This window comes from Emydura macquarii, unplaced genomic scaffold (assembly GCF_026122565.2).
Source record: "Emydura macquarii macquarii isolate MOO-44397 ecotype Brisbane River unplaced genomic scaffold, CSIRO-AGI_Emac_v2 contig_1039, whole genome shotgun sequence".
NCBI classification, from domain to species: Eukaryota; Metazoa; Chordata; order Testudines; family Chelidae; genus Emydura; species Emydura macquarii.
Window position 1 is genome coordinate 184,981 of NW_027131176.1, and position 124,726 is coordinate 309,706.

Sequence of the window (124,726 nt, forward strand, 5' to 3'; positions counted from 1 at the left end):
TTATACTGGTAAAATCTGGGGCTGTCATAGTTGTCAATTTCACTGTTCAACTAGAGCAGTGAAATTGACAAGTAAACCTGCCCATAGAGCCTGGCTCCAGGACTGGGCAAGCTGCTGGGCTCTTCGCCAGGCTTTCTGGGCACCCGTCTTTGAGCCCAGGAGGGAGCTGCCCCCTGGGCAAGTTGCAGTCAGCTGCCATCTGGCTGCCAGCCCGGGAGGTGGGTGACTGCCACCTGCTCCAAGCTGGGGCAGAGGAGGCTTCCGCACAGGCTGGGACCCAGAGATGTGGGCAGGTGGCAGGCAGCTGCTGTCCATCTTCAAACTGGGGCACAGGAGGCTGTGTCTCGGCTCAGAGCCGGGGTGCGAGTGGCAGCCAGCCAGCTGCGAGCCCAGCTCGCAAGGCGCAGGATGCTGCCGCTGGGTTCCCACCTGGGAGCTGGGACCTGGCAGGACTGGGCGGCTGCTGCCTGGTTTTCCAAAAAGCCGGCAGCTGCCGCTCAGCTTCCCAGGGCTGTGGCAGCTGCCATCTACCCCCAGGGGTACGCATACCACAGGTTGAGAAACTATGGTCTAGCGGCATGGCTTGCTCATCCTCTACCCAGTCTACCCAGGTCTAGTGACAAGATATCATGCTGACTCCCCAAAGTAAGAATAATAATAATAGATACCTTGCTCTGACCTATTGCTTCACAGCAGCAGACCTCAAAGTGCTTTACAAAGGAGGTCAGTATCATTATCCCCATTTTACAGATGGGGACACTGCAGCACAGAGCAGTGAAGTGACTTCCCATGGTCTGCCAGGTAACCTGAAGCATTTAATCCAGTGCAGCAGCCATGGTATTAGAAATCCACACCGACATGTTTTCAGGAAATGGCCGTTACTTCCTTCTTGGCTTTCTGCCAGTAAAAACATCTCTGTTGATTGTGGGTCTGTGATCTAATATGGTGCAGTTGAGCATCTTAATCCTTTGGCAGTAATCTCCCGGCATTTCCTGCATGGCTGTGGCAGAGCAAGATGTTTGCTGTCACTTGGCAGAGGATCAGCATTCAGACAGGGACCAGTTCAGCCACCCTTGCTCACGCTGAGTATCACATTAATCCTCACTCGGTTAGTCCCGTTGGGGCTGATGGGCCCCTAACTCCCGATGACTAGTGCCGTATCGTGCATGTAGGTGCACTGATGTCAGTGGAGTTACTCGAGGAGTAAGCCCCACACGACAACATCTGGCCCACAGTCAATAGGAACAGCTCTGTTCATTGCCAAAGAGTCTCAAATTTGCAAGTGTGTGATCATCACAGACCTAGTTCCACAGAGATCAGTTCTCCCATTATCCAAAAGTCTCTTAAGAGACACACATCCAAGGTGCAAGAGCTCAGCATGGCACCTCTGTGGCCTGACCCTAGGGGTGAAATCCTGGCCCTACAGAAATCAATAGCAAAACTCCCATAGGCATGACTGAGGCCAGGATTTCACCCTGTACAATTTCATCTCCATATGGAGAATGATCAAATCCACATATAGGTTGGCTTTCAGGTGCATTGGTTGGCTGTATAGTCACATCCTCTCAGCAAGTCTGAAGGACAATAAGGAAGCCCCTACGTAATGGGTTCTGGGGGGAAAGGCTGGAGAATGCAGGCAGGTAGGGGGCAGGCTGAAAACAAGGGAAAGGCAGTTGCTGTTTCTCTGCTTTGAATTCCATTTGCTGTGCAGATCTGCCTCGTACATAAGATCACAAATGAGGGCAGAATTACTGCCCCTGTATATTTCTTATGGTGTATGTTTACAAACACTGTGAAACCTCCAGGATTTAGAGACATGATCTGATCATCTGAGCGCACAATAAGGAGCCAGAAAGCCCTAATTTCTGAGTCTGGCTTTCACACTGATATCCTCTGTAACAATGGGCAAGTCACTTAACCTTCCTTCCTCAGTTCCCCCATCTATAAAATGGGAATAAAATAATAATCTACCTCACAGCAGGGTTGGAAGGACTGTTTAGTTCATGACTGATTCTCCTCTCACCAATGTGACACCAGTGGCTGTCAAGGGACCTTCTCCTGGGTTAACTGAGAAGTGAGTCAAGCCCATTGTCTGTATAGCACTGTGAAAATGAACAGTTCTAGCTATCTGTATGTATGGTCATCACAGCAGAACCCATTTGTTATTCATGGTCCTGTCTAGCATTAGCACAATTTGCTGAGTGCGAGGATATTGTATTTCCCCTCTGTTTAGGTATTACTTGCTGAATGACAAATCCAATTGTTGTGGACTATTGTTTAGCAAACTCAACAGTCAATATAGATGGACAGATATTATTTGCGAATAGTTTTATTCACTGCATTTCCCCCCCCCCCCAGCTGTTGATTAATGCCTCCACCAATAGAATTTCTGCCATTCCCCCAGTTCTTGGTGCCATGTATTTATGGTGATATGCTTAGGCATAAAGTTATTTACACAAAGGAAAAAGAAAGAGGGAAAGGAATGGAGACAGCAGAAAGAAACCAATGGGTGATAGAAAGCAAAGAAAGCAGGAAATGTATGGAAGAGATCTATCAAATAAAAGAATGATAAGCTTTCTATAGACGTATTAACTGCCCAATAGCATTTAATAGAGGATTTTATCCCTGATATATGACAATCTAAAAATGGAGAAAGGATCTAATTCTCTATTAACTTGTGCTGGCGTTTAATGCAAATTCTAGGTGTGCCTATCCAATTCCTATAGAAACCCTCTTGGTTTCATCTCTGTTCAGTTTGGGGCTATCAAAGGGGCCAAAGAGAATTAAGTACCTAATTCTACATTATTTTCATTGAGATTTAGGCATCTCCCTCCATTAGAACCCTCTGAAAAGCCCAGCCTAAATTCTGTAGGACTCATCCATGAGGGCAGAGAAAGAGGAACAGTGATCAGACCAAAAGTGGTATCTCCGTGATTCCTGCAATGAAGATTCTAAACCCACCAAAGTTAGAGATGGAGCTACTAGCATGTGATTAATGGAAACCATGGATTACCAGGGTGGAGACCAATTTGCTCCCCTCTGCCTAATATTTTAGGCCAGGTAGAGAAAGAGCTCCTTGGTGTTTGACTTTCCATGGGTTATGTCAGTCAATCCACAGTGTTAGAGACCAAATGGCATCAAAATCCGCAACCATTTAGGGAACAAATCCAGGTGACTAAGATCATCCATCTCTTAATCAGTTAGGGAAAGGACCATCACTCTACACCACAGGGTGGGCAAACGTTTTGGCCTGAGGGCCACATCTGCATATAGCAGTTGTGTAATGGGCCATATATAGAGGGTTGGGGGAAAAAGGGGCAGGGCTGTGCAGGAGAGCAGCCACCACTGTGCTGCAACCACCGGTTGAACTTGAGGGCCTGATTAAAAGCTCGGACGGGCCATATGCAGCCCACGGGACATAGTTTGCCCACCCCTGCTATAGCACCTGCTCCCTGATCTTTAGCCCTAGGGGAGAGAGAAATGCCAGCTGCATAAGATAATGCTCCAACTTGAAAAATATTAATGCTAGGAATAGGTACATACCACCACAAGGGGGCAGACTCTCATCAAACTGGTAACCAGCCGGGGAAAAAGCTTTAAAAACCCTAGGGTTAGAAATGATCATTTATTCCACTACGGAAACAGGAAAATATTTGTTGTTTTCCTGCTAGCAGCTGGAAAGATAATGGGGGGGAGGGGGATTGCTGTGGAGTTTTTCCTACTTTCTTGATGGCTTTGCAGGAGGTGATAATAGTGGCCTATCAGAGAGACGGTGAGTGACAGTCATTTGCAGTGGAGGCTTTCACCCCTTTTTAACTTTTTATACATAACAATAATAATAATAAATAATTGGGCAGAAGGCAACCAGTGTAGAACAATTGTGACAGGGAGGCTGCAGACTCTGGAGCTATTAGTCTGTAAAGGAGGGTTGAATTGTGACTGATACAGTGAAAACTGAGCCGTGTTTCCTTCCATCCGGACCCATTCTGTAAGACAAAGGAATCACGTAGTGAAAATGATGGTCAGTAAATTTAGAACAAGGAAAGGAAATATTTCCTCGGGCAGCATATGAATCAGGCTGTGGAATCCACTGCTGCTGGATTTGTTTAACGAGCCATATGGTAATGTGGTTTAGTCATTTTGTCATGAACGTTGTTGTTATTTATCGTATGCAGCCAGTACAGATGGCGACATGCTCCAGTTAAATAAAGCACAGGACTGGGAATCAGAACCCCTGAGCTGTAGTTGCTGGGTAAAGGACTTATAACCAGGTTTTCTGATCTCAGCTGGCATTGTGCGTCCTCAAGAGTACGTCGGAAAGTTGGGCCACCAATTTCCTCCACTGGGGAAACAGACAGGGGTGCAGCCTTTGAGTTCTGTGCAAGTGCCAGCAACCCCAGATTATTTCATCTCACAAGCATAGAGGAAGAGATGGTTCCTGCTTGCAGTCTAAAGGCCTGATCCAAAGCTCATTGAAGTCAATGGGAGGCTTTCCACTGACTTCAATGGCCTTTGGCTCAGACACTCAATAAGACACAAGTAACATAGTCCAAACTAGCACAAAACATAGGTTGGACGTTATATCTCCAAGTGGTGCAGGACCTTTTTATAAAGGTGAATCCAGGCTGGAAAAGTCTGATCTGGATCCAGTTCTGAACACCCCAAAGTCTGGGATGTGTGTATCCCATATTCAGTTTATTCCCATCTCTGCTCTCTAGTCACTTTTTTTACGTCAGTTTGGATACACCCCATCACCAATGAATCCACAAACTTTTGTTGCTTTGTAGAATAAACTCAAAACAAACCGGGTTAGGTCTGTGAAGATTTGCAGGCTACAGTTGGCTCACACAGTTTCATATTGTTCAGGTAAATGTCGGAAACCTTAGGTGTTTATCCAAACTGAATGTAGGTTCCCAGCCTCTTGAGAGTCACCCATCACTGGGTTCTTTTTTTCTTCTAAATTGGTTTCCTCCTTTTTCTTGTTTATGTGACCCACTGGTGAGTGTCTGTTAAAAGTCCTCTTCTGTGCCTGATCCACAGAGGATATGAACTGGATATAGCACCAGTGGTGGTGGTTGGGTTCTTTAGCTCAAGCCACAGTAGCTCTGCCTTTTAGCTGTTGATATCCCTGTTCGATCCATGGGCCACAATGGTGGTCGTCCCATTAACAAATTCAAAGTTGTTAGTTTTTTGTTCAATACCATCTGTATCTAGAAGAAAAGAAGTGGGGAGTGTGACAAAAGCCAATGTACAGGCAAATAAGGGTGGATGACCAAAGCTATTGGCATTGGCACCCGAAACCTTTCACCATTAGGGTCCAAACCCAGCCTTGGCATAAGCAGGCATAATATGCAAGGAGCCAATGAATTTGGCCCTAAGTTGCTGCTATCAGTCTAGCTCAGGACACGGGGGGTGTCTGGGAGGCATCACCAGCTGATGGTTGCACTATGCTTTGTGTGAGCTGAGTTGATGGTTTTCATCTATTTTCCAGTACTCCGGTGCCCACATCACAAAATCATTGTCCCAACTGATAGTGACTTGTTCTCGGGGCAGCCTGAGCTCCGCCAGCCCGAGTCAGCTGACCTGGGCTTTGAGACTCAGTGCTTGCAGGTTTTTTATTGCAGTGTAGACGTATCGTTATAGGCCACCTCAGCAGAGTGACCAAGGCCTGAATGGGTCAGAGAGAATGAATTATATAGACCCTCTAAACCTAGGTGCTGTCTTCAGGTCAGCAGTGAAGGACAGCGGAGGGGAAGCTTATACTGCTGTTGACTGTGCTGACCCTATTCTGTGGCTAATCAGAGATCAGTGCTGGTCTGAGTCTGGCACGTTTCGCAGATCACTTTGAGATACAATAACCATGCGCACAGGGTGGACAGGAAAGCGCCTCTGCTGAGGAATGGTTCTCATTCCCCCTCTGGCAGGGGAATGGCAGAGCTTTGATATAGTTACCAGAATTACACAACTGTGACAAATGAGGGTGCAACTGAACAAGAGAAACAACAAGGAGTATGTTGGAATTAAAAGCAGCTTTGCTTATTCATTGCCTTTCAGTAATTGGAGACTTCCGGGAGAAGGTGTCTTCTTAGGTGTATGCAGAGCCCTTAGCACAATGGAGTCTGTTTTTGGCTAGGAGCTCTCGGTGCTAATGCAGTAGAAATAAGAGCTGTATATAGATGATAGGTAGCTAATATTGTACCGTAAAGAGAAATTGATTAAAACTCTGAGCTAGGCAGGGCAGTCAGTAGAGATGGGCTAATGCAGTCATCCTCAGTTTTTTTGCAGTATTTAATTAGCGTGTGATTACCTTGTTACATTTCCTACTGGAAACGTAGCCTGAATACACTGCTGACTCGGTATTAATTATTCAGTGTTCTGTGCTATGGCTAGCCTGTTGGGAGTCTCTGAAGCTCGTTAAGCTGATTTGCATATATATGAACATGTTAATGGCACATCAGAGGAAAGAGCCAAATTGGAATGAAGGCTTCACGGGTGGGGATTATCAAAGGAAATCCCTGTGATGTGGCTGCAGTTCCTCTTGGCAGAGGGAGTTTCAAGGAAGGGCTGTTCTGGTTTGCATAGGTCGGAGGAAGGCCAATGTGCTGGATATTGGACATTTTTTGGCTCGGAATCAAAAATAAATGCCAGGTTTTTCTCCAACAGACTGAAACAAACATACAGGGCCAGAGTCACCCTGTACTGTCCAGGCTGAAAGGAGGTGGAATCCCTTCCCCCCAGGTTACTGAATGGCTGGGGAGCAGCTTCACAGACCTAGTGGTGGCTGATGCCTCTGCACACACCTACGTAGAAGACGAACCTGAAGATTTCTAGATTTGTGGCCCTGCCATTGCCCCTCCCACAGCTCACCCATTCCCATTGCCCTGTGCTGCTACGCAGTGAGCTCTCAAAGAACTAGATTACCAGGGGGGTGCACCCGCACCCCTGGGCGGGCCTGCTAAAATCCCCCTCCTTCCACAGTTGAGTCTGCTGCCAGAGGGAATCTAGCTTTGCTCCTCATTCACACCTTGTATAACCCCTGTAACGCCATCAACTTCAGTGGCATTACCCTGGGTTTACACCGCTGTAACGGAGAGTAGCATTTGGCCTCGCTTTCCAACGCCTGGGCCTAGCGGAGCACGGCTCCACAATGCTGGCAAAGGTGGCTTGGGACTGAGCTTCACTTAATAGTTAGATCGATCGACAAAGCGACAGCGCTCGGGGGTATGGAAAATTCACAGCCCGGAGTGCTGTAGCTATACCGACCTAACCCCTGGTTTCGATAAAGCGAGGTCAATGGAAGGATGCGTCTGTTGACCTAGCCACTGCAGCTTGGGGAGGTGGATTACCTAGGGACAGAAAAATCCCTTCCATCTCCATAGGAAACATTTACATTACAGTGCTACAGCGATATGGTAGACATGTGGTGTAGACGTGGCCTAATAGCATCTTTGGTTTATTTAAGAGCTACCTCCACTTTGGAGCCTACCCCCATCTCAGCCCTATCACTTTTACTGCAAGATTTACCCGTGAGGCCCCCATGCACAGTGGTAGTGTTGTATAAATAAGACGGACATGATTGTGCAGCTTCTGCCAGCGAACCCTTGCACATAGTTCCTTGGAATTTGCTTGTCTGAATAAGAGCTTGCACCTAGAACTGAGTGAATGATTGATATTTTTCAGCGTGGTGGCCACCCAAAAAATCCAAAAATATTTGTTTCCGGTCAACCCAAAATGACAATGTTTCATTTTTCCTTGCCGAAATGAACCCACCCCTTCCCCCCGAAAAATGTGTTCTGGTTTGAACAAAATGTTTCATTCAAAACAACACAATTCATTTTGTTTTCAGCTTTGAGATGTGTTTTTTTGGCATAGCTATGTCAATAGGAGGGTGTTTTTCTCACACTGCTATCTGATATATCTATGCTACCACAAATTTGTGGTGTAGGCCTGGCCTTAAAATGACACCAGATATGCCAATGGAATAGAGTAGCACCCGGCAACATAGGAATGAACTTTTTTCTACAGAACAGAGCAAATCAGATGCTCATTAAAATACAAATCCTATATTTTAATAACAAAAGAAGTCTTCACTGGAGTTTTCACACTGAGTGCTACGATCTCCTCAACTGACCTTTTAGCTCATTCCAGCCATGTATCTATCTACAATGAAGATTTGTTTCCAAAACAAGGAAATCAGTTTGTCTGCATAACAAACATGACAGCAATTCCTAAACACAGGGAGAAGACAAAAGCGAAAGAAATACACAGCAATGAAAGCAACCAAGCAGAGGGTTTAATAGATTACTTGCCCATTAGCTAGCAAGTCACCAGCTGTCTACAAAACTGAATTAAAAGTGACTGCATGAGCTTCCTGTTTGCCAAAATGGTGTTTGTAATCTTCATGGCATTTCCAGTACAATAGTGCCTGACGTCTGCTTAAAAATGTGGGGCACTTGCAAACCAGAGCAAATTTCCTCCTTAGCAAATCATTAAATAAGGCCAGTTAAAAAAAAGTTTGTTAAAAAATTATTTTTAAGGGAAAATTGGATTTTTGACCAAACGACCATAGCAAATATCTCCAACGGCCAATGCTGGGACACTAGATGGGGAGGGCTCTGAGTTACTACAGAGAATTCTTTCCCAGGTGTCTGGCTGCTGCATCTTGTCCACATGCTCGGGGTCTAACCGATCGCCATATTTGAGGTCAGGAAGGTCACTTGCCGCTTTAATCTAGTGTCAATGGTGGCTTCTCTGTAACTTGAAGTCTTTAAATCATGATTTGAGGACTTCAGTAACTCAGCCCGAGGTTAGGGGTCTGTCACAGGAGTGGGTGGGCGAGGTTCTGTGGCCTGCAGTGTGCAGGAGGTCAGACTAGATGATCATCATGGTCCCTTCAGGCTTTAAAGTCTGAGTCTGCTTTCCTCAAAATGTTTTGTTTTTTGTGTTGGAAAATGGGACATTTTTCCACCAACATTTTTCGATGTTGGGCCAAAAATGTTCAGGTTTTGAGCTTTTGGGTTTTTGACAAATGGCTGAAATTTTCTGCTGAAAATGTGTTTGCTTTCATTGAAATGTTCCTCAATCAGAACCCCGTTTTCTGAGCAGCTCTTTGAGTCCTGACAAGAACTGCTGTCCATTGGAATTAGTTTCCTGTTCCGTTCAACGAGGTTCGCAGTGGAAGAACATTCAGCATTCCTCTCACTTCAAAATGATTGGCACTGTATTTAATGACGACTGGGATGTATATAGTGGTTTGCGTGGCTCTCAACCTGTCACCCTTCCCCAGCACTGACTCACTGCTCCTACTAGCAGAATAAGTGAGTACTCAGGCCCTTAAGCAGCAGGAGAGGACATATGGTTAAACTGCAGGACTGGCATTCAGGAGAGCTCAAAACTGTTCCTTTGCCAATGACCTTCAGGGGTGACCTTAGAGAAGCAGCTTGATGTCTTTGTGCCTCAGTTTCCCCATTTATAAAGTGGAGGCCATGACACCTGGGTGGAAGCCACTGGATAAGTTATCAGTTGAAAATCATCATCTTTTGATTTTAATTATAGAAATCGGTGATCTGATTATCTCTCTCCAGCTATCGTTGCAGCCTTACATGTATTTTGAAACCTGGCAAGACACTGTAAGTAAACTCTTCATTAAAATCATCTAATTTAAAATCATTTTCTTAGAAATGTATCCCTTTAAATGTACAGGCTGGATGAGATGTCTTTGCTAGATCCCCTAGCTCCAGGTTGGGTTTTTTTCCAAGAAGTCTTTGCTTCTCTCTCTGGTCTTGCCTGTTTATCAGAGGCCATCAGCCTGTTCGGCCACCTGTAGGAATGCAGGGCTTGTTTCCTGCGATGACTTTTAGGGGAGCACCAACGCTCTTTGTAGTTCGAGCCATGCAACCTGAAAACAGCTGTACTGTCACTGAACTGAAAGGAGCCAGATTCATGCAGAGATTCGTCAGTTTCACAAACATTTTGGCTCTGGTCCATCTATGGTTTCACATGGAAACCAGGCAAAACTGGAACTTTCCAGCTGAGTTTGGCTTGGAGCTTCAAGCATCTCAGCTCCCAAATGTAAGGCTTTAAACCATGTGAAGAAATACAATAGCAACATTTCATGGAGGGCAGGGGAGACTTTGCCTGGCTTGCTTGGATTCCAGCACAGCCTGATCTCACAAAAAGACTGCACCCATCCTATAGTTGGCAGCCTCCATGGTCCACCTGGATAAACACCTGTAAAGCGAGCCTGCAGCGCTTTTCGCAGTTCTCTTTGTAAGACAGGGTCAAAAGAGCACTCATTTCCAGGTGCTCTCCTTCCCAGAGTTCCTCTTGTTGGTTGCCTTGTATTTCTAGTTTAATCAGTTATGCTGAATCCCAACCAGTTCCCTTTTTCATTCCCAACAATCATTTCTCTGCATGTTCTGCTAACACCCTCTTGTTCCCCTAGAAAAATATAAATGCTTTAGGAAACTAAATGCAGATGCTGAGTGCCCAGACATACATGGACAGAACTGAGAAGTGTGCCCACAGTCACTCCCAGGAACGTCAGCTCAGCTACACCTGAGGTCAAATGCTAGCCCACCGAAGTGGGCGTTTTGCCATTTACTTCAGTGAAGGGAGTTTTGCCATTTACTTCAGTGGGCTCGGATTTCACTCCATTGCTGTGCCTGGTAGAAAATTTTTCACACAAGAAATTTTCTAGTTGGAAAAAGTGGTTTTGTCAAAATCAATTTGTCAAAATCAATTTGTCATGGTGTCTGGCGTGGTCATGACCATGAGTGCTAACCTCAGGGGAGATGGTCAAAAAACTGGTCATAAACTCCAAACAAGTTGTACGTTCTGTATTTAGATTTCATCCACCCAGTAACAAGTGTGAACTCCTGAAGCACTATAAAAATCTTACTATGGAGTCACATGGGCATTCCGGTATCCCTTGCCACTCAGGCAACTGGACTTAGTTATAATTGGTTGCTACATACCAAAGATCACAAAAGATTCAGGTTGTTTCCAGTTCCTAGAGACAGACACTTGCCTCAGATCAACTTTCACCTCAGCTCTCACATCAAAGCCAATGCGTGCAGACATAATCCTTTAGTAAATTAATTCAATTAACCAGGAAGAAGAAATGAGAAAGTTATTTACAGGTTAAACCAGGCAAATATATACACAAATGAGTTACAATCTATGGTTCCAAAAGATGACAGAGTCGTAGTAATCGGTCAGCACTGAATATCTTTTAGGGCTAACCCAGGTTGACTCTGGGGATCTCTGCTTCTGCTCCAGCCTTGTGACAGTCCAAACAGTAAAGAGAAGAAAAAATGTTCATGTTAGCTAGCTTTATTTCCTTCTTCCAGAATTCAAGCTGGCACAAGCTTTCTTGCACATAGCACCTTCGTGGATGTGAGAGGGTCATTAACCAAGTCTTTGTATGGTGATGTACCACATTGGTCCATTTGGTTTTGGTAGTCCTTCTTGATGGGTGGTGGCCCATTCCTCATGACTTGGTTGACAGGTTCGGAGAAAGCCTTTTTACAGTTATAAAGCAAAACCATATCACATTACAGCGTGGGATACAGGCATTACAAGTGAAATTAACGCAGGCAGCAACTTACGAGCATTCCACAGAGTCTAAACACTAAATAAATTCATATAAATCTAATACCTATCTTGAACAATACTAACATACAGGTGAGCTGGCGTGGTTTCCAGCTATAAATTTGTCAATGCTCCGCTGATGCCTACAGCCTTGGCAAGAACTGGCATTTGGTCTGCCAGCGTCACAGTTTTCTGCAGAAAAATGTGGATTTCAAATGGAAAATTAAAAGTGAATTTTTTTCGTTTTGAATCAACATTTTGAAACAGAACACATTTACTTGTTTCAATGCAACTTAAACCAGAGTTTTGATTCAGCTTTTGGAAACCAAAAAAATGCCTCTTTTCCTTTTCCAGCTTTTGGATTTGGTTGGAGTTCCTCCTCCCCTTTTTGCGTCTTTTTTTTTTTCTTTTTTCTTTTTTTTTTTTTTTTTTAACTCTTGTCACACTTTTTACACTGGAGAAATTGGGGGAAAGGCAAAAAAAAAAAAAAAAAAAAAAGTGAAAGTAGGAAAAGCCCTACTTACACACACGTTCTTATTGTTTTCCAACTTCCTTCAGTTGGGAAACATTTTTAAAAGTATGCAAAGTGGGGTTTTCACACACTTTTAAAAAAATCTTTCTCCTCTGTTCTCCAGTACAAAAAACCCAGCACATGTACTGGATCAGGCCCTGCAGGCAAGCTGGGCAGAGGAACACCTATCTTCCCCCAGTTTGTTCATTACTCTGGGGCCTCAGCATCCAGACGCCTGGCATGGTTCTGCAGTGTCCATGCTCAGAGGCGGGAATATAGGCACCTAGAGAACTTTTACTGCAAAAATCAAGGGGCCAAGCAAGTTTAGGCACTTGCAGGGTTCAGGGCCAGCTAAATAGGGCTCATGAATCCCAGAGGAGCTTGATTCTGGGATTTAGGCCTCCGAAGTGGCACTTAGGTGCCTACGTCCTTTTGTGAATGTAGCCCTTGGGGTTGGTCATAATGCAAGGGACCCAATCCTGCCAGATGCTGAGCTCTGTAAATGCCCAGCAAAGTCAGCGGGAACTGGTGAAGCTGAGAATCCCAGTGGCAGAGTCCCAGGCGCAGTTTAAGCAAACTGCAGAGTACCAAGTGCCATTTGCAGAGAGTATGCAGTGTTGTTGTAGCCATGTCGGACCCAGGATATTAGAGAGACAAGTATTGGACCAATTTCTGGTAGGGCTAGTCTACCCTTAAAACTTGCAGTGGCACAGCTGTATCGGTACAGCTGTGCTGCTGTAAGAGCGTTTGTGCAGCTGCATTACATTGACAGAAGAGAGCTCTCCTGCTGACTTAATGAAACGACATAAACGAGAGACGGTAGCTATGTTGGTGGGAAAGTGTCTCCCACCGACATAGCGCTGTCCACACAAGGACTTTTGCCGGCAAAACTTATGTAACTCAGGGGTGTGTTTTTTTCACACCCCTGAGCAACAAAAGTTTTGCTGGCATAAGTGCTAGTGAAGACAAGGTCTCTGTGTGAGAGACAAGCTTTTGAGCTTAAACAGAGCTCTACTTCAGGTCAGGGAAACATACACAGTCCAGGTCTACACTATAAACTTACATTGGTTTAGCTACGTTGCTCAGAGGTGTGAAAAATCCACATCCTTGAGCAATGCAGGTACACTGACCTAGCTCCCAATGTAGACAGCGCTATGTTGATGGGAGAGCTATGTTGACGGGCAAAGTCGCTGCCAGCAGATCGACCTTTCTGGATCGATTGAGTGGTCAGTGAAGACCCGCTCAGTCGATCCAGACGTTGACGCTGTAAAACCACCTCCTCAAGTGGTGTAGCGCTGCGTCGACGGGAACGTGGTTTCCGTTGGTTGCAATGCAGTGAAGTCGCCACGCAGAAGGGAAGCACAGCAGTTGACGGGAGTTACTCAAGCTGCTCTGCGTAGTTTGCGTAACTCCCGTCGACTGCCGCTGAATTGCCAGGTCAGTGTAGATCAGGCCTAAGTGTCTACACTATAATGTTGCACCTGCTGATGTAAGTCACCCACTACACCAGCTTAGGAACCCCACCTCCGCGAGAGGTGTAGGTCAATGTAGTTAGGTGACGCAGCATCCACGTAGACACTGCATTACTTACATTGCCTGTTACTGCCTTTGACAGGGGCTGGCAGCTCAGGCTGTCAAAGACAACTACAGGTGATGAAAGCACAGGGCTGACCACTTGAGCCCCGCCTGCCGGGGCTGACACCCCAGAGCCCTTGCGGTGGGGATCCAGGATCCAGGCTGTCATTGGCCCACAATGCCCCACATTGTCCTGGTGAGGACACATGCCACTGACAGAAGGGGGCATAGTGTAGACATGAAAAACCGCAGTAATTACAGCGGTAGCTGTACATCGACCTAACTGAGGTCGACTTAATTTTGTAGCATAGACTTGCCCTCAGATGAGTATTTACTACGCTGACGGGAGAAGCTCCCCATTGGCATAGTAGCGTCTTCACTGAAGGACTACAGAGGCACAGTTGCACTGCTGTAGGTGTGTAGACCTGCCCTCGAAGTGTCAGGGCTATATACAAGGTGGGGCAGATTGTTTAGCATAAGTAGTTAACACATATTTCAAGGGACTCTTCAAGGTGAAGTTGCCTGTTAACACCCATCCAGTCATGTGGGGAAGTGGAGGGAGGAGGCAGCTGGTTTTAGTGGTTTTTTTAGTGGTTGTAGATCGTTTTTATAGCAGGGAGTGTCTGGAATCTCAAGTGCTGGGGAACAAATTCTTTTAATGATGAAAATATCAAGGTGATACATTCCTTCTAGTAAGTGCCTCAGGTGATGTTGCTGGCTTGTAAACAGTCTGTGCAAGGCTATTTCCTTCACCCCTACGGGAAATGAAAGAGGCTCTGCCAAGTTGGCTAGGATTTTTGCAAAACAAACACCTCCGTGCTGCATTCCTGACCTCTCTTCTCCATCTCATTCTGCAGCTCTGACCCAGCACATTTATCCAGCACAAGAGCAACCCTACAATAATAAAGCATGCATTCATCATGCTGGAGAAGTGGGAAGGGAGGGAAAATTCTGTGAAGAGCCTGTTTCAGACCACCGTGAGTTATTACAATAATTGTTTCAACTAAAGAAATATATCTCAGCAGTTTCCCTAGCAGGAAGGGTAGTTGGTCAATAACAGGTACAGGAAATAGACATATTTCAGGGGCAGTGGGGAAAGGAGGAAACATCATTTGTTCTGAGCTGGATCTCAATTGACCGTGTGTGTATGAAGGGCGCAAGGAATCTCATCCTCTTACACCTCCCTCCTTCCAGTTTGTCCACTAAGCACTCCACAGGTCTGTCTACACTGCAGTCTGACACCCCTGGCTAGCCCGTGCCAGCTGAGCTGGGCTAAGGGGCGCAGGCTAAGGGGCTGTTTAATTGCAGTGGAGACGTTCTGACTTGGGCTACAGCCTGAGCTATGGAAACCTCCAACCTCGCAGGGTCCTTAGCCTGAGTGTGTTGGCATGGGCCAGTCACAGGGGTATCTGCATTGCAGTGTAGACATACCCCTAATAAGCACAGTCAGGCCCCCTAGAAGGAGGCGATTTGAGTGAAGTTAAATCTAGATCAGTTCCATCTGAAGGTGACTCATGGCCCTTCTGGGCAGTGCCATGCCTCTAAAGGAAAGCTAGATCCGTGCAGCTCCTGTCCTAGCGCACACCTCCTCTCTGCCAGGGGGATGCAGGATCTGATGGATATTAATACTAATGCAGGTACCCAGGCAGAGATCCCTAGGCTCAGAGAGGAGAAGCCCAAGGAGCACGGTTATTCCCTTAACTCCACCCACTCCTATCCTGAGCGTTAGTGAAGGAGGTGACCATCTGGTTCTGCACTAGTAAAGTCAATGGACCTGATTCTGCTCTCACTTGCACTAGTGTGTAAACTAGGAGTGATTCCATTGGCTCCCATGGAATTACACTGGTGTGAAGTTGGTGTAAATGAGAGAAGAATCAAACCTAATGTTTGGAGAATCCAGAAACCTCTTTTCAACTAGATTCAGTAATGTTGTTAGCACCCATTCCCAATGTCAGCTGATTGTGTTCAGCGCATCCCTCTGATCTGATAGCAGAGATTTTTATTGCAATGACATTGAACATTCTTGCAAATTTTGTCTTTAATTTTTGTGCTAATTATGAAGCAAGAAAACCTGGTTTTGCATTAGTAAAATTGCCAGGTGTTCTGGTTAAACAATAACTGACCTAATCATGTCACAGCCTATAAACTGTATTTGCAGGAGACACTAATGTGATATGATATCAGGACTGTCAAGTCGTACATTCCCTTTTCTCCTGGAGGGTTTTGTGTATGCGTAGCAGGAACTTTCCATCTCTATCTGTTCTATGAGTGGATTTCCTATAATCCTACCAGATTGCCAATCATCTGTAGAGGCTTCCAGAGTAGGCAAGATCAGAATTTCTATTGTAACAGACAAGCGAAAAACCAATCACCTTAGAGAGCACACGAACTGTAATCCTGCAAGGTGTAGCATGCATGAAAAGTGCTGCACTTGCACAGCATCCAGTTGGAGCAGATGCTCAGCTGGTGCAAGCTGTCGTAGCTCAAGTGGAATCCATGGAGCTATGATAATTTACATCAGCTGAGGCTCTGCCCCACTGATTTCGATGCCGGTAGCCCTGATCCTGCACACCTTTATGCGTGCGCTTAACTAGCCTCCCGTGAGCAGTCCCACCGAGTTTAGTAGAATTACTCCCGTGCATGAAGTCAAGCACATGTATGTATGTTTGTAGGAGTAGGTCTAGTACTCCCCATTTCCAGCCTTTTGCATGCAGCACAATAAAGAAGAAAAGGATACCAGCCTGAGATGTTTTTTCCTCTGTAGGTCACCTCTAACCTTACACTCTAGTCCAATCCAGTCTTGCCAAGTAAGCTGCCAGTTTGAACTATTGAACTGATGTTGTAGTTTCATTTTTGCTTCTCTTTGTCCTTCCTGCTGGTGTTTGGGGCCAAAAATGTCAGAACATCTGAGAGGCTGTTCTTGTGCTATTTCCTGCCCAGCCTGAGCTGCCCAATCCCCGTTCTCACAAAGGAGCCTGTGCCTGAGTGCCCTTCCCGTTACCAGCTGCCAAAACTCCTCCCTACCTTGTGTCCAATCTCGCCTCAAACTCCAGGAGATGGGGTGGTTAAGTGCACGGGGTATTGACCTGTCCTCTACAGGCAAAGGTTCTACTCCTGGTTCTCACAGGGCCCACTGTGTGACCTTGAGGATGTCCCTTCACCTCTCTGTGCCTCAGTTTCCCCAGCTGTAAAATAAGGCTCCTGGTACTTAATTGGCTTTCCAAGGCACAGAGGTTCTCGGATAAAAGGGATTATTGTTACTGCTGTCTAAAGCACCCACCAGATTTTATAAATAATAATGATACAGCCAATTTGGCATGCTCAAGAGGTTTGAATAATTCCCTCTGAGATGCTTATTTTAAAGGAACTGTTTGTGATTCAGCTGATTCCTGCTCAGCTACCCACAAGTAATGGAGCGGAACCTGATGGGACTTGCCTCAGTGACAAAGCTGCTGTTTCCGTGAAGGGATTAAAGCCAGTATAGTTGCATACCAATGAGTTGGTTTGGGGTCCTGGTAGATGGTAGTGCTGACAGGCCTGCCGAAGAGAGATGGTATTTTTACTGAACTCCTTGAGGTCTCCAAGCTAGCCATTGAGCTGACCCTTATCTGACCCTTTGCAAAGCTGCCTGGGGAAGCCATTCAATGCCCACCCTGTGTTCAAGGAAGTAAATGACTCCAGCAGGTGCAGGACTCTGCCCCTTCAGCAGGTCTGCTCTCTGGAATGTAAATGAATACGCAGACATGTAGCTAAGGGCCTGTCTACATGGTTACTTAGTGCACGGCAAGCCACAGCGTGACTCGACAGTGTGCTAGCTTGCCATGCACTCACCCTTTAAAACAGCAGACCATCCAAGCACCCAGTGGAACCTTTAATGCACAGTCGCGAGTGCCACACGGCAGGTTAGTGAGCGGCACGCTAGTGCGCTGCAGATTCCCATCCCCAGTGCAGTTCACTAAGTCTCCATATAGACAAGCCCTTCTCTCTTCTATAGTGTTTGCACGTGGTGTATGTAGTTAACACTGCACAATGCTCTGATCCGGAGAGAACCTGAGCTACCACCGCGCCCATTGACTTCAATGGAAATCACAAGTCCCTGGCTCCAATCAGGAGCAAACCAAAACTGTAGCGAGGGACATACTGATTGGGTCAGGAATGCCTTCACTTACATCACTCCAACCCGCTGTCTCCAGTACAGCTGCATCAGTGTAACAGCAGGCAGAAGCTGGCCCAAAGTCTATTTACCACAAAAATGGCAAACAGCTTTAGACAAACTCAAAAAATGCTGCCTCACTTGTCACCTTTCAAGTGGAGTCTTATTCAAAACTGTTCCAAAGCTACAGAGGCAGGTTATACTCACAGCTGCAGGGGTGTAAATCTAGAGTAACTCCATTGAAGGGCTATAGAGCGCTAAGAGAGAAGAGCATTTGTTTTCAATACATTCTCTAAGCATATACTCAAATCCCATGGAAGGCATTACATTACTCAAGGCAGAGTTTTCAAAAGCGCCTACAGGCCACATTTTTAAAGCTATTTAGTTGGCTAAAGATGCAGCGAGGGGGCTAGTTGCCTTTTCAAAAGCACCCAAGTGCCTAACTCCCTAGAGATTTTTGAAAATCCCACTAGGTGCCTAGCTGCATCTCTAGGCATCTAAATACCTTTAAAAAGTCTGGCCCTAAGTGATTTAGGAGCCTAAGGTCCATTTTCAAAAGTACCTAAGCCGGTTAGGTGCCTAATTCTCATTGATTTCAGTGGGAGTTGCCTATCTTGTGTGGCCATTTTGAAACTCTTGCTAAACACCTATCTGCATCTTAGGTGCCTAAATGCCTTTGAACAATCTGGCCCTTAGGTCTTGAGTGCCATTGACTTTAAATAAAACTTAGGCTCTGAAGGTCCAGATCCTTAAAAATATGTAGGTGCCTAACTCCCATTGGAATCAATGGCCTCAATACCTTTGAGGATCTGGGTCTCAGTGCCGAAAGTGAAGCATGTGCACATGTGCTTTGTGGAATTAGAACCATAGGGTTAGCAGGGACTGCGAGGGTTATCTAGTCTAATCCACAGCCAAGATGCAGGATTTGTTGTGTCTAAACCACCCAAGACAGATGACTATATAGCCTCCTTTTGAAAACCTCCAGCTTCCATGACCTCCCACGGCTGTCTGTCTCATTGTCCTACTGTTCTTACAGTCAGGAAGCTTTTCCTGAGATTTAATATAAATCTGCTATGCTGGCGTTTGAACCCATTGCCTCTTGTCCTGCCCTTTGTGGCAAGAGAGAACAACTTTTCTTCATCTTTTTTGTGGCGGCCTCTCAAGTATTTGAAGACTACTGTCATATCCCCACTTAATCTCCTCTTTTCCAAACTAAACATACCCAGTTCCTTCAGCCTCTGCTTGTAGGTAAGGATAAGATTTTTGGTCATGGAGGTCATAGAGATCACAGATTCCATGACTTTCAGAGACCTCCGGGACTTCTGGAGCATGGCTGGTGCATCTTTCAACTCCTGGCCTGTTGCTGAACAGCTGATCAGCTGGCCAGCTCCAAAACTGCAGAGCAGCTGATTGGCTGGGCAGCCCGCTGGAGCAGCTGCAAGACCTGCAGCTCTGTTTTCACCTCTCTCCCAAGGCTTTCTTAGTAACAGACAGGGACAAGTTGCAGCTTCTGTTAATTTTTGTTTATAGCCCGCGACCTGTCCTTGACTTTTGACAGAAACTTAACCTTTCGCGTATGGCTCGCATTCCATCCTTTTGATCAGCTTTGTCACTCGCCTCTGCATCCTTTCCAATTTCTCTACATCCTTTCTATACATTGGTGACCAAAACTGGACACAGTACTCCAGCTGATGCTTAACCAGCACCGAATAGAGCAGTATTATCACCTCCTGTGACTTGCATGCTATGCCTCTGTTATTGCAACCTAAAATTGCATTTGCTTTTTTTGCAACAGCATCGCATTGCTGATTCATGTTGAGGTTGTGATCCACCACAGCTCCCAAATCTTTTTTAAGCAGTGCTGCTGCCAAGCCAGTTTTCCCCCATTCTGTGTTTGTGTTAAGGTGTGTGAGACAGATCCAACTTCCATGGTCAATGAGAATCCCTCCACTGGTTTTAATGGGAAGCGGGAGCCTGATCATGCAATCTTTACTCACAACATTTCTATGCTAATGGAAGATTCTTGGTGAAGCTAATGCTTGACAATGGAAGATGCTTGATACCTTCAAGGGTCAGGCATTATTTTTGTTACCTCTGTTTAGCCCAAGCAGTTAACCAGTATTTGGGGCCTTGTGGGTTGTATCTGTTAGGAGGACAAATTAATATGGTGGGGTCAGGTATTTCTTTGGTGCAATCCTGCTTATTTATAAACAATGTACACAAAGTCTTGTTTCCCTAAACACAGAAGGATCAGACAACAGGAGGCAGTTTCCTTCCTTACAAGTCCAAGCCTAGCTTCCCAGCCAGCACTCTGCCCAGAATGCTTTCTCTCAGGGCCATGCTACCCGTACTTCTCTTGCTGTCTCCTCCTGCCTTCAGGCTACCTTCTCATGGCTTTTTGCTGCTCTTGCTAGCTGATCTCTGGTTCCTTTTATACCCACACAGACACACAGCGGAAACCAAATCAATCCCCAGCCTCTGCATTTGGATTCAAACTAGCTTTTGGGTGGTGGCTTCCATTGTTTCAGCTATCATTAAACAAAGGGGAATTTAATTTAATTGTTCCCTCATTTAGCCTGAATGGAAGGCAGCTAGCATTCCCATCAGTTTCAAGGAGGTGTGTGACTGTCCATACAGCAAAGCCAGCTTGCTGGTATCCTCTAGTAGAACAGTATTATTTTAGTGTAAGGCCTGGTCTACGCTGCCACATTGGGTCAGCGGGAGATACGCAAGCTACGTACTGTAGAATGCTTATTTCCCATCGACTTACTAACTTTGACGAGAGACGCTCTCCAGTCAACGCAGCCTTACGCTTTTTGCAGGGCTGGATTTACAGCATCGACTGGAGAGCACTTCCAGGATCGATTGAGCAGGTCTCCACTGCCCACTCAATCGATCCCGCAGCATCGATCCGAGAGCATCGACACTGCCGCAGCAGTGTAGACATACCTAACCTTTCTGCCAGGTGCTTAACTGCTACCGAGGGGGCTGCACCCAAACTATTTAAGGTCCCCCTTGACTAGTAACTAAACTGGCTCAAACATCCAGGAATTGGGAAAAATTAAACACACCCTCCTGGGTTCCTGTAACAGGCAGAGCTTCCCTCCCGCATCCACACTCCAAGGTTGTCTTCAAACAAAGAAATATTTATTGGGGAAAAGGAAACACAATAATTAACCTGGGAAAGCAGAGCAACAGACGGTGGATGCAAATAAAGAGAAAAAATCCCCTTTCTTCCGGTAACATTGGCAGTAGTCCATCAAACTCCCTTCGCATGCACTGGTGAGAATGTCCCACATGTAACAGTCACTTGACCCCAGCATCTCACCCTTCCACCAAAGCCCACTCGTGGTTGGGTTCAATGCGTATCAATAGTCACTCGTGCGTCCCGATACTGGGGTGGGAAGGCACAATGTAAAGGGAGAGACACGTAACCACCTCATGTGTCGCCTCTGGGAGGAACTTCCAGTCCCATCTCCCTGGGCCAGGGCAGTGAATCCCGCTGGCTCCTGGGGGTCTGGGGCCACAGGAGTGGGGAGCACATGCCTTTGGGCTCAGACACCTCAGCAGCAGAGGCGCGGCGGCGGAGGGACTTAGTGTCCCTCCATCCTGCGCCCAGCCCGGGGCCTGCGATGCGCACCCCGCCCCACCAGAGTTCCCTGCGGGAGGGGAGGGCCCCGTCTTTCTCCCGCTGCGCCTCCCCCTGGCACGTTTCTGGCTTGCAGCCGCTCCCCCTGGCAGCCAGGGCCCATGCAGGGAGTGGGGGAGGAGGACGGAGTTGCTTCTCACGCCAGCTGAGCGCTGAGGGTGGCCGCTGAAAGTCGCAGCCTCTGTGCAGCACGGCGGGTGCCTCAGAGAGAGAGCCCAGCTGGGGAGGTGGTAGTAGCCCACCCCTTCCGCTCCCCACCTGAGTCCGGCAGCTGGGGACAGGGGCCGAGCGAGCCAGAAAAGTGTCGGGAGGGGAAGGGGGGCTCTGGCTTGCTCGGCCCCTGTCCCGGGCAACCGGGCCCAGGCGGGGAAAGGAGGCAGTGAGCCACTGCTGCCTCCCCAGCCAGGTTCTCGCAGGCAGCCATCACACTGCACAGAGCAGCGACCCAGAGCTGCCACCCTCAGCCACCGGGACACGCAGCTCATTCCCACCCCTTCCGCTCCCTAGCTGGGCCCACCTGCCAGGGACAGGGGCTGAACATGCCAGAGACAGACAGAGCGGGAGAAGGACAGAGCCCTTCTCCCTCATTCCTGGCTGGCTGAGCAGAAATCGGGGTTAGGGGGCACTTGACCCCCAGATGCCCCTCCTCCACGTCCCCTAGGTCAGTAGTCCAAGTGTCACCTGTCTTTAAGAAGTTGTTTGCCCGGTCCTTCCAGGCTTAGTGGCTCAGCTTTATTAGTGTGCTGGGTAGGCGGATCTGCACTGGACCTTTGATGCTCTCCTCTGCATTGTCTCTTTGCCACAGAGTCCTCCAAGAACGCTTCGGACTCAAGCTGTGAAGAGGATGGACGTTCCATTTCAAGAAGGCTTGTGAGATTTTGAAATTTGGCTTCATTCTGAACTGGAACGAAAACAAAATTTCAAACTTCTCCAAAATGCTGAAAAAAGTTTAGTTTCAAGCCAATGGACAGTCAGTCTATGGTGCTTCCGTGGCCCCCAGGCCCCTAGTATCTGAGTGCCTCAGGATCTTTAATGTATGTATCCTCACACCATCCCCCAGGACATTGGGAATCAGAGACAAAGGCCAGATCCTCAAAGGTGCCTAAATCCTACTGATTTCAATGAAGCATAGGCACCACAAGGCCTTTTAAGACTGGGCCTAAGTGACTTGCCTCATGTCCCACAGGAAGTCTGTGGCAGAGAAGGGACTTAATCCTAGATCTTCAAAGTCCTGGCCTAGTGTCCTAACCCTGGATCTGTTATAATTAAATAAACTAAATCGTTAATAATTCAATGCTCAACAGTTAACCCAGGAAATGTGAACTTTGAAGCATGCCACACACAAAAGCATAGGTCTTGATCATGCAAACTCTCATACGTGTAACTTTACTCACATGAGTAGTCCCACTGAGTCTGATGGAATTACTCACCCATGTAAAGTTGCTCATGTGTAAAAGTCTTTGCAGGATCAGATTCTTAACTCTCTAGGTCCTCACTCCCAGCTATGTCTATGAGATTCTTTCTGCATAGCCTCTCTAAGCTATGGCCTTTCCTATCCATCCACGCAGCTAAAACTGTCCTCCAGATTCGTATCATCTCACATCTCGGTCACTGCAACATCCTTCCCTCTGGCCTTGACAAATGCCATCTCCCCCCACTCATATCCGTTCAGAATGGTTTCCTATCCTGTTGCTTTAACTATTTCACCCCTGTCTTTGTATCCATCTTCCAGTTCCCCCTTTTCTAACACATCAAACATAAACTGCTTGTCTTCACTTTCAAAGCCCTTCACAGCCTAGCCACATGCTCCCTGTCATCTCTCATTCGCTTTTGAGAAGTCAATTCCCGCCTCTGATCAGTCCACAATACCAGCCTCCATTGTCCACCTGTTCAATTTTCAAACAACCGCCTTCATGCTTTCTCCCATGCTGCCTCTCATGCTTGGGAGGAGCTCCCCATAAACATCTGCGAAACACCTGCCTTATCCTCCTTAAAATTCTCCTTTTCCATGATCTAACCCTAATTTTAAATGTCCTAATTTCCTAATATCCAAACCCTTATATTTTGGTGCAGGGTATGTCAGTTACTTCTTGTCTTACCCAGCGGACATGGAGAATAATTGATCACTGTCCTCTTTATAGCAGCCCTACCATCTTTGAAGAGTGTCTTCAAGTCCCTCCTCAATCTTCTTGGCTCAAGACTACATGTGCCCAGTTTTTTTAACCTTACCGCACAGGTCAGGTTTTCTAAACCCCTTGTCATGTTTGGTGCTCTCCTCAGGACTCTTTCCAATGTATCCACGTCTTTCCTAAACGGTGACACCCAGAGTTGAACACAGGACTCCGGCCGAGATCTCGCCAGTGCCGAATCAAGTGGTGGGACATTACTTCCCATGTCTTCAACACGACGCCCCTGTTAATACCCTACAGAATGAGGTTAGCCTTTGTGGCAACTGCATTACATGGTTGGCTCAGATTCAACTGGTGAGTCACTATAACCCCCAGATCCTGCACTAGCCAGCCGTAGGTCAGACTAACTGGCCATGTGCCTTCATGCACTTTGATCTAGTCGTCTCACACACATTAAGAGGCCTCAGCAGGGACCATATGGCTGGAGGGCCTGGCCTAGCATGAGCAGCCCAGGGAGGTGGGGGAGCCCAAAGACTGGCTTGGCCCCCTCGTGGCCTCTCCCTGGATAAGCCCGAGGATGAAGGGTTCCCTGGGGCATGGGGTAACCAGGTAAGTGATGCCCCCTGCCCTCCATCCGTCTCCTGCTCTAGTCCTCCTGCCCCTCTGTGCCCGCCCATATCTTTCCGCACCCTATATGCCCCTGTCCCCAGGATCCTGCCCCCATTTCCCATCATGTCCTAACCCCCTCCACCCTAGCTTTCCTGCCATCGCCTTCCCCTCCACCCCCCGGTTTGCAAAACCTGGCTCTGCCACTTAGTGTAATGCCCCTTATATCAGCCCTGCAGTGCTTTCACACTGGGGAAATTCTCCTGTGGCACCTTTATGTCCCCCTGTATGCCACCAGAGCTGTATATAGGGCGGTAGGGCAGGAGGAGAGAATCTCCCCCACAGCATCACACAGCACCCCTGCAATGTAGGTAACTATTGACAAAGTTCCCATAAAATATAATTGCTACAATATATGCAATGTGATGTTCTAGAAGGCAGGAAGCAGCATATTAAGTTAGTTAATCATTAGAAAGGTTTTCAGTGAGGGGAAGGCAGAGACCTCTCCCTGGGTGGCTCAGAGAAGTGTCTGGTTGCTTCACAGCCTTGAAATGCACTGTCCATCTCAAACAGTGAGCAGCATGGGTGTGGCACCCTTCCAGCATTTCAGCTCTTGGATGGCAGAAATGCTGCAAAACTAGCTCTTGTGTTTACTTTTTTTTTTCTTTTGGCTCCCAGAAACGAAATCAACATGAAGCGCATTAGCACAAATACTGAGAGCTCTGGGATTATTCAGGGTTAGCCAAATATCAGGCTATTTGGACGCTTGCAGGGCTGTACAAAATCCAACTGCTTAGCCCTAGCATTAGACTTCATTTTTGAAACTTGAATTGTTGTCTAGTGTTGCTGAATGCTGTTTAACAGCTGTAGTGTTGCAGCCCAGATGTGGCTGCATTTTAGTGATTGAGATACTCCTGTAAACATTTGGCATCCTTTGCAAGGGGCAACATTTTCATAAGTGCTTGAATCTCTGAAAGCCAATGGGACTTAGACTCCTAAGGGCTAGCTCCAAAAAAGGGATTTAGGTCCCAAAGTGACACTTTTGTGGCCTAAATCCAAAATTTAGAGCCTCAAAAAGCCCACTCAGCTGCTGCTTAATCCTGAAGGTGCCCAAGTTTCTGCTGGTAAAATTCCCTAACTTTCTGCCAGTGGGCATGCACAAAGTCCTGATAACACTGAACTCATTGGCATTTAACTCACACCTAACCCCAGCACAATTCACATACTAGGTGCTCCTCCTCCTACCTCATATTCACAGAAGCAGGGATTAGATGTGGGGTTGCCCAGATGAGTGCCTTAACCACCAGCCTATAGAGTCACTCTCACACTCTCTCTGCCCCAAAGAATATGCAGTTAATAGATTCACAGATTCCCAGGCCAGAAGGGACCATTGTTATCATCTAGTCTGCCCTCTTGTGTAACATGGTCCATAGAACTTCCCCAGAATAATTTAGAATTTAGAATAATTTAGAAAAAACATCCAATCTTGACCTAAAAATTGTCAGCGAAGGAGAATCCATCTCAATTCTTGCTAAGTTGTTCCAATGGTTAATTATTCTCACTGTTAAAAATTTACACCTTATTTCCAGCGTGAATTTGTCTAGCTTCAACTTCCAGCCATTGGATCATGTTATACCTTTCTCTGCTAGACTGAGGAGCCCATTATTAACTATTTGTTCCTCATGTAGATACTTATCAGTTGTAATCAAGTCAACCCCTAATCTTCTTTTTGTTAAGCTAAATAGATTTAGCTCCTTGGTCGGTCACTATACGGCATGTCTTCTAATCCTTAAATCATTCTCGTGGCTCTTCTCTGACCCCTCTCCAATTTATCAACAGCTTTATTGAATTTTGGACACTAGAACTGGACATAGTATTACAGCAGTGGTCACAGCAATGCCAAATATAAAGGTCAAATAACCTCTACTTGAGATTTCCTGTTTATGCATTCAAGGATCACATTAGCTCTTTCGGCCACAGTGTTGCACTGGGAGGTCATGTTCAGCTGATTATCCACCTCATCCCCCAAATCTTTCAGAATCATTGCTTCCCAGGATAGAGTCCCCCCATCCTGCAAGTATGACCTATGTTCTTTATTCCTAGATGTATACATTTACATTTAGCCATGTTAAAATTATAGAATCATAGAATATTAGGGTTGGGAGTGACCGCAGGAGGTCATTTAGTCCACCACCATGCTCTAAACAGGACCAGCCCCAACTAAATCATCCCAGCCAGGGCTTTGTCAAGCCGGGCCTTAAAAACCTCTAAGGATGGAGATTCCACCACCTTCCTAGGTAACCCATTTCACTGCTTCACCACCCTCCTCGTGAAAAAGTTTTTCCTAATGTCCAACCTAGACCTTCCCCACTGCAACTTGAGACCATTGCTCCTTGTTCTGTCATCTGCCACCACTGAGAACAGCCTAGCTCCATCCTCCTTGGAACTCTCTTTCAAGTAGTTAAAGGCTGCTATCAAATCCCTCCTCATTCTTCTCTTCTGCAGACTAAACAAGCCTAGTTCCCTCAGCCTCTCGTCATAAGTTATGTGCTCCGGCCCCCTACTAATTTTGTTGCCCTCCGCTGGACTCTTTCCAAAATGTATATTGTTTGCTTGTGCCCAGTTTAGCAAGCAATCCAGATCACTTTATACATTAGCAAGCATTTGCTATATATATACATATATTCATATACATTATACATTATACGTGTACACACATGTATATACACACATACATTATACATTACATATTATGCAATCTTCCTTGATTGTGGCTTTTTGAGCATCTAATAAGGTGTTCTTAAATGATTCTGAATTACCCTTCACATTTTTCTGATTATATTCTTCCTCCCAACTTATTTGGCTTATAATTGTTTTCAGCTTTGTGCAATTGGCCATATTAAAGCACTGTGTATATATATTGCTGGTCTGGACTTTATTCTGCTAGCACATTATAAATGTGATGAAGTCATGATCACTGGTACCTAAAGCTACCGTAAATGTTTAGCTGTGTGATCAGTCCCTCTTTATCTGCTAAGATAGTGGAACAGCTTCGACAATAAAGCTTGAGTGCTGCTCCCATCTCAATCCAGAATACTTTCGAGCCTGGTGCTTAGGGCACTCTTTGAGGAAGTGAGAGAGCTAGGTTCAAGTCCCTACTGCACATCTGGTAGGGTGGCGGGTTTGAACCCAGGTCTCCTAGAGCGTGTGTGAGTGCTCTAACCACTGGGATTTTAGATATAAGGATAGGGAAGCACTGCTGCCACTTGCAGCTAAAGAGCTGACCTGGGTTAGGTGTCTGCCTCCAGGAGGGCATAACCAGCTGTGAAGCCTTGGTGGAGGGAGGCATCTCCCTCTGGCTGAGAGTTAGTAGAAGGGGGGGAGTTATGCCACTCCCCTTCTCCTGGTCATAGGTGTCTAACTCTCTCCACGCATGATATGGGGTGCCTACCCTGCAAGCTATTCCACAGACAGCAGGGTGCCTGAACATTTGATGTTTCAACACTGAGTTTACATCTCCTTTGAGAATCTAGCCCAAAGTGTCCAGGTCACATCTGACAATGGGAAGCTCCTAAGTCAGGCACCTTTTCTATTTCCACCCCACAAATGACCAAAAAATAAAACAAAAGGTGAAAAAGTGTCTGCCTTGTGTTGAAATTAAACTCTCCATCATTTTCATGGGCGCCGCCCCCCAAAAAAACAAACAAAAAACTCACTTTCTCCCAAGCACAGGAAATCCCATGGAAAAGGTTTATCACTCTTACATTTCCCTGGATTTCCTCCCTCGCTCCTGGCCAAATGCTAGCTTAGCGTTTCAGACCAGCAACAGTTGGAGAAGGCAACACCTCTGCTCTCTAGGCACCATTAGCACTGAGATAGTGCGGGTGAGGGGGGGGGGGGGGGAAATCTGGCCTGCCCATCTGGCACAGTGCCCTTCAATCTCATGTTGTGTTTACTGGAGTCCCACCCTGAAATGTGTATGATGAGCTAGATCCTCATTCACCACCGGAAGGGGCGGTTGGGATCTTTGCTGGAAGTTAGTTTGGTTTATTCACTTAAATCCAAAGGCTCCTTCTCTCTCTCTCGCTGAAAATTGCTCTCAGGCTGTTTTACTGTTTTTCCCAAATGGTAAAAAAACCAGGTGTGTCTTGCTGATGTCTCTGAGCTTTAGAGGGTTCTATGGGAACACAAAGGACTGAGACCGAGATGACGCTCACCCTTGGATAGGAAGCTTCCTACCCATTGCAGGAGAAAGCCGGCTCAGATGAGTCCGACACTTGCTTTCCTTCAGGTAAGGATGTTAGTTAATGGGGTTAGTTAATGGTAACAACTGCCATTCCCCCTAGTGCTTGGATGTCATTTGGGTCAGGAAAGTTTTCAGGGCCAGACTCTAAATCAGAGGTTTTCAAACTGCGGTGCGTGTCCCCCTTAGGGGGGCCTGGAGGAACATTTGTGGGAGGAGGGGGAGCGAGTGGCTAAGCCAGCCCTGCCCCATGGCCAGCTCCACACAGTGGGAGGAGAAGCACCACCTCCATCCCCTGACTCACCTCTTTTTGTCTAGGTTGGGGGAGCACAATCAAAAAGTCTAACTCAAAGGGGGGAGCAGTTCAGCTCAAACAGTTTGAAAACCACTCTGCTAAATTCCTTGTGCAAACCTAGAATAACTCAGTCGGAGCCAATGGAGCGTGTACAGATTTGCACTAGTGTAACGGCCCTAAGAAATGTTTCATTTTAAGGTGATAAATTCACAGTTTCCAGTAGGATAGTTTCAGCTCGTGGAAGTGGGGACTAAACTCTGTAACCTTCTGCTACTCTCACTGACCCTTTTGAGTAGGTTTTAACGGAGACTATGACTAATCAAGGTCAAATGCATCCGAGACGGAGGTGACAGGAGGAGCTGTATTAAATATGCACTGTTTTTGTGCAATAAAACAAAATGAAACATGCTTCCTGCCGTTAATTATCAACCTCTGAAGAAAGGGAAGAACTATAGAAAGGGCTTGATTGTTCAGCTTGATGATGACAAAATAATGTACGCTTGCCTTAATATCTCCTGTGGTTGGTTTTGCAGTGCAGGGGAAAAAAATGAAATATTCCATTCAGCTGTGCAGATTATGCATTTATATCATTTATTTTAAACATGATCTCTTGTCACTTTCACATGAGATCAAGCAGGGTTTTAAAGGAGAGGCTGGGATGCTAAGAGTTGTCTATACTAGCTGTTTTGTCGATCAGGGCTGTGAAAATACCACATCCCTGACTGACACAAGTTTCACTGATCACCTGTTTGGACAGTGCTAGCCCACTGACATAGCTATCACCAATCGTTGGGGGTGGTTTAATCATGCCGGCAGGAGAGCTTTCTCCCATCATCATAGAGTGGCTACACAGGAGACCTTATAGCGGCACAACTGCAGAGGTACAGCTGTGCCACTGTGAGATCTCTAGTGTAGACATAGCCTTAGAGTAACACAGGAGAACTTGGCATAGAACTTCCTTTGGATTTCACACCTCTCTTTATTTTCGGTGACTTTTTTTTTAACCTTTCCCCGCTTTTTAGTAAATCTCGTTTATCTGCTGTTAATTTGTCTCCTGGGAAAGCAGCCATTGTGTTGGTCTGCCATCCGTGCCAAGCTGTGAGTCAATGGGAAAGCACAGACGATTCAGGGTAATTCACCTTCCATTGACATGCACTTTGTGGAAGATTCGAATTATCCTGACTTGCAATCTTGTGCCAGCACGGATTCAGCTAAGAAGGCGCCCTCGAAGCGCTATTAATTTATGAGGCAGTATGATCTAGTGGTTAGCCTTGGGGACTGGGAGTCAAAAGACACAGATTTTATTCCTGGCTCTGCTACTGGATTGCTGTGTGACCCTGGGCATGTCACATCACCTCTGTGTTTCAGTTTTCCCCTCAGTGAGACAATAATGTTCACCTATCTTTGTAAATAACTTTTAGATTTTGGGAAGAAGGTGCTATATAAAAGCAAAATATTATTATGAAGTCTGTTTTTATCATCATTTTATCATGTGAAACAAGTCTGTAACTATGGAAAAGCAGTGGATGAGAACTGAAAAGGAGATCAGTATTTAATCTGTGGAAAGCTAGAGTTACTGTTTTTATTTTCACTAGTTACCTGTTGCTATTATACCATAGAAGGTGCATTTTTCAATCAACAGATTTCCTGATTACCAAGAAACTTTTTCAACATTTTTTTTCCACTTTAATTGTCTTGCAACATTTTGCACCAAGCCCCCGAATGAAAAGTTAAATGAAGAAGTTAAGGCCAGATCAGCAGCAGGTGCAAATCAATGTAACCCCATTGAAGCTGATGGAGCAAAGCTGATTTAACAGAGGACTGGTCCTAGGGGTACACCTGGCTGTGAATCTGGCATTTATTGTTACCAAACTTCCCCAGATCTTATCCGCTGAGTTTGGCTCCTGTGATTTTGATTAAAAAAATTAAAAGCCCTTCTTGAAATGGCTGAGCTGTAATTAAATATGTGGCCTTGGTCCCCTTACATTTGCTTATTTTTTATCTTGTTATTTAAACACCCCTCCTCTAAGCTTAAAAGAGCCGTTTTCTAATGTCTGAATTAGAGGCGTGGGAAATGCCTCAAACAAGGCAGAGCTTCCTCTGATTGTTAAAATACAAAGGGAAGCCTGAAGCTTTACTAGAGTTTCTGCACTCTTTAACCCATTCCCCTAAATTGAGAAAAGTGGCCCCAGCATCACTACAAGTTGTGGCTGACATCTCTGGTGTGCTGTGGGTAACCAGGGATTGTAATTAGAGAACGTGGATGTGAATAATTTCAGTCAAAACCACAGCAGTATGCTGGAACTATATTTCTCTTTGCATTGCAAAATTAAAATGATCTGCAGTAGTTCCTTGACCTCAGCAGGTAGATTTAAGACCAGAAGGGACCATTATGTTCATCTAGTCCGACCTTCTGTACAGCACAGGTTATAAAACCTCACTCAGTTATCTCTGTATCAAGCCATCATGTCTGTTTGAGCTAGAGCTGACCTGCCAAAGTCTGTAACAAATTCCACCTCAAAGTCTTCCCCAGCCTATCAGAGTCACCATCTTATCAGCTCCAGGGATAGATGCCACACTCAGCAGAGTCCTTTAGAGTTGTCATGCTGGGCTGCTGTTGAATAAGAAGAAGTAGTTTCTTCCCCTCCCAGGCTCTGCTTGTTGCTTCCCAATTTCACTTTAGCATATTCATTAATGTTCATGGCAGGTGGAGCTCAAAGGTCACCTGAAGCTGGCAGTTCTCAGCACTGTGTGGCACTGGAGCTGTATCACATTGAGCTTCTGCCCGTCTACATGCTTATATGGCCTTTGCATCATCATCATCACAGTATGTGAGCACCCAAACACTGACGGATTATCTTGTGAGGTGGGGACGTTCTATTATCCCCATTTTACAGATGGAGAACTGAGGCACACAGAGTAATCGTCTGCCCATGGTTCCACAGGAAGACTGTGACAGAGCTGAGAATTGAAGATAGATACCCCTGGTGCCCGTCCAGTGCTTCACCACAAGACCCTGCGTCTTCCCTTCTGCTAACCTAGCTCACCGAAGAGGTGACTAACCCCAGCTCGGACACAACAGCGCCGCACTGGTCATTCTTTGCCTCTTTCATGTCATATTGGGCAGTAACAAGAACTGGCAGGGGGAAGAACCTCAGGATGAGGGCTGCTCTCTTTGCAAACACCTTTGCGCTAAATTGTGTCCTAATAACGACACTAGGGTGCAGAGAGGAATGCACTCTCCAGGAGACCTGGGGAAGTACGGGAGGACCTGGTCTAAAGGTGGTTCTCCACCACTGCATCTTTGCTGCTGCTGCCAGCTGATGGGCAGGAGAGAACAAGAGTCAGTCCCTTGCCCCGAGCTAGCACACCCCTTTGAGCTGGTCACCACAGCCAGCAGCACCAACTAACTCCATATCCCTGCATGCTGCACCCAAATGGATGTGTGTGGAGGGAAAGGGCCTCTTGTGCTCCCTTCTGCCACTAGTGCAGCTGCATCAGACCAGACCCGTGACTCAGGAGAGCTGGGTTCCATTTTTTTGACTCTGCCACAGATTTCCTGGGTGCCCCGGGGCATGTCACTGTCCCTTTCTTTGCCTCAGCTCCCCTGTTTGTGAAACCACAATAAAGTTTCCTCTCTACCACGCAGAGCTGGTGGTGGGCAGATGAATGTATTCCTATTTGGGAGGTGCTCAGTTCCTTTGAGGTGGAGGCCGTATAAATACCTTCTACAGAGAATCTCAGGCTAGCTGGATGGTTTTGCTTCATTTTCTAGTTGCAGATGATGTTGCCAGACCTGTCAATCAGCCTAGAAGAGGGGTACTGGAAGGCAGTAGGGGTGCAAGGCAGGTGACTGGAAGAGATCTTACCTCCTAATCTGCCCCTGGTGCTAAATTGTCTCTGTTCAGGGAGGGACAATTCTCCTGTTTACCCACTCTAAAATATTCAGAGCTTCGAGATCACAGAAACTATTTTGAAGTGTTGGGTTTGCTGAAGCCCATCAGTGTCTGAGCTGCATTGATCCCCATTTCAATGTTACTTATCTTAAGTACTTATCTTAAAATACCTCCCAGAGAAATTTAATAGAACAGTGTTCTAGTGTCCGATTTAGTGCCCTAGGAAATTCTTCAGACAAAGCAGCGCTTCCTCCCATTGTTAAAAAAGGAACGGCTTCACTAGAGTTCCTGCTTCAACTCATTCCTGTGGCAATAAATATAATAATAATAATATTTTACAAAGCTTCCCTACGTGCTTTACTACAAGCACTTCATACAGATCTCCCTTGCTTCTGAAATTGGTGTGCCTTTCTTTCTGGAAGCTAAGCAGTGTCTTGTGGTTAAGCCATTAGCCTATGATGCCAGTGACTGGCTCTACCACAGACTTTCTGGATGACATTGGGCAAGTCACAGATCCCTGTGTACCTCTATTCCCCATCTGTGAAATGGGGACAAGAACAGGTTCTTTTCCTGTCCATCCTGTCTTAGCTTTTTGGGGGCAAGGGCTGTCTCTTACTGTGTGTTTTTACAGTGACTAACACAATGGGATCCTGTTCTCATTGTGGAGTCTTTATATGCATCTGTAATACAAGAGAGAATCATTATGAGGGAAATTAATAAAAAATGTCCCAGTCTTGGTGACACTGGCTGAGTTCCACCCATGTTAGCTATTAATTATTATTATTACTGGAGCACATAAGAGCCCTAAGCATGGACTAGGACCCTATTATGCTAGGTGCTGTACTAACACATCACAAGAAGATAGTCTCTGTCCCAAGGGGATTACAATCTAAGTATAAGGCAAGAGACAACAGATGGAGACCAGTGGCGGGCAAGGAAAGAATCAGACAATATTCGCCAGCGTGATAGGCTGTGTCTCAGCACATCAGCAGCCTAAATGTTGCCAAGTTTTTTATAGGAATCACAGCAGGTGGATGATATGTTCTTTTTGCAGAAGTTTATGTGGAGCTCCTCCAAGCCTGAGTGGCAGCGTGGGAGAAAGCACAATGATATTTATTTGAAAAGTCAACAAGTGGTTCATGGGCCGATCAGAGGTGGGAGTCGACAGCTTAACAGTGAATGCTAATTAAGGTTGGGATAGGTCATGAATAGGGATCTACTTAAATTGCAGTGAAATCGCACATTTTTCGCGTTAGTCACTGTTTCGTTAGTCACTGTTTAAATAGCAAATTTTGCAGCTGTGTTCATCCAGCGTATATACAACGTTACATGCCTGTTATGTTTGGATAAGGGAATCTGCTAAATCAGGGGATCTCCAACTTTTTTTGCTGGGACCCCCTTTGAAAATATTTTAGCTTGTGACTATGGCCCCAAAAAGTGATGACCCCTCCCCCCCCGAGGACCATGCCACTTTTACTTCTGCACTGCACTGCCTTCGGAGCTGGGTGCTCAGCCAACAGCCGGCCGTGCAGCTCTGAAAGTAGCACAGAAGCAAAAGTGGCAATACCGTGACACTCCCCTGCCCCGCCCATAGGCTTGTGACCCTCTTTTGGGTAGGGACTCCCAGTTTGAGAAAAGCTGTGTACTTCTGTACATATTATATTATAGGGTAAAAGTAACTAAAGATCAAATGTCATGGGGGAGACCAGATTTCACAGTCCGTGATGCTTTTTTTGGTAGGGCCGAAGTCACGAGGGGCCTTAAAATGAAGACAAGCAGCTTATGTTTGATGTGCTGGAGAATGGGGAGCCAGTGGAGGGATGCAAAGAGAGGGGCTCGCTGGCCAAAGTGATGGGCTACAGGCTCCCAGAACTATTTTAAGCATCATGTTCTCTAACCCAGCTCAGAGCCAGTTTAATTGCCACCAGGCTTAAAGTAGTGCCTACAGACAGATGTCTGCACTAGGGTTCCCGAAAGCACTAACACAGGTGGAGTTGCACCCGGGTTAGCAGCAGTCAGCCTGAATGGAGCGATACCCCTTCACAGCAGCACAGAACTGAAATGCGTGGTTTTGATTCACCCCGTTTTACTCCCGTTTTACAGCAGAGTCAAGTCAGTTCAGAACCCCAGGACCCTTCTGAATCAAACCCTTTCCAAAGATGCAAACGTAATCCATGGGTGAGTGTGTGTTAGACGTCTCCATCTGTGCCAGTCCACAGAGGACATGAATTGGTATAGCCCCGGGCACAGCAGAAGCAGCTCATCAGTCAGTGGTGCGCTGGCCAAGGTGGTCTTCACACAAAGATGTTGCCTTTTGAACTCCTGCACTTTTACTCCCCGGGAGCCTGGGGACTTGTCTGCACAGTGCAGTAATGTGCACGATTGGGTGATTTCTAATGCACACTGGCCTATTGGACGCTCATTGGCCTACGTTGAGCCTGCTGGGGTGCACTGAAAGTTCCCTAGCGCTCTTTAACGTTGTTCCTCTTCAAAGAGTGCTACGCTAAAGCCCGCTAGAGAATGTTTAGTGTGCATCAGCCGCATCTCCGCAGGCCAATTAGTGCTCAACACGTTACACGCTTTAGAAATCCTGCCCCCGCAGGCCACACTGCACAGCATGTAGACAAGCCCCGGTGTTCCAGAACCAGGGTTATCCTCAGTGGTGTTATCCTAGCCTAAAATTAGAGTAAGACAGTGGGGAGTCATTAACCGATCACAAACCAAATGCCACGCAATGACTCAGATGGAACAAACAGCTTTGATAGCCTAAAAAAATCATGAGAATACAATAGCCTTTGCCTAACGCAGTGGAAATGCTGTGACCGTATTTCCCATATCCAAACTACTCGGTACTATTTCAGGCAGAACTTGAGTACGTGGAAGGCACAGGACCCTGCTTCGTATTTTTAGTTCTGGTTGCTGGGTGTAACAAGCTAATCCTTTGTGCAGGAAACTATTTCACCATCCAAAGTGGGATTATGTAAACATCAAGACACCTCCGCCACTTCCTAAAATGCTGCACTTTAGCCACTTTCTACAAAGCTGGCCAGAGCCCTGCAGTTATGTCATTTCAGTGGCTCCCATGGCGATAACAGGAAAATAATCAGAAAGTTAAAATAGGCTCAACAAACAGAAAGCATCCAGCCACTGGGCTTTCTAGGACTTAAATGTGTATGAATCGCTTGTGCTTGGACCAGTATAGGGACCTGAGCCAACACCCATTGAAGTCAATGGAAGTTTGACTTCAATGGATGTTACCAGATTAGGGCCCTCATGTGCACATGAGGGGAGAGAGTATTGTTGTCAGTTGCTGGCTACATGTGTTCTCCCAGTATGTAGGCTGTCCCAGCTCTGAGCAGATAACCGAGACACCAAACCATGACTGCATTATCCAATAAGACCAGAGAGCTGTTTCAGTCACGAAAGCACCAGCCCAGGTTTATTGCCAACCAAGCACAGTAAAAAGCGTCTTATACATGCTAGAAATATACTTGATACATGTCTGCCCCTCACAATGGTACTGGCTCAGTAAATGGCAGGACTTTCCGTTCCTCACTCGGCCAGACAAAGACATTCCCTTTGAGATGCTCTTTTATACACTGATACAAACAAGTGACATATTGCCCCTCTGACATGTATAGTTGCCACCCTCTGACATGGTAAGATACCACCCTTTACCTTGTACTGGATGGGTTTGGGCAAAACCTCTCTATCCATCATATGAGCAAGGCATCTCTATTCATCATATTGTCATCCTGGCCTTAGAGAAGGATCAGTGTGTCCTTGTTATCTTTGATAAGTGTGCTTGTACCATGCCTGGTATCGTACTGCTCTGGTACCAGCTTTTTTGGAACGTGCTTGCTGAGTATTTTGTGTCTAGCACTTCTTTAGGAATGTGTGTTTTTGCCAGTTTCTGTGAGTCTGCCAGGATTCACAGCCTGACTTATAACTGCAGGGCTTGACTATTACTTTAGCTCAGGCCTCATATCTGGCCTGTTATACTAGGCACCATGGCTCAGGCTATCACTTTCTACTACAAGTATGAAAGGTTCTTTGAGCTCATGCATGTGAACCAGAATACTCTGAGTCACTGCGCTTCTTGAGTACATGGACCAGGCCAGCCAATGGCTCTAGAAACTCAAAAATGTTAGAAGAGGGGAAGAGAAAGTTCATGGCTGCATCTCTACAACCACATGAGCCAGCAGAGATGAGCCTGTGCATAGGATGGTGTACTCATCTAGAGTGCTCCCAAACATGTGTTCAGATACCATGGTGAGGGGCCAGGTGAAAGAACCTAAATAGATTAGAATAATGCCGGCCCTTTCTCATCCTTTTTTCACAATCTCCGTCAGTGGTAAATGAGCCCAATAACATTGAAGTAGAGCTAACTGGGAAATTTTCAACTAATTGTTTTTTCAACAAAAAATGCCAATTTGTCAACACCAAAACAGTGTGTGGGAAAGGGTGAATTTTGATGAATTTCCTATTTGGAAAAATTGTAGAAAAAGACTTCAAAATTGTCTACATGGAAAGTTGTGACATTTTCTAAATGAAAATGTTTTGGGTTTGGGGGTCAAAACTACTTTTTTAGTTTAGAAATTTCAGGTAATTTGCAGTAAAATAATTTAAAAAAAAAAGATATCAAAACAAAATGTTTTGACAGCAAAATGAAATGGGTTAACAGCCCCAATTTGACTGTTGTTTTGTTCAGATTGGCAGGTCACTTACATTTTTTGAGAATTTGACTTTTTATCCTGATCTGGAATGGGAAAAATTTTCAAAATCTCAAAACTCATTTCCCATCCACCTCTTCATTCCAGCTGAAGAGAAACTTTCCAAGCCACAGAGTACACATTGGACTGAGAATTAGGCAGACGGAGCTGCCTGTCCCTTCTGAGTATTACTATGAATACTGGGTCTGGGTAGCACCATCAAGGGTTATCAGGTCTTGTTTAATGATCATCATGCATGTTCCTAAAGAATTGGGGACTGAGTCACCATTATGTTACTCCAAGTTATGAGTTCTCAAACTACAGCCGTTGTATAAATTGCTGATGTCCCACTGGCATATCTAACTAAATAACTAAATCGTTTATAGTTTCATAGAGCTTAAGGCCAGAAGTGGCCATTAGATTGTCTAGCCTGACCTCCTGTACACCGCAGGCCATTTCATTTTTCCCAGGTACCTCCCTATTAAGCCCAATGATGACTTTAGGTAGACGAAAACATTTCAGACCTCAGGAGACAAAACTGTTGTGTGCCGCAGGCAGAGAGCAGGAGAGACCGAGGTGCCACCATTGCCCAGGGTCCCTGCAATGCCGGGGAATTGATTAGTTGAGATATACCCAGATGATCCCAGCAGAAGAATTATGCTTCACGCTGCAGAGAAAGGTGAAAAAAAAAACCCAAGGTCCCGGCCAATCTGACCTGGGATAAAATTCCTTCTAACTGCTAGCAATCTGTTTGTTAGATCCTGAGCATGTGAGCAAAATACACCTGGGAGGCATCTAGAAAGAGGATTCTCTGTATCACCTCAGAGCATTGGTCCACCCCGGCTGGTGTCCCAGCTCCAGCTGAGGCTATCTCTGATGCTTTAGATTGGGATGGCCAAACCACAGCCCAGGAGCTGCATGCGGCTCATTTACAGTTAAAGTGTGGCTTGTGGAGCCCCCTACATGCCCCCTCCCCCACATTCTCTGCCTACCAGATTTGGGTGGGGAGCTTGGGTCTTCTACCCATAGGAGGTGCCTGCCAGGGCTCAGGGCTTCAACCCCGTAGCAAGAGGGGTCTCGGGGCTTCTCCCTGCTGAAGCCCCGGAAGGCACACCCCATGGGGCAGAAGCCCCCAGCACCACCACCGCGGAAGCCCCGAGGCCCAGCAGCTGCGCCCCGGCTTTCGAACTTCTGAAGATTGTTGTATGCGGCTCGGAGGGTCAGTGAGTTTGGCCACCCGTGCTTTAGATAGAGGTGAAAAGCAATCCAGTCCAGTCCTCCTCCTACTCCACCCTCACACATAGGCTGTTGAATTTCTCCCAGAAACTGGCTTGAAGCATATTATTTTAAATGATATCTAATCTCCTTTCAAAGCCTCCCAGTGATGGTGAGTCCACCTCCTCCCTGTTCAAATGTTGAATCGCTCTCACAACTAAGAAACTGTGTCTTATTTCAAGGTTGAATTTATTTAACTTCAACTTCCAGCCATTGGATCTTGTTATGCTCCACCCCCCCACTGGCCCCACTACCAGATCTCTTTTCTTTGTGTAAAGACCTACACACAGTGATCAAGCCACATCTCAGCCTTCTCTTCAACAAGCTGAATAGCTTAAACACCTTAAACCTCACATCTTAAGCCTTGGTTTCCAGCCCTGGATCATTGTTGTGACCCTCCTTTGAACTCTCTCCCGTATTTCTACATCCTTCTTGAAACTGTGGACATTAGAACTGGACACACTATTTTTTTATCAATGGGATGTTCAGAGGCAAGATCACTTCCCTCTTCTACTTGATATGCCCCTTTCTGTACAGCCAAGGATCACATTAGCCCTTTTTGCCACAGCATTGCACTGCCGGGCTGAGCAGGCACCTTTCACTATGCTGGCATAAAACTGGAATAGCACAGTCAGATTCAGGTCCCATGTGCTCTTTTTCAAAAAGTCAGAGCAGAAAAGTGCGTCACAGCCTGTTTTTTTGCCCCCTGAATGTTTATCACCAAGAGGTCGAATCTTGAGTCCTTGATTAATGTTTGTTTGCATTATGTTGTTCTCATTGAGATGTGTTATCTAAAGTCATTGCAATTTCCCCCAAATACCCATACAGCAGACTTTCCCATGAATTATTGTTGTGCATGGGCGTGTCTCTCTTACGGTCATTGTTTTTTTCTGTCTGAAACAAAAATTGTTTGCTCACCAATCATACTATGTCCTGTCAAAGGTCATGTTTTAGGCCAGGAATAATAGCATGCATGCAAAGCCACTCCATACTGGCAGACAGGAAAGAACTGTGGACAGCAAAAGAAAGTTAGCACTTAAATTATGGCTTGAGGCTCTGGAAATCTAGTCTCTTACAACAAACACACAGTTGATGCTGGTAGATTTTGGAGACATTGGGCCAGATCCTAGTGTACCTGCCATTGATGCCAAACGAGCTAGGCAGAATTACACCACCTGCAAATATGATCCCTTGATCCAATCCCATTATGGCAGGTGCTGGGCGGCTGACTGATGTTTCAATCTGCTGGCAGTTCCGAAATGTAGAAAAAAAAATGTTTTGGGTCAACCCCAAACCAACATTTTTTTTGAATTTCTCGTGAATCAAAAGCTAGGAACAAAATTCATTTCAGGATGAAAGTAAGGTTTCATTCGACCTCCAAAAGAAACATTTAATGTCAATGTCAGGCATTTTTAACCTTGGAAAAAAAAAAAGAAAAAGAAAGGAAATTAAGGGAGGCAGAAGTGACGTCCATGCCCTCTTTATACCCAAGCCCCCAGTGGGTAGGGCATTCAGCTGGGATGTGGGAGACAAAGGTTTAAACCCTCATTCTGGAACCAAGACTTGAACCTGGATCCCACATAGCCCAGGTTAGTGTTCTAACCGCAGGGTTATTGACTATAAGGAGAGATTCACTCTCATTGGTTTTGTGAATGGTGCCTAAATCCCCTTACGACTCTAGCCTGGAAAAATCAAAACATTTTGTTTTGTAAACATCAAAATGGTTCATTTGAACATTTCCAAAACCTTTGGTTGGTCGGTTGGTTTGTTTGTTTTCAACTAAGCCAATGTGTCGAAATCGACACACGTATGTGAAATGTTTCAGTCAGTCCGAATCTGCAGTTCTAGGCAACAAAAAAGCTTCAGCTAAAAAATTTTGCCCCACTGTGGTTACAACCCTTTGTGCAGTCGGGGCCAGGTTTTAAATGTGTTTAGGCGCCTAAAGATTTAGATAGGCACATAGTGTGATTTTTTTTCAATAGCACATAAGTGTCTAACTCCCATTGGTTTCAATTTCTAAGTGAGTTTGGCACCTAGGCATTTGTTGAAAATCCCAGTAGATGCCAATCTGCGTGTTTAGGTGCCTCAATACCTTTAAAAACCCTGGCCATAAGTCTCTAGCTTCTCCTAATTCCTCTATCCCTGCTTTTCCTTCCTCCCAGATGCTGGCCTCACAGCATCATAAATGTCTGAGAGAGAAAATAACTCAATTACTGCCATGGGCAATAAGCCATGGCAGCAAATAGGTGCCCAGATACCTCGGTGATGGGTATCTCAAAAAATAAGCTGGCAGCCTCCTTGAAATCAGAGCCCTAGACATTGTTAGCATAGCTGAGAGTGCCGACCTAGGAGCGGAACGCTGACAATCCCTGTTGAAGCAGATGGGAGATGATGCTACTTTAGCACTTGTAGGAATGCGCGCATGCGTTCCAGGTGCTACTCAGACAACACTGAGTGCTTTGGGCTACCCTCTCACTTAGGGGCATAGCTATGGGTGGGCCATGGCTCACCCCTTTTGAAAGCAGGCCCACCCAAGCTCCGCTTAAGCTACTTTCAACTGGAGCTTTCTCGGCCAGTGGCTTCCCGAATTCCTGCTTCTGGTCATGTGAAGCTCATGTTTTTCAGCCGGCCCACCCGTGTCAGCCACAGGCTCTGCCAAAAGATCACGTCTGGCTACGCCTCTGCCCTCACTTTGTCAGGTCATGACAGTCTATTGTGGGGTGTACATTGAAGGGAGCATGAAACGTTCGCTTGCCGGGTAAGAGCCAGTCACAATCACAGTTCTTGCATTCTGGGTGCAAGGATTGCATGGAGCTAGTCTGGATATCAGCGCTAGGCACGCCAAAGAAGACAAGTAATGACCCTGCCTCTCTGTCGCACTAACCAAGAAAGCTGGCCCGTCACAGAGGTAGCAAAGAAAGCTGCAGCCCTTAAGAGTTGTAGTGGCAAGCGCACTTCCCTGCTTGCTGGGGTTCTCCAAGAAGCACCATGCCTCACACTAGGCTGCTCGCAGCAAGGCCTAAGGATGAATCTATGCCAGTGACACCTGTTTCTGACAAGAGCTGGTTGGAAACTGAAATTCCCCTGCCACAGGAAATGCCAACATTTTGAATTCGTTTCATTCCAAATCAGAACAAAATTTTAGTCATGGAACGGAAATTCCGCAACTTCATTTCCAGAACATCAATAAGAAACATTTTGACACAGTCAGAACGTTTCACTTCAGCTTTGTTATGTTGACTTTTACATGATATAATAGAATAATGAATATAATCAGAACAATAACATCAAAACGGCATTTTGACATGATTCAAATGTAATGTTTCAATCATTTCCCAGCAAAAATATTTGGCAATCGCTTTCATTGTTTCTCCCACGTGGAACAGCTTCACCAGGAGAGACGGAGGGAGCCCCGTATGCGAATAGCCCAGATGTGGGGAGATTGGAATCCAGGCTGGAATTTTACAGCCCAGACTCTCTATACTGAACCCTTAGAGAGCACAGCAAATGAAGCACCACGTGTAAGGCCTGTTCTCATTGATGTGTGCATACAAAGCAAACCCAGACAGGGTAAGAAAGAGACATGTGAGCACTGCAAGTCTGATCCCAAGCCCATTGGAGTTAATGGGAGCCTGTGCATTGGGCTTTGGATCCGGCCCCGTGTGACAAAACCAAAGCCTTTGCGGTTTGTTCTTTCCTTCCTTTAAGGAAACAAGCGTCTCTTTGAAATGCCTGGGCACAAAATGTCAGTTTAAAAAGTAATAAATAAAGAGATTTGGCAAATATTGGGCAAACTAAGAGACACGTAGTTCCCGTTTGTGTGTACTGCTTATCGCTCCAGGCTTTGGAGGGCTTCTGCATTCAGGGCCTTGTGTCACCCACATTTAGTTTTTCTGTCCTGCTCGTGGTCCGAAAACCTCAATGGAGCCAGTTTCTTAACGAGACCCCCGTCTCCTGCTGGCCACAGATGTTTTCATCAAATCACCTTTGTGGGGCTTGATTCTACTTTTAGCTCATACTCCCTAGATTGGTTGGTGTCCAGATAATTACCCCCCAGCTACCCAACCATGCACAGAGGGCCGAGATTGAAGGCAACTGCTGAACCTTTTAACTCCCTGGGTTTATGGATGGGAGCAGCCACATGGATGGGCAGACAATAGCGCCTCTCTCCCGTGTCTGGTGCCCAAAGGGTTATGGGGAAAGGCATCCCCAATCCTACAGGCCTCAGGGCAACCACTTTGGCTGCCCTTCTGGACCGGGTCCTTCACCTCTGCTGCCCACTGGCCACACGGCAGGCGCAGCGGCCAGGCTGCAATTCGCCCACTGCCCTGTAGTCATTCTGTGACCCTTTGGACTGGGCTCACAGAGCATGGAGGGCAGGTTACTATTGCTCCACACAGTCGAACTGCCCCCAGATTTGCACAGTGGTCAAGGTAGGGCCCGTCAGCAGTGCTGTATGTTCCCAAGTGCCATGCTTACCACTCAGGTCCCTGTTCATTTCCAGCACCAGTAAACCATGGACCTAACAAAGCTGGGCTAAACAACATCCTGTTTATTTGCTGATTTGTCATAGCCCCGGCCCAGCCCTTCATCTGTTCTTGCACCTTTTCAGTTTGAAGCTCTTGAGGGCAGAGACTCTCTCTTTATCTGTGTTTGTGCAGCGTCCAGCACAAATCGTTGGCTCTGTGACCTTTACAGAAATGCTTTAAAATAATACCAGCTGACCCAAGGTTACCGCCTACAGAATAATTAACAACCCTTCCAACAGCGCACGACTTTTCCGTGGGCTTCCCTCATCCAAATATTGACCCAGCCAGATCTGTCTGAAACTGTAAAATCTGGCACGATCACAGCCTCCGGTGTTGTGAACATAAATTATGAATGAGGAGAGGGAAAAAAGCCACTTAGCAGTGTGATTAGGAGGCGTGACTGGCCACCAGCCCTGACATCTCCTGCGAAGTAGCTATCCGGCGCTTTGACGAATGTAGTGGTGCAGTTTTTTCACAGGTGCCTGTCCTGTTACAAATTTGCATTGTGTATATACATTAGGCAGATCTTTGTAAGCACATGGCAACCTATTCCCTAAAAACATGAGCCCCTGGGAAGGCTGGGGGTAGGCTTTTGTGCAACATAATCCTTTGCCTACAGTACTGCATCACAACCTGCAATGATGCTGGGATGTATCATATACCTGTAAATAGTCCAGTTACATGTGGGGTTGCTGGAACTCTGTGAATCTCTGAAAAGCAACCAGCCTGCTGGCCCATCAGAGTAACTTTCATGTTGTTTCCCCTCGACATTTCAATCAGGCAATTAATATCATCCCACTGCCATTACATAAAGGAGGGCACCCTGGGGCAGCTGGCCAGCCCTCATCTTTGTCAGGTTAGTTACCATTTTTAGGATGCTTTGTTTAATCCAAACAAACAGCGTACATGAGTAACGCTGGCAGAACAAGTTAGGTTGCTTGCTGGAGTGACCTGCGGAAAAGGGGTTGGACACTTGGATCGGGTGTAAGGAAAAACTTAACACAGCTACTTGGTGAGAGGTATCAGGAAACAACTCCTTAAAATGCCTGGTGCAGTGTCTACTGTGACAGGGCCACTCAGGTCGCTGTAAAGGAATCTCAGCTACCAACCCCAGCCATTCTCCGTGCAGCCGGGCAGTTGATTGAACACCCTGCACGGGCAGTGGGCAGACAGCTCTTGGAAGGGAGAAAGACCTTGAAGACAGCACAGATCGAATTCATGGAGCTTTCCTAAGGGAAAACTGGACAGGTAAAGCAGATGACATGCCTTTTAAACTGAAAGAAAGCGCTCTGGGAACAATTGTGGTTGGCTGGGTTTGGAAGAGGCACTTTAAAGACTCAGCAACACTTCTGACAAACTCTCAGAAGTAAGGGCTGAAGAATTGCTGCTCTCAGCTCATGTCAAATCAGAGCATCCATCTCCCAGCTCAGGTTTGTTTTCTAAGGTTATTTTTATCCGAGATCCAAATTTGAACATCTCTTTTTGGTTTTCGGCCAGTGATTTGACTGCAAACCTGTATGCTACAGTGCAAGAGAGAGAGTTGGGAGCAAAGCTGGGTCTCTCTTGCTTTCTGAGCTGTTTCAGCTCAGAGATGGTGAGATGATGACTTGTGCAGTGGATGAAAGAGTACAGACACCTTGCCAGCCAACACATCTGCATCAACCTTGGAGTGAGGCTGGTTGAATATTTCCCACCAAACCTTTTTTTAACCTAAATTAGGGGTTTGATTTAATGGAAATTTGGGTGGAAACTGTCTGCTTTTCTTGAAAATGTTTGATGTTTAGTTGGCTTATCAGTTTCTGGTGGTTGAACACCAAAAACGAGCCCAGGTTTCTAGCCCTCGGTTTTGCAAGGAACAGTTGAGATGTTCTGGAAATTCTGATAAAAGCAACTTTGTGGGTCTGCAGAATTTTCTGTGGGCAAAAAATCAATTTCTGCCCACCTCTGTTAGGACTTTAGTTGCTCACCTTCACAATGTGAGAAAAAGAAACTCAGCAAGAAAGTTTGTGAGAGGAGTTGGGAAGGACGGGAAAACCCAAAATTAAAGTGGTTAGAGATTGCATAGACCCTATTTGAATTGTCTTTGGGAGAAAATTAAGCAGAGCTAACTCTAAACAACTCTGGGAGTAAGAAATGTTTGGGGTTGGAGAAAGAAGGAAGAAAGACAGAAATTACTGACATTTACTGGGTTCTCCCTTAGTGCTCTGTCTCTTTCTCTGTATTGTCATGCAGACATAGTGTCTCAGAAAAGTTTTATTTCCTCTATCCACTGGGTTTTTTTTTAATCATGTACATATAAAACACTGAGATCACTTAAAAGCAACCTTGAAGCACAAACCTACAAATGCATTACCATGGATCCAACAGGCTGTTTGAGAGAAACTCATCATGTTCTGCAGAAATAATACTTTTGTGCAAAGTTTCATTTCATGCTATCCCAACGCAAAGAATATGATATGTCAGGCACCTTTGGCTGTGACAACCAATAGCGCTGTTAATTTGTTTATATACCATTGCCTTGTAGTTTTGCTTAATTTCAGACTTGGTGTAATCCCAGGAAATTTAGATCTATATTTATTAATGGTATGCTATATAATGTAAGGTGTTGGAAGGAAACATTATAATAGTGAATATCAAAACAATGCACGTATTCAGCAGGAAAATAATCTTTCTTACTACACTTTGCATATGCAAACAAACAAACACCTGAAATCTCTTTGTACCTTCCTGCACTGAAATAATATTTGTGTTTTGTTTAATTAAAAGATACATTTAGAAACACATTTAGATATACTGTATAATTAAACTGAATGCCTCAGTGTTTACCTAACACCTAGATAAATATTTATGTTTGGGTAATAACACAATTAGTGCGTGTCTGGCTTGGCAAGCACCATATGCCTACTAAAGATACAGCTAATGGGACCTTTTCTCTTAGTTATGTGGTTGTTCTGATGAAAGAATTCAGCCCGGAGTGTTTGCAGTTGCACACAAGTTTTTGAATGGCGACACGGGGAATGCAAAATCTAGCCGTCGATCAACCACTCTTTTTCATGATGACCAATATTGGTTCATTGTTTTCTCTCACCATCTGTTTGCTTCAGCCACCTGTGGTCTGTTTCAGCGGTAAGCTCTTCAGTGCAGGGCATGTCTATGTGTTGTATGTGTGTATATTGCATGGAGCCTTGACCTCTGAATGCCACCACAACACAAATGATTAATTGTTATTTGTAGAAATACTATTAATAATAAATATTCTTCTCTTCTGTTCTGAGGATTTAGGCATGTGCTTATAGTTAGCATAAATTTCCCCAATATTTCATAGACCTCAAAAAGTTTGGGAGCCTGGAGTCATAGAATTTGCATGCACACTAGATAGTCTTTCACAAAGTACCACAAAGAGTGCAAATGTTACCAAAAGACGCGCATTTGTCTGGCCTGCAGCCGCTCTGTGTGGTGGGCCTGGCACCCTCCCAGCTACACTGAGTCAGTAGCGGGATGGGAGCGTTCCAAGCACTTTCCTGCCATTTCATGAAGTGGGACTTGTTCGTCAGTAGGGGACATTTCTTCCCTCAGAATCAGCCTTGAACTGAGATCCTGGCTTGGTGTGCGGGATGCTGCTTCCGATAGCAGCATCAGGGCACAGCATGAGGCACTAGGCTGTGCATGATTTCCATATGGTCTGGGGAGAGGATCCACTCAGGGCAACAGCCACTCACCATCCATAAGACAGAAAGGGAAGAGGATCCATATAGTTGGGCATCCCTGGCCTCACCTCTGTCCTACCAACGACACCCCACTGTGAGTTGTTCCAGTCGAGTTACTCTGGATTTACACCAATGTGACTGGCTCTCCCTAACTTCCCTCCAGTATCCACGTCCTCTGCTCCTGCTCTCACTCAGAGCTGCATCTCTAGCAGACATGCCATGACTTCTAGCCTATACATTGAGTCTCTTCTCCTTCAGGTCTGCTGTCTTCCTAGCGAAACAATTCTACTTCTCCAACTTACTCAGATCACATACCCTGCAGCCCCAGCTGCCTTTTTATCACCTTTGACCCACTCCTCAAACATTGTCTTCCTCCGGCCCCTACTTTCTTTCCACACAGGGTCTCACCAATTTCTCCCAAAATAGGACATGATCTACCCCTCCCCTCACTTGCCCGCCTTCCCCCTTCACCTCCTAGGACTCTCTCCTCCTTCATCCCTGTCACAGACGTTTCTCAGCTGCTTTCCTCCTGTGACCCATCCATGGGCCGTTGTGACCCCATCCCACCTCCTGTCCTCCCTCATGTCCACTCTCATCCCCTCCCATAGTCTCACTCTCCTCTGGCATTTCCCCTCACCATACAAACATGGTGTTGTCCTCCCTTCTTAAACAGACCACCCTTGACTGCCCTTACCTCTTCAACCACCTTCCCATCTCCCTTCTATCTCTAACCTCATTGACTGCACTATGCACAGCCACTGGCTGGAGATCCTCTCTTCCAGTTCCATCCTGGACCCTTTCTAATGCAGCTGCTGACCCTTGCACTCCATGAAAACTGCTCTCAATGAAGTCTCTGATGACCTCTTCCTGGCTAAATCTCAGAACTAGTTCTCCACCCACATTCACCTATCTGCCACCTTCAACCCAGTCAGCCAGGGGTCTTATTCTTGAAATCTTGTCCTCCTTTGGCTTTGTGGCTCTGTCTTCTCTTGGTCCTCTTCGTACATCTCTAATTGCTCCTTCAGCAAATCCTTCAGCGGATCCTCCTCATCCTCCCCTCCAGCTTTCTGAATGGATTCCTCAGCGGTCTGTCCTGGGTGCCTTCTCTTCTTCCTCTACACAACTCACAGAGCTACCTCTGTGCTCCAGACCTGCCTCCTTCTTGCAAACTAAAACCTCAGCCCATCTCTCTGACATCTCCTCGTGGATGTCAGCTCAAGCTCTACATGGCTAAAACAATGCTCTTAATCTTTCTCCCTAACCCTCCCTCCACCTCCTTTCTCAATCCCTGTGGACAACACCACTGTCCTGCCTGTCACTCAGGCCCGTAATCTGGGCATCATCTTCAGCTCAGCTCTCTGCCTCTGTCATGATACCCAGGCTACATCTAAAATCTCCTTTCTGCATTACATCACTAAGATACGGCCTTTCCTATCCATCCACACAGCGAAAACCCCCGTCTAGGCTCTCATCATCGCACACGTCAATTACAGCAGCATCCTTCTCTCTGGCCTTGACAATGCAGTCTTGCCCCACTCACATCCACTCAGAAGGCTGATGCAAGGATCATTTTCGGAACCAGCCACTTTGACCGTGTCTCCCCTCTCTTTGCATCCCTCCACCCACTTGGCCTTTTCTATTGCATCAAACGTGAGCTCCTTGACTTTGCTTTCATGGCCGCTTACAGTCTAGCCTGACCCTACCCGTCATCTGTCATTCGTGAAGGCAATCTTGGCTCCCACCGCCAATCGGCCCATGATGCCAATGTCCATTGCCCACTTTATTAAATGATCAAACAAGGGCCCCTCCCACTCAAGAGACATGCCCTGTAAACATCATACCGCATTATCCACCCTCAGATGCCTCCTCCAAAATCTCCTTTGCTGTGTTGCCTACACAAAACTTAACAACAGTTAGGCTGCTGGTGTGCAGAGACCACAACCTGTCAGGCTGAGCAGTATTATCTCATTGTTTCCTTGTATTCCCCCGTCAGGCTGTACCTATTTGTTGTCTCTTCTTTTCTTATACTTAGATTGTAAGCCCATTGGAGCAGAGACTGTCTTTTTGTTCTGTGTTTGTACAGCACCTCGCACAATGAGTCCGTGGTCCCTGACTGGGGTTCAAAGATTCCGCAGTAACAAATAATAAATAACAACAAAAGAGCAGAATCCGGCCCATTAGCTCCAAACTAGCCATTAACAGTTATTATTAGATTGATTCTCCTCTTTCTTACTCCAATGTAGAGCAGGAGTAACTCCATTGAAGTCAAGGGAGTTACTATAGATGTATACTGGTGTAAGCAAGAAAATAAGCTGCTCATTTCTTTCATAGAAAAACATTTTTCCCCCTATAAAATAGAGCCTTTAGAAGGAAAGAAACATTTGTGCCAAAAAAAAATGTGTCTATGTTTTCCAATTTTTTGATTAAATGAACCCAACTTACTTGCTGTTCGAAATCTGAAAAATTGTTGGGTTTTAATTTTTGTATCTTCATTTATAGAATCATAGAGTTGGAAGTGACCTCAGGAGGTCATCTAGTCCAACCCCCTGCTCAAAGCAGGACTAACCTCAGCTAAATAATCCCAGTGAGGGATTAAAAAGTCAAGCCACAGTTTAAAAACCTCTAAAAATGGAGATTCCACCACCTTCCTAGGTAAACAATGCCAGTGCTTCACCACCCTCCTAGTGAAAAACTTTTTCTTAATGTCCAACCTAGACCTACCCCACTGCAATTTGAGATCATTGCTCCTTGTTCTGTCATCTGCCACCATTGAGAACAGCCTAGCTCCATCCTCCCTGGAACCCCCTTTCAGGTAGTTAAAGGCTGCTATCAAATCCCCCTCGTTCTTCTCTTCTGCAGACTAAACAAGCCTAGTTCCCTCAGCCTCTCCTCATAAGTCTTGTGCTCCAGCCCCCTAATCATTTTTGTTGCCCTCTGCTGGACTCTCTCCAACTTGTCCACATCCTTTTTGTAGTGAGGGGCCCAAAACTGGACACAATACTCCAAATTTGGCCTCACCAATGCCGAATAGAGGGGAATAATCACTTCCTTCGATCTGAAGGCAATGCTCCTACTAATGCAGCCCAATATGCTATTAGCCTTCTTGGTAACCAGGGCACACTGCTGACTCATATCCAGCTTCTTATCCACTGTTACCCCCAGGTCCTTTTCTGCAGAACTGCTGCCCAGCTCGTTGGTCCCCAGTCTGTAGCAGTGCATGGGATTCTTCCGTCCTAAGTGGAGGACTCTGCACTTGTCCTTGTTGAACCGCATTCAGATTTCTTTTGGCCCAATCCTCCAATTTGTTTAGGTCCTTCTGTATCCTATCCCTACCTTCCAGGGTATCTACCACTCCCCCTAGCTTAGTGTCATTCGCAAACTTGCTGAGGGTGCAATCTACCCCATCTTCCAGATCATTAATGAAGATGTTGAACAAAACCGGCCCCAGGACCAATCCCTGGGGCACTCTGCTTGTGACCGGCTGCCAGCTAGACGTGGAGCCATTGATCACTACTCGTTGAGCCCTATGCTCTAGCCAGTTCTCTATTCATTTACAGTCCATTTATAGTCCATTCATCCAACCCATACTTCATTTACAACCTGTCCCTCTTTAATTTTTTTTTAGAATGGGAGAGAGAGAAAAAAAGACCCCAAGCCCACAAATTGAATTTTTTCGTTTTCAAAAAACAAAACAAAAATAGCTTTCCATTTTGTTGAAGAATCAGCAAATGCTTGGAAAAAAACTTCAAATGATACAAAAATATTTTCATTTCCTTCAGGTTTTTTTTTTTTTTTTGAGGGGGGGGGCTGGAAAATATTGTTTTTCTTGGTCTAGCTTTAGCTGTGAGCTTTCAAAATGAGCATCTCTTCCACAGTTATGGAGTTGCTGCATAGTAAACATTGGCAGACCAAAGGTGAGGTACACGGGGTAGCTGAGGCATGGCAGGAAGCATAGGAGACTATGGGTTGCATGAAGGCTGGGTGTAAGGAATGAAAGGACGCCTGGCGTGGGGCAAGGAGGGCTTCATACTTTTATTCATGTTTAAAGATTCCAAATTTTCTAAATATAAAGCTTTTAATCTCTTATATTTTTTCCTTGTGGATAAAAGCCCCCCTCCCTGCCCCAGTCCCCAGCACTGAGCTGAACCCTAGATCCAGATACCCTCCGACGTTAGGAAACTTCGGAACAGTAGAGTTAATGCAATGAGAGAGAATTGAGCTGAATACCTTTGTGTTCTACAGCTATGGCAGGGAGTGTCAGCTTGTTTTGCTCACTAACACGTTTGTTTCCTTCGTAAAAGCTTTTCTAGATGCCAGGGCCAGTATAGGGTCTAGTGCATTGAAGAGATATCTTTTCTTGTAGCCCTTAACGATACACCGGACCATTTACCAGTTTAATGGTACCATCCAGGTTACTGTTAAAACACCAGCCTGTCAATGTGGAGGATCAAAAAAATAAGTGTCTTGGTGCAAAGAATTTGTCTGCCTCGATGTTTGTACAGCACCTCACACAATGGAGTCTTGAGGATAATTGGAGTCTTTGGACATTATTGTGATAATAACAATAATCATTTAGATGATCACTTAGCTCACCTGCCAGCAGCCCACGGGAATATGTTATGCTTGGGTCACAGTAGCGGCGTATTTTTTTTTTTTTTTTGCTTAACAACTAGACTACCTTTAAGCCTTCATTGTTGTGTTTGCTCTCTAACGATAATGATCGGTGGGCTGGGGAGGAGAGTGCCACGCTGAATCAAGTGCAGCTAGGGTTTATCACCAAAAGTAGGGGCAATCTGCTGGAGGTAGCTCTATGGAGGGCAGAGGAGAAATTTTTCTTTGTAGCGATATGTCTGAAGGACAAAGGTTTCTAACCATCAGTGGAGTGAAGTTTTGGAACAGCCTTCCATGGGGTGGGGCAGGGGGCGGGGGGCAAAAAATCCTAAGTTGTTTCAACACTGAGCTTGACAAGGGTATGGAGGGGGATGTATGAGGATGACGCTGCCTACACTAGCATGTGGCCCATCCATGACTGCGAGCAGCAAATATCTCCAACGGCTGGAGATGAGACACTAGATGTGGAGGGCTCTGAGTTACTACAGTGAATGCTTTCCCAGGTGTCTGGATGGTGGATCTTGCCCACATGCTCAGAGTCTAACTGAGCGCCATATTTGGGGACAGGAAGGAATTTTCCCCCAGGTGAGATTGGCAGAGAGCCTGGGTTGTTTTGGTTTTTTTCTTGGGTTTTTTTTTTTTTGCCTTCCTCTGCAGCTTGGGGCATGTCTCACTTGCTGGTTTAAACTTGAGAAAATGGTGGATTCTTTGTAACTTGACGTCTTTAAATCATGATTTTAGGACTTCAGTAACTCAGCCAGAGGTTAGGGTCTATTACAGGTGTGGGTGGGTGAGGTTCTGTGGCCTGCGTTGTGCAGGAGGTCAGACTAAGTGATCACGATGGTCCCTTCTGGCCTTAAAGACTATGAGTCTAATTGACATTTTTACTGTTAGTGGAGTATGTTTTGTTCCTGCCCATCACAGTGCCATCCTTCGCTATTTCACAAATGTGTATCACTGTGGATTGCTCCTCCAGGGAAGCTGGATCATTTCCTTCTTGTCTAGTAAGAAGATCCAGAAAGATACAGCATTTAAAGTGGTCCACTGGCCTGACGTTCGTCCTTTACACAGGGGTGTAAACACCAGCTTGACCTGATGCATGCTGTTCTGGAGGCCCTTTTGAAAGTCTTCACTGTTCCTGAAAACTATTGTTATTATTGGAGTAATACCTAGAGGCTCCATTGTGCTAGGTGCTGTACACACACATAGTGAGAATTTACAGCCTAAATAAACAAGGCAAAGAATGGGAGCTGAAACAGAAGCAAAAAAAGAGGGGATGTGACTCAGACAAGGTTGTACAGTAGCATCAGGAATAGAACGCAGGGGTCCTGAGTCCCGCTCAAGTCCCCTAGCCACAAGATAGTGGCTGCTATGCTGACCATGAAAAAAGCACTTACAGCACATTGCTGGAAAAAACCAGAAGCTCTCTCTTGTGCTGGAATTGTAACCTCTTTGGGGCAGGGACCATTTTTTCTTTATCTATGTGTACAGCACCTGGCACCATGGGGCATCAATCCCTGAATGATGCCTCTAGGTGCTACCCCAGTACAAATAATAACAATGAAAAGAATCACTTTCTCTCACTTGGCAGAGCTCGCAGACCTGGCACATTTTAGGGAGAAGTACTACAAGCAAGAAAAAAAACCAGAGAGCTTTTTAGAGCCAGGATATTCTGGGAAGCAGAGTTGAATGGCAAAGTCATGTCATAGGAGAGAAAAAGGAAGTACATTACATAAATACATTATTTCCCCCCTCATCTGTGACCTGTTGCTCATCTAACACTACTGTGACCATAATTTGACTGAAAATACTGCTTTCAATAGAGTTTATTAATGATTTTCACTATATAAATCAACAGAATGATTCCTAGCTTTTTGCTGTATTTTTCATTCAGGTTCTGCAATAAAACACTGGATAAAATGCCATCCCTGGGCATTATGGCCATCTGCTTCCTATCTCTAATCGTCACTACATCTTCCCATGCTTTGCTGGACTTCAATTTTGACCCATTCATCCATTATTCAGTGAGTAACCTTCAACCTTTATGGTGGTTTTCGGTTGGTGTATAACAATACCTAAATCTTATATAGCACTTTTCCTTCCATCAGTCTCAAAGGAGGTCAGTGTAGTTCTCTCCATTTTACAGATGGAAAAACTGAGGAACAGGGAAATGAAGTGACTTGCCCAAGCTCAGCCCACAAAGCCAGTAGAGCCAGGATCTGAACATATGTCTCCTGAGTTCCAGTGCAGTGCCCTATTCACTGGGTCAAACAAGAACATCTTGAGGAGCTGCCGGATTTTGCAATGTAGCCATCCTTTATTAATGCATAGACAGCTAAATAACGTGCTCCACAACCTGCAAAAATAACCCACAGCAGTCACTCAGTGCAGCCCTAGATCAATGTATTCAGTGTAAACTGAGCAAGAGGTTGCATTTCCTGCCATCTTACTGTGTTAGGCTATAGGCCATTTAGACAGCTTGATTTAAATGCTCGCCCCATGAGCTACACTTGGGTGGGAATTATGGCGATATTTTTGTGGACAGAAATCCGGCTCCCTGTACCTTGAAAGCAGGAGCTGGGGCGATCTATGGACAAAAGCATCAGCTGCTATGATAATGGGCTTCTGTGCAAAACAGTGAGCTGGGACTCAGATCTGGGTTCGATTTTCACTTCTCCCATCGTCTTCCTGTGCAAAATATCATTTCTCTGTGCTTCATTTCCCCACCTGTCAAATAAGGATAATATTTATTATGGCAGCATCTACTGCCCCTCATTGTGCTAGGTGCTGGACATACACATGGTACCAGGCAGTCCCTGCCCTAAAAAGCTAACAATCTAAATAGATGAGAAAAAGGGTGAGAGGAGACACAGCGAAGTGAAATGACCAGTCCCAAGTTCCACAACTGGTCAGTGAAGGAGAAGGACTATAAACCATGTCTGCCAACTCCCAGGCCAGCATGCTAATTATTAGACCACATAATACTTCCTTTGTCTGCGTCTGTAAGCTCTTCAAGGCAGATGCCGCCTCTTACTCTGTGTGTGTGTATCTACAAGGCCTAAAACAAAGGGGTCCTAATCTCCACTGGGGCCTCAATGTACAACTGCTATAGAAATAAAGAAGAAGAAGAAGAAGAAGAAGACAGGCCACAGAGAGAAGTGGTTCTGGACTGGTGTGACCCCTCTGTAGAGTTCTTGGCCAATAGACATCCCTGCACACAACCTTCAGCACAAATTCTTGTGCGGATCCCCATCATGGAGCATGATTCAGCACTGCACACAGGGTGCAGAAGCCCCTGGTGTTGGCTCTTCCCTTCCAGATCTCCTATGTGCAGTAGGAACCTGACATTCACTCTGTATTTCAGAGCTTGTATGCCCATTGAAAGGATTTGTTCTTCATTGGAGCAGTTTTAAAATAATGCACAGAGAGAGAGAGAGAGACCTCTCCACCCGCTTTGCACCACTGAGATGGACTTTGCACCAGTACTGAATGGGATGGAGCAGAGGGGAACCTAGAGGACAAGACAGAAGCGAGGCCAGTGGCTGGCACCAGTGTTTGTGACTCTCCGCACAGCGGGGTTCCCATAGGCTGAATAGTAGCTGTTGGTGGGCTAGGTTGGGGCATCGATTCTCTCCCCCCTGATCCCTACATAGCTTCCCACACTAAACATGTTTACTTGGCCTTCATGTGATGAGGAGCGATTTTCACTCGTTCAGTCCCAGCTGCTCTATGAGTTAATAGGTTGTTCAAGACCAGGAGCTAAAAGCGTCAGCTCGCTGGTTCCACCAGCACCTCACTTCCTACAGCTGATAACTAACAGGGAGAAAGTATCTTTTTGTTTTGTTTTTCCAAGCTGTCCCTCAACCAGCTATTTAACCACAGGGCTTTTGATGGAGAGTGTGTATTGAGTGGAAATATCTGATATCTTATGTTCATGGAGTAGACACAGAGAAGATAGATAAGAACCACAAAGTGCTCATTCAGCAAGGTTGCAACGTAACAGTGCTTTATTTCATAGCATTCAGCACCCTAACACAAGAACTCCCAAAGCAGAGAGCGACAAAGCCATCTGCTCCCTAAAACAGAGATACCCAACACACCCCATCTTACTCTCCGCTGGCTTTCTGCAGAGGATGTAGATCACACGCTTTACTAAGCTGCAAGTAGAACCAGGCAACCCCTTAGGATTTAATGTAATAGCTTGTAATTTGTACACAATTTTCACAATACACCACACCTTATATTTATATATCATCTTTCATCCAGAGGGATCCCAAAATGCTTCGCAAACAAGACATTTCACCAATTCCTAAACCACAGCCACCTCTGGGATGCAACGTGGCAGTGGTTTAACAGTGCACAGCAACACCACAATAGTTTAGGAGAGGACCTTAAGACTTCTTTCTCCAGCTTGAAACTGAGGGAGGAAGTGGACTTTAGTTAACTGCAACTGGTCAAACTGAAATTTGGCCTGGAGAAAGGCTCACATCCCTATTTGTGCAGAAAAATATGCCTTGGGATCTTTACAATCAGCATTAAAGTAATCTGAGGAGGAACTGGTCTAATCACACGCCAGATGGTTCCTTTGTGTTACGAGGTGTCTTAAAGGTTGCCAAGCTATTCACCAGCTCTGTAAATAAACGTTTTAGTTACGTTCCTGAAACTGGCAAAGATGCAAACTCCCTGCCTGTGGCTCCACTTGTTTTTTTCACCCATCACTCAGAATGGTGCCAATGCATTTTAGGGTCTGCTATAAAAATAACACATGCTGTACTGTACTTGGCAGCCCCCTCTATGAACTCGGCTGCTTTGGATCTCCTGTGCCATCACACCCCTGGCTAATGTATGCTAGTGGTGGCCTGTGAAATACATGTCTGATCTGCTACCTAAAGTGAAGCAGCTGAAGTGTAATGAAGAAAAGAAAAGAAAAGCTCATACAACTGCTTTCTTCTTTCAGCCTGACAGGGGAAATGGCACAGAAGAGAACATCCCAACAGAGCTGCACAGGCAGAAGCGACAGGGTATGTAAACACCAGCGTCACAACAGCTCACGTGGGACTTCGTTCCTAGACATTGCCACTCGCTGTGATCCCGCATGTGAATCACTGTGGTGCAGACGTTTGGCCAATCACAGATGAAAGTGTCTGAACATATTTTACTGTGTAGCTCTTCCCCCCAAAAGTGATTTATGCCTCCTCCCTTTTTTGTCCTTGGTCACGTGGGCTACACTGCACACTAAGCCTGGGCTCTGAATTGGGTATAAGCCCAAGCCCCCGATCTGTCCACACACAAATCGATCTGCCTTGGGTCAGGAAACGCTCAGGACCCAGGTCCCAGGACCCTGCTAGGGCTGCGTGTCAGAGCCTGAGTCTCGCGGTGACTCGGATCCAAGCTCTGTCCTTTTGCAGTGTGGATGTAGGTCAAGCCGCAGACCTGAGGCAGAAGGTCTCTGGGGATGCTGGCGCGGCTGTGAGACCCAGGGCCAGCAATTGTAAACCCAGGTTTATAAGGCAGTGTGGACACTCAAGCACAAGCTTGGAAACACTGAATACACAAGCCCAGGTCCCAGAGATCCATGGTGCCTGCTATCAGCAATATTTGGAGGGGCTTTTCCCCTTTCCTCATGGGGGCCAAGTCCTGCGCTCTTTTTCTTCACACCTCCACGGAGCGTGACTCCTCACTGTGCTGGGTACAGGGGTGCAGTCCCTTGAAAAATCAATGATAATACTACTAGCCAGCAGGGAGGGCAAAGCCCCACACACAAGGGACGATAAAGTAAAAAGAACAACCCCAGCAGAGAACGGCCACACCAAAAGTAACAGTATAACAGAGGGGGACCAGGACCTGGGGAAGGAAAGGGTTACGGTTCACTAATAAGTAATAGACATTTATTAATAGGCCAGTCGCCCCCTGCCAGTGTAACAACAACAGGCCCCGCTCATCGGATCAAACCTGGGATCTTTGAAGCTTAGCATAAGAGCCCCGAATGCATGTGCTAAAAGCCACCTGGCCCTTGGCTAAGGCTGCAGCAGACTCATCAATCTCTAGCCGGGCTAGGAGCCACTAGAGCGGGACAGAGAGCCACACCAAGCAGGCCTGGGTCACACCCACACTCACAAATGCCTGCAGACCTAGGGTGACCAGAGTGTGAAAAATCGGGACCGGATAGGGGGTAATAGGCACCTGTCTAAGACAAAGCCCCACATATCGGGACTGTCCCTATAAAATCCGGCCGTCTGGTCACCCTATCCATATGCCACCTTTCTCCCTGGCACCTGCTCGAGGCAGATGGTACAACCAAGGCTGTGTCCTGAGATGGAGTGTTGCACTGCAGTGCTGACGGCCAGCTTCAACACCTGACTTTATCCCGCCCCCCGCCAGTGGGGCAGTGTGCTCTCCTGACTCCAACTGGCCTTGCTGGTTTCCTAGGTCTAGAGTTCACCTGGGGTCTCAGCTGGCTCTCCATAGCTGATATCTCTCTCTCTCTCTCTCTCTCTGGCTGCTGCAGTACTGGAGCCATCTGATTCTCACAGCCAGAGTCTCAGAGCCGTGCAAACCCCCTCGGGGAAACTAACAGGAACTCCCTGAGCTGTGTTGCCCATTTCCCAGCTTCCAAACATAGACTCTTTTCTTCTGGAAAATCAGCTGCCCCAGTTAAGTTGCTGGAGGCTATGCAGCCCTGGCTTGGCAGAGTCCTGTGGACTGCTCATCCATGGCCCCAGCAGGGTTTCTAATTTCTTCTGTCCCTGCCCGACTCCAAGCACGCTGGGAATGGGCTCCGGGGGCTTTGGCAGCCATCTCAGTTGCAATCCTTTTGGGAGTGTCCCTAGTGGCTCAATCCAGACTTCTAGGAGCTGGCAAACCCCAAGTGGGATTTACAGTTGTAACCCTTCTGCCAGGTGGAGTTGGCAGGAACAAGGGCCAGGTTCACTAGCTAGGGATTCCTCTTAACACTGCAATACAGAACCGGCTGAAGCCACCCCCCTGCCCTCCCCAGTAATCTGGGAAAAGCTACCACTGCCCCTGGACTCCTCTAAGAGGCAATACTTCCCCTCTCATGAGCACTAAGTCTGTGTATAACAAAAGAGCACTTTTCTTGAAAGGGAAAGGGAACCAAGCATTCATTTGGGACAACACCACAGCCACCCGCGTGACCATAAACAAGCCTGACCCCACAGTGCATTGGGCAGTGTCCTTTGCCTCAGTTTCCTACCTTGTGCTGGAAAGTCCGATGAACAAATCTCCCTTTAATCCATCATTCCCCTCTCCCATCACTGCACCGCGCTCACAGCTGGCCATCCTTGCTTAGCGAAGACCCAGAGTCGGAGGTGTGTTCACAGGGCTTCACCTTCCACCTCTGTGTGGGGCATCAAGCAATGCCTCTGCTGCTGCCTTTGCACCTGGCTCACAGATGCTGTTGTGTCTCCACCACTGCTGTCTGCTGCCGCCACCGACCACTAGCTCTCTGCTGCTGCTTCTCCCCTGCTGCTGCTTCTGTGCCACCGCTGGCTACTGTGTCTCGGCCACCGCTCTTCGCTGCCGCTTGCTGCTCCCGCAACATCACGTTCTGAGGTTCCACCACTGAGCCCAGCTCTCAGGGATTTCAGCTCTCACAGCCACTGCAGTCTCCACGTTGTCTTTTATTCTCCCCACATGCTTAGAAAGTGTGGTTCAGTTTAGGGTGACCCCCTCAATCAGGACAGGCTAACGAGAGGTTCTGCGGCCCCTTACTCATACAATGAGGGCAGCATTCATTTCATTCGAACACCAGAGAGATTTGTAACCCCAAACCAGCGAAAATCGATCATTTTGGCAAAGCAGCGCCACCATGCTGTGTACCTAGGCAGAGTAGGCATGTCGTGCACACACGGTCTGCTCCTGAAGTCTTTTCCCCCAGTGTGTGCCTAGATTCAGGGGGAGCGCTCATTCAGACCCTGCCTATACAACTATATAAGTCAAGTAAAGGTTTGAGAGCAAGAATGAACCCCTTCGCAGATCTGGGAGGGGGAGGAGGGGGCAATGGATATTCACTTGGGATTGAGATGATCATTGTGTCAGTGGGGAGAAGGAATAAAGAGACAGATTTCCCTTCACACTGACAGAACCACCGAAGTGGGTTTCCTGTTATTCCCAACTCTTTCGTATCCCCAGTCAGAAGCAATGATTTGGCCCTCTGTCAGCAGAGTAGGTAGATAGGACAGACAGACAGAAGATTTGCTGAGTAACAAGGGGCCAATTTTATTTGCCTCAGCAGCTCTCATTAGCTCTTGTTAAATAGCTATAGACAACACAGGCGCGAGTCTGGAGCTCTTCAGTTACCATAATACACTCCACCACATGGCTTTACAATCCTATCCTTTCTATTTTCAGTAGCTGCACCCGGCCTTGCCCCTGTGGAATACACTGTTGACATTGAGATTAGTTTTCCAGATTCATCTCTCTTGGAATCCATCAAAGATTATTTAAAGAATCTTAGTTTTCCAGTCCCAATAAAAACTGCAGATGCAGCAATGACTATCTCAAGCATCAATGTTACAACAGGTGAGTAGGTCACTCTTCTGATGTCCTGCACAACTTGGTGGCTCGTTAATAATTTGATTACCGTCACGTTTTCACATAGTGATCAGTGAATGCAGAGCTGTCTCTTTTACCTGCTGAGTGGGAAGGACTCAGTAAGAGAGAAAAATTCATAGAAAACAGCACTTCTGGTTTTTGCATTCCACACCTCTCCTTCTTACAAAACACTGACGTTGGGAGAGGCCCGAATGCTTCTCTGTGCCAAAGGAAGGGACGGAGCCTGAGAAACCCTGTGCTACAACGTTCTATTGTGGTTTTAATACCACAATAATCATAGCAATCTGATTCTCTTTTATGTTTCAGGAAGCTGCAGCACTGATTTTCAAAGTGTTTACGTACCTCTAACAACATTTGGAATGTAAATCACTCAGAGAGGCTGTGCTTTCTCCCTAGCATGTGGGCTAATTTTCTTTCTGATGTAATTCCAAAGGACATTATTAAACGGCAAAGAATCGAAGAACCTTTATTTTCCCAGTTGTTGTTATACAAAATTGCAACTATATAGTATTTTGGATAGTTAAAATCTGAGAGAAAATATAAACACCCAATGTATTTACAATAGAGTGGGAATCATTACAAAAAAAATGTAATCTCTGATCCAGGCGCAATAGAAGGAAGTGTATACTCATCCTAAACAACAGATGTTTGTGCTCTCTTTCCAGATGCTTCTTGTCCGTCATCTAATTTATTCAAATAATTTTGTCACCACTTTATGATGTTTCATTGAGCGTTAACTTTGAGCACCCAGTGTCTCATAAACAGTCAGAAAGTGGGTTTATGCTGTTTGAAAATTAGGACGTAAGATTTTAGATGATATGGAATATATTTGTCTATAGCATTTTTCTGATAGTGCCTTTGAAATGACGTTCTAGTCTAAAGTTCAAAATAGTGATCTGAATGGTATCATTTTATGGTTCAATATCTCACTAGACACAAACACTACAACCCAATATTGAAAACAGTTTAGATGATATATAGCGTTTGTTTTTAGCTCAGATAGTTTGTGAAATATCACATCTTGACACTGTCTTTGCTCTCAGAGCTCAGCAGCCATGCTGTATATTTAAAAGAAAACATAACTCTTAAAATAATTAATCAAACTTAGCCCCTACTGAGAGTATCACAACTTATTTAGCTGCGCATGATCAATATATCCGGATTTTCAGGGCATCAGATACTCATGCCTATATCATGCTAGTGAAATCCTAAGATGCACAACATATTGTCTAAATGTTTGCATGCATACCCAGTAGGAGCCATGCTGTGCAAAATATTATGCATCACGCATCATTACCGCAGTCTTTCTGTTTTACACTAGTGTGCAGACTCACCAGCAATTATGAGACCCATTGTTCTTGTGAAAGTGGGTATGGATGGCCAGCTGCAGTGTGCACTGCCCACGCAACCTGTCCTGATACCATTCTAACACCAGAGAAGACCTGTGACTGTATCAGACAATTGCCTTCTCAAGGACCCTATTGTCAGCCTGGCGGTAAGCAGAACCTAGTTGTGCTTAATGTCATATAGTATGAAATCCAATCAGGAGAGAGATGTGATCTTTACACACCAGTGCATCCGTGTGGGGATGGCTGAAATGCAGCTCATGGACCAAGCACAGTCCATGGTGTTATACTGTGGGGCCTATTGCAACTGTTATTTTTAATAGGAATGTGTGTCCTGCTAACTACAGCTCCCAGCATGCAAAGCTCCATCTTGATCCAAGTGGCCCCACTCAGATCATGGTCCAGTGTTGCCAACACACATGCTTTTATCCATGCTATTTGGTGTTTTGCTTAAAGCCCCAGCTTCTGGCATCATGTGATTACATGGGAATCTCAGCTTTCATTACAAAAAAAGTAAGTTTCGAGCCCTTGGGGTTACAGAGGAAAGTTTGGAAATGTGACCAGCGTATGCCCTAAATGCTCAAAAATCAGAAGGCAAAGAAAAAGAGCCCTTATGAATACCGGAGCTATTTGAGATGTTTGCATCCATATCTAAGGGCTTGTCTATGTGGGACTTTACTGCACTGCAGACCAGGATGTAAATCTACAGTTTGCCGCGCAGTAATGTCTCATGGGTATACCGCTACAGCACACTAAAAGTCCTGGAGTACACTATGCTTTACACGTAGTAGTAGCCAAAGTACATTTCAGGAAGTTCAGTGTGTTGTAGCAGGGTCCACACCAGACATTGCAACCCAGCAAGCTAATGTGATGTAGCTTCACACCGTTGCTTGCTATGCAGTAACATCTCATGCTGACAAGCTATAGGTTTGAATTTCAAACATCCCGAAGGTTTGGGTATGTCTGTTTGGAGCACAACTCGCTTTGAAAGAATTCGGTGGTGAATATTTTCTTGTTCAAAGTAGTTTTGTTTTCTTTTGTTTCTTTGCTACAGACATTCCTACCAAGTCTATCACAATAAACGTATCAGTCAGACTCAATGTCACCTTCCAGGATGATCTCAGGAATCCTTCTTCTGAATTGTATAAGCGATACAAAACCGACTTGGAACATGCAGTATGTCTTTGGCTTTTAAAAATGATTTAATTTGAGACTTTGTCCGGTGCTCTGTCAACTAAGCCACACAGCCTCCCCTTGGCATATGTATGGTGCCTAGTAATGGATGACAGTGCCTTTCACTTCAGCTAGATATCTGCTGGTTTGGATGCTCCCTAGCTTGGTCCAGTGGCAGAGACAGGGACCAAGTCACAATGGCCCAAATAACACAAAATTTGCAAGAGTTCAGACCCAGGGCTTTGTTTCAACCCCTTATGAAGACAGAGGCCACTGTGGTACTCGGTGTGTTGGTCACCGATGTTTATCAGTGTAGGCTGCGTGCGTGTGTCCCTGTGTAGATGCTGTCCCAGCTCTGCGCAGGAAACTGAGACGGCTCTCACGATCGAATGAGTCGACACGACCACAGATTAGCTGAGTAACGAAGGCGCCCAAGCGAGGTTTATTGCGTGCGGCACAATGAGAAATGACTTACAGAGTATCTCTGGGTCAGTTTCATATTGGCGGCGTTACAATGGTCTCGGCCCAACGGCGGTACTTTCCGTTATCCCCTAGACCGGACACTGGTATTCCCTCTGACACCCTCTTTTATGCACTGTTACATACACTTTCGGTCTGCCCCCTTTCACGTAGGTAGTTGCCACCCTCCTGACGTAGTCTAATACCACCTTTTTCCGTTGATTGGCTGATTTGGGCACCGCCACTCCATGTATCATTTCTACCCATCAAAGTGTCATTTCAGCGAGTTAGTATCTTGGTACCTCTTATACCTACTACATATTTTAATAATATTTTGGCAGTCTTACAACCTTGCAGAATCAGCACTTTCCTATACCAGTCTCAGTTAACTTGAGTGACCCCTTATACTTCTGTTCACCCGGCTTTTTCCATTTAGGCCTTAGCCTATTTTACAGGCCTTAAGCTCTCACTTCTTACTACAGCCACTAGAGACATTCATCTCCAAATCTGAATTTGAATTTCAAACATCCCAGTGGTTTAGATGTGTTTGGATCCAGAGTGTTATTTGGTGCAGGGACTGAAGGTTGTTTAGTGGCTTATTGAAGTGAGTTCATGGTCTCTCTGTTGTTCCTAGTGAGTATATCACAGGAGCACTACATCATTTGGCACCAAGTTGAATTAATTAATTCATTGAAATTTAATATAGTTATTACCTGCCTGGCACTCTGATCTCTACCTTCAGGTTATGTCTACACTGCAGTCAGAGAAGTGATTGCAGCTGGGGTAGACCTACCAGCACTAGATTTCATCTAGCTAGCATTGCTAAAAATAGCAGTGTAGATGTGGTGCCACAGTGCGGGCTGCCCAAGCACCTCAGGGACTCTAGGTACCTGCCCGCATTGCTAGCCCACACTGAAGCCCAGGACACCATCTCTGTGCTGCTAGTTTTAGGCAGGGTAGCATGGGTAAAGCAGGTATGCCTATCCACGCTGCGGTCACGTCTCGGATTGCAGTGTAGATGTATCCAAAGTCAGCAGTGAGCCAGTCCCCTAGCCCTGCCCTAGGGCACACTGCATTGCTACAGGTGCGGCCTTTCAGAAGAGATCGAAAATGGAGGTCCCACTCAATGAAAGGTCTAATGACACTTCTCACAAGGGTAGAACTATTCATTCCGGTCAAGTGCCTGCTCTACCACAGACGGCCTGGGTGACCTTGGGCAAGTCACTTAGGGCCTGAGTTTTAAAGGTATTTAGGCTCCTAAAAATGCAGCGAGGCATTAAAGGGTGTGATTTTCAGAAGCACTTAGGTGCTTAGCTCCCCTTGAGAGCAGGGGTTTTGGAAAAACTACCAGGCACCTATCTGCATCGTGAGCAGCCTGAATACCTTTAAAAATCTGGTCTGTAGCTGTGCCTCTTGCCTCAGTTTCCCATCTGTTCAATGGAGATAATAGCACTCGCTACCTCACAGGGCCGCGGTGAGGATAAATACATTAAAAATATGATACTACAATAATGCGGCCCATATAAACATGTACGGCAGACAGAGAGGGCCAGTTCCTGCTCCCAATGGAAGTCTATGGCAAAATTCCTATTAACTTCAATTACGCAGATCTACAGTAAAGTATTTAGGGATCTTTCAGCATAAAAGGTACTAAAAAATGTCAGATTATTTGTCCTGATGTTAATCTCCTTTACATAGGTGTAAATTACAGTGTGTATGTGAAAGGAACATCAGGCCCATTGTACCAGAGTTTACATGCCGAGTTCCTATCTGCTGAAATCAAATCAGCTCTCCAGTTACCAATGACTGACTTGAAGCTTCCAGTAAAAATGTGCAGAGGGTTGACATTGTGCAATATATTTCTTCCTTTTCAGTTCACTCAGAGCTACAAATCTTTACCAGGCTTCATATCAGCAACAGTCACAGGTTTCAGGTAAGGAAACCACCTTTGGGTTCTTTTTCTTTTTCAGAAGATGTGAGCCCTTCTTTCTTGTTGTTGTTTTTCCCCCTTTCAGGAGACAAAATACGAGGAGTCGGCACAAGATGACCCATAGTTACTGTGGTTAGCATCCATGCACAGCACCGGAATAATAGTATGACAGGCGCACTAGAAATGCAAACAGATGGAGTTCCCCAAACTTACTGTGAATACAAAGCATTCTGGGTGAAATTCATCCCTATGCAGATGTCTGTGAAGCACTTTAGCTCTCAAAATAGGACCAAAACCATCCATATGCCTTGTGTTGGCCCCCTCCATAGGAGTGCATTTCACCCAATGGGAGGGAGAAGTAAACGACTCACAGAGAAGTAGTGGAGATCATTAATTAATGTTTGCTTACAAATCGAGTATAGGAAACGTTATCTGAGTGCCGAGTATTAGTACATTCTTGAATCAAAACTCTTTTGTTTAATACTTCTTTCTGTTTAGGGCTGGAAGTGTTGTTGTGGACTATGATGTCAAAGCCACCCCAGCCACATTGACCCAAATCGAAAATGCCAGCGCAAACATACCACCCTTGATAGATAAATCATATCAGCTAGATTCTGGTTCTTTTATGTATGCAATAGAAAGACCAGGTAAGACATAAGCTCTATTATTTTTGCTGTGAATTTGCTTTAAAGTTGGCGAACAATGGTTTGTAATACACACAATAATAGGAACAGTACCTTGCGCTGCTGCCTAATACCGTCGACCACTTGGAACCGGACTTTCAAAAGAGCTCGGCTGCCAGAGAGGAAATGAAAGTCCAGCTGTCTGAGACTGCGCAGCACACAGCATCCCTTATTGACAACAAGAACCCAGTCACCCCAGCAGTGAATCCCAACCTAGCCCCTCCCGGCGAGAGAAATTGAACATCATTGGAAGGGGTCATTGAGGCAAGACCTTACAAACCGAGGCCCATTGGCATTGAGGCTGCTCAGCACCTCAGGCCCCATGCACCTGTCTGCTCTGTGCACATTGCAAATCCCACAATTCTTTTAAAGAGAGCTGAGGTCTGCACTAGTGCCCTTGGCCAGAATTTTCACTCTGCTGTTGGGCAGCGTGTTATCACCAGTCATCTGCATAGCTGATGCCCTGAACCCCAGAGGTGTCTGCATATCATTGAGGTTGAATGTGTATAATTTGTGAAGTGCTTAGGATTCCTTTGAGATTGGAAGCACTAGGCAAATGTCAGCTGAAGTAATAATAAATAATAATAATAAATACAAGTTTCTTTTTGCTTTATCAGATCAAACCAACTTCTCTGTGTCCCCTGAGGATATTTTTGAAGGTGATACAGTAACAATGAATTGTGAGACAAGTCTGGATATAGGGGACGTGCACTGGTATCATTCTGGACAAGTAATCTTGAATAGCAGGCGGCATTCAATGAGTTCGATAACTATAGAAGGAATGACAAAGTCAGAACTGAAAATTACCAATGTTACACAGGATGATACTGGTACAATGGTGTCTTTCTTGCTAAATCTGTATCTACACGTGTATTGTTTGTCATTTGTAAAAAAACAAAGAATGCAATGATTCTGTTTATTTTAAACAGAAAGGCAAATGCACCTTTTCCCCCATCATTTCCCCCATCTGACTTTCTTTAATGAATCAGCTACTGAATGATGATGCCAGCATAGTGCATATATTATATTATATTATATATTATATTATATTATAATAAAAAGTAACAGCTTAGAGCTCCATAGCAAATGAAAGTGTTAATGTTTGGAGAGCCCAATAGAGGATATATAAGAGCTTAGTATTATGGAGTCAGATAACATGGACTGGGCTGGGAGTTAAGAACCTTGAGTTCTATTTCCGGCTCTACCACTGATCTACTACATGACCTTGGTCAGGTTACTTCACATCATCTGTAAAAGGAGATGATGATACTTACCTCCTTTGCAAAGTGCTTTGAGATCTCTAGATGAAAACCTCTGTAAACAGCTAAGTATTATTACATAGCACTTTGAGTGAAGAGAGGGGCTGAGCTGATCAGAGTTGCAGGCAATGTAGATGATTTTTGAAGCAATACTTTGACTGCAAAGTACAAACCAGAGAAAATGAGGTGTCAATGCAATGTCATGGCAAGAGGTATGTTGAGCTGATACATCAGGCTTGGCAGTGGGAATAGTAGGGGTCAGGTGGATTTGGGAGAAGCAGGAGAGGAAAATCCAGCACTATCTATTAGGTAGGAAGGAGAGAAAGGAGTAAGATATGATGCCAAGGCAGCAAGCTTGAGGGACAGAGGGGGGAGTGGAATTGACAGAGGGATAGGCTTGGGAATGTCAGTACTAGGTACATGGCATAAGAGGTACATGCCGTACTTCATTGTTTCCCATAAAGAGCCACTGTTCCAATGGGCCTATGATACGTACCACCAGCAGTGGAACCATGACATATATTGCTACCAGATAGGTTTTGTGCCAGGGGCCAGAAAAGAAGGGGTTAAAGTGATTAAGCTATTATTGGGCTAGTGGGTGAATAGCTGAACCTATTTTTCATTGCTTTCAGGGATCAAGGCGGAATGTGTTCTTACCAGTAAGATCTTCTATTTCCTTTACAGGTGCTTATACTTGCACATTCATGAACAGCAGTCTGCACAAGAAGTGGTCATTTAAAGCAACACACAATATAACAGTTGCTCCAATAAACATTGTGCAGTCAGGAGACATTGAGGTTGTATGTGACAATTCCGAAGTCTTGCTGAGTTGCTGCATTGATGGAAATATACAGTCCTTTACTATTAACTGGAGACCAGATGGAGCCATTAATATTCCAGGTAAGACAGAAAAGAATCAGTCTCACGTACCATGGGCAAGTTTTTTCTTAATCTCTCCTCCTAATTTGCAACTAAAAAGAGGCACCTGCAGCTGTTTCACAGACAAAAGGGCCAGATTTTTGGGTACTTCCCAAATGCTTGTAGCCCACGTCCAGGGATGCTGTGCAAAGCCAAGATAAAGTTCCCACTTGCATTGTACTAGTGCTACTGTGGCCATCACCATGCACTGTTACAGCAGAATGAGCACTGCTCTAACTTCTACCCCATAACTGCCACAGAGGGCTGAAAACCGATCCCCGGATCAGCACAGCATGCTGACACCTAGTCATCTTTCAGAAAGTGCACTTCTCCCTCCATTTCCTGCTTTGTTGACAGCAAAGGGGGTCTAAGGTGTATAAATCCTTATATTGGTTGTCCACAACTGCAGGGTCACCCTTATACTGAGAGTATCGTCCATGGGCCATGTACTCAGCTTTGACAACTGAAGTGTGCCCCGTGGTATGGCACGAAACAGCAACAGCACAGCTAAAGCTCGAGGCCCATACCCGCCTTACCACATGCAAGTGTGAATTGTCCCGTGCAAAATGAATCACGCTTCATACTGAGGTTCCATTCATTACAAATAATGAATAGATGTATATAACAGAAGCATGCTACAGATATCAGCAGAGCATGGCATAGGTTTTTCTAAGCACATCAGCAGAAGATGTTATGGATGGTTGTAAGCCATAAACAACCTATTGCCCTTTTGGATTCCATGACAATCTGTAGCAAAGGAGTAACTATTTATTAAAACATCTATTCATTTTTATTAACTGTTTATAAATGGAACTTTAATATGAAGTATGACTGCAAAATGAGTAATGTAAATGCACAAAGGTAATTGCACTTGCACACAGGGATTTATGCACTTGTGAATTACTCAGACATACAGAGTGAAATCCTGACCCACTGAAGTCTGTAGGACTTTTGCCTTCGACGTCAGCGGGGTCAGGATTTCGCCCAAGAGTTTTGCCTGCACAGTAGATGCAGGTTCAGATTTTATGGGTGTGATTTGGATGGGCAGCTTTGGTAAATTTGCCTCAGTATGTCTAACCCTGCTCTCTTGACACCCAAAATAAAGTTACGGGGTGGCCCTTAAAAATGTTAGTTTCTTCTAAGATAAATAGATGACTTTAATATTTGCAGTATTTCTCTGTTCTTTCCACTACTAACTGTAAGAAACACCTCGCATCTGCCAATACTGAGGTTAGCTGACTCCAATTGCTTTTCTCGGGACTGGATCTGAAACCTTTACCCACAGTGACTTCTTCTCATTCACCCAAACCATGCTATTGAACTCAGTGGGGCTACTCATGGGAGTAAATGCTGCTCAACATGAGTAAGGATTGTACAACTGGGCCAATTGGGTATCTTAGGTAACTGGCAAGTTTTAAGAGCCTCCACTATATGTGTACTCTGGCCCATCCTTACTAGGCCATTGTGAGTCTTTCCCGAGTAAAGGCTGTGTGGACTTCAGGATGGGTGAGTTTAAAATGTCACACTGCCAAAGCTTATGCCTGTGCCTTGGGTTTGCATAGCCAGGACAAGTACTGTATTTACAGGCTTTACTTGTGGTTGAGTTAGATAGCAGTGACAATTCTGGGATTGCTTCTTTCCACACAGGAGCCACCAGTTTCACTACAAACTGTACTGAATACACTCTTCAAGCCAAGCCGTCTCAGTGCCCAGGGGACAAGTCTGGTACCGAGACAACGTACACGTGTGAGCTGAGCACGAAGAATGGCGCCCTCGGAAGTAAAGCCATCAAAGTGACATACTTAGCAGTAGGTAAGAACCCTGACAGAATCTGACTGCACGCAACTGATTGTAAGTGCCTGGGGGCAAGGACTGAGTCTCTGTTCTTTCCATATGGCACACTACCTACCTATTGCGCCATATGCAAATGACAAATAACAATAATGTGTCATTTCACTTATATTTTTCAGCAAATGTAACAATATCCTCAAGCACAAAACCTCTGGTTTCTGAGGGACACAATTTTTCTCTAACATGCATCAGTGATATGAGCAATTACGATAAAGTCACCTGGCAAATCCAGGCCGGAGCTTCCACTAAAACGATAGACCCTGAGCTATACGTCAGAAACTGGAAATCCCCGACAGGAGCCACGTCTCTTCTCACAGTGAGGGCTGCCAATGAGGAATGGAATGGTGAGTGAAGGCATCGCATCACCGTTTGTTTTGGTCAGAATGACAAGGGTAGGGACATTACCAATCATTCGAAAATTAGATCTTCGCCTAAGGTCCCATCCAGCAAGACACTTAAACATGTACAGCTTTAATCACACAAATGGTCCGATTGAAGTCAATAGAACAGAGGCTGGCATCTCCCAGATGGGCTATAGAGTCATTCTCATGGGCCTAATGAATATTTAAGTATTTCATACAAAGTGGAACAGCTTCAACTAAAGAGATTGAGAGAGCTCAACCCCAGAGGTTAGGACACTCAAAGGTGGAATTGGAGACCTGGGTCCAAGTGCCTTCCCCAAATCAGGTAGAGTGGAGATTTGAACCTGGGTCTCTCATAACCTAGTGAGTACAGTACAGTACTCTAACTATTGGGTATAAGAGGAGCACCATCCATTCCTTCTCCAGTTGTGTTTTGTGCAGTGCACAATCCAATAGGCATCTACAAACCTGGCTGTTGTGCTTGAGTGCTTGCAGGGATACTCCTGATCTGGATCACTGTTTTAAGTAACCCTCAATAAATAACCACACAAAGACATATACCGTATTCATAAAAACGTATTACAGGTATTTTACCAGTTCATCACAGTCTGCATTCTGTGGCTTTCAACTGAAGCCTATTTTTGTTTCATTGCTTTCAGGCACCTATACCTGCACATTCTTTCAGAAGTCTTTGCAAAGTTCTGCTACTATAACAGTTGAGATTGTTCCTCTGCCTCTGAAGCAGAATATCATAGTAGATCCCATTGAAGCATTTATACAGTGTAACGTACCTCAGGTCCTAAGGTGCTGCATATTCAAAATGGAAACCTACATTGTTACATTCACTGTTCAACAAAAAGATTTTAAGACTGGTAAGAAAGTTTTTACCTTACTCTGAAAATAGTATTGAATGTGTGCATAATTGTTGACATCCCTCCATAATATTTGCCTCTTCTATGATGCCCACAATTAGTGAATGAAAAATTATAAATTTTTTTTCTAAATGTGCAATCCCGTTACTGTAATTCAGGCTCTTCCTGTCCCTGTGCTTTGTTGCCCTTACTCATTATATCATGTCTAATTTGGGACTGTCGCCCAAAACCTGTCTTTCTGTTCATGCCCCAGTGCCGGCAGGGTACTCTCATAATTTAGTCTTAAAGGGTCTGACCCTGATGCCATTGGAGTTAATGGAATTTTTGCCATTTACTTCCACAAGCATAGGATCAGATCCAAAATGTGGTTAGGTTAAAGTCCTAAACGTACTCATTGGGATCCTATCTTTACTCTCTACCAGTGACTTTCATATCAGGTTTGGTCAGCTTGCCAACATTTTCTAGCCATTCATTTTTTTTTATTTTTATATTTGAAATTTAGGATCATATTTTTCATGTGGGTCCATGTAACTGATGTATGGCTATGATTCAGGTTGATATGATAGCCATCTCCAAGCGTTTAAAATATATAAGCACCAAGGAAAGAGACATTATTACAGATGGCTCAAGTGTGTAAGGGGAATAGCCCTGAAACGAAGCAAAAGAATATTTAAGAGAAGTAAGAGAAAACATTTCCTGTGTGTGAGGTCTACTAGACCATGAAACAGCTTCTTAAAGCACTCCATTGCTTGAGTAATTTCAAACCAAATGGGAAAAAAACGCTCAAAAATACAATATAAGGAACTATCCCACATTCACCAAGGATATGGACAAAAGATATTTTCCGGTGTAAACGTCTGTGATTCTAGGTCTTTGAATTTAGTGCAGTTATACATCCTACCAATTATTTAGCACATTGTGTATAGTCAAAATTCTTGAGTGGCTCAAAAAATTAACGAATATCATGAGATTAGAAAAGAGATAGGACTAACCATCTAGTTATCATGCAGATACAGTGCATTCTATTTGCACCAGTCAGCAATTGCCATGTATTTGTGCTCTGCTTGTAGCTAAAATAAACAAGAACCGAAATGTAATAAAGTCAAAGGTTTAATTAATTTGACTAAAAATATTCCCAGAAATTACATACACCCTCAGCAATTCAGCTAATAATAGGAGACTGACATTTAGACGGATTTAATATCACTGTGGGTAGGTTCTGAGGGGAACTGCATCTAACCTTCCTTGGCCGGAGGAAGACTGGTGGATACAGTGTGCTGGCTTGAGGTTGAGCGAGTATAAGCTTGAGGAGACTGGGGGATCGTTGGACTTGTGTGCAGGATACGGAGAACAGCACAGGAGAGGTTACTGTTGAGGACCCTCAAGCTGACTGAAAGATAAACTGAGAACAGTGCAGAATCTGGAAGTGAGCAGATGAAAAGGGAAAATCCTAACCTAATGTGAATAGCTTCAGCAGAAGCTGGGAGAAATGGAAGAAGTTGCACTAAAGTGGCTATTCCGGCCACTTCTGCTGCACCGTAAAGGACTTTGGGGGAAAGTTGCTCTCGTATTGGAAGGCCAGAAGAGTGTTTAAACTGTATGTCTGTAGACAGAAGAGATAGCATAAGAGGGTAGCGAGGGATGACCGTAAGTGGCAAAATATAATAAATTTAACAATAAGAGTGGCTCAGAGAGCTTTTCTTTATGTTCTACTCTACTAACAGAACCAAACTATTATATTAACACACCTACAATCTTTCTTTGTAGAGAAAAAAACACAAGGAAACCAAACATGCTATGAATACAATTACACAGACAGCTGCAGCTCAAGGACAGATGTTGTGACATATTGTAACATTGTTAACCAAGTTCAAGATACAGTCACAAGTTCACCTATGAGACTACGTATTGCATCTGGTAAGAAGAAATCTTGGTAATTATATACAGCAATTGAATGTACAATTCTAACATAATTGCCAAATCAAAGGACATAGATGGTATCAATGAGACTGCTTAAATGCAGCAGCAAGTACTGTGGTTAGAGCTGGTTGGGAATTTTCTATCTAAATGTTTTTTGATAGAAAATATGGTTTTCATCAGAAAATATCAATTTTGGTGACATTTTCAAAACTGAAACAAGGTGTTTTGTTTTGCCTCAGTTTAAAATTGATGTCTAGAGCCAGCTGAGCTGCCTTTGTGCCTCATGGGAATTGTAGTTCTGGTGCCTCATGCCCATAATCTTCTTTATAGGCTGGGCTCCCTACCTAGACTACATCTCCCATGATGCATCACAGTCTTAGGACTCCCATGATGCACCAGAGCAACTCAGTCAGGAGACACATAGGAAATGTAGCCTTGCCTAGGAGCCCAGCCCATACAGGAGAATGGTGACTTCAGATATCAAAACTACAACTCACAGCAGCTCGGGCAGACACAGATGAATGTTAACCCAAAACTAAATCTTTCAACATTTCCAAATTTAATTTTTATGCAATTTTTTGTTCAACAGAAAGTTTTGCTATTCTGACTTTTCATTCTCATTTGAGATGTAAAGAAATGTTGAATAACGACTTTCCTGGGAGACAGAAATTCCATTGTCTGATCAGCTCTAGCTGCACTGCCCGCTGCTGAGCCTGTGCGTTACAATAGAAATTTCAGTCAATTTAAATAAGTGCTGCTCTTATTTAAACAGCTTTAGGAGAAGACTGTGGACACTTTAGGGCTTGTCTACATTCGTGCTTATGCAGGAAAAACTTTTGTCGCTCAGCAGGGTGAAAAAACATAAGTTTGCTGGCATAAGTGCTAGTGTAGACAGTGCTATGTCAGTGAGAGAGCTCTTCCATCTACATAGATACTGCCCCTCATTTAGGTGGTTTTATTATGTCGGCGGAAGCGCTCTCTCCCACTGACATAACGCAGCTACACTAGCACTTATGCCGTAAAATTTATGTCGCACAACAGGGTATTTTTTTCACACCCCTGAGCTACAAAAGTTTTGCTGGCATAAGCGCAAGTGTAGACAAGCCCTTACCCACATTGCCGAGTAGTTACCCACTCAAGTGATTCTATCAAAGTCAATGAGACTACTTGTGAGAGTAATGGCTTCCCAGTGGGAGTAAGAGATTCACAATCAAGCCCTTATTACGATAAATTGCTTGTGTTGCACTAGCAGTTAGAGACCCTAGATGGTCCAGGCACTGTTCAAACACAAAGAAGAGATGCTCTTCACCCAGAGAATTTATAATACAATTTAATAGACACATTTTGAAAGTTTGGGAGTTGGATGATTATTCAAAACTTCTAAACTTTCATGAGTCTGCAAAATTGGGCTGGAAATTCAAAAGATATGTTATTCATGAGATTTCTGTACTCTCTACTTCCATCTGAGCTAGAAACACTTTAGCACCAATACAGTTTGCAGCTGACACAAAAATTGGGGAGCGGTAAATAATGAAGAGGGCAGCTCACTGATATAGAGTGATCTGGATCTCTTGGAAAGCTGGGCACAAGCAAACAATATGAACTTTAAAATGGCTAAATGTCGTCTCACAACAGAGAATGTCAGCCACATTTACAGGATAGGGGACTCTATCCTAGGAAGCAGTGACTGAAAAAGATGTAGGGGTCATGGTGGATGATCAGTTGAAATGCTGTACCAAAAGAGTTAATGCAGACCTGGATGCTGTACCAAAAGAGTTAATGCAGACCTGGATGCATAAACAAGGGAATCATGAGTAGGAGCTGAGAAGTTATTTTACCTCTGTGTCTGGCACTGGTGCAACAGCTGCTGGAATACTATGTCCTGTTCTGGTGTCCACAATTCAGGAAGAATGTTGATAAATTGGAGATGGTTCAGAGAAGAGCTATGAGAATGATTAAGAAATTAGAAAACATGCCTTATAGTGACAGACTCAAGGAGCTCAATCCATTTAGTTGAAGAAAGAGAAGGTTAAGGGGTGACGATTACAGTCTATCAGTACCTATGTGGGGAACAAATATTTAATAATGGACTCTTCAATCTAGCAGAGAAAGGTATAACACAATCCAACGGCTGGAAGGTGCAGCTAGACAAATTCAGACAGTAATTAATCACGTACGAACTGACCAAGGGTCATGGTGGATTCTCCATCACTGACAATTTTTAAACCAAGATTGGATATTTTTCTAAAAGATATACTCTAGGAATTATTTTGGGGAAGTTCTATGGCCAGTGTTATACAGGAAGCCAGACTAGATGATCTTGACTGTCACTTTTGGCCTTGGAATCTATGAATTTATGAGAACCGATGAATTTCAGATCTTCTGCTTCTGCTCCCATTTGGAACCCACAAGTGCTGAGACGCATGAAAAATAAAATAAAATAAATAAATAAAATGAGTGGGTGGAGTCCTAAACCAAACCTTCCTGAACCTCAAAAAGGCTTCTGTTCAGGCTTCAGAAGAAGGGTTGGAGAGATGCACTCATCCCTGTGATTTATTCTGATCAACTACAAGAGCAAATCTTTGGGTGCTTTGGCAGGCAAACAGTTTCCTGAAGCTTATATCCAAGGGAGGGTTATAATTAAGGATCAACCCAAATCAAAATGTTGTTTCCACACACCTCTAAACTTGGGATAGTTCAGCTGTGGCTACAAACATTTCAAACCTGAGCCCATGTTGGCTAATAAATTAGTTCATGCTTGCACAGTGCTTTGAAAATTGGGTGATTACTCTGGGAAGAAGCATGATCTGGTGGTTAGGTCCTAGGTCTAGGATGCAGAAGATCTTGGCTCTATTCTCATTTTTGCCACAGGATCCTGTAAATTACCTTGGGTAAATTACTCAGCACTGAGTTTTCCATCCTGGAGATAAGACGACTTTTCTGTCTCACAGGTGTTGCAAGGTTTCATTCATTAATGCCTCTGAGGCATGCAGATACAATACTACAATGAGGAGTGAAATGTGTGTATACATATGTGTGCAGAACATCCAGAAGAAAAATGATCTGTAATAAGGAAACTACAGAGAAATTGGAGAATATTTCCTGTCATCCATTTATTTCTTTTTCATTATATAGGAAATATTATGTGCTCAGACATCATTGGTGTGGGAGAGGCAGGAGCACAGATAATAAAACGATGCCCTATCAGAGGGAATTTAACCTATGTGTGTGTCAACAAAAACTGGATTGTTGCTAGAAACAGCTGCCTTTCTGATGGAATAAACACACTACTCAATAAGGCTGAGGTAACAACTCTGTTCTTTTCATGCTTTTTTCAGTAGCTTTAACTAAAGAGTAGAAGGTGATTTCAAGTTGTTTCTATTGTTCACATGCTTTAACCACTTGAAAAGACATTCAACACTGGAAGAATGCAACTGTGCAATTAAAAGTGTTTTTACAACTAGGTAATAAACCCTTTGTTCCATGGACTACCGAGAATTCTGAGTGCGGCAGAGTTATTTAGAACAGCTTGGTGCAGTGCTTCACAAGGCAACCAAAGGGATGAGGTCGTGAGGCACTGAAAATTGTTACAATCTAAAGCAAAGAAAATCTCGCGCCTCCACTCCCCACACACCCTTAACTTTCAGGGTCAACTATTCTCTGTCAATCTCTGAAAATGCACACACAAAAATAAATTATAGAGGCAGAGCACTGTTATTGTGGATACCCTCTTTGCTTTTGTTTCCACATTAAATATAAAGGGGTAGTGCAAATTTTTTATTCTGAATAAGCGGTTGCCAATGTGAAAAGTGGAGAAGAATTGGCTTAGTGTAACAAATGTACAGGATACTTACCTACTGTCAGTTCTCTCTGACTAGGCAGATAGGGCCTGATTCAGGAACGCATTCCCACTTAGGACAGCACTTAAGCACATGCATACTTTTAAACACATACTTAAGTCCCATTGACGTCAATGAGACTTAAGTGCATCCTTAAAGTTAAACATGCATTTAAGTGCTGTCCTGAATCAAGGCTTTGTCCCATGCTCATCATCACAATGTGTGTGCTTTACCATGCATAATCAACCTTGGGACCATAAGCATAAGCTTCTACCACTTGCCTTAAAAGTGAATAACCCTTAGCTGGTAGTAGTAGGGCTTTTATCTGATGTATGTGAGGGTATGTCTTCACTGACAGTGGCAAATTCGCTGCCATCAGATCGATTCTTCGGGATCAATTGAGCGGAAGTGAAGACCCGCTCAATCGATCTGGAAGTCAATTTAATAAATCCACCTCCAGAAAGAGTAACGCTGCGTCGATGGGAACGCATTTCCCGCCGGCACAGCATAGTAGAGATGGCATGCAAAACGGACTTTAGGAACTTGATGGAAGATATGCAAGCTACTCTACGTAACTTGTGTATCTCCCGTCAGCTACCGTCGAATTTGCTGGTAAGTGTAGACTAGACCTTAGTGTATATAGTACAGATCCCATGACTAGCTCTGAATGGAGCACTCATGGCACTCCTCAGATAGAGTGAGAGTTACCACAACACAGGGCCTTCACAGGAAGTAAGGAGGGAAATTATGAGAGACAGGCAAGGATCTCTCCAGAGCTGTCCAACATGTGCACAACACTTGCTTCTTGATTCCAGTTCTACTGCAGTGCTGCCGGTGCATCAGTGAGCATTGCTGGATAGCAGCTCCCATCAGCATGTTCCTGCCCTCTGCCTTCACACTGCTCATTAACAATGACCCTTTATTTGCAGGCACACCCCGCACATATGGCTTCACTTCCCAGGTAGCACCAGAACACAGGCCATCCCTTGCTATTAGCTAGTCCCCGGCCTGGAATCATTCCCACAGCATAGTGTCTGGCTGAGCTGTTGGTAGGACCACTCCCATTTTTGCTTTTGTCATAATCCCCTTTCTGATCTGCATTGTCCATTGGATACAATGACAGTCCTGCTGCTCCATCCTTTGTGTTCCCTTCTAGAAATCACCTGCAGTCACCCTGTTCCTCTGTCCAACTAGAGTAGTGGGGGGCAGGGGAGGGTAACACTTCTTTCCCTGTGTACTCACTGCATATCTCAACTGATGATCAAGCCCCAGTGGCATTGCATATATGTAACACCATGTTTAATTTCCATTTCAGTTGTTGGTGCTTGGTCCTCAGCCAGCAGAAAAAGTAGCCCAATATCTCGAGACTCTCCAGAATGACACAGCAAACAAACAACAAGAAATAAACAATTCATCTGCAAACCTGGGGGCAATTATTACCATCATGGATTTGGTTTCAACCATCCCATTGGAAGCAAAGCCAAGCACAATGAGAGTAAGTTATAGTTAAGCCCTATAGAAGTAGGTTGGCTCTTTAACCTCTGCATCAGGTGGGAATATGTGCCCTGATTGATTAGCACGTGGATTAGGGAGGAGTTGAGGGAGTGATAAGGTAAGAGAAAATAAGAACAAAGATGGAGATGAAGGCAAGGTTATGAAAGGCCTTGAGGATGAGGACCAGGAGCTTTGCTTTTATATCAAACGATTCATGAAAGGGTGACATGGTTGGAGCAATGGTAGAGAGGAAGGATTTTACCTATACAGCATCCATGAGCGTGCTAGAAGACACAGTCTCTGCCACAGAACTTGCAGTCTTCATTTTAGTCATGATACACAAGTGAGTCTGATAAACAGTAGAGATAGTGGAGAAAAGGGGGAGGACAGAGGTTACGGTGGTATGGTCACACAGTTACCCAAATCAAGATGGTTCCCTTAGGTTTACAAAGGAAGGACTTGGGGGATTGTTTCTTTAATAAGTTATGGTGCTTATAGGGGCATTATGAGTTACTTGGGGGCGTGAGTGAAACCGTGATGATGGAAATGGGGAAGGCAGTTGAGGTGAAGAGGTCGTGTGAATGGCCGCGGTGAGAGAAGGTGGTGGTGAGGAATGAGGGGCTAGGAGCAGGTATGGGAAAAATGAGAAGGATAAATGGGGACGAGTCAAGATCAGGCAAGGGAAATCAATTGGCAAAAAAAACCAGGTGAATTGCAAGAGATGAAGAAGGAATGGAGATGGTGTGGAGGTAGAGAGGACAGGGCTGGTTTTTAGTAATATAGCTAGCTGAAAGAAATGGCAAGTTTGACCAAGAAACTTGCTGATTAACACCAGCTAAGTGGCCTGGATGTTTGAACTAAAGGGCGATTGGAGTCAGAGAGAACACAGAGGCTACAAACCTGGGAGCCAGGACTAGAGACAGGCAAAAGTGTAGCGGTATTAGACAGAAAGATGAGCCCCTCTGTTTTCAGTTACCCTGACTTTGCAATGGGACATCCAGGGGGAAATGTCTGATGGATTGCTTGAGACTTGGCAAAAGGAGAGAGGCCAGGCTAGAAAGGTAGACTTCAGAATATACAGATGTTATGACTGGTAGTAGCAGTGATTGTAAAGAACTTCATTAATACCATATATTTTGTCTTTATTACAGAATTTCCTCTCTACGGTGGACATTATTGTCAGCAATTCCACAAGAGGTGCCTGGAAAGAACTGAACAATCAGGAACCAAATAGGAGTTCCTTGTTACTGGATTCAGTGGAGAGATTTTCCCGATCCCTCCAACCAGTTAGTAATACTATTCCTTCTATCACGACGACCAACCTTCAGCTGCAAGGGATAGTTATCACGGAAAATAGCGTGTTGTACTACAATAAGAGCTTTACTTTCTCCAGTTCAGCAAACCTCAGTGGTAATGTGCTCATTAACGGAACTAAAATTCAGAGCTTGGAACTGAACTCGACCATCATCAGCGTGGCTTTCTCGACGCTCAAAGACATTCTGCCCCAGCCCAATGGCACAAATGAGACTGTGAATGGCTTGGTGATGACAACAACAGTGAGTGGCAATCTCACTGAGGACTTCCAGATCTCTCTGACATTTGCAAAAAGCAATTCTTCCCTGAAAGAGCCCCAGTGTGTCTTTTGGAACTTCTCTCTCTTTGACGGTGCAGAGGGATGGGATGACACTGGTTGTCAACCTAAGGATGAGGGGGACAATGTCATTTGCACTTGCGATCACTTGACTTCGTTCTCGATTCTGATGTCACCCAACATGGAGCCCACCGTTCCTGGAGACCCACCAGGCCCACTAGATTACATCACCTACATTGGCGTCAGCATTTCCATTGTGAGCTTGGGGTTTTGCATTTTAATTGAATCCCTGGTATGGAAATCTGTGACCAAAAACAGAACCTCCTACATGCGTCACGTCTGTATATTGAACATAGCCGTGTCTCTTTTGTTGGCAGACATCTGGTTCATTATCGCTGCCTCCATACATGACACAAAGGAGCCAGTGAATGGGAATATCTGCATAGCTGCCACCTTTTTCATCCACTTGTTCTACCTCTGTGTCTTTTTCTGGATGCTCGCCATGGGCCTCATGATCTTCTATCGCCTGGTCTTCATTTTACATGTCAGCAGCAAGACCATTCAGAAAACTGTAGCATTCTCTTTGGGGTATGGGTGCCCTCTTCTTATATCCGTCATCACCATAGCTGTCACTCAGCCACGCGACGTTTACAGGAGGGAAAACGCCTGCTGGCTCAACTGGGAGAAAAGCAAAGCTCTCCTCGCTTTCGTTATACCTGCGCTGCTCATTGTGGCTGTGAATTCGATCATTGCCGTTGTAGTAATAGTCAAAATACTAAGGCCTGCCATTGGGGACAAGCCAAACAAGCAGGAGAAGAGCTCCTTGATTCAAGTCCTCAAAAGCGTTAGCATTCTGACGCCGCTATTAGGCCTTACCTGGGGATTTGGACTTGCAACCATTATCGAGGACAGCTCAATAGTATTCCATATACTCTTCACTCTCCTCAATGCTTTCCAAGTGAGTATCATGTGTGCACTGCTTTATTTTTCATGACCACTTCATACAGACTCATAGAAGAAGAAGACAGGAAGGACTAAAGACCCTCAGTCTCCTGAAGTCACGGGAAATAGATTGTGTTTCTCCCTACTGGGTCACAGATGAAGGTGACACCCCTGCTCCCAAGTCTCTGCCAATGAATTCTTCCCCCAGAGTAGGCAAACAGCTCTAATTCATGCATGTAAACAAGATCAATTATGGTTAAGGATGTGCTCCCATGTATTACGTATCCTGAGCTAACATCAGATTCAGTTTTCTCCAGTGCTACTCTAGCAGGGTATCACACCCAAATAATTAGGGATTGTAGGACGGCAGCCCAGATCTAAGGCAGCAAAGACATAATAAATTGATAAGCAATACTAACAAGAAGGAAGTAAACAATCAAAATGGACCAACCATCTGAGTGATTGTTTTCTGCCATTCATGAGCTGAGATTTTACTGGCAGAATGAGTTCTAACTGTTAATGCAGTAAGGTGGGAGTAAGGATTCCTGGGTTCTAGTCCTCACTCTGCTTTTGATTCTGCTCAGGACTGCCAGGGTCTCCAACTCCCCGGCATCCCACCAGGTGGACTGCTGTACAGCCGGGACCCTATTCTCTTTCACTGCCATACAGCCGGGACCCTATTCTCTTTCACTGAGAATTTTGAAATTTTTTATTTCTTTCCAGAACAGAAAAATAAACCAACACATTTTAAAACGCCAAATTCCCCATGAAATGGAATTACTTTTCTTACCCAGCTCTGTTAACAAATAATCATTAATATGTGCAAAGCAATCTGAGATTCCTTGAGATAAACTGCTAATAGCTATCAGAATTATTGTGTCACTAAGGGAAGGGTCTGGAAAAAAATGAAACTTGGAAAAAACATTGGGGATTTTTTTTCATTTTTTTGCAGGGCCTGGTATGGAAAAATTGGAAATTTGGGGAAAAATTGAAAACAAACTGTAATATGAAATATTTTCTCTCAGAATGAAAAGTAAAAGAACTGTTAGAGTAATGTTTAAAGTAATATTGTTTCTGTTGTCCTTCAGGCCCCCAAAATATTTTCATAATAACTAATAAGTATTTAAAATGAGCAATCTTTCTCTAGGAACATGAGTTTTTTTCTGTGTTTGCATGATAATGTTAGGTTAGGTCTATTTACACATTATTACTGAGCCAAAGAATATAGCCTTCCTTTTTGTTTACAGCAATACTGATGCTTTCTATTTTCAATATTTTACCGACAGGCAAAAAAATACACCTAAGTACTTTAGTGTACAACTACAGCTCGTCCCTAACGCTAGATGTATTTGTCATTATTATTTGAATCAAAATGAAAGAATTTATACTTATTTATTTCATAAATATACCTAACAGTACTTTTTATGTGCGAACTAAATTATGCGTAATCCATTTCTGATTCTTAAAGAAGTAAATAAAGTTTAGTTTTGATATGCAAGTAACTACTGCAGGTATGTATTTCAATTTTGCACAAAATTTCGTTTCTTTTCTGAAACAAAAACAGAAAAAAAATGTTTTTCCCCCATGTCTTCAAAATTTCAAATCCCCAGTCACTATGCATATTACTTTTTGACCACAACATGTTAACTACATAGTAACACCGGGGGAAAGAATGGCAATTAATTTCTTAGAAACATTGAACAAATGCTACTGGGCATTTAACTTGTCACCATCTTCTAATGCAATACCCAGGAACAATGGGATTATTTACAGACACCATGACATCCATAACCTGGAAATTCCTTGTCTGTTTTGATTTGTGTCACTCAGTGAGCTGAATTATTATTACTATCTCTATTAGAACAGTACCTAGAGACCTCAATCAAGATCAAGACCCCATTGTGCTAGCTTCTGTACAAACACATAGCAAGAAATGATTCCCGCCTTGAAGAACTTATAGTTTAAATAGTCATGACAGACCAATGATGGATGATGAATGTTCTAGTGTGGTTAAATGTATGTAGACAAATACATGTTTCATTTATATTTACATATCTTATTTTTATAGGGATTATTCATTCTGGTGTTTGGAACTCTCTGGGACAAGAAGGTAAGAATTCCACTAATGTCTTACGCCTGATACAAATACATGTTTATTATTTGAATTGACTGCATGGATTTACTGATTGACTTTGTTTGCAAAACACAGGTACGAGAAGCCTTGCTGAACAAATATTCATTTGCCAGATGGAGCTCACAGCAAACAAAGGTTAATCCGCTTTAAGAATGGATTTCATAGTTACTTTTTTAATACTCTGCAGTGTCTCACATGTATTTTTAGTCAAACATATTTTATACTTATTTACTAGAACTGCTCAAAAAAAGAAAAGAGTTGGGGAAAATTAATGGTGCCGCTTTTTTTAAACCTCCCTTTTTTTTCAAAATTCAAAATATTTTGATTTGTGACTGGTCAAAAATGGGGAGGGAAGTTATGAAAATTTAGTCAATATTTTTCCTTTTAAAAATTATATTAAAAATTTCCTTGAAATTTTGGAATTCCTTTGAAATTCTGGAATTCAAGACATTTCAACCATCTATGTTATTGATACACAAAGGACCAGAGAAACAAACAGGGTGCCTGATTCTGGGAGAAATGCCCACTGACTACAAAAGGAAAGGACAGAAATTCTCATGATTCAGGGCATAAGACAACCTCAAGGGCAAGTGCTAGCGGGGCTCACATTAGCACTCTGAAAACAGCTCTGTAGATATGGCTTTGACACTGGAGATCAGGCTGGAGATCAGACTCTCATGCCCACCCCTGCAAGCCTGAGCACCTGAACTCCAGCCTGAGCTACCTGAGAGCCCCATTAGCATGAGTCTGTGCACCTGGGCTGGGAGGCTCACTCCCAGATGCAATGTAGACTTGCCTGTCTATTGGAGTTCAGGACGGACTTTCCCTCGAGGCACATTCATCCCATAATTACCTACTGCAGCGTTTCCTGCACCTCTCTCTGTTGCATCTGGATACTGGACTAGATGGACCTTGGCTCTGATCCAGTATGGTCATTCATAAGGCCCTGACATTTTTAAATGGCTAAATTCCTGGAAATATGGGTGTATAAGAGACAATGGAGTTTATGTACGGAAGAATGGGTTATATCTGTCATGAGTCACATGCAGCCACCACCGCAGTTGGTACGATTTGGCATCTTTGCAGGCAGGCTTATTAGAATCCCAGGATGAAATACACTTGCAGTCCCAGAGCTGATACCGCCACATAAAGATTTCTGGCACTTTGTCCAGACAGTATAGTGTAGCTTGCACTGTGCCCGCTGGTGCTATACTTACTCTGTGCGTTGACAGAGGACTTCACCAACACACCTTCACTACAGACTCTTGATGTAGAGCATATCAACTTCCTGTTGAGCCCGGTACATTTTTGTACAGCTTTTAAAAAAAAATTGACATTGTTCATCAGTTGTCTGCTCATCTTCAGCTGCTGGTTGTGTTGTTGTTATGACTGGGTAAACAGTGGTCTGAAACTCATCCAGTGAGCCATTCCAATCAGAAATGACTAGCCTAACTAAAATTAAACATTTACCTTTACAGTTGTAGCCACATGCATTAGTTAAATTACCTGCCCATGACAATAGGCCACTTTGAAAAAGTAGAGAGAAAAGTCATTAAGCTTTGAGGCCTCATACTCATTCCTTATTGAGCTAAAGCTCCCATTGGGTCAACTCCAACTCCCAGCAACTTCAGTGGAAGTTGCACCCTTCAAGATTTTGGCCTCTTTCAATGGGAGTTTTGCCTAGTAATGAGAATGTAAACAGAGCAGAGCAGGCCCTGCAACGATACCTCTTAAAAATAATTATTTCACTTTCCTCTTCTTCCTTAATCACTTTACGAACCTGTGATTCAAATCTACAAAATTGCATCTTTTTTTCCACAGTGATTCAGTCTGATGAACTTTATTAAAAAGCACTTTTGCATTTAATAGGGAATGAGGACCCTGATATCGAATTTTTTAACTGATCTATTGCAGAGATCTCATTAAATTCTATAAGCTATTAGAGTAATTTATTGAATCCCTCTTTAGAACCCTGTTGGATTCATTCCTACAGCATTCTATAAGACTTTTCCACAAAGGAAATTTCCTTCATCTCCAGAAACATCTCCCTGCCCCTCTGTAAAATTTTATAGTTTGTGTTCCACCTGCCCTCTGATGGATGGAATCAGGCTTGCTGAAAAGCTTGTGGTAATCTCAAAAGCTGATGACTGACCTAAAGAGGATGTCAGCCATAGCGCTATTGGCCATGTTAATGGGAATTCTCTTTGAGCTCAAAAGGCAGAAGCCCTGTGCCATTGAAGTGAAAGGTCCTGTAGTCAATCATATGCATCATTTAGGCATAGGCTGTTTGTGGCTGTGTCTTTTACTTTATTTTAAGTTTTATCTGTCTGCTTCTTTCCTGTCCACTATCATCACCGTAAATGTACATATTCCGGGCTAGAGAATATGCCAGATAAATAAGAGTCATAGCACACACAAAAATTCAGTCGAAAATTACAATCCAATCCAAACACAGCAAGCCACAAGAAAGCAAACAGAGAGAAGTGATGTCTCTAACTTGTGCCGATAGCTTGAATGCTACTGAATGCCACCATAGCTTCCTTAATACACTTCCCTCTGCAATAGATTGGTTTAAAGCAGTGGTTCTCAACCTTTCCAGATGACCTTTCAGGAGTCTGATTTGTCTTGAAACCCCCAAGTTTCACCTCACTTAAAAACTCCTTACTTACAAGATCAGACATAAAAATACAAAAGTGTTGTAGCATGCTATTAGTGAAAAATGGCTTACTTTCTCATTTTTACCATATAATTATAAAATAAATCAATTGGAATATAAATATTGCATTTACATTTCAACGTATAGTATATAGACCCATATAATCAAGTCATTGTCTGTATGAAATTTTAGTTGGTACTGACTTCACTAGTGCTTTTTATGTAACCTGTTGTAAAACTAGCCAAATATCTAAATGAGTTGATGCACACCCGAGAGGACCTTTGCATGTATCCCTGATTGAGAACTACTGGTTTAAAAGGCCCCTTTATCTAGCTTGCCCCACACCCCATCTATCTGCCTCCATTTGTCCCACTGAACAGCATTCTATTCAGGCAATTTCTTTTAAAATGTTGCTGCAGAAAATGTTCCTGGCTTTTAACTAAAACCAGTTTCCATCTTACAGTCAGCGACCCTGGGCGTTTCTGCTCCTACGTTCTCCATGGGCTCTCCATTCTCAAGGACACTAAACAACTTCTTTGGCAAAGCAGGTATGTGACAATGGCTACATCTTAACAAGTACAACAGACAGGACTTCAGTGTCTTTTCAAACCCTAATGTCTCTCTATCTATCTACATTTCGTAGTTCCGTTGTCCAGTAACGGCAGGCAGTGGAATGACTAGATTAACAGCAGTATAACTGTGAGCTAGAGTTGGCCTGTTATGTTTGTTCAAAAATTCATTAGTTTAGTTTTTTTTAAAAAAAACTCAATCATCTCAGAGAACTCATGGCCCTCAGAGACTGAGTACAGGCTCTTGAGACTAGAGTGGCTGAACTGGAGGAGCTAAGGGAGACAGAGAGGTACATAGAGGAGACTTTCCGAGACACAATAGAGCGGTCCCACCCCCAGTCTGATAGTCTCTGTGCCATTGAAGAGGATGAAAGTCTTGGGGAAGGAGAACACCAAACGGGGGCAGGGAGAAACAATCCCTTAATTGGGACCCGCCTCCCAGATGTCATGGTATCCTCTCACACTGAGGATACCCCTCCAGGGGAGAGAACCCCTGTTATTAGGAAGAGATAGGCAATAGTAATGGGGGATTCAATTATCGAAATATCAATAGTTGGGTTTGCGATGACCGGGAGAACCTCATAGTAAATTGCCTGCTGGGTATGAAGGTTGCAGACCTCTCAACACATAGAAACAGACTTATGTGCAGTGCTGGGGAGGAGCCAGTTGTTTGGTGCCAGTAGGCACAAAAGACATAGGGAAAGGTAGGAGAAAGGTTCTGGGGGCCAAATTGAGGATAAGTAAGAGATAAAAATCCAGCTCTTCCCATGAAAACATTCTCTGAAATGCTTCCAGATCCATGCATAAGGCCAGTTAGACAGGCAGAACTGCAGTGTCTCAATGCATGGAAAAGACGATGGTGTTTGGAGGAGGGATTTAGGTTTATTAGGAACTGGGGAACCTTTTGGGACAGGAGAAGCCTATACAGGAAGGATGGCCTCCACCTAAACCAAAACGGAACCAGATACCTAGCATGTAAAATTAAAAAGATCATAGAGAAGTTTTTAAACTAAGGGCTGAGGGAAAGCAGACAGGTGTGGAGGAGCTCACAGTTTGGACAGACACATCCCTCAGGGGAGGATTTATTAAAGGGGATGCTCTATATCATAGTAAAGAGGAAAGGATAGAAGTTGATAAAATACAGGTAGAAACTGAAGAGAAACAGTAGAATGAAAAAGAGTCCCATTAAATTACATCACATGAAGGCAGACAACTAATTATTGATACATTGTATAAGTGCTTCTATATAAATGCAAGAAGTCTAAATATTAAGATGGGTGAATTTGAGTGCCTGGTATTAAATGAGGATATTGACACAATAGGAATCAATGAAACTTGGCGAAATGATGATAATCAATGGGACATGGTAATACCGGGGTACGAAATACACAGAGCAGGTTGGGGAGTGATGGGGGAGTGACACTGTATGTGAAAGAAAGCATAGAGTCAAACATAGTAAACATTTTAAGTGAGTCAAACAGTACCATAGAATCTGCATAGATAGAAATTCCATGCTTGAATAATAAAGAGTATAGCAGTTGGGTTTTACTACCGATCACATGCCCAAATGGTGATGGTGATTGTAAAATGCTCAGGAAGATTAGGGAGGCTACAAAAACAGGAAACCCAGTAATAATGAGGATTTTAATTATTCCCATTTGTCTATGTAGATCATCTCAGGATGGGATGCAGAGACATAATTTCTAAACACCATTAATGACTGCTTCTTGGAGCAGCTAAGTGCTGGAACTCAAAAGGGCAGAGGCATTTCTTGATTTATTCATAAGTGGCTTATAGGATTTGGCCTAAGAGGTGAATATAGCTGAACTGTTTGGTAACAGCAACCATAATGTAATTCAATTTAACATCCTTGAAGGGAGAAAATACCAAGGAAAACCAGCACAGTAACTTCTAACTTCAAAAAGGGGAATTACACAAAAATGAGGAGGCTAGTTACACAGACATTAAAAGGGACATGGCTGCAAGCTGCACGGAAACTTTTTAAAAACACCAAGGTATATGTTCAAACTATATGTACACTCCAAAATAAAAACAAAAAACCAGTAAGAGTATCAAAAAATGTCACCATGGCTAAACAATAGAGAAAAAGAGGTAGTTAGAGACATCCTTTAAAAGTTGGAAGTCAAACCCTACTGAAGAAATTAGAAAGGAACAAAAATTCTGGCAAGTAAAGTGTAAAAGTATAATTAGGCAGGCCAAAAAACAACTAGAAGAGCAATTAGCAAAAGACACAAAAACTAATACCAAGAATTTTTTTAAGTACATCAGAACAGGAAGTCTGCGAAACAATTAGTGAGGCCACTAGATAATCGAGGTGCTAAAGGAGCACGTAAGGAAAACAAGGCCATTGCAGAGAAGCTAAAGGAATTCTTTGCATCAGTTTTCACTGCAGGGGATGTGAGAGAGAGTCCCACACCTGAGCCATTCTTTTTAGGTGACAAATCTGAGGAAAAGTTCCAGATTGATGTGTTAATAGAGGAGGTATTGGAACAAATTGATAAATTAAACAGTAACGAGTCACCAGGACCGGATGGTATTCACCCAAGAGTTCTGAAGGAACTCATCTGAAATTGCAGAACTATTAACTGTGGTATGTAACCTATCATTTAAATCAGCCTGTGCACCAGATGACTGGTGAATAGCTAAAATAACGCTGACTTTTTTTTAGACGCCAGAGGTAATCATGGCAATTACATGCTAGTAAGCCTAACTTCAGTACCAGGCAAACTGGTTGAAACTATAGTAAAGAATAGAATTATCTGACACATAAACAAATACAATATGTTGGGGAAGAGGCAACATAGCTTTTTTAAAGGGAAATCATGCCTCACCAATCTATAAAAATTCTTCTGAAGGTCAACAAGCATATGGACAAGGGTGATCCAGTGGATATAGTGTACTTGGACTCTGAAAAACCCTTTGACAAGGTACCCCACCAAAGGCTCTTAAGCTAAGTAAGCAGTCATGGGAAAAGAGGGAAGGTCCTCTCCTGGAGCAGTAAGTGATTAAAAGATGGGAAACAAAGGGTAGGAATAAATGGTTAGTTTTGACAGCAGCGGGATCTGTTCTGGGACCAGAGCTGTTTAACATACTCATAAATGATCTAGATCAGGGGTAAACTCTGAGGTGACAACGTTTGTACGTGATACACAATTACTCAAGGTATTTAAATCCAAAGCTGACTGCAAAGAGTTGCAATGGGATCTCACAAAATATCATGATTGGAACCCAAGATGGCAGATGAAATACAGTGTTGATAAATGCAAAATAATGCACATTATTGAAAACATGATTCCAACTATACATACAAAATGATGGAATCTAATTTAGCTCAAGAAAGAGATCCTGGAGTCATTGTGGATACTTCTCTGAAAACATCTGTTCAATGTGCAGTGGAAGTCAAAAAATGCTAACAGAATGTTAGGAACCATTAGGAAAGAGATAGATAATAAGACATAAAATATCATAATGCCACTATATAAATCCTTGGTACACCCAGAATTTAAATACTGCAGGCAGCTTTGGTTATACCACCTCAAAAACATATATTAAAATTGAAAAAAGTACAAGGAAGGGCAAGAAAAATTATTAAGGGTATGGAACAGCTTTCATATGAGGAGAGATTAAAAAGTCTGGGACTTTTCAGCTTAGAAAAGAGACAGCTAAGGGGGGGATATGACAGAGCTCTAAAAATCATGAATGGTGTGGAGAAAGTGAATATCTACCCCTTCACATGCCACAAGAACCAGGGGCCACCCAATGAAATGAATAGGCTGTAGGTGTAAAACACATATGTGCATAGTTAACCTATGGAACTCATTGCCAGGGGATGTTGTGAAGGCCAAAAGTATAATTGGGTTAAAAATATAATTAGATAATGTCATGGAGGATACATCCAGCAATGGCTATTAGCCAAGAGTGTCAGGGACACAACCCCATGCTCTGGTTGTCCCTAAACCAACAGGGGATGGATCACTTTATAAATTGCCCTCTTCTGTTCATTCCCTATGAAGCATCTGTCATTGGCTACTGTCGGAAGACAGAACACTGGGTTAGATGGACTGTTGGTCTGACCGGTATGGCTGTTCTTATGGTTTTATGATCATGACAGGGTGCAAGTAGCATAGTGCTGAGCTACACTACACCACCTAGGGGTGAGGAGGTCTGAGCCGTTGCTGGAAGCAGCACCTGTTGGCATATGGCAGCTATTTTACTAAGACTAACTTATCAATTGATACTTAGGGATGTATTGTTCTAAATTAAACTCAGAATAACTTGGTCCCTATAGGTGTGATCTTTTTAATCCAACTATAGCTCAGAGGAGATGAGGGAAGGTTTAGGCTGAAAGCAGCAAGTGAGGGATCTTAATAAATGGCAAACAATTATTTTTTAAAAGTGTCTTTTTAACCCCATATTGGGGCAAAATCTAATGCCAGAATCTAGTGAAGCCAAAAAGATTGCATCAGTAGAGTACAACTGAACAGAATTTGTCTTATATTTTTAAAAAGACAGGCCACAATTTTCCGAAGTGAGTGTTTAAAATTATGCTCCTATATTCATATTCAGGTACCTCAATAAGTGGCCTGATTGCTTTCTATGGGAGCTGCATATGAAGAGCTGAGCTGCTCAGCACTTTGAAAAATCAAATCACTCCCTTAGAGACCTAAGTATTCATATATTTTAAGGCCGGAAGGGACAATTAAGTCATCTAGACCTACCTCAAGATGAATGTCTGAGTTTATCATCAGGCTTCCACTTTAGAATCTTGGCCTCAGTCAGTTTGCAGAGGCGTAACCGAGAGCCGAATTTACATCGGCGTCCGGACTCCATAATGGGATGCAGGTGTCACTTGCAAACAATCTAATCTAATCTAATCTAATCCAAATCAGTGTAATCTATCTGTGTTAACATCTGATACAAATCACAAATCATGTTGTTTTTGTGGTCTGTGGTGTAGCCACAATCCAGATGGATTCCTTGTTACAGACAGATGAATCTACGTAACATATTTTGTTTTACAAGATCAACCCGTCCAGTGCTATTGTGTCTTCAAGTCCAAAACATCTTGTTTGTCTTTTCAGGAAAATACAAAATTTCTTCCCCAGAAACCACATGTTCGACTATTGAACACACCTCCAACACATACTCTTTGCTTCATTGACATGCTGCGTTAAACCAGGGATCTGTGAAGGGACCTGGATCTTTTTGCGAGCCACATACCAAAGGAATGAAAAAATATTTATGAATCATAGAGAAGTTGACTTCAGCCTGACTGTCCCGTGCCTTGGCGTGTTCTTTAAGAAGCATCCCTTCTACTTAACATGTATGGAAGTTTCATGATGTGGAATGTTAAATAGACCATTAATGCTAAAAGAAATTTTAAAATATTCCACATAGGGTCCAATCTTGTGATGGGCTCCCCTTGATCTCAGTGACAGTTGAAGGCTGTCAGCATCACCAAGGAGGTGCTCAGCACTATACAGGATTGAGCCATGAAGCAACACTGCAATAGATATCACATGGTTTTAATGGTTTCCCTTTGCCACTTTTTCTGCCTGTATAGATACACAGGTGCATCAAAGAACCTATCTTCTCCCTCCTAGGTGATCCTGTAGGGAGTAGATGGTTTAATAGTCTCAATTTCATGGTTGTGCTATCTATACTTCCTGGAATTACAGGTTCAAATCCCAGAAGAGTTAGTGCAGCATGCTGAGCTTCAGAGACCTGGAGTACCATGATGATTACTACATGGAGGTCTTTCAGGTGTAACTTAAAAACTTTGGGGTTTTTTGCTCTGGTTTAACACTGAAATCCCTCTATGGGACTTTTGTAAGAACATGACAGCTTACCTTATGTCCCTAGCTGAAATTCCCCCTTCCTCACTGATATGTAATGTGTTAGGAGCTGGTTGCTTGCTGTACTCCACTCTACAGTGGAGGCGGCTGCATTTCTGTGGTGTATGTGTATACGGTCCCATCATGTAAGCGCTCAGTGATCTTCCATTAACAACAATGGTAGTCCCAAACTTGGCGTGCTTGCAGGATCAGTACTCCAGTAAAACACTTTGAGTGTCAGGCAGGATGAAAGGTGCTATGTAAATTATTGTTACAGTGCTGAATTTGTAGCTTTACAATTGTTTCCATGGCTGCAGATTTTGATGTTTTAAGCACAGGATTACGAGAGATGCCTGCAAAACAGGCAGAATTGTTTGCAATAAAAGGATCTCTTCATGCAGAATTTGGCATAAAGTATTTCACAAATTCACCATCATCTGTGGGTGCAGCTCCCTTCGGCCTCAGCGGGATTAGGTCCACATGTGCCTGTGGTGAATTCAGTCCCGTGACTGCACTGTAGGATGAAACCTGTTCTGGAGAGAGAGAGATGTCACTGTTACACAAGGGTGTGTGATGGTGGCAGAAGGGAAACAGAGATGTATTGGTCAAGCAAATTCTTTATACAGACAGCAACTTCTTTTTGCTTTGTCTCCTCCAATGTGAATGTTCCTCTTTGAAATGACCTCGTTATCCTTGGAGCTTAGAATAGGGTGTGAGGTATTGCAAGTGGGTGGTAGCTTCAATGGCTAACAGGAAACTGATGCGGCCTTAATGAGAGCACGGCTGTGTGCATGCCAAAGCACGTGCTTCATGTCAGGTGTTATCTTCAGTCTCAGGGACGTCAATGTGCTGCAGGGATTTGCCGAGCAGGAACACATGCTTTAAATACAGGCTGAAGTGCTTTGCTGGACTGGGGCCTAACAGGGAATATGTGACAAGCACATCCCTAGCAGAAGGATGTGGGATAAGACTGCTGTCAAGATTCCTAGCCCTGCCTAAGTTCCCTAAAGCTGCCTCAAACAGGTGGCTGAGGACTCCCCCATGCAGGAGCAGTGCCAGGATGCGGCCCTAGTAAAAGCATCAATTCTGTCCTCTTGTGCTAAATTTTTGACCCGGAAGTGCTGTCAATACCCACATCCACCTATAGGTGTCCCCCTCGCCCATAACCCCACGGAGTCACCACAGTAGTGGATTTTGTAATACAGTCTTTCTGTTCTCTCGGAATGGGACTTTACAGCAAATCCCAGTGCTCTCATCTGTCTGAGAGCAGCTTCATGTGCCTGCTCATATACAGTCACTGCTCGTAAGGTAACTGAACACTTTTCAAAGCATGTGGCTCTAATGTACTTGGAGTGGGAAAATATAAATGTACTGTGCATTGTGTTTAGAAATAAGTTGCTATGTGTGATCATGTTATGTTTTGGTATGGTGGCCCCCATGGGATGTGTCAAATATGCTGCAGTCGATTCTGTTAGAAACTAATGGTTGGCTTCTCTCTCTCAGTGGGTATCTGTAAAAGACACCCAGGACCTGATCCAAAACCCATCCAAGCCAATGGAAAAACTCCATAGCGAACCTCTGAATCCCACCCCATAAATCCTGCACTGAGAATGACAGAGGAAAGATAAGGGTGGTCTGTGCACATGTAGCTGCCACTGCTATCAGCTGGAGTGGCATGCTTTCGAGGACCGGATTTAGTCTTGAGACTCTGTGCACGTAGCAACTCCATCATCTTCTATGACTTCTGTGAATAGCCTGGGGTTTGCAAAATAGAGACCTAGTTCTAAGTTGGCCATAGTGTCTCTCCCTTTCTGGAGCAGGTAGCCTCGAATGGTCAGAGCCTGGGTTCTACCACTCCAATTTGTTGGCCACAATAGCTGAGCCAGCATATGGAAGATGGCAAAGGAGGGAATTGTGACTCCAATGGGTATCTCTGAGACACAGTGTTCCCCAGTACTACCTCTTGTTCAGGCATCTGTAAAATGCTTTGAGATCCTCCAATCTGAAAGGCACTACTTCACATAAGACAATCGTAATCCTTATAACTGTGAGAGCTGCATTTCCCTATACGGAATCGACATGCAGAATTAGTAATAGCTCAACAATTCCGGAGTTTATACACTGTAAAATTCGCATTCCATTCCTGTGAACTGTGAAGACGATTGTGCCATGATTTCTTCGTTTCACTTTCATGTACTAGCCATCTAAGCCTTGTGTAGGCTAGTTACGTTGCCCCAAGGAAGATACGTTTATGCAACAGCTGCATTTTAGAAAGGTATATTTGTCAAGAAAAATAAAACCCATATTTAAAAGTCAAACTGTCTCTTAAAGACTGACAGATAATGTTGTTTAAATAACAACTCATCATCTATCCAGATAATCCAGCCTTCTTTATTTGAGACCCTACATGGATTCATAATTCAAAAATGTACAATAAAGTATATTCAAAATCTAGGGGAACGTCCCTTAACCACTTCCCATTCTGTTGCTTTAAAGTTTTTTCTTTGGGGCAAATTCTGATAATTCCTGTGCAGCTGCTTTCAGTGTTATTTCACAGGCCTTCCTTTTTTAAAGCAGTAATTGTTAATGTCTTCCCTTTGTAGAATAACGTCTATAGTATGTTCCAAATAAGAGCACTTTATTTTTGTACTATGGTTTTCTCCCTAATATACAGTTTGCATCTCAAAAGTGTGAAAGAAAGAGAAAGCACCCGTGCTTACTATGCACTTATGTATCTTACAATGTTAATTGTAATAAAATCTGCTTGCACAGAGCTCAAAAGTCTGACTGGCATGTGTTGTCTTGTAATGTTCATCATAAAATAAATGTGGATTGCCAGGAAAACAATCGCATGTTTGTAACTCAAGCAAAGATGGGTGTTATTTAAAGATGACTGCTGTCAAGGCTACTAAATGAACTTTTAGTTCCCTCTAGTGTGCACCGCATAGATAACAGAGCTGGCTTCCTGCAAGTCTCTCTGGGTGGAACCACGTGGTCCAATCACTCTCAGACGGAATCTCTGGGCTGCAGCCCCCTGGTTTCCCAAGCCCGTTGATGAAACAGGCCCAACTCAGTTTTGGCCCCTGTAAGAGTTTCTCTTCAGGAGCCTGTGACAACATACATTTGCAGTGAGCCAGAAACACAGTCTTCAAACCAAAGTATTATTGATTCATTCCTCACAGGTACAAAGCTTTTAGGAAACTGGGTCTATACAGCAAAATGCTTAGATGCAAACTTCCTTTCCTAAGCTTAGTCTCACTCTCTCCATAGCTCAGGGAGGTCCAGTTTATTCCCATCTCTGAGTTATGAGAGCCAGGCTCTCCTGCTCACAACATGCTCCCTGTGTTTCAAGGTGTGTCAGCTTTCATCTGCCGATAATCACCCCCCTCTCTTCCTCCCCAAGGCCAGCATGTTGTAGGTTTAGGATTCCTTTGATCCCAGATTCAGCCTTGGAAAGTGCAAACCACCCAAGCCTGGATGGAGCCAGATGGGGGATATTCCCTAACAAACTGCTCTTCTGTTGTTTCCTCCAGGACTCCCATCTGTGTCACTGTTTCATTTTCTGTGGGCTTCTCCCTCAGCCTTCTGTGATCTAACACCTGGCCTTCAGGCAGGTGAATCTCAAATGCAACCAGTGGGGCATTGGCTATTTATCAAAAATACTACATCTAACGCCCTCATTCTCCATAGCTGTATTTAACATTATTGGTCCACAGCATTGCAGTGTACCGTTCAGGGGAGTTAGGATCCAGGGTTTCGGTTCAGGACCATTTCAGCATTGTTTGGGCTGCTACTACTGTGCTTGCCTAGTAGATTGGGGAGGGGAAGCTGAGTTTGCTCAGAGCTTTTTCCTCCAGGTAGGCTGTAAAGGAAACTTTCAGCTCCGGACTAGGTTTAACGAGAGGCTGGGTCTCAAGGTTGATTAGGGCCAGAATTCAGCTTCAACAGCACAGACATCGCCAAAGTTTCTGCCTCCTCCATCAGATGCGTCGGGGTTTTGAGTCTGCGCTGGACTCAGAACCACAGGAGAAGGAATAGATGCGGGCAGTCTAGGGCAATACTAATACTTCACAATAAAGAGGGTTGGATATGAGATTCTGGTTGTTTCATGGCTATTCTCACAAAAACAGAACACTAGCCAAGAGGCAAAGGTGAGGGCCATAACCTGTTCATTTCTCCTGACTGGGCAGATGTACATTGCAGTGCAGAAATAGATGGCTGCGAGAGCTAGATGGATGACCATCTCAGTGAGAATCTGGAACAGTTCAGGATGTAATTTTTAACTGTGGCTTTCTACTGCCACCCAGTGGGAAAATGAAAGCCGAAAACAGGGGAGATAAACCTGCTGAACAGTGCTTAGGTTTTTAAATGGGAGCTTAGCGCTTTTGAACATGTGGTCCCAGTGGTGGGTGCTGAGCACTTGAAAATCCCGGCCTTGCTGGGATTAATGAAACAGACTCATGCTTCTGAGAGCTGGTCAATGCAGAAATAGCTATTGGGAGAAAACAGCAAATGCTGTAACTAAGGCTTGGTCTGTACTACAAAGTTGGGTTGACACAAGGTAACTTACATTGACCTATTTATGTATGTGTCTACACTCAAATTTGTTTCCAGCTGACGTAAGTGCCCCATTACAGTAATGCAGTAAATCCATTCCCTGAAATGGCGCAGAGCCGTGGTCAACCTACTTATATCGACATACTGTGAGCGTAGCTGCTGCATGACCTGTGTTGACTTTAACAGTACTCCAGCAGCTGTCCCACAATGCCTCTGGTCACAACTGAAAACTCCACTGCCCAGAGGTCACAAAGACCAGAAGCCCATCTCCCCCTTTAAAAGTCCCACATGTGCATGAGTGACACAAATGATTAAAGGTCTAGAAAACATGCCCTATGAGGAAAGATTGAAAAAAAATAGGTTTGTTTAGTCTGGAGAAGAGAAGACTGAGCAGGGCCATGATAAAAGTTTTCTAGTTCAGAAAAGGCTGTTACAAGGAAGAGGGTGAAAAATTGTTCCCATTAACCTGTGAGGATAGGACAAGGAGCAGTGGGCTTAAATAGCAACAAGGGAGATTTAGATTGGACATTAGAAAAAACTTCCTAACTGTCAGCGTAGTCAAGCACTGGAACAAATTGCCAAGGGACCTGGTGGAATCTCTGTCCTTGGAGATGTTTAAGAACAGGTTAGTTAGACAGACACCTATCAGGAATGGTCTAGTTATTACTTATTCCTACACTGCGTGCAGGGGACTGGACTAGATGACTTATTGAGGCCCCTTCCAGTCCTATGAAATGCCTTTTTCTGATTGCCCATCTTGGCGAGCACACCTACCAGCTCACATTTGTTGTGTGCAACTGCCCAACTGACCGTGCCAGCTCCATGCACTACACGCACTCCTGCCTGGAGCAGACAGGAGGCTTGGTTCTCTTGGGCTCATGGAGAGACAAGACTGTGCAAACACAGCTATGGACCAGCCATAGAACCATGCACCTGGTTGGGAAAGCCAGTATGACACCCCCCCCCCTCCCCACCCTTCCCTCCTCTGCTTAAATCAGTTTCTGGCTAGGCAGCGGAATTTGGCCTCCATCTCTGTCATGCTAGCACTCAATTTATATGGATTGGGAACAATGAGTTCTCATATTATTGTGCCTCTGCCCCTAACTGGCAGAGCCATTCTCCTCCCTCCCCACAACACACACACATTCCTTCCCCTGTTGTAGGATATTACTTTCTTTTCTTCTGTCTATTGAACCCACTCACCTGCTCATCACCATAGGGCATGTTTATGTCACAGATCTGAAATTCCCCCTTCTACATACAGTTAGAGAGTCATAAAATTCCGTATGTTCCACAGGAGAGGTCTGCCCTACAGGGTGAATTTCATTAAAAAATCAAAACATTGAATTCCTATATTTGAAAAAAAAGATGTTCCCACAGGACTGCAAATGACATGAAATTGACAACTAGATTTGCATAGTCCCCATTTACTTTAGCTGACTGTTTCCCACTGAAAAACTCAAGCCTGCATATCACAGTACCTGTTTGTTATCGCCTAATGCTAAGGTACAAGTCCATTTCTCATAGATTCATCGATTTTTAAGGCCAGAAGCAGCCCATTGTGATCATGTAGTCTAACACCCTGCTTAACCCAGGCCCCTCCGAATTAATTCCTGTTTCAAGTCTGGGAGCTGTGGTTGAACCAAAGTATAACTTTAAAAAAAATCCAGTCTTGATTTTAATATGTCCAGTGATAGAGAACCCACCACAACCCTTGGCAGGTTGTTCCAATGGTCAGTGGAGTACCATGGGTCTCTGGCGTCCTGGGGCCAAACCTTGCATTTGCGCCCTCATGCGCCCCCCACACAGGGCAGGAGGGGTTCTGGTCTCACCAGATGGCCCCCCCCAGCTGCCCTGAGAGGGGAGGTCTGTACCTGTGAGGAGTGGGGAACACACCGCTTTCCTCCTCCTGCACCCTGGGGGCTTTCTGGCACTCATGGTGGTGGCGGAGGCCAGCGCTAGCTGGGCTCCATCGCCACCCCCTCTCGCGCTTACCTGCCGCACAGCGCCCGCCTCTCCCACTCCAGCCCTGCAGCCCAATCAGATCCGGCACCAGCTCCCCCTACTGGGTGGTGGTCCTTACCCCCTGGCCAGGGAGTAGCAGGGCAGGAGTTCCTCCTCCTGGTCATCCCCACCCCTCCACCTGCCCCTGGGCTCCATCCAGCTGCCCCTCATACCCCCCGGCACCTTCCATCTCCTGCACCCTCTCCAATTTATCAACATGCTTCTTCAATTGCGGCCAACAGGACTCGACACAGTACAGCAGAGCATGCTTATGATGGGGGACACTCACCTTCCACGAGAGCCGCCTGTCGGCTGGGTGTGGTGCTGCTCACTTTTTTCTCATGGAGCTCCCTGCATGTTGTTGACCTCACTAGGCAGGTTTGCAGTGGCACAGCCCTCCGGCCAAGTCACACAGTCTTAGAATCGTAGAATATTAGGGTTGGAAGGAACCTCAGGAGGTCGTCTAGTCCAACCCCCTGCTCAAAGCAGGACCAACCCAACTAAATCATCCCAGCCAGGGCTTTGTCAAGTCAGGCCTTAAAAACCTCTAAGGATGGAGATTCCACCACCTCCCTAGGTAACCCATACCAGTGCTTCACCACCCTCCTAGTGAAAAAGATTTTCTTACTATCCAGTCTAGACCTCCCTCACTACAATTTGAGATCATTGTTTCTTGTTCTGTCATCTGCCACAGCTGAGAACAGCCTAGCTCCGTCCTCCCTGGAACCCCCCCCCCCTTCAGGTAGTTGAAGGCCGCTACCAAATCCCTCCTCACTCTTCTATTCTGCAGACTAAACAAGCCTAGTACCCTCAGCCTCTTCTCATAAGTCATGTACGCCAGCCCCCTACTCATTTTTGTTGCCCTCCGCTGGACTGTCTCCAATTTGTCTACATCCTTACTTTAGTTGGGGGGCCCAAAATTGGACACAGTACTCCAAATGAGGCCTCCCCAGTGCCAAATAGAGGGGAATAATCACTTCCCTCGGTCTGCAGGCAATGCTCCTACTATGCAGCCTTATTGACAAGGTACCCTTTTTGGTAAGGGCACACTGTTGACTCAAACCCAGCTTCTTGTCCACTGTAATCCCCAGGTCCTTTTCTGCAGAACTGCCCGTCAGTCCTCAGTCTAGAGCAGTGCATGGGATTCTTCCGTCCTAAATTCAGGACTCTGCACTTGTCCTTGTTGAACCTCATCACATTTCTTTTGGCCCAATCCTCCAATTTGTCTAGGTCACTCTGTATCCTATCCCTACCTTCCAGCGTATCTACCACTCCCCCCATCTTGGTGTCATCTGCAAACATGCTGAGTGTGCTATCCACCCCATCATCCAGATCATTAATGAAGATGTTGAACAAAAGCAGCCCCAGGACTGACCCTGGGGTCACCTTGCTTGTTACGGCTACAGCTAGTCATCGAGACGTTGATCACTACCCATTGAGCCTGATGATCTAGCCAGCTTTCTATCCACTTTATAGTCCATTCAACCAACCCATACTTCTTTAATTTGCTGGCAAGAATAATGTGTGAGTCAATATCAAAAGCTTTGCTAAAGTCAAGATATATCATGTCCACCGCTTTCCCCACATCCACACAGCCAGTCATCTCTTCATAGAAGGCAATCAGGCAGGACTTGCCCTTGGTGAATCCATGCTAACTATTTCTGATCACCCTCCTCTCTTCCAAATGCCTCAACAGTCAACAATAGAAGAACCCCTTCTGAGGTGTTCAAGTCCAAAACAAACACAAACAAAAGTTTTCCAATCCCTGGCTCAAACTGGATGCAGCCCCTTCTTCCTGAGGAAACTTTCTCTCTTCAGGTCCTATTGGGTTCCTCTAAGTCCAGCCTTCTGCTCAGGCTTCTAAGGGAAACTTATCTCATTAGCCTCTCAGGTCTTAGTAAAGAGTGGTGCTGAAACAGTCGCTCTACCCTCACCAGGGCCTTCAGCCTGCATCTAGGCCCTTTTAAATCTAACCCCTTTTCTTGGTCTTTTAAACTAGCTGTGTCCCCTTTCTGGGGCTTAGGCCACTCCAGCACTGGCTGCCGGGGGGACCCGGGCCCTCCCACTACTCCAGTTCCCAGCCCAGGAATACACATATTGCTTCCTTTACTTGGTTGCTGCTACATTCCTGGGCCTCTTCACATCTGTACACTCCCCTAGGGCTAGAGGTCTCAGGTCCTCTTGTTTCCAGATGTAACAAATGCAGCCCATCAATCTCCCTTTGGCCAGAGCAGAGCACCCTTCCTCTCCTACTGGCTCCAACCAGGAACTGACATGTTCAGCCCTGCAGCTCCTTTTATCTGAGCCTGCTGGGCTCTGACTGGCTGCTTCTATGCAGCCTCTCTAGGCAGGCTTGGAGGACTCACCTTCACTGCTCCTTTCCTGGGGCAGGATGTGATAGGACCACAGGGCCTCCAGCAGGGGGCCTCAAAGGTTCAGGTACACCCTGTCACAATGCTCCATTTCCCCTTAGTTGCAGTTACACTTTCAGGTGTCTGATAAATATTAAGTGCTGTCATTCCAGTTGCCATTGTCTGAGCTCCCTTTGCCTTCAGAAGTTCTGTATTCTGCCTACATGAAATTGCTCTTGGATGAAACTTGGGAAATAACGTCTCAGATATGGAAAATAGTTGGAATCCCCTGATAATATAGGATCCTGGCAGTTACTGAATAGAATAGGAACTAAGCATTGTCAGCGCTTCACCAGATTCACTCAGCACCTCCCAGGATGTCTCCTTTATAAAATATTTTCATTCCTCTCCCATGAGTCCCTGTTCCATGGGACAATGACTTTGTCATATATTTCCATGTGGGTTTGAATTTAGCACTAATCACTGCAGGCCAAAACCATCCCTGTTATAACTCTGTTGATGTATTGATGCTGTGTTTTGTTCTTAAAGCCTGACCAATGCCCCCTGAGAGTTTTTCCATTGCTTTAGTGGACACTGGATTGGGCCCATACAGCAGACCTATGCTGAAATATTTGATAACTCCATATGGAAAGGTGCTGTAGAATTTAATAGAAAATGATAACTGGGACTGAACATAAAATTATATCCCTGATATAGAATCTATAGGCTGGTTCAAAAATTCATAGAAAGGAGCTTCTGTTCTACTGCATGCTCTTTGCCAGCCTCTCAGCTGGTCTAAAGCAGCACAGTGACATAGAAATTAGTGGAGCTACATCAGTTCCTGGCTGAGGATCTAGGTCAACAGGTTTTTAGAATAATTTCTATAGAGGCCTAAAGAGCCCTATCGAGTCTGTCCCTGTTAAATTCTGTAGGATTTTTCCATAAGGGAATTTCTCTCAATCATTAAAAAAGTCCTTCCAGTTACTTTATCTGAGTTTGAACATTGGCTATTTTTCATTGGTCAGAGCAAATGCATGGGATCGCCTCATTCTTGCCTGTCTTTGAATAAACAACAATCTGATGAAAGAATATGAATTAAAAATTCTCCAGGTTGTTCCCATGTTATAAACTTTTATTAAACAGCAATTCTGTGTGAGGGCTCTTTAAATGCCATGCCCTGCATCATCAGTGAAATGTTGATAGAACATTTCTACATTCATATCTTGAGAGTTTTGACATATTTTATTCCTGTGTCCATTTTCATTAAAGACCAAACTCTCTTAAGCTTCAGGAACAATATCATGCTTACTTTTATCCCACTGAAACATTTGTGTTCTAGCTAGCATGGAAACAACTGCGATAATTAATACTATTATTCCGGCAGCTCCACCAACCATCATTCCAAGTCTATTTCCATGGACCTGTGCCGCCTGGCATCTCTCGCCGGTATAAAAGAAGGTGTGGCCTGAGGGACACCTGGGAATAAAAGACAACAAATGTAAAGGCATGGTGGTTATTTTCCTGCCCTGCAGGACCATTGCAAGATCTTCCATCTACCATCAGAACACCTGAAAGAACTAAGAGGCCTGTCTGCTGTGTACTGAGGACTGTTTGGTTTCAGAGAGGATGTTCCATCTAGACACAGCCCTGAGCAGGATCCAGTGTGGAGCTATCTCATCCCAGAGCTGAGAAGGACAGCAAGCTCAAAGAGGCTTTTTCCCCCAAGATGACTGGGATACACTGGGCAGCTCCCAGTAGAGTGGTTCAGGCCAAGCTTCCCCTCTTCCTTTAGTGTAATTTATGTCTCCTGGGAGTACCCACAAAGGGAGGGGTCCCTGCACTCGCCTGAGGACTCCGAGTGAGAGAAAGTTTGAGCAAAGGAGCTGTGTGTTCCTGTCACAATGCCTGATAATGTGGAGGACCTGACATTAATGTCTGTAGTAATCAACTGAGGCCTGGTCTATACTGCTGCCGGCCGTCGACAGGGGATGCACAAGCTACATAATGTAGTTTGCGCATCTCCCTTCGACTTATTTATGTTGCCATACTGCGGCGTCTCCACTGTGCTCCGTCAGCGGGAGACACCCTCATGTCGACGCAGGCTTACTCTTTTTAGGGGGATGGATTTATTGCGTCGACCAGCGAGCACTTCTGGGATCGACTGAGCAGGTCTCCACAGCCCGCTCCGTCGATCCCACCGCATTGATCGGTGCAGCCCCGGCAGTGTAGACATTCCGCGAGAGTCTTATCTTCTCATGAGCTGAATGCTGATTAGATGCATCAGCCAGTGCATGAGAAATCTAAGGCTGGCATGAAAGTGGCCGGTGGTACCTACAGCTTGCTTTTCCTTTCACATTCACACAGACGCCATCATTTTGGCAAGGATTTGGGTCACACGGGTCTCTCACGTAGGACGGCCAGTCTTCAAGGGGGCCGGTGTTCTGGGCTGACCTCTTCTGCCTTTCAAGAACGGGCTGGGCAGGTTTAATAGGCACTTCTGTCTTTTTGAGATAGGTTAGATCTTTTAAAAAGGAAAAAGAGAGAGAGAGAATGGATATTAGCAACTGACATTATTATACATTGTGCTTTTCATCCCAAAGGATCCCATGGTGCTTAACAAACAATTGCATATTATCTTTCCTTGTTCCTTGCTCCATATATGGAGCTCTCACTGGTATCGGAGGAAGCTCTGCATGTGTAACAAGAGAAGAACATGCCCCTGCTCAATCGATCGATAGATAGATCGATAGATAAATGGATTGAACCAAACTAAAACCTTAGACGCTGGGATGTTTGAAATCCGGACCCAAATTTTGCAGCCTGAGCCCACCACTAACACATATAGGAATCACTGAATCAATTATTGAGATTACTTGGCAAATGACTTAAATCCAAGGCTTCTATGGTAGCTTTCTCTGAAATGTCCTCATAGAAAGTTAACAAAGTTTGGAGGGATTATTTAAAGGAAGATCTTAAAAAGCAGAAACAGGGTGAATTAGAATATCTGAATTAGACTGAAAGAGGACCTTGATATAAAGGGCTTTGCTGAAACATGATGGAATAACAAACATCAAATCTGTATGGATACAAGCCCCAGTAATAAGAATGCAAATATATTAACATTATAATATTAATATTATAATATATCATGCATCCGACGAAGTGGGTTTCTGTCCACGAAAGCTTATGCCCAAATAAATGTGTTAGTTTTTCAGGTGCCACAGGACTCTCGCTGATCTGCTAAAAACAGACTAACACGGCTACCCCTCTGGAACTCAGATATTAACAGGATTGTTCTACCAGCTTCCAGATCAGGGGAAGGTTATTACAGAGTGCACAATGAAGCAGGAGGTCACAGAGGTAACTAATTCTAATAAAACAGTAATAAATGGTGATTTCAGTTAGCAGGGTATAAACCAGTCAAATGTTACAATGGAACAAGGTTTAGAATGGCAATTTCTCAGCAACTTAAATGATTGCTTCTTGGAAAGAGCATAGGAGAGAACAGAGGAGGATCAGCTATTCTCATCTTAGGGTCTGTCTATATTTAAAACACTGGAGTTGCGCTGCTGTAGCTTTCAAGTGTTGACAAGCCCTTAGTAACACCCTGGAGCTGGGTCAAGAAGTTATCTGACCCCCAAGACAAAAGAAATTAAAATCCTTAGACTCAGGATGGAGGCTATTCAAGCAACCTTCACAAAGTGTCCCAGAAGGAATGCAGGAAAGGAAACATGCAGGCAAGAAAAAGCAGATTCTGGGTGAAATTTTCAAAAGTGCCCAAGGAACCCATGTCCCATTTTCAAGAGAATTAGAACGCTTCGGCCCAGATCCTCAAAAGAATTTAGGGCACCTAGCTCCCACTGAAATCCCACTGAGTTAGGTGCCTACGTATCTTTGAGGCTCTGAGGCCTAGGAACCTAAGTCCCACTGAAAGTCAATGATTTAGTCTTCTAAGGATTTTGATTTCCTTTCCATTGAAAGTCAATGGGACTTAGGATCTAAAATGCCTAAGTTGCTTTTAAAAATGGAATTTAGACACCTAAGTCACTTAAATTCTGAAAATCTTACCCCAGAAGATTAAATGACAAGGTTCAAGAGCTTATTCAACCAAAGAGATATCCTTCCAAAAATGGACACCAACCCAACAATAAGCAATCAAGACATAAGATGGAAATTAGGAGCAGGGATGATTATTGAAAATACAATAGCTCATTATATAAATCAATGTACATCCTTACTTGGAATACTGTGTTCATTTCTGGACATTCTTTTCCAAATAGACACAGCAAGCCAAATTTTTAAAAGTATGTAGGTGTCTAAAGATGCAAATAAGCACCCACTGGGATTTCAAAAAATGCCTATGTGCCTAACTCTTATTGAAATTAAGCGAGGTCCTCTTGAAAAATCACAGAAGGTGTCTATCTGCATCTTAAGGTGCCTAAATATCTTTAAAAGTCTGGCCCAGAAAAATAGAAGGGGCTCAGAGATTTATGACAATCATTACTGGAGTACCTATCTGAACAGACTTTGAAAGGAGAACCTGTTCAGTTCCATGAGGAGAAAGAAAAGATTCAGTACCTTGAAATTCGGCAAAAATAATGAGGTCATCATTTTTCAGGAAATTCCTCTGTCTCAGCTGTTTGTGAGAGATGAAACCACTCCACCCCCAGGAATTGCTTCTGTAACAGTTGCATGAAGGGTCAAATGTTCCAACAATGGATGGTTTATCCCATATTGAGGTACCATTTTTGTCTGCAAAATAATATGGATTACACATGACTTGTCTTGAATCAGCAAAAAGCCTAGAACCAAATGTTATTCAGCAATACATGTTAAAGCATTGCAAGGACTTTTTCTGCATTAAAAACCTAGTGGTGGAGTCATGCCACAAAATCAGATTCAGATTTTGAACATCTATGTGAGAGTTTAGGTGTTCTGGATTTTAGCTATCATTATTGTTCTGTTAAAAATCTTTGTTATAAAATACATTCATATAGAAAAGATCATATTTAGAAAGGATGGAGTCAGTTCTACTAAAACAGGTCTGGTAAGATGTGGACTCAGCTGTTGGGTTTTACTTTGCCATCAAACTCTTTCGTCTTACAATTATTATTATTAATTTGTATTACAATAGGACCTAGGAGTTCTAGTCATGGACCAGGACCCCACAGTGCTGGGTGCTGTACAAACACAGAACAGAAAGGTTGCCCCCTACCCCCAAAGAGTTTAGAATCTAAGGGTAAGGCAAGAAACAACAGAGGGAGACAGACAGAGAGGCAGATGGAGGGATCGCTGCATATGCTGTGGGTGAGAATAATTTAGAACTCTCACAGGTTTCCAGTTACTTTATTAGTTAAATACAGCCAAGTCAGTGCTTGGGATGACAATCTAAATACGAGCAAGCTATCTGTATTCAAGTGCACCAAACCCAGACATTTTGCGAGTTCAGCTAGTCAGACCTATCATGGGGTTGCGATGTTCTTGCGGTGTTGCAGTGTGTCACATTGTGAAACACCGCTCATCAGATCATGTCAATGGCCTGGAAGAGCTCCAGGAACCCATTCTCAGAACACAGGCAGAATTCTGGGTCTCAACTTGGCTTTGAAGAACTCTATATTTAGAGTCAAACTCAAATATCTCTGGGCTCATTCGCCACTCTAATAATAACATTTATTAATAAACACCTAACACTCGTAGAGCACTTTTTTATCTGAGGTGAGCTTGTGTTATTCCCATTTTACAAATAGGAAGCCTGAGGCATAGAGAAGGAAAGGGACGTGCCCAAAGTCACCCAACAAAGCAATAGAAGAGCTGGGAATAGAAACTATATCTCCCAACTCCAAGTCCCATGCCCTCTCCACTGAATCACACTCCCTTTCTCTTGTGCTTGCTGCTTCAGTCATTTTCATGCAGAAGCCGCTTACCTGACAAAACCTGACTCTTGTCTGTTGTGAAACTCCTGCTGGAGGACATCCTGTTCCGGACATCAGGGTGCTGGTCTAGCACCGTTAGAATAGCTTGTCTGTTCTCAGCAGGCCAATTCAGAACATTGTCATTCTCTCCACTGCACAAGTGAAAATAAATACGGGTGTAGTCTGCAAAGTTGGAATCAACTATGCCACGAGGATACAAAGTTATGCCATAACCATAACCCTCAGGGCTATAAAACCGGGGACTATGCATCACAGAGCCTGAAACTGAGGTCTGGAGAACATGGGTGAAGTTCCGAATGAGCCATACGGCACTGGGGCATGGTGTCTCAGTTAGGGTGACATCATCAATAAAAATTCCAGCAGATGAGCTGCTGTGACTGCCCCTTAGTCCTTGGAAGACGTATCTGAACTTCTCTTGAGCCTTGAGGGTCACATGGGCAATTTTCCAATTGTGGTCACTATCTCCTACAGAAGAAACGAGAACCAGGGACATGATTAGTAACAATATGCCTTCGTAGCACATTTATTGTTATCCAACCACCTATTTAAGCCACATACTAAGACAAATGGATTTCCCCATAACCATGAAGGGTATTGATAATATACTATTATACATTTATATTTCAGTATCACCTAGAGGCCAACTAGGGCACGGGCCCATTGTGCTAGATGCTGTACAATCCAGAGAGCTTACAGTTTAAAAGACAAGATATAAGAGGTCGATGAGACAAACAAGATGCTGAGGGCAGGTGGCACAAGCTGTCCCCATATGACCACGATTTTGCCAAGGTACAATCCTTCATCCTGCAAATCCCACCTGCAGGATATTCATAGGTCCTCAAAACTCCCTGGGTTTTTACAGCACAATTTCATGGTAACTGAGGCATGCTGAGCAAACCCACAAAAGTGGCAACTCTCATTAATGTTTTATTTTGCATTTTCTTTAACTTGGTCTAATGTAATCTCAAAATAAACAACCAGGGTCAGATTCTTCCTCGAAGTGACCCTATGGCAGTCATTAGAGGGACACAAGGGCTGAATGTTGCCCTTCATGTTGTAGGAGAGCCAGATTCTAATCCCCTTACTCACACTGAATAGCATCTGACTCCTTGAGAAATCCAATTGATTTCTAGGTTCAGGTGCATCAAAATCAATGGGATTGCTCATGAAGTAAGGTGTTATTTAATATGACTGACAGTATTACAATCTGGCCTACTATGACTGACTTTTTGTGGTACACATTTAGACCATTTGTTGGCTACCTCCTTGCCCTTTCCTATTATTCCAGGGTGACCCCAGGACTCAAAGTGTTCTCTGTTCAGACACAAGTTTAAAGTTTGGTATCAAAGCACTGGTATTAGATGGTGCCACTTAAATTCAGTGAATCACTGGAACCACATTTCACTGGGAAGGAAGTAGGAGTTGATGAATTTTCTGCATGGAAAATGCTCTAGAAGCGAATACATGTGCAAGCTGTCAGGATCAAAGCTCTCATTTGCATTAACAATGCCGAGGATCATTGCTCCTATTTGCATACGCATAGTGATTAATTACCTCTCACAGTGCAAATGTAACCCTTTGAAAGCCCTGCTTTGCTCTTACCTAAAGCATTAATACTAACAGGAAAATTGTGACCTATATTGTTTGGGACCATCCAAATTTCCCCATCCAGCGATCACATACAGCCATGCACACAGTATGTATGTTGCACTCACACACCAGAATGCCTACCTGGCTAGCAAAATGCTGACCTGACAGGCTTGAGAAAATGCTTATGTTTCTGAACAAGTTTGTCTCATTTCTGAATACAATATGGTATCCCTGCCCCCGCACCCCATTTTTTTGTTGTCACCTAATATTTTCAAAATTACCTTGAAACGTTTCGACTTTAACCAGTGTGCGAACATTCCCGGTGCCATCATCCTTTCTAACCCAGATGACAAGCTTATCAGAGGGGCTTCCGGTGATCTTATAGAAGAACTGGAGACACTGCTGAGTTCTCTTTGGGTAAAGGATCCTGGATTCTAGGAGAGCCATATCTTCTGCCTTGCCAGAGCTAGTGTCAAAGTACATGAAAGACCCAGCATCTATAGAGAAACTGTGCATCAGTTATTGCTTCTTCTTAATTTTTCTGCCTGCTGCATGACTTGTGGCTGCATAAATGTATGTGCAGTGTATATGATGAAGATGAAGCAGCTGCATGTATAGAGCCTCACAACACTACTATTTTTTTTAGGTATTATCTCTTATCCCCATGTCTCCAATGGAGAAGCTGAGGCACAGAGAGGCTATGCAGAAGACCCTGGAATAAAATCCAGGGGGTTGATGCCAGTCTTTCTCTAACCATTAAACTATACTGTCAATCAGCCAAAGTAGCATGACCACCTGTCCTGAAGTAGACTGGTCATATTTTTCTGAAGTCTGTGGGAGTTTTGCCTGACTAAATAGTGGAAGATCAGGCCCTTAGTTTTCAAACAAGCCTTGGGAATTTTTTTATTTTAATTTGTGAGCAAATGCTTCCTGAACTTGACACTGCTGGGCTCTGTGAATGGCTTATGCTGGGGGCTGACCTTTGCAATTTTTTGTGATTTCCCCTATTTTGAAAAACAGAAAATTGGGGATTTTGTGTAAAATTGTCATTAAATACTTGAATGGAAGGACCTTAAAAATCATTGTTTGATTCTTCAGGATATCAATTATTGACCCAAAACTGTTCCAGCCTCAACATGCCTCACATTTCATTTATTTATTGAGTGTAACAGTTATCAGAGATTAATGTGCAATTCTTCACTCTTATCTTGTGCTAAAATCATTGTTAATCACCCCTCAACAGGTACAGTAGGTCACTTTCCAGCATATGTTTATTATGCCTCTAGTTAAGCCACAACACGTGTTCTTTGTCCCCTTTTATATTGCTGATTTGGTCTGGATAATATACTGTACATTGCAAAAAGACTGCAGATTTGGCACTGGAGATATCACTACCTTTGTACTTCTTTATCAAGAGAAAGCAAAGTGCCAAGGTGATGGGAAAAGGGTGTTAGCTAGGACAGAGTTAGAACGGTCTCCTCAAAACTTCTTTTCCTGACATGGTCTCTCCTTTCAGTTTGATCAGCTCCCAGGATTTTCCAAGTATTGGCTGCAATGTTAGCATCTGTCCGAAGCTGTCTTTAAAACACAGATGTCACCCTCACTCAGACACGAACAAGAGACCTTTGGGGACCCTAACTTTTACTCAGGTACATATTTATTTTTTATTTTACCTTTGCAGCGCAAAAGGAGTGTATGGTCTTCTTGCCCCACAAGGCTGCTTTTCTTATGGACCCAGTCTGCGTCATCTTCAGTGCCCTGAACCATGCCACAGATATTGGCAAATTCAAAAGCACACTGGTCCAAAATGGTGTGAGTTGAAGCTGAAAGAACATGTCTGTGGTTAACATTCAAAGAAGCCTCTAGGAAATAAAATATGTTTTAAGGAAGAGTGGGATATTGCTGCTCAAATTGTTTCTCCCTTCTGTATGCTTTTCCTGATGAATAAGTTTTTATGCAACACATCACACAGCACTTATACAAAGGGCTTAGTCCCGCAGCCCTTGCCCTCCCTGAGTGGTCAAAATGATTCCTTACATAGCTATTACACAACTCGTTGGTTCCTGAAGATAGCAAATAAAATCAGCTATCCCTGACTGATGCACGACCTGACCACTTGGCTGGCTTCTTGCAGTTGTCACAACCCAGGTGATCCTCAAGCAAGGATCTGAAGGAGGAGAAGGTTAATTCATGGAGGGGGATCCCTGAATAAGGCACAGCATGGAAGGAAGCATAGAAATGGATGAGTGTAATTCTTTCATTCAGGAACTGGACCGCTTCAAAAGCAATAATAGCAGAGAACTAAAAAATAACCTACTCCTTGCATCACTCAGCCCAATTAGTATTGCAGTAAGGTCAGCTGATGACAAGTTTTCTATAGTTCCTCCCTCTTTGGCTCTCTCTTCTTTTTTTATTTATTTATTTAAACATAAATATGAAGGGGAGCAAAGAAATGATGTTAAAGCCCAAACATGTGGAGCACTTGACAATGGCTCAGTGGGGACTTACTGCAGTTGTACATGCGATTGAGCCTTTCTAAATCAACGGCACTGAAATCCAAGCGCTGTCCAATAATATCATTAAATGCTGGTATCTTTGCAGTGATCGTTGGGGCACTCTTGTTTTTGTTGAATGAGAACGGCTCGTAATGCATCACTGATTCGTAATCGTAGGGGGTGTTCAGGTCGGAGATGAACGTGTCGTCGTACTTCGCAAAGTTGTGAGCCTGGCCTGGTGAAAGAACAAATGAGTGAGTCATTGTTAAAATAGTCAGAATCTTTCCCAAGGCAAAAATGCCCCTGTGATGAACATACTAAGGCTCAAAAGTTATAATATGTTCATGCAGAATGGAATCAACCTGGTGGATTCAAAACCAAGTACAATGTGGTTGGAATCAGAATTTTACATGATTGGTTTTATGAAGCAGTTTTGGCAACAGAATGCTCTCGTTTTAGATCCCAATTTTCGTTTCATGTGTCTTCTGCTTGTGCACATTTAAATAGCTTCCACATGCAGCTTTTGAGCGCTATCCCTTGTGAAGGCACATGATGGAATTTCCAGGCATTAAATATATTTGTGCTTGCCTGTCACTCAGCTTGCACCTATAAATAGATCGTAGATCTGCCCTGACTCACACTGATGTAAACTGGTTTAATGAGAGCAGAGTCTGGACTTGTGCATGTGAGTCTGCTTGCACTAATAATAGTGCTCACAAACGGTGCACGTATACATAAAGGCCATGTTTTGAAAAAGTGGTTCTTAATATTTTTCGTTTTCAGAAGGTGCTCACACATCTCCTTGTTTCTCTCAGTTGCTTCTCTTCTCTGCCTCCTTTACACCTTACATTACAGTCACTCTTCCAACTAAGGCCTCGATCCTGCAAAGTGTGAATCTCTTGAGCTCCAATCCAGCAAGGCATGTACGTAACTGCTCAATTTTATTCATGTGAGTAAATCTATTGACCTCAATGGGACTACTCACACACTTAAAAGTTAAGCCCAAGTTTAAGTGTTTTGCAAGTATTGGGTCCAGAGTACTCAACACCTTGCAGAGTTAAGCTCTAATGAATGATGACTGCATCTCATTCTGGAGCCTTTATTGCCAATGCAAATGTTTGCCAGAGCATTGGGTCTTTAGAGCAACAAGGGGTACTTCTGCTCAGCAGGGGATGTATGTGACACCTGTAGAGTGATCCCAGCCCTGGCTGTCCCATGGGACAAAGAACTGAGTGAAAATGCAGAGTTTTGCCACACTGAATGTTATGACATTTGCTGCAATTTCACCCATTTTCACATCCCTGTGTCACTAAAATGGTAATTTGGCTGCAGAAGCATAAGAAATGGTAACGTTTCCATTGTTTTCCTGAAAACACTGTTACTATAAAAAAGAGAAAAACCTATTTTTTCAATTAAAATAGCCCCTATTTAGTGCCAATAATTCACAAAAAGGGATCAATTTCAAGCTTGCAGAGTTTGAGGAAAAGGGAGGGAAAAAATTAACATTTCAAATTATACTGTGACTGTTTTGGCTGCTTCGCGCTGCTATTAAAATTCTCATTATCTGCAATTAGAAACAGCATATGGCTGCACTGCGTGAACAATTATTACTAAATATCCTTAACAGGTACTATTTCCCAGTCTAGCTTATTGGCATAAGCACCTCCATGCTCAACACAACTGTCTGGGAGTCAGAGCTGAGGATTGCCTGAAAGTTTATGTTTATTTCCTTTTAGAGGTTTGAATTGAAACATTGAATTAATTCCTGCCAGAGAAGCACTATAGCTTTTTACAGCTCAGAGGAAGGAAGGAAGGTAGCCTACGCAAAAGATCAGTTATAGAAGAACAAGCCTCTGCTTTTTAGCAGCTTATCAGTAAATGAATAACTTTTAGATGAAGAACCTTTGTAAAAAGAGCATCGCACTGCCAATAAAAGAAGCAGGTGTCAGGTTGCTCAAATCCATCCTTTGCTGATACATGTTGCCAGTGATTCAGAGCCAGAGGTTGTCCAGCCTTTATGCCGATGCAAGATATTAGGAGGGCATATGAAACCTTTTACTGTATCCCCCATGCAGTGCCCAGCTAGAGTTGCAGGCTCTGAACTACCCAAAGAAACTTTAGTAGGTGTTTTCCCTTGGTAAGACCGGCGGGATTTGTCCCAGGGGAAAGTGGGATCTATAGCTGATAATGACACCTACAGAGCTTGGTAGCTGGGGTAATGTTACACTAACATTCACTTGCTGTAATTGTTCCTTTTTACCATTTTATTGCATGTGTCATATTTGGGCAGACAGGGTGTTGTTGATAATATGAAAAGAATAAAGAAAAGTGATGAATGGGTGGCTCGAGAGATCAAGAAGGCTGAGGTGTTTAACGTCTATTTTGCTTCAGTCTTCACTAAAAAGGTTAATGGTGACCAGATACTCAACACAATTAATATTAACAAGAGGGAAGGAATGAAGCCAAATTAGGGAAAGAACTGGGGTGACCAGATGTCCCAATTTTATAGGGACAGTCCCATATTTGGGACTTTTTCTTATATCGGCGCCCTATTACCCCATCCCGATTTTTCACACTTATAGCTGGTCACCCTAGAAAGAACAGGTTAAAGAATATTTCAATAAGTTAGATGTATTCAGCAGGGCCTGATGAAATTCATCCTAAGGTACTTAAGGAACTAGCTGAAGCAATCTCAGAACCATTAGCAATTATTCTTGAAGACTCTTGGAGGATGGGTAAGGTCCCAGAGCATTGGAGAAGGGCAAACATAGCATTTGTCTATAAAAAAAGGAACAAAGAGAACCCGGAAAATTATAATCAAGTCAGCCTAACTTCAATCCCTGGAAAGATACTGGATCAAATTATTAAACAATCAGTATGTAAGCACCTAGAGGATAATAGGGTTATAAGGAATAGCCAGCATGGATTTGTCAAGAATAAATCATGCCAAGTCAACCTAATTTCCTTCTCTGACAGGGTTACTGGCCTAGTGGGTAGGGAAGAAGCAGTAGATGTGACATATCTTGATTTTAGTAAGGCTTTTGACACAGTCCCACATGACATTCTCATATGGGGAATGATGGGGAAATGTGGACTAGATTAAATTATCATAAAATGGGTGCACAACCAGTTGAAGACCATACTCAAAGAGGAGCTATCATTGGTTTGCTGTCAAACAGAGAGGGCGTAACTTATGGGTTCACACAGGACTCAGGCCTAGGTCTGGTACTATTCAATATTTTCTTTAATGTTTGGATAACAGAGTGGAGAGTATGTTTATAAAATTTTTGGATAACATTAAGCTTTTTGTTGCAAGCACTTTGGAGGACAGGATTAGAATTCAAAATGACCTTGACAAATTGGAGAATTGGTCTGAAAACAAGATGAAATTCAATAAAGACAAGTGCAAAGTACTTCACTTAGGAAGGAAAAACCAAATGCAAACTACAAAATAAGAAATAACTAGGTTATTGTTATGCACATGCACAAAATGGGGGCTAGATGGTAGTACTGCTGAAAAGGATCTGGAGGTTATAATGGATCACAAATTGAATGTGAGTCAATGCATTTGCCAAAATGCAGTTGCCAAATAGGCTATCGTTCTGGGGTGTATTAACAGGAGCGTCATATGTAAGATAAGGGCAGTAATTGTCCCACTCTATTTAGCATGGGTGAGGCCTCAGATGGAATAGTGTCCAATTATAAAGGAGTGCTGCATTTTAGGAAAGATGTGGATAAATTGCAGAAGTCCAGAAAAGAGCAACAAAAATGATGAAAGTTTAGAAACCTGATACATGAGGAAAGGTTAAAAGAACTAGGCATATTTATTCTTGAGAAAAGAAGACTAGAAAGAGAACCTGATAACAGTCTTCAAATGTGTTAAGGGTTGTTATTAAAAGCCTGGTGATCAATTGTTCTCCATGTTCACTGAAGGTGGGACAAGAAGCAACAGGCTTAGTCTGCATGAATTAGGTTAGATATTAGGGAAAACTTTCTAACTATAAGGGCAGTTAAGTTCTGGAATAGGCTTCCAAGAAAGGTTATTCATTGGTGGTGTTTAAGGTTGAACAAACACCTGCCAGGGATGGTCTAGGTATACTTAGTCGTGCTTCAGCACAGGAGGCTGCACCAGAGGGCTTCTCGAGGTCCCGTCTAGCCCTGCTTGTCTATGATTCTACTATTGGTTACAGGTTGTGAAGCCTTTCAGCACATCTGGACAATAAGGATCGGAGACTGTGTCTTACTATGTGTTTGTTCAGCACCTCGCCCAGTGGAACCCCAAACTCAGCTGAGGCATGTAGGCCTTATATTTAGTATTATTATTGTATTTTATACTGCTGGCTCAAATCCAACCCACGGTAAGAGCAACTGACATGTTTCGCCAGCTGATGGCTGTTTGGTGAGCTAAGTGAGGTGAGTTGTTTTTAGTTCAATTTAGTGATGGTGGGGGAAATCTCAATGAACAGTTGGCAGCCCCAGTCATGCCATGTTGGCAGCCCCCACACAGATGCTAAGGAATGACTGAATATGGACCTACAACTCCCTCTCCGTTCTAGAGACAGGTGAGACACATTTCGGGGCAAAGCTGAGTGGGCATGCATACAATACAGTTACTTGTCTGGTAGAAAATATCAGCTATTTAGTCTGAAGGACAGAAGAGTATTTTTACCATTTAGTTAGTGCATGTGAAAGGAGATGGGCGGATAACCCTGGAGATTGAAGTCATCTGTTTATCACATATGCTATGGACAACAGTGGTGCAAGCTTCCATTTTTGGTCCCATCAATGCACTTGAACACTGAACAAAAAGAACCACCTCTAGGACTGAAAGAGTGGCCCATTTTGGGGGTCTGTGTGGAGACTAGCAATAAGGAGGCCAGTAGAGGTGACATTTGTTACATGGTCACATGGACCAGGTTATTGTTGGACCTCACTTCTTCCTCTCTTCTATGTTTATGTTCTCCTCTCTTTATTATTATTTATATTACATTAACATCTAGCACTAGGACCCCATTGTGCTAGGTACTGTATAAACCTGTAGTAAAACACAGCCCCAGCCCCAGAAAAGCTTTTTAATTGAAATAGAGAAGTCAGAGAAATAGGGAGAGGGGAAGCAAAGGAACAGAGAAGTGAAGTGACTTGCTCAAGGTTACACAGAAGGTCAGTGGCAGAATCAGGAACAGAACCCAGGACTCCTAACTTCCAGGCCAATCCTCTATCCAACGCTACCTCTCAGATCTGGGGTATCATCTTAAAAAAAAAACCCAGCTGAGATAAAATGATGTTGGACTATCTCCTACACCTAAAAGTGCAGGAGTATCAGCTTTTAGAGATGCTCCAATAATGGCCTGATACTGCATCCTTGACTTTCATGTGGCTCTAAAATTCTATCTCAGGTGGCTTTAAAATCTAATGTATTAGTGAGGAAAATAAGATACTCTCAACTTCTGTAGTTCCAGAGGGGTAGCCGTGTTAGTCTGTTTTTAGCAAAATAGCAAGAGTCCTGTGGCACCTTAAAGACTAATAAATGTATTTGGGCATACGCTTTCGGGGGCAGAAAGCTACTGCATCAGTTGCACAGGACTCTTGCTGTTCAACTTCCGTACTTTCCAAACTCTATATTGACATTTAAAACTGACCTGGAAGAATTTCATTCCACCAGATGTCCACGTAATCATCCCGGTCTGTCCTCGATTGCTCATGATAAAATCCCAAGGCATGTAAGAGCTCATGCTCCACAATAGCTTTCTGGTCACACCGCTCTCCAATGGAAAGGTTTTGCCCAGTCTGCCGGTCACCGACCATGGACCAGCATCTGAGAAAGAAAGAGACTTCACTGTCATAAAATCATAGACGTGTAGGACTGAAAGGGTCCTCAATAGGTCATCTGGTCCAGTCCTCTTTACTCAAGGCAGGCCTACATAATAACTAGAGCATTCCTGGCAGGTGTTTGTCTCATCTGTTCTTAACAACCTCCCATGACAGAAATTCCACAGCCTCCCAAACTACCCTGACAGCTAGGAAGTTTTTCCTAATTTCTCACCTAGACCTCCCTTGCTGCAATTTAAACCCATTGCTTCTTGTCTTATCCTCAGAGGCTAAGGAGAACTATTTTTCACCCTCCTCCTTGTCATGACCTTTTATGAAAATTGTCATCATGTCCCCCCTCAGTCTTCTCTTGTCTAAATTAACCAACCCAATTTTCTCAATCTTTCCTAACAGGTCATGTTTTCTAAATCTTTAATCATTTTTGTGGCTGTCTCTTGAGAATAGTTTGCAGGTCTTTAAGGACTCAATCTGCTCACTTTATCCAAATGATGTAGAAAAACGTTGTTGCCATAAATATTTAAATAACTAATGTTATTATTCATTATTTGTTAAGTATTGACAATGTGCTGGATGTTGCACAAGACACAGAATGAAGGCAGTCCCTGCTCTGAAGACAAACAGAGACATTATCACAGGCATTAGAGCAGTATATCACATACCCCCTGTTAGACAAGCTCATTCACAACGTCTTAGGTCTATAAGAGCTAAAAACATTAGAACGGACATACTGGGTCAGACCAATGGTCCATCTAGCACAGAGTCCTGTCTTCTGGTGCCAGGTGCTCCTAGCAGTTGGAGGTTTAGGGACACCCTGACCATAGGGTTGCATCCCTGAACACCTTGGCTAGTAGCCATTGATGGAACTAACCTCCATGAATTTATCTAATTCTTTTTTAACCCAGCTATACTTTTGGCCTTCACAACATCACCTGGCAATGAGTTCCACAGATTGACTGTACTTCCTTTTGTTTATTTTAATCCTACTGCCTGCTAATTTCATCAGGTAACCCCTAGTTCTTGTGTTATGTGAAAGGGTAAATGACACTCTCCTATTCATTTTCTCCACACCATTCATGATTTTATAGGCCTCTACCATATCCCACCCCCCCCCCAACCCTTAGTCATCTCTTTTCAAAGCTGAATAGTCCCAGTCTTTTTAACATCTCCTCTTATAGTCCCATCTTGTGTGCCATTTCACAGTAAAACACATGGCAGGGTTCTATACACATAGAGAGGGCAGACTGATCCCTCTCCTTATGCTAAAGAAGAATTTGTCATCAAGCACTAGAGGGATTTAGGATGAGAGGCTGTTAGGAGTCTTATGAGGAAGTACGTAATACACTGGCCTAGTGTGTGACACCCCTCTCATGTTATAGCAGCACATTGTGCTGTGATCTGAGCTATTGACTCCAGCTTAGTCCCTTGTCCCTGCTAAGAGTGTTGCAGAGGCAGTGTGCTCAGCATCTAAGGGAAGAGAGCACCTTATGTCATTCACTGGTGACTTCTCTGGATGACTCAGGAATGAGCCTGATGGACTTCAGAAAGAGCTTCTTCAGATTGGAGGATAAATGAGCCAAGGCAGAGTTGAGGATAGGGAAAAATATAAGAATTATGACTCTGAAAGAACCTTTACAAGGCCCTGAGCTAAAAGAAACATGCATAAGTGATATACTGGATAAGATTCTTGTCTCTTTCTAGCTGCCTCCTCAGTATTCTGTGATCTGGAGATAGTTTATATACAGGAAATAATAGCAGTGCTTCAATAATTTGAGCTTCCATAGCATCTTTTCTTCCAAAGATTTCAAAGCCCAAATTCTTCCTCTCAACACCCTGCAAAGTCGGTGAGGGGTGTACATAGGGATCACCCACCACTGAAATGGAGCCACCTCTGGGGAAGAAGGTGGCAGCTTTTTAAGGGTGCGCAGCAAATCTACACAACAAAAATTAAACAAGAATCTAGGATGTCATCATAATACTTGCCCATTAGCTTTTGTAAATAATATATAGGTGCTCTCTCCTTCGTATGGCTTGAAATCAACACAAGACTTAAGACGGAACATTTCAAACACTTCAAGGATAACCCCCTTGGCATTCAGACCTGGAAAATACATTATCAAAAAAAAGTACCTTTAATACATTGTAAATCACTTGTCTGTGGAGATAAGCTATGTAGTGTACATGCATTATGATATATAGCAGTAAGAGACAAACACTTTAAATTACATTTTTGCTATATCTTTGAATGCTGTGGAATTAGACCTTGATATGACTGGTGGGCCTGCTTATTAGTGTATTTTTAAAAGCTTTGAATGTCATAATGTCATTTCTCTAAGGGTCAAATTCTGGTTTCATGTTGACTCCAATGAGACCAGGATTTGGCCCTAAAAATTGAATAGTAAATTCTAGTCTGCTTTACCTAGGTCATCACCCAGAATGTAGGGAATGGGGAACTTCCATCTGTAGATCTCATTTCTCAGTGCATTACGCCCTTTCTATTGAAAACAGAGGGAAAGGTTAACAGCTTTGGAATAGAGAAGAGGGCTAATAGCACTGCAAATATGAATTGTATGAATGACGTGCATGCGCTTACAAAATACTTACTGGCAGTAAGATATCCCCCTGAAAGAGGTTCAGGCCAGCAGCTGAAAAACAATTTAGGAAAAGGTAATTTAAATAAAATTTCAAATACCGTCTCTTACATCCTGAAAAATGCTGAGTTTATAGAACCATGGAAGTTTCAAGTCTACATTTATGGATAAATTATTAAGGGCCAGTTTCTAGTCTCACTGAAGTAATGGATCTGGCCCATAATTAATAACAGATGCTGCTGCCGGATTCAGTATGTTATTAAAAGGCATGTTATGCAAGATTTACTCTTCCTTATGGCCGTCTATACTCCAATGTCTTTGCCTCATTATAGATGATAGCTTCATAGATTTTAAGTCCCGAGGAATCTATTCCGATCATCTAGTCTGACCTCCGGCATAACACAGACCCTGGGATTTCACCCGTGATTCCTGTATCAAGCCCATAACTTCTGTTCGAGCTAGAGCATCTATTTTAGAAAGAGATCGTGTTTTGATATAAAGACATTAAGTGATGGAGAATCTATCAAGTCCTTAGTTAAGTTGCTCCAATGATAATATAATGTAATATAATATGATATGCACAGAGACACATATATATATATATGTGTGTGTGCAAAATCATATTACAAGAAATAGAAAATTAGATGAGGTGGGTTCATTTTGTTGTGTGTTTTTCCCTGTAATTTCTACACAGTTCAGACAGAAACACAGCAAAGCCATGAATTTACCACCCACTCTATAGAACCAGTTGTTGTGGCAGGGGGAAAAAAAGTGGTAAGTGGCTTCTAAAGCCTTTTCCAGTTGTCACTCGCCTCTAGGCCTTACCCTCAACTGGAATAGTGCCATTAACTTCACTGTGGATTCACCTCAGCTGTGTATGGCCCAATAGCACTGAGTCTTGAGGAGCAAAAGGCCCTCAGCCCTAGCGAATGTTCTTTAACGTCACAGAATTACCACACAGTTCAGAATGACCTGTGATTTTCATCCAGGAAAAGCCCAAGGCTCGGAAAACAGGAGTGTCACGGGGCTAGCTTCAGCAAGACTGGTGGAGCTGCCTGAGGATGTTCATTCAGAGCCTGCCTGCATTATGTCTGTTTATGTCCATTGATATGACTGTCAGCCCTGCCTGAGCATCTGTCCCCCAGTTTTTCAAAAAATAACTACAAATATTAAAAGCTTCTAACCATTTTGACAACGTTTTGCTTACAGCCGTCTCAAAGGGCCTGCATGGGAATTAAAAATGCAACCCACCTAAATTTATTTCTGGAATGTCCTTCGTCAGCTCACCAGCGTCAACATCGTGTTCTGTAAGAAAAGCAAATTAAAAAGAAACCATGATGCAGCCAATAGAGCAGATGTGGTGTCTTGACCTTCCCCCATCCCCACCCACAGAATATAAAAATATAAAATATGTTAACACTGGAAATAGTATATTGAGTCTTACCATCTGCCTTCGCAGGATATTTAACCTGAAAAAGAGCAAAATACATGTTGAATAAGATGTATAACATGTGCCGAAAGAGAGGGTCTGGCAATAGAAGAGTTAGACTTACCAAGAATGTCGTGCAATAGGCAAAACATAATATGAGACACAAGCATGGGAAGTAGTAAGTGGAAACCATTCTTGCAGCAGAGAGAGAAAACAGGCCAACTGATACCTTACAAAGGAATATGTATATATATATATACAATTAATATCTTATAAAACAGTTCCTTGAACTTTGTGCTTAGCATCAGAAAAGAAACTTTGAGCTTCTCATTTTTATCCTGAGCATTATTAAACTAGCAAACATTATTAACTGCATGTGACCGTATCATTATCATTGTTTACCGAAGTCCACCTGCAGGAACATGTACCAGAGCAGCCTGATATCTTTCTGTCTTCATTCCAGATGCTGAAGAGCCAGACCCAGAACACAAGTACTGCTTCCTGGTCCGAACTTGGCCCATAGATTAAGGAAGTTATTTCCATTGCTGTCTGCCATTCACTCTGTCAACATTATGGGCCGATTCTGAACTCAGTTAAAATCCAAATTAACTCCATTTGCTTGAGTGGAATTACTCCAGATTTACATCACTGTGAGTGTGCTGGCAGAATTTGTTCTAGTGCTGTAGAAACATGCATTATGAACTCTACAAGGTGAATTTTGTGGCATTTCCTGGTCCTTCTGTCTCCCGCTACGGGTTTTACAACAGGCCGATATAACATGTCTATAACATAACGGCCTTGTTTTCAGATGGCCTGCACACAAACACTGCAAAATATATGTATTATAAGCACTTGGTTCAAAGTCATACAACGATGGCTGGCTCCAGAAGCTCTCTCTTTTTCTTCTTCTTGCAGACCCTTTGCTCTGTACTTGTTGATGAATGTGTCTGCTATAGCCAAAGAGTCAATGATCACTACAGTTAAGAGACCCTAAATACTTACATCCTAAGACACGTCTTCAGTTTCCAATAGCTGTCTGAAACATTCACCTTTTGAGTTGAAATTTTCCAGGTGTTATCTTTGAGTGAGGGTGAATTGAAAATAAATGTGTCTGATTCTCCTAAGAGAGAGAAGGTGTGCGAGGTAATATTTTTTATTGGACTAACTTCTGTTGGTGGAAGGGACAAGCTTTCACACTTCACAGAGCTCTTCTTCAGGTATCTCTGATTCTCCTGTCATTCACACTGCTGAAGCCACAAGTAACTCAGTTTAAGTCAGTAGTGTTATATGATATAGAATTGTTGTTAGTGACAAGGAGACGCAGGCTCTGAGAGGGTCTCTTTATGTGTTGACTTCATATGGAATTTAAGGGCCTGGCAAACTTGTCTGAGGGCTGGGCAAACATGGTTATTTAAACCTGGTTAAAAGTTTCCCTTTTAGTGAAAAAACAATAAAAACGATTTCAAACAAAATCTTGGAGCAGGCCCTTGGTGAAGCCTGTTGGAAAAAGATTCCAAGTGTGGTTCGTTACCTGCACCGATAAGAGACCCACACAGGATTTCAGGCTGGACAGTCTCCAAAAGAGTTTATTCTGCAGAAGGTCAATTCCCAAGCCCACAAGTGGACAGTGGAAAAAGACCCCAAGCAAAGGATTACAGACAGTTTTATACCTTATTGCTACTTAAACATTCATGACAAGACCATACATATCCCCCTTACAAGGGCACAAACCTATTTTCTCTATAACTATTGGTCTATATTATTATTCATAAGATACTTTTACAGATGTTTTGCAGTTAACTACAACTTATCTATCAAGGTTGCAGAGCTTGCTGAATTCAGCTGAGGCTTATCTTCTTCTGCATTCCTAAGAACTTTCCATGATCTGTGCACAGAGTGAAACGGCCTTGCCTTATAAACAAAGAAGCTGCAAAAATGGAATAACTATAGTCAAGCAAACAATTATTTTCCTTCAAGCCACATTGGCTACTTCTTGCACTATGCTCTTTTTACAGTGGAACTGAAATCCATTGTGCATTAATTGCCTAAGACCGATGACTAATGAAATATCAGCTCAGTACCAATGACAAGCATGTGCTAAAAGAGTCAGTTATTCAGAAATCTGCACATCTACACCAGGCGGTGCAAAATTGTTTAACTTAATGAAAGTAGTGTCTAGGGCATATTATTTCTAAAAGAAATAGCATGACAAAACATAGGTATGTAGAGGATGTGCCTTCTATTTGTACATACATTACAATCACCAACAGGTAAGTAACTGAGAAAATGTAAGAAACTGTAAACCCTAAAAAAAAAACCCCACAGAAGTGCTTATTATTTATTTATTTATTAACAGCCTGAAAGGCCCTATCAGCTCAAAATAGCTTCTCTAGGATTTCTAGGCCTGGGAAGCCCTATGAGCTTCTGAAGATCATCAATAATAAAAACTGCTTTCAAATCTGAAATATGCGGTTCAGTGGTTATCAAAGAGAACTCCCCCCAGGTGGTGAAATCACAGACTCCACCCAACATCATCACATAGGAGAGGTGAGTTCTCTCTGTCTGACAATCAGCCAAAGGAGATTTGTAAAGGGACTGTAGGCAAGAAAACATCTGGATCTCCCAGGATAACAATGCTGTGCCTACCAGACAGAGATAAGCTCACTGAGCCAAAGACTAAACTTCACAGCCCCTGTGACTGGAGAGTACTTGAGGAGGTGAGGTGCCCTGAGAGATCACAGGGTACCTCTCCCAGTACTCCCAAAGAGGCGAGTAGGAGTCGCTAATGATCAAGGTGAGACAGTGAGTACAATTCAAAATCCAGGTTGATGCTCTTTACATTGAAAAACTTGTCCATCTACAAATGAAACAGGTCTTTATGCAGTGACTACTCCAGCCCTAAGGTGGAGTATTTCCTACAAGCTGAGTGGCCCCCACAAAAAATCAGGATGGACCAAGGATAGAGGGGTTAGTTTCATGAGTTCCTCACCCTAGTGATTTCACAAGTCCACATCACACAAGGATTTTTTTTTTAAAGCAAGGTTTTGCCATCCCCAGTGGACTAAATTTTCACCTAAACTTTAGACAGGCCTACTTCGAAGCCTGTGTTCCTGGACTTCTGCAGCCTGCCTGGTTTGGAAAGAAATAGGATCCACTGTTAGCAAAAGTTCTCCATGTGAATCCTGGTTTAAAGAAACATGTTTCAAATCTGGTTGAGCATATACAGTGTGAGAACAGGACAATCATGGGCAAATAAAAAAATGAACAAATAACTGGGGATTTGCATGCATGCAACACTGAAAATATATGTGAAAAAGGAAAAAAACCTATAACACAATATGAATTAATTGAAAGCCTTTCCTGGCCATGTCCCCTAAACTTAAAAACCAACACAAGCAACAACAACCAATTTTCAACGAACAATCATCCTGAAAAAGTGCACAGATGCACTGATAACATTTTGGATTATAAAGGAACATGCTTATCTGGCCATTTCCTGATATACTAACTTTAGACAATTTATTTGGTATAGTGTCTTTCATACAAACTGCATCCCCAAATATTAGTCTGTCTCAGGAAGCAGATACAGAGGCAAACATGGCCTTCTGTTTCAACTCCTGTTTAAGCCAATGTATGGGTGTAACTTTGGTCACAAAATCTAATGAAATCTTATCATAACTGCCTTTTTCACAAAAGCAAAAAACCAAAAGTCCCCCTTAAATCCAACAATCTCAGCCATGTGGAACTGGATCCTGAAATGGGTAAGGGTGAGGAGGAGGGCTGTCAGTGAGTTGTTTAAGCAAATGAATAATGTGGTTGTATGTTTGAGTAGATGGGCAGCAGCATTCTTTATCTACCAAGTTCTGGAGAGCTGGGGGTAGGTGAAGATAGCCAAGAGGAATATGCAATAGTCAAGATGAAGAGAAATGAAAGCACGGATGAGAATCTCAGAAGAAGTGCTGAGCAGGGGCAATGTTGCATGGGATGGGGATAGGTAGACACTAAAGATGGGGAGGAGGAAGTTTGGATTCAAGGATGAT

At 44.0% G+C, this 124,726-nt stretch overlaps 2 protein-coding genes across 3 annotated transcripts; one reads left to right on the forward strand and one right to left on the reverse strand.

The window, feature by feature from the left end:
* Positions 1 to 28,441: 28,441 nt before the first annotated feature.
* Positions 28,442 to 94,696, forward strand: ADGRF5 (adhesion G protein-coupled receptor F5). 2 transcript variants are annotated; one of them, XM_067544910.1, is made up of 21 exons: positions 28,442 to 28,506; positions 53,378 to 53,507; positions 56,441 to 56,504; positions 59,854 to 60,024; positions 61,379 to 61,552; positions 62,458 to 62,579; positions 64,910 to 64,968; positions 65,464 to 65,612; positions 66,266 to 66,478; positions 67,592 to 67,807; positions 69,473 to 69,637; positions 69,796 to 70,020; positions 70,698 to 70,910; positions 72,678 to 72,827; positions 75,966 to 76,135; positions 77,985 to 78,164; positions 79,315 to 80,712; positions 82,765 to 82,806; positions 82,906 to 82,965; positions 85,950 to 86,034; positions 91,158 to 94,696. In XM_067544910.1, the coding sequence occupies exons 2-21, from the start codon at positions 53,403 to 53,405 to the stop codon at positions 91,235 to 91,237; spliced, it is 4,041 nt and encodes a 1,346-aa protein (XP_067401011.1). In that variant the 5' UTR covers positions 28,442 to 28,506; positions 53,378 to 53,402; the 3' UTR covers positions 91,238 to 94,696. The 2 variants fall into 2 exon arrangements, with proteins under 2 accessions (XP_067401011.1, XP_067401010.1); XM_067544909.1 differs by lacking the exon at positions 28,442 to 28,506 and adding an exon at positions 44,241 to 44,595.
* Positions 94,697 to 101,973: 7,277 nt separating this feature from the next.
* Positions 101,974 to 120,879, reverse strand: MEP1A (meprin A subunit alpha). Its single transcript, XM_067544956.1, has 14 exons — positions 120,811 to 120,879; positions 120,702 to 120,726; positions 120,509 to 120,562; positions 119,271 to 119,311; positions 119,086 to 119,161; positions 118,650 to 118,767; positions 116,480 to 116,655; positions 110,854 to 111,075; positions 110,019 to 110,168; positions 108,627 to 108,842; positions 106,747 to 107,220; positions 105,401 to 105,574; positions 103,154 to 103,343; positions 101,974 to 102,298 (listed from the first exon to the last, which is right to left on the reverse strand). Exons 1-14 carry the CDS (start codon positions 120,877 to 120,879, stop codon positions 102,103 to 102,105), a joined length of 2,181 nt encoding a protein of 726 aa, XP_067401057.1. The 3' UTR covers positions 101,974 to 102,102.
* Between the last annotated feature and the right edge of the window lie 3,847 nt (positions 120,880 to 124,726).

Excerpts from the sequence above, each read along its gene's own strand:
- ADGRF5 (XM_067544910.1), top strand. The coding sequence starts at position 53,403 with ATGCCATCCCTGGGCATTATGGCCATCTGCTTCCTATCTCTAATCGTC. Across the intron at positions 60,025-61,378 it reads AAGCATCAATGTTACAACAG|TGTGCAGACTCACCAGCAAT; the intron begins GTGAGTAGGTCA and ends GTTTTACACTAG. Across the intron at positions 80,713-82,764 it reads CTCTCCTCAATGCTTTCCAA|GGATTATTCATTCTGGTGTT; the intron begins GTGAGTATCATG and ends TTATTTTTATAG.
- MEP1A (XM_067544956.1), bottom strand. The coding sequence starts at position 120,879 with ATGGTTTCCACTTACTACTTCCCATGCTTGTGTCTCATATTATGTTTT. Across the intron at positions 116,656-118,649 it reads TTATTTACAAAAGCTAATGG|ATGCTGGTCCATGGTCGGTG; the intron begins GCAAGTATTATG and ends TTTCTTTCTCAG. Across the intron at positions 103,344-105,400 it reads TATTTTTGCCGAATTTCAAG|ATCTAACCTATCTCAAAAAG; the intron begins GTACTGAATCTT and ends CCTTTTTAAAAG.